This window comes from Mesoplodon bidens, assembly GCF_964165515.1.
Source record: "Mesoplodon bidens genome assembly, chromosome: 20".
Lineage (NCBI taxonomy): Eukaryota > Metazoa > Chordata > Mammalia > Artiodactyla > Ziphiidae > Mesoplodon > Mesoplodon bidens.
The window spans coordinates 10,920,197-11,029,306 of NC_138181.1; the positions used below are offsets into that span (position 1 = coordinate 10,920,197).

Genomic DNA, 109,110 nt, shown 5'->3' on the forward strand with positions numbered 1-109,110 from the left:
GAAAAGATATTGCATGAACATTATTATATTTTTAACTTAAGAATTGCTTTCCACATTACTATAAAAAACTACCTATAATATACTAAATTATAGTACTTTAATAATTTACATTGACTAAAAATAGCAAATAACGTGTTTAATTTCTATCTTATACATCAAATGCACTTTTTAAATTTGGTTTTGGCTTTAGGTTTGCAATACTCTCCATAACTGTCACTGTGACATTGGATATGCTCCTCCACAATGTGAACCAATGCCTTCATCACCAGGAGGAAGTATCAGTGACGGGTTTTGGCTTACGTCAGGTTAGTATCCAGATCACGGTATTCCAACAGAGCCTTCTGCACTTAGAGGAAGAGTATACACCTCCACGGTCTGTGTGGCTACTGAGCACCTAGCATGTGGATAGTGCAACCAAGGAACTAAAGCTTCCATCTTATTTCACTTTACTATAAATTTAAATAGTCCGTTGTGATTCGTAGCTACTAAATTAGGCAGTGCAGCTCTAGATCATATTGTCAATCAAAATTTTGTATATGGTTTAAATTCAGATCTAGACGTGAACACTCTAACAGATCTTCTGTGAATTTTAACAGTGGTTTCCAGAACTTTTCTATTTGCACAACAGAGTTTTCTAGGTAGGTATAGTTAAATGATAGAATAGGTGATAGTTTTCATCTGTAGTCTGTATAGTCCAAGGATGTTAACGGTTGTGATGTGCTAGTTCACAGCAGAGTTGCCTCTTTCAAGTTTTTTTTTTTTTTTTTTTTGCTGTACGCGGGCCTCTCACCGCAGTGGCCTCTCCCGTTGCGGAGCACAGGCTCCGGACACACAGGCTCCGCGGCCACGGCTCGCGGGCCCAGCCGCTCCGCGGCATGTGGGATCTTCCGGGATCGGGGCACGAACCCGTGTCCCCTGCATCGGCAGGCGGACTCTCAACCACTGCGCCACCAGGGAAGCCCTCAAGTTTTAACTCTACTATTGAAAAAGGTAAAAACAATAAAATCTCCCACATCCAAAGTATACGGATAGTAGATGGCCCAAAACATTTTTAAATTTATTTGGCGAACATTCGTGCACAACTGTAGCCTGTTTGATTTTGCTAAACTTCACACTGTGGAACTCTCAGAACACTGTAATTCCATTAAGGTCTTTCCATCATTTGTGCTTCTGTTTTGTGCCTCTGTTTTTATTTATTTTAGTTATGTATATGTTGTAAACCTGACAGTAGAGCATTGTGTTCGCCTTAAAATAGCCAATGAAATGTTAAAGAATTTTAATGTAAATATTTACATTTAGCCCAACCTATTTACCGTTTTCCAGGGCTTTTCAACTCCTCCAGCACATTCATATTTCTGTGTGGGTTCATTTCCTTTCAACCTGTAAAACTCTCTTTTGTATTTCTTTTTGTGTGTACCTTGTAGTGATCAATTGTCTCAGCTTTTGTCTTTAAAATGTTTTCATAATGTCTTAATTTGTGAACGGTATTTTCACTGGAAGTGGAATTGCTTCTTTCAGCAAGTTAAAGATGTAATCCCATTGTATCCTGGCTTCCGTTGTGTGATGAGAATGCAGCTGGCATTCTTATTATTCATCCCAATAATATAATGCTTCTTTCATTCCTTGTCTGAGTTGCGGACTTACTTTATATCTTTGATTTTCCATAGTGTCGCTATGGTTTACCAAGACGTGTATTTCTTTGAATTTATCTTGCTTGGTTTGGCGAGATTCTTGAATATATAGGTGGGTGTATTTCTGGAAATTTTGAAAAAATTAGTAGTCATGGTCTCTTTTTTAATATTTATTTTTTATTAAGAATATTTTGCTTTTTAAAAAATTTACACACAGTAGCATTCACTCTGTGGTATATAGTTCTATGAGGATTGAAAAATGTATGTATTCCGTTCCCACCACCACACTCATGATGCACAACAGGTCCATCACCTCAGATCTTCCCTCTGGCTGCTGCCCTTTGTATTCATCTCCCACTGCCAGTTCCTTGCAACCAGTGACCTGGTCTCTGTCACTATAGATTTGCCTTTTCCAGAATGTTCTATACAGCATACATGCATTTGAGATTCATTCTCATTGGCATATGTTTTAATAGTTCATTCTTTATTACTGTTAAGTAGCCTCCTATTGAAAATATGAACTATATAGTTTGTTTATCCATTCACACATTGTAGGGTATTTGGGTTGTTTCTAGATTTTGGCAATTTTGAATAACACTGCTGTAAACATGTGCACATAGGCTTTCGTCTGTATTTAAGTTCTCACTTTTTGATGGGTAAATACCTAGGTACTTTTGTCTATATATAAGTTCTCACTATAATACCTATAAGTGAGATAGCTGGATCGTTTACTCAGTGTATTTTTTTTTAATGAGTGTATTTTTAATGTTTTAAGAAACAGCCAAACTATTTTCCAAAGTGGCTTTACCATTTTCCTTCCCTCCATTCATCTGTGAGAGTCCCAGTTACTCTGCACAGATGATCCACACTTCACAAGCATTTGGTATTGTCGTTTTTGGTGGTTTTGTTTGATTTTTTTTTTTTGGCCAGCTTTAGATGTGTAATGATATCCCACTGTTATTTTTAGTTAGCTTACTATGTTGAAATAATTATACACTCATAAAGAGTTGCAAAAAAATTTAGAGGGCAGTCTTACGAATACTTTACTCAGCTTCAGTCAGTGTTAACATGTTTCAGTACTACAGTAGAATATCAAAACCAGGAAATGGACATTGATGAAATACACAGACCTTATTCACATTGCACCAGTATACATACACTTATCTGTGTATACGTGTGTGTATGCATTCACATGTGCGTATATTTAGTTCTATGCAATTTCACCACATGTTCAAGTTTGGGTACCCACCATCACAATCAAGATATAGAACTGCATCATCACTACATGGCCCCTGATACTGTTCCTCCTTTATATAGCTACCCTGATTCCCTCTTTCCTCTTTCCGAACTTTTGGCAACCACTAAACTGCTCTTCATCTTTCTAATTATGTTATTTCATGAATGTTATATAAATGCAACCATGTAGTTTGTATCTTTTTGAGGTTGTCTTTTCCTCTCACTTCATTCCTTTGTATTGATGACTAGTATTCCTTTGTATGTCTGTAGCATATTTTAATTATTCACCCATTGAAGGACATTGTGTGCATGGCAATTTTTAGTTATTATGAATAGATCTGCAATGAAAATCTGTGCGGAAGTTTCTGCATGAAAATAAATGTTTAATTCTCTGGGAAGCATGGCCGAGAGTGAAATTGCTGTGTCTATGGTAAGCCATTTATAATTTTAAAAGCAACTGCCAAGCTTTTTGCAGAGTGGCTATATACTGTTTGACATCCCCGCCAGTGATAAATGAATGGGTTTTTTGCAGCCTTGCCAACATTTGAAGATACCACTATTTTTTTTTTGCCATTCTATGGGTGTGTTTTAATATCTCATTGTGTTTTTAATTTGTACTTCCCTAATGGATAATGATAGTGAATATCTTTAATGTGTTTATTTGGCACCTGCATATCCACTTCAGTGAAAAGTCTGTTCATATCTTTTTCCCATTTGCTAATTGTATTGTTTGTTAAATGTTGAGTTTTCACATAAACATCTATTTTGTGGGATTTGTGATTTGAACATATTCTCTCCAAGTGTTTTTTCTCAGACCAAAAGGTTTTTTTTTCCAATTCTTATTTTGATAAGCTCTCCTTTTTCCCTTTTTGGATCTATGCTTTTGGTGTCAAGAATATGAATTCTTTGTCAGTCTTAAGTCTTGAAATTTTTTGCTATGATATCCGTAAAAGGTATAGTTTTATGTTTTATATTTAAGTCCCTGATCCATTTTGAGTTACTTTTTATAAAGGGTGGGAGATTAATTTTCCGATTTATGGGTGTCAAACTGTTCTAGCACAGTTCTTTGAAAAACCTGTCTTTTGTCCACGGTGTTGATTTTGCACCTTTGTTAAAAATTAATTGGACATTTTTGTGTTGTTGTATTTCTCAGATCTCTATTCTGTTCCATTGATCTATGTGTCATTCCCTCCACCAATACTACACTGTTTTGATTATTGTAGTTATAGGGTAATCTTGAACAGAAGGAAAAGTGAGTCTTCCCATTTCATTCTTCTTTTTCAAAATGGTTTTGGCTATTTTAAGGTTCCTCCTTTCCATATACATTAAGCTTGTCTATGTTTACAAAAAAATTTTGCCGTGATTTTGATGCAAATTGTGTTAAACGTATGGATCAATTTAGGAAGTTTCACATTTTTATTATTTACTATTGAATCTTCCAGTCTATGAACACAGTATTTCTTTCCATTTATATGTCTTCTTTAATTTCCTTCATCATAATTTTGTAATTTTCACCAGATACTATATATTTTATTATTTCATATTTGTTATTTCACTTTCTTTAGAGGTATTGTAAATAATGTTGTACTATAATAGAACATATTTTTATTTTATATTTATAAACACCAGTTAAAATGATTAATCAATGTTTATCACTCCTACATCATCTAACTCCTTTCAGTCAACTTTGCATGTATATTTGTCCACTTGTGAATCATATGAAATAAATGTTCATGCCCAAATATAATAAAAGGTAAAAAGATACTATCCTAGATCTTCTTTACAATACAGAACGTTCTAGGTATTTGTGACAAAATATTACATGCTGAAGTATGATTAACTGGATGAGAATATCATATTTCCTTTTTGTTACTAGAAATATTCTGTTTATTCATTGATTCTTCAGTTGGAGGAAAATTATGATAGCATCGTCCACTCTGATGACTTGTAGTATGAGATTTCATTTGGATGATCAATTCAACACCACCATTATAAAGTTTAAAAACAAGAGCCCTGGAGGGGCTCTTCTGTACCTTCCTGAAAGTTGATATATTACTTGGGCAACAAAATTAGAAAACTGAAATTTGCCAATGGAAAAAATAAGGAGTCTAGAAATAAACTCTCACATATGCAGTCTAATGATTTTCAATTAGGATGCCATGACCACTCAAGGGGAGAAAGGACGATCTTTTCAACAAATAATATTGGGATAACTGGATATCAATATGCAAAAGAATGAAGTTGGACCCTTACTTACACCTTAAAAAAAATTATCTCCAAATGAATCAAGGATTTAAATGTCAAGAGCTAAAACTATAAAATCCTTAGAAGAAAACAAAGGGGGCAGTATTCATAACATTGGATTTAGAAATGATTTATTGAATACAACACTGAAAGCACAGGCAACAGAAGAAAAAAGTAGATAAATTAGAATTTTATAATTAAAAACTGTTGTGCATCAAAGGACACTATTGATAAAGGAAAAAGCTAACGCACAGAATAAGAGAAAATGTTCACAAATCGTATATCTGATGAAAATTAATATGTAGAATATGTAAAATATTCCTACAACTCAGCTACAAAGAAACATAAAATCCAATTAAAAATGGCAAAAGACCTGAATAGACATTTCTTCAAAAAAGATACATAGATGGACAATAAGCACATACAAAGTTGCTCAACGTCACTAATTGTTAGGGAATTGCAGGTCGAAACTCCAACTAGATACTAATCCAAACCTATTGGGATTGGCTATTATTTAAAATTTTCAGAATATATCAAGTTCTGATGAGAATGTGGAGAAATTGAAACCCCTGTGCATTGCTGGTGGAAATGTAGAAGTGCTGCAGCCCGTGTGGAAAATGGTATGGTGGTTCCTCATAAAATTAAACATAGAATTACCATATTATCCTGAACTTACACATCTAGGTATATACCCCAAAGCACTGAAAGCATGGACTCACAGATATTTGGACACCCATGTTCTTAGCAGCATTATTCACAATAGCTGAAAGGTGAAAACACTCAAACGTCCATCAACAGTATACCCATATGGTGGTATACACATACAATGGAAAATTATTTAGCTTTAAAAAGGAATGAAATTCTGACACATGGTACAATATGGATGGAACTTGACAACCTTATGCTAACTAAAATGAGCCAGTCACAAGAGGACAAGTATTGGTTGATTGTGCTTTTATGAGGTACGTACAGTAGTCAATTCATAGGGACAAAGTAGAAAGGTAGTTGCCTGGGGCTGGAGGGAGGGGGACTGGTAAGTCAATGTTTAAAGGATTGAATTTCAGTTTGGGAGGATGAAAACGTTCTAGAGTTTGATGGTAATAATAGATGCACAAAGATGTGAATGTACTTAATGCCATTGACTGTACACTCAAAAATATTTAAAGTAATAAATTTCATGTGTTGAGTATTTTACCACAGTAAAGCAAAATTGTCAGGCAAAAATTCCATTTTATGACATCACCAAAAATAATACAATGTTTAGATATAATTTTATGGAAAGAAGTGTAAGATATACACTGAAAGCTAAAACTACATTATTGAAAGAATGATCTACATAAATGTAAAGACATCTCCTGTTAATGTATTGGAAGGCTCAATATTATTGCTCCAAATACTCTCAAAATTGATCTACAAATTCAACACAATCCTTAGCAAGCCCAAGCTGTCTCTTTTGCAGAAACTGAAAAGTTGATCTTAAAAGTCTTAAGGAAATGCAAGCAACACAGAATAGTAAAAACAATCTTGAACACATAGTTTTCAAGAAAACTTGAAACTGAAAACACAATTCCAAAACATATTACAAAGCTAAATAATCAAGACAGTGTAGTACTGTCCCAAGAATAAGGATAGATATTTAGTTCAATAGAAGAGCGAGTCCAGAAATAAAGCTTCATGTTAACAGTCATGGATTTTTGACAAAGATGCCAAAACAATTCAAAGGACAAAGGATGGTCTTCTAAAACAATGGTGTAGGGACAAGTAGATATCCACATGCAAACGAAGTTAGATTACTGCATCACAAGGTTCACAAAAATTAACTGAGATTGGATCATAGATCTAAATGTAAGAGCTAAGGTTATAAAACACTCAGAACACATATTAGTAAATCTTTGTGACCTTGGCATAGGCTGTGTTATCGAAGACACCAAAGCACAAGTGAAGAAAGAAGCAGTAGACTGGTTGAATTTCATCAAAATTGATAACTTTTGTGCTGCAAATGATACAACCAAGACAGTGAAGGACAAACTACAGAGTGGGAGAAAATATTTGTAAATATTGTATCTCATAGGGGACTTGTATCCAGAATATATAAAGAACCCTTACAAGTCCATAATAAAAAGACAAATAACCCAATTAAAAATGGGAAGGGATTTAGGGACTTCACTGGTGGTGCAGTGCTTAAGAACCCGCCTGCCAATGCAGGGGACACAGGTTCGAGCCCTGGTCCGGGAAGATCCCACATGCCGTGGAGCAACTAAGCCCGTGCGCCACAACTACTGAGCCTTTGCTCTGGAGCCCATGAGCCACAACTACTGAGCCCACGTGTCACAACTATTGAAGCCCGCGCGCCTGGAGCCCATGCTCCACAACAAGAGAAGCAACTGCAATGAGAAGACCACGCACCACAACGAAGAGTAGCCCCCATTCACCACAACTAGAGAAAACCCGCGTGCAGCAATGAAGACCCAATGCAGCCTAAATAAATAAATAAATAAATAAATAAAGGGAAGGGATTTAAATAAACACACCTCCATAGAAGATATACCAATGGCCAAAAAGCCCATGAAAAGATGTTCAACATCTTAGGAAAATGCAAACCAAAACCACGAGATACTACACACTCATTAGGATAGCTATTATAATAAAAAACACAGGCAACAAGTACTAGTGAGGATGTGGAGAAATTGGGATCTTCTTGATGCTCTTTTTACCACTACTGCTCAAACTCTGGTATCTCTTTTCCACTCTCACCCCAGTAAGAGCTGCTGTCTAATTAGCTTCAGATTGTCTCATACTATGTATGTATATATACACATATATATTCCTTATCCTTCTGCCAAGGACACCTGCGAGGATCCCCTTAACAGTTTTGGAATCCTTAATTTACAGAGCAACTTACTGTTCAATGCTGCACCCTTCAGGTTCCCACCATTTCTTCTGCTGTGAACTCTGTCTTCTGCTCCATGGGAATGATGTACTTTGCATAGGACTCCAATTCTCTGTTCTGAGATCAGCAAATTATCCATAGGTAGAATTGTATTTCCATAAAATCAACATCATGTTTTCTTTTCTTCAGATACTATAGTTCTGTGTTTCCTGTTGACTTCCAGAAACCATTTCCTTCATGTTTTATCCTGTTTCATATTTTTATTATTTGACACATATAATGGAAAAATTTCATCATGCCCACAAGTGGAAGCTCCCAATCTTTCTTCCTTAGAGTAATGGATATCTCCCAGTTAATCTAATAGTAATCTCTTTAATCAGTCTTTGGAGTAATTAAGCACATGAGAAGGAAGCTCCACTTGCAACATGATAATTTTAGTAAAGATGGATTAAAGGAGAATGGACCTTTTCTGATGGGTGAGGCCAGGAAAGGAGAGCTATAAAGTGTTGAGTTCTACCATAGCATGAGACTGCTGCATGTTTGATTAGTTTCAATATTTTTGCATATATTTGCTAATTTATTTCTTATAATACATAAAACTTCCTAAATCACTTTAAGGTAAATTACTTCTAATCAACATATAATTGGACTGTGTGTGTGTTTCAACATCACTGATCCTTTTGTCTTTTTGAGGGGGCATTCAATTCATTTACACTTAATATCCTCAATAGTTGCTTTGGTGGTAATTCTGATTGCTTGATATAGTTTTTTGTATTTTAATTGTCTGGTTTATTTCTTTTGCTTAACTGGACCAAGTTTCCATAGATTTAGTTTTCTAGTTTTATGTAATGTCCTTATAATGCCAAGAGGAATATCTATTTTTCTAATTAGTACAGTCAAAATTAAAACAATATCACTTTATACATCTATTATGTAAATTAACCTAGTCTACTATTGTTTTTTTAAATTAGCCTCAGTTATATCAATAATTTTCTGTAAATAATTTTTTAAAGTTATTTTCTTTTTTTGCTCTATATTTTAAATGGAAGAACCTATTAGATGAAAATATCAATCTGATGTGTTCTAAGTAGTAGTTCATAGAAGGGAATATGATAGATTAAAATACATTAGAAAGCACATAAATAAATATTAAATATACATACAAAGATTAAGAATAAATTATATATATATATATATTTGACAGAAATATATAATGCACTTTGGGGCATAGTCACAGAATATTGGAAAACACTTTTAAATTTAAGTTTATTAACTCTATGGTTATATTATTTGAATTCCAAAGTTTTATAATTCAAATTATTAATATGCTTTGAATACCATTTTTGAAAAAGTTAAAAGGTACTCTTATGTTTTCAGGTAAAAGTACAGACATGTTGATAAAACGACGTGGTGCTTCTCGAAAAAATGGCCTTGTGATCAGTTTCTACGTTTTCCTGCCTTTCCTCATTTTAATTCCCATCATTGCTCTTAAATGGAATAAAATGAAGATATTTTGAAGCAGAGGGGGTACAGGAAGTGAAGGGTAAGTAAACTCATTATCTTTATATTTAATATTAAAAATGATTTAGGAGGAAATTCAAATATTATTCAGAATATTCTAAGTAGGGACTCCTGGATGGATTGGGTAAATGTTCAGAAACATACCAAATATTTAGAAACATACCACAGTTTTTGCAGATTTCAGGCAGGTGGGTAAGTTTCATGTTTATATAGGCCCAGGAACAACTGAAGTAACTCAGTAAGTCCTCAGTACCTTTCGAATAGCAGGCCATGTTGGCTGTAACTGCTTTAGAAGGTCTGTCTACTTCCCAAGCAACCCTGTTTCCTTGCACTGACATTCACTTGTGCCAAGAAGATTAATAGAGACAGGGAAGCATAGAATATGAGGAAGGTGAAGTTTAACAGAGACAAGGCAGCACAGAATATGAGGAATCTGAAGATTAATAGAGAGAGGGCAGCATAGAATATGAAGAAGGTGAAGATTAATGAAGACAGGGCAGCATAGAATATGGGGAAGGTGAGGATTAATAGAGACAGGGAAGTGTAGAATACAGAGAAACTGAGAAAATATAACATGGCAAAGAATGAGGGAGAGAACACACATAGGATACTGCCCATTTTACACATAATTAATATCACTCGTGTGTTTCTAAAATTAGAATTAAGGCACTTGAGCAGCTTTTCCGTTTATGTTTTTTTTTTTTTTTTTGTAGAGCAGAGCTTGATTAGGTCTTTTTTTTCATGAGGTATAATTAACATATGACATTATATTAGTTTCATGTTTACATCTTAATGCTTTGATATTTGTATATATTGCAAAATGATCACCACAGTGAGTCCAGTTAATATTTGTCACCATACATAGTTACAAAAATTTGGTTTTCTCCTGATGAGGACTTTCAAGATCTACTCTTTTAGCAAGTTTCAAATGTGTAATTCGTTATTTTAACTATAGTCACCATGCTGTACATTATATCCCCATGACTTATTTTTTTTACAACTGGAAATTTGTACCTTTTGACCCTCTTTACCCATTTTGCTCACTGCCCCCTCATCCCATTTTTCTGGCAACCACCAATCTGTTCTCTGTATCTATAAGGGTGGTTTTTTTTGTAGATTCCACATGTAAGTGGGATCATACTTTGTCTTTCTCTGTCTGACTTACTTCACTTTCATACTGCTTTTTTCTTTACTGTAACAACAATACAAGCCACAATTTGCTTAGTGAATATTTAGGAAAATGAGAATGCAGAAGCAAGGGTAAAGAAGTGGGTCTCATTTCTTCATTGTAAAGGAAATCATTTTTGTTTCTCATTTGTGTAGCCAGAGACAAAATAATGATATAAAATTTCAGTCAACACCTCTACTTCCCAAGTTAGTTAATCTTACTTTTGAACAAGTTAGCAGCGACCAGGTAATTCAGGGTAGTGTTCTGCATGATTCATCAATCATTCAACTGTTATAAACTGACTTAATTGGATGATATCTGGCATGTCTTCCTGTGCTCTTACTTAAGACGTCTTGGACAAGTCTGAATAGTTGCAAGAACTCGACCTTACTTTGGGAAGAGATGCTAGAGTAAGGTACCACTGATCATAAAGAACAAAGTCTGCTCATGACAGCCTAAATTTTAGAGCAGCAGTAAATGGTTTCAGGGCGGCAAGGGCAAGAAATGATGTAGAGCTGAAACACAAAAGGGTGGTAAGGAAATGGATGGTTATGAGCTAGGCCATTGTCTCCATCACCCAAAGCCTTTATGGTTGACATCGTCTCTTCTTGTCCATGTCCATTCTCTCCAAGATGACTGCTCTGCTTACACATGGCCCAGAGTACCTGTCTCAACTCTTTCTAGTTACATTTTCAAGTAAAAATCCCAATAATCTTCCAAAACCAGTGCCTCTTCGTTCATTTTCTCAAGAGACAGAAGGAAATAACTGTGCAAGTGTATCTCATTTCAGCCAGTGTTCTGTCTGGATTTATAATCCTGAGTTAGGTGTTCAAGCCTGATTTTATCATCTGTGAACAAAGAATTGTAGCCATTTAGTAGGAACCTTTACACCATGACATTCCTCTTCAACAGGAGCTGAGTGTGTATAGGAGCCAAAGAACAAATGAATGCTGTATAAATACCACAAACTGTAACTAAGCATAGCTAATAGAGAGGCCTCATTAAGAACCTCATTAACAGAAGTGAAATAATAACTATTCACATAGGTATTTGATAGAAATCATATAACTGAAGTTATGATAATTTAAGAATATGCAAATTATCTGTTTAACTTGGGAGAAGCATTATCATAGATATTTTAATATTTCATCCAGTCTTCCATGTGGACAAAATAGAGAAAAGTAATAGATGGATTTTTAGTTTGAAATTTTAAAAATGCTTATTAACGTATTTAAAAGGCTAACCTCAGAAAAAACCCAAGCACTACAATATATGATCCCTGAGTAGCATATAGGAAGCAAAGCGGATATTGGTACATATTAATTGAGTAATTAGGACAAATCTAGCTTTATTACTTTCCTTGACTTTAAGATTACAGTGTTTCCTAACCTTAAAAATAATTCTGTATCTTTAAACAGATCTCTATCAGAAGACAGCAGTAGGAACAGTAACAGCAACGAGTCTTACAGTTAAAGGTGAAGTAAAAGAATCAAACTATTGACAAAATGATATAATTCATTAAATACTTTAAAAATATTTTTAACAGTACCTCAGTATAAGGAAGATATTATTCCGTATTTCATCATTTTGATTTCTATTTGTTGCTATCATATACTAAAAGACTAAAACAAGCCATTTGATGTTAATTTTATTTTATACTTATCTAGAAACATTTAATGTTAACTCATATTAGCCACAGATTTGTTAACCAACATCTTTGTAAAACGAAATGACTTCAATGGGATTTTTAATATTTTCTTAAAATATTTATGTGCCATCATGCATTTGATTGGTAGATTTAACATTCTAACTAAGAGGTTTACACAGGTTGTCTCCCAACACTTGTATTTATTCCTCACTAACAATAACTCCCGGGTTATTGTTCTCCTTATTTTATTTTGTTTAAACTTTTTCATTTTGTATTGGAGTACAGCCGATTAACAATGTTGTGGTAGTTTCAGGTGCACAACAAAGCAACTCAGCCAAACATATACATGTATCCATGCTCCTCCAGACTCCGCTCCCATCCAGGCTGCCACACAACATTGTGTTCTCCTTATTTTAGAAATAAGGAAACAGACATAAAGAATGTAAATAATTCCACACATGTATAGAATTTTAGTGAGTTTTTGAGTTTGAGTTTGACAACCAGACACTAAGGTTGAAGCTCTTAAGAACTCTGCAATTTTGCCACATATTTTCTGATACAAGACTGGCGATGGGGAATGGAATTTATACTTATTGAGGACCTAGAGGATGCCAGGTAAATGCTAAATGCACTCACCCTCCAAGGCAGAAGAACAATTCTTTACCGTCAGATGGGATAAAGGAGGCTTCTGTATATGTCGTTCAAATTTCTAACTCGTGTAAAGAAATTGTGATATTTGACATATTAGACTTATCCCTGGGAGTAAAGGAAAACAATCAAAAACTCATCTAAGTGTGAGACCCCAAGTTCATATCTTTACTTACCTGCCACATCTGACTTTGATGGAGAAAAAAGTCAGTGGGTCTCTGTTTCGTTATCGGCCACCAAACAAATCACTTATGACTCCTGTCCTCAATGTAAAGTGGTCTTATTTCCGCCTAGACCACCTTCTCCCTCTTCTCTGATCACTTTACTGAAAGCCCGCATCTTAGGTGAAGATTCTGGCCCTCGGCTGTCTTCTTCTCATGTCCTCCGTCATAGTTCCTTCATCATGCTGGGTGTCTTCACCTGAACTTCTCACCTCCACACAACCTCAGTCATTTTCTCGTAGAGCGGTACACTGAGCATGCGTCTCCCCGACTTTCTCCAAGTCTTAAGTCGTAAATTCAGTATCTTGCTTTCTTTTACACTTTTTTCTATTTTTCACAGTCTTCTCCTGCCACCAGGACTTTATGGTTATATTAAGGTCTTGCCTCAAGAATTGGACACATTCAATCAATAAACATATTTTATAAGTTGGTTATAAAAGGTACTGAAAGGTGATTCTTTATGGGGAAGATGAGAGAAGTGGGGCTAACTGGGCAGTTGACACTGAAGGAGGGACTGGGTGGCAACTTGAAATGTGGCTGACTGAGTAGGCCCTAGGGAGCAAGTGACGTGTCAGCAAGGAATCGGAGGAGGCGCAAAGAATGACCCAGTTTAGATATTTGAAAGGAGTCACCTGACGTCACCGTCAGCTCACAGAAGGCTTCCACCTAAATGCAAAGGATACAGTACAGCAAGAGAGGGTGCAGGCAAGCGCTGGGGGTCAGAGAGACGCCTCAGGCACAAGGTCTCAAGGTTCCTTATTTTAAATTTTAAACAGCCCATCATAAATCCCACTGCCCTTATCTCAGCAAAAAGTGAAACCAGATATTCAGGCTTTCCCACAGCTAAAGAGAGAGCTTTACCGTTCCAGCTGTAAATCAAGTCTGTCTTAGACAGGCATAGAGCTGGCAGAGCTACCCATGCATATACCCGGGCAGGAACTTTTCAATCACATGAATGATACAATGAAAAAAAAAAATGTCAGGACTAATCCAGGAGAGAAAGGATGTTACCTCAGACCAGGGGTAGTAAAGATGGTCTTAGGAATAAATTTTGAAGGTGAACCAACAGAATGAATTGAGAGTTTGGCTGTAGAGTGTAAGGAAAAGTGCTTAAATCATGTTCATTGCTATACAGCAGGAAGAGAGTGAGGCTACCATGTAAAGCCAGACCTCTCTGTGTCTAAATTTGTGCTCTTACTATATTTAAAAATTTATTTTAAAATGTACGGATGTTGAAGGAGAAAATCTGCCTAGGTAACTATGAGCCAGGACCAGTGTCTGATATGCCACGATTAAAAGGTTACGTTTCCTCATAGATGAATGGAACGTAGTTGAAGTATTTTTGACGTGGTAAGGGAGGGATTTAGCAAGATATGGTGCACTTTTTACAAAATTCACAGGGATAAACTAGGAGAAAATTTAGTCAGATTCAGTCAGAACTGGAGACTAGTGAAATGGAATATACAGGAAAAGTGTGACGAGGGCAGGATTGGTTAAGACGGAAAGAACACCACAGTTTTCAGAGACCTAACGGGTAGACTTGGTTGAAGTGGTGACTGGATGGATGTATTTGGGTTAGAATAAAAGAGAACTGCAAAGACAAACATTTCTGACACAATGGATAAGGACAGCTTTTACTAATGGCATGTTGTACAGCAGCTGAGAACCAGCTTGGTTTGGGAGCGATGAAGCGGAAGGGAGTAAAGAAGGAGTTTGTTCTGCACATGTGCGTGTGGGACACCTGTTGGCAACGCACAGAGGACTATTGGGGGTTCGCCTCCTCTGTAGATAAAAATAGGGAAAAGAGTAATTATTTCCTTCTTCACATATTGTATTGCTCTTTTTCTCTCTGTTTCCTTGTTCGTGATTTTCTTTGACCCATGTAAAACATAGAGTCCGTGTAAATGAGACATTTATAGCATTTCCTTTTAATGTGGCTATCACAAATGTGTCTGGAAAAAATCAAACCAAAGAAACAAAAAAACCTTGGGTTTACAAATTCTGTAGAGCACAGGTATAGGTTGTGGCAGTATCAACTCTCTCATATCAATTAATTGATAACCTGTAGTTTTGTAGTAAATTAGACAGCTTTTATTATCCATTAAAAATGTAGCATTTCTTTTTTCTGTATTTCTTTTAGAATGGTAACTAAACAATACTGTCAAAAGCCACAGCTTGGAGAAAAGATATTGCCAAGAAACACACCATTAACTGGCCTGGTTCAAGAATAAAAAAATCTGCTTTTCTCTCCTTTTATGATGGCTTAAAGCTTTCAATTTCAAAAACAAAAGTAAATCCTGTGAGTGAAAGTATGTCGCCTTGTTTCGATTCATTCAATTCTCGAGCCCAAGTTTGTGTGCCCGATGCACAGTGAGACCAAACAAAGGGAAACGTCAGTGTTTGGAGCAGAGAAAGGTTTATGGCCAGGACCAACCAAGGAGAGCGGACAGCTCATGCTCAAAAATGCCAACTCCCTGATGATTTGGGGGAAGAGTGTTTATAGGCAAAATTTGGGGCAAGGGCTGCAGGGTATGGAACCTTCCCCTGATTGGTTGGTGGTGAGGTAAAAGGGCGCTGTTCCAGGAATCTCAGTCATCAGGCTTTCCAGCCAGTGTGGGTCCACATGCTTGTGCTCAGCCTGAAGTGACTTCCTGCATCTGGCTTGAGGGGGCCCTAGTTCCTGTTGAAGAGCTCAGACATACGCATCAGACTGTTCTGCACATCCCCGAAGAGGAACAGCACCAGGCCCCATGCTGCACTGTTGTTTCTTCCTGCCTTCCCTCACTTCCCTGATTAGTAACTGTTTGAACACACCCTTTGGAACTCAGAGAAGGTCTAGGAAGCTGAAAGCCTTTTTTTCTGACAAGCTGGAAACTGGGGACTCGGAAAGGCTTTTGTGCCCAGGAGGGCTCCACAGGGTCCTGCTCAGTTTCAGTCCTTCTACTATGGTCCTCTAGTAGGAAATAGGCAGGTTGGCCTCTTTTGAACCTTCGAGGCTGCTGCATCCCAAAAGGAAAACTTTGCATTGTGCACTCCTGCCGCCAACTGCCCTCAGATACCCATGGCCCTGCTAATCGCTCCCATCTTAAGAGAGGACACCTAGAATCTGCACCTCTCCAATAGCTCATGATTCTCATGGCTTACCCATTCCAAGCTTCAGGATATTGAGAGGAAGGGTTGCTACACAAGGTCAGCCCCAGAGCCCTCGGAGAGTCACTAGCATCCATTCTATCTTCAAGGAATTATTCACACTGAGCTCCTGGTCATAGATAGCTGTCCTGTCTCCAGGTGATACTTCCCTGCCCTCATAGAAATTGAGCTCTAGAATATATCTTTGTCCTTTGAAGGAACTCAGACTTGCTGCTCTTTCCTGACTGAAGCTGAGCTTTTCTGGGTGACAGTTTCTTGTTTCAGTGCCCCCTCTCTTCATCTCCCTCTTCCTGAGATGGGTGCACTTCTGCACACCTCAAAGCATTATTTGTGGATTAGAGATCCATCAGCCTATCTGGAGTCTAGTTAGGACCTACAGAATTTCCATCCATGTACATGAAGGTGCTCCTGGGTCAGGGGTGGGAGCATCTCATCACAAAGACCAAGAGTTTCCTTTTCCAAATGAGCAACTGATGAATGGATACACAAGATGTGGTCCATCCATACAATGGGATAGTATTCAGCCACAAAAAGGAAGCACTGATATTGCTACAACGTGGATGAACCTTGAAACCGTTATGGTAAGTGACTAAAGCCAGGCACAAAAACCACGTATTCTGCATCTGTATGAAACATCCAGAACAGGGACATCTAGAGAGACTAAGATTAGTGGTTGTTTACTGCTGAAAGTGGGGGTGGAGAATGAAAAGCTGGGGTGGGTGATGGTAATAACTAAAGGGTAGAGGACTTGTTTTTGAGATGAAGGAACTGAAATTGACTGTGGTAACGGTTGCACATATCTGTGAATATAGTAAAAACCCTACAATCATTCACCTGTGTGCTTTAAGTGGGTGAACTCTGTGGTAAAAATAATACACGTCGGGATGATTCTACCATAACTTCCCCTCATCCCCTTTGCCACTAACTTATTTGGGGCCATTATGATCACTGTCCTGCCTTACTTAATTACAATTTCTCAGGATCAGTTTTCCAGGAGTACTACTACCTAGCAGGTCCAAGTTTTAGACCTGATCAGAGTTTATTTTTGCAACTGTTGGTATAACACATCCTTGCTGTGCAGTGTACTGGGATAAAGGAAGGTGTGGGTGCGTGGCAGGCAGACGTTGAGTTAGGTTTTGAGCGTGAGTAGCTTAAGATATTTGTCAGAAAATTCAAAGACAATTACATGTTCTGTCTTCTGCAGCGGTGTCACTTTTCCTCTCTGAGTTTGTCTTGCTGGCCTTCCCATTTCTAAACCTTCCTTTTTACGATTCTAACAGTAACTGTTAACAAGATACACTAAGGTTCCATTTCAACGTTTTCTTCCCTTTCCTCAACAGATTATAATCGAACATTGTAAGAGTAGGCACACAGTTGAAGAATTGTGCTTTTTATTGTCTCATGCAGAATTGAGTCCAATATCCTTTTTTTTAAAATTGAGGTAACATTGGTTTTTAACACTGTATAAGTTGCATGTGTACAACATTTTTCAACTTCTTTCAGTGTGCCCACCACCAAATTTTTAGTTTCCATCCCCCACGCTTCTTCCCTCCTGATTACCATTACTCTGTTCTCTCATATGTGTTTGTTCTGGTTTGGTTTGGTTTCTTAATTTATTTTTTTCCGCATATGAGTGAAATCATACAGTATTTGTCGTTCTCCATCTGACTTATTTCATTTAGCATGATACCATCAAGGTGCAACCATGTTGTCACAAATGGCAAGATTTCATCTTTTTTACGACGCCTATTCCATTGTGTATACATACCGCATCTTTATCCATTCATCTGTCAGTGGTCACTTAGGTTGTTTCCTTATCTGGGCTATTATAGATAATTCTGTAATGAACATAGGGGTGCATATATCTTTTTGAATTAATGTTTTCAGTTTCTTTGGATAAATACCCAGAAGCAGAACAGCTGGATCATATGGTAGTTTCATTCTTAATTTTTTGAGGAATCTCTATACTAGTTTTCATAGTGGCTACACAAGTTAAACTCCTCCAAATAGTGTATGAGGGCTCCCTTTTCTCCACACCCTCTACAACACTTGTTACTTCTTGCCTTTTTGATAATAGCTATTCTAAAAGGCGTAAGGTGATTCCTCATTCCAGTTTTGATTTGCATCATTTCCCTAACAATTAGTGAGGTTGAACATCTGTTCATGTGCTTGTTGGACATCTGTGTATCTTCTTTGGAAAAACAACAATTTATATCCTCTTCCTACTTATTAATGGGTTGTTTTGTGAATTTGGAATCGTATGAGCTGTTTGTATATTTTTGATATTAAGCCGTTGTTGGTCTCATTGTTTGCAAATCTTTTCTCCCAGACCACATGTTGTCTTTTTGTTTTGTTGATGGTTTCCTTTGCTGTACAAAACCTTTTAAGTTTAATTAGATGCCACTTGTTTACTTTTGGTTTTATTTATTTTGCCTTAGGAGACTGATCCCCCTCACAAAAAAAATTGGTACAATTTATGTCGAAGAGTATTCTGCCTATGTTCCCTTGTAGGACTTTTATGGCTTCAGTTCTTACATTTAGGTCTTCTGTCTTCTCTTCCTGCACAGCATAACTAAGGACTTGTTTTATTCGGTAGCATGTCTTTATACAGGGGATTTATTTTCCACTATATAAATATGAAAGTAGAAGACTATTTTTCCTTTCTCTGAGCAAGCACTAGAAGTCCAACTTCTGGTTCCTACATCTTGCCTTAAAACCTGGTGGTTAGCCAGATATCATCTCTCATGTTCTGATTTGTCTTTAACCTTGTTTCAACTTCTGATACTGGGATTTTCCCTTTTTTTCAAGCTTAGCTCTTATAGGATAACAGGAGAGGGTAACTACTAACCCATTTTTCCATGTTGCTAGATAATATTCCATGTTTTCATTCACATACATGCACACACATACACACAATATTTTTCTTTTAGGTATAAATTAAATTTTACTCGCTATAAATTTTTATTGATATAGAAAAATTAGAGAAGTTCTAAGAATTTAGCTTGTAATGATTAAAAAGATGAGAAAAGTATCATTTTATTTATCCAGGTTAAATCATATGAAATGCCACTCTATACTACCCCCAATTTTTTTTTTTGTAATATCTCACTCCAAATTTCCTTACCATGGCCTTGCCTATATTTAGAACTTCTGTCTTGTCATTCTTTCACTTCACTCATTATACTACAGGCTTTGAACAGGTTCCTATACAAGTTCCCTACAGCTATTCAAAATGCTAGATCATTTCCCAAACTTTCTATTTCAGCCTAAACATCAATTCCACAAATAGGTTTTTCTAACTATCTTATCTATATGGTTATACCCCTCCTCAAAATTCTCTATTCGAGCACTCCATTTCTTCAGAGCACTTTTCACAACCTCTGTATATTTGGGAAGTTTGTCATTAATTTCCTATTAATTTTCTTTCTCCTCCTCTGTAATATAAGCTCCAAGTGTGGACAAAGTCCCTTTCTTTCACATATGCCACTATATTGTTTTCTTCTTTTCTTTTTTTTTTTTTTTTGGCTGCACCATGCAGCACGTGGGGTCTTAGTTCCCCAAAAGGGATTGAACCCGTGCCTCCTGCAGTGGAAACATTGAATCTGAACCACTGGACCACCAGGGAAGTCCCCAGTATGCCACTATATTCTTATTTTCTATTGTAGTGCCTGACACATATGTATATTGAATTAGTTTTGCAAATTGAATGATTTGATTTAATAAGAAAGTTAAATAAGTGTGTTTTATATTGATTGCATCAGAAATACTAAGTGTGTTTAAGGCTATGGAATTTGGGCATGCCAAATTTTTCACCAGAGAACATTGGTAGTTTAATTACTTTTTCCCATTGTTTCATGCTTCTTAATCAATTAACTAGTATGGATATTTGTATCAAAGATTTACCAAAATAAAGTGTAGAATGTGCTCAACATAAAGTACTAAAGTATAAAATTTTATAGGATCAAAACTGTTTTAATACATTACTTGCTTTTGTTTTCTTCTTACATAATGATGTTCTCTTCAATCTTCTTTATTTTAGTATCCAGGTGCAATAACATTGGAGGGATTTTTAGTCATTATAGCTCAATTTTTTGGCCTTAAATTAAGATTAACATATGATGACATCCACAAGTGTTCCTGTCCAAGAGCTACATGAGTAATGAATCATGAAGCAGTGTAAGCCTTGTTTTTCTTTTGAATTAATTTCACACATACATTTGTGAGGTTGTTTACAAGACATGATGAATTTCTTATTCTTTATACTCAGTTCCACATCAAAAGTTGGAAAGGTATGTTGTGCCTGAAGAGATATCACAGATTTGTCCAAATGATACAAGACTCCAGAAGGTGGTAAATCTCATGATAATGAAATATTCACTCAAGGGAATTAGAGGGAAAATTTAAATATTTATGAAGACTATGAAATATTTTATAAAATATAATACTACTTTTGTTTTTGTTGTTGTAGTATCTATTGCCAAGGCAAAGATTTCTAAAATCATGCTTAAAAATATAACAAAGAAGTGGCAGCTTTGACTATTATTTTGATGGAAATAGAAAGGAGGAAAGATTTGAAGAGGAAAAAGAATTGCCCTCATTTGCAGAAATTACAATTAACTACCTACTTAAATCAACAGAATCAGTATACAATTAGAACAACAACATTAAAAAATTCATCAGGATGATCAGTCTTGGAAAACACTAGTATCTGTATATCAGCACTAAGAAAATGGACGACCTATTATAAAATTTCTAATTTTTCCAGAAGAGATCTATAAATTCAGTAAAATCCCAATCTATATTTTAGATTATGTTTTAAGGAACTTGATAAACTCTATGGGAAGTGATAAAATGAAGATGGTAAACATAGACAACCTTTTGGGGATTATGAGGTGCAATTTATGATCAAAGAAGGGATTTTATTTTGGGGAGACACTACATATTGTCTACAGATTTGTAGAAATAAAGAAATGGGGGAAAGATGATGATGTTGGATATAATGAAGACTTAAGAGCAAAATCATGGAGTAAACTAGAGAGGAGAGGATCTGGTATGTAAAAAAAAGGGACTGGCTTTTATCAGAGCTGGGCATATTCAATTATTGTGATAGAGTGTTTGGAGGGCAAATAGATAGATATGAAGGTAGTTGAATAGCTGTGAGACAGGCGGGGACCTGGGACCCTTTGCTGGGACCTGGGACCCTTTGCTGCAGTGCTGCAGTGCTTCCACTTGGACAAATCTCTCTTGGAGCAACAAAATACAAAGAAGCTATATGGGACTGAAAATAACTGCGTGCATGCCGAGTTGGGACAAATTCTGGACAAAAGATACAAAAAGACCCAAAAAAAGAAACACCCAGCTGCCGCTTTTGAAGAGCCTGGAGCAAAAGCAGGGTACTGTGCATGACCCCTGCACACAACACCACCTAAGGTGTGAGCAAACCACCTAAGCCACCGTTCTGGCCTGACCCCTGGGCACATCCCTACCCTCACCCCATATAAGGAACAAGCTTGCCCCCCCCCACCGCCTCAGGGAGAGAGCCAGCAAGGGAAACTGTTTATTGTTTTCACTCCCCCACCGCTGCTCGCAGGAGGGGCTCCAATAAAGCCTTGCCTGAATTTCTTGTCTGGCCTCTGACCAATTTCTATTGATTAAGGAGACCAAGAACTTTGGCTGGTAACAGTTGCAACGGAGACCATATGGCACACTTTCAGCAAAACTGAAACTATGTTCTATTTCATTCTTTACAGAAAATGTTTGTTGTACCCTATTCTACAGCATTTCCAAGAGCTGCTTGTGGGATTTAGTTTTATCTTACAGGAGCAGTAAGGAGCTCACAGACTCACATGTGTTGGCTTGCTTCCCTTCCCTAACATCCCATACCAGTGCTTTGGTGGTAGGCAGAATGGACTTCCAAAGATGTCCTCACTCTAATCCCTGGAATTTGTGGATATGTAAGTTACATGGTAGAAGGTAAGTTGCAGAAGTAATTAAGGTGATGGACCTTCAAGTAGGGACACTATCCTAGATTATCTGGGTGGGTCCAATCTAATCTCATGAGCCCTTAAAAACAGAGAATATTCTCCAGGTGAAGTCGGAGAGATGTGGCAGAATGGGGCTCAAAAAGACTGGTGCTGGGGAAACTGGACATCTACATGTGAAAGAATGAAATTAGAATATTTCCTCACACCATACACAAAATGGATTAAAGATCTGAAAAGGTAAGACCCAAAACCTTAAAACTCTAAGAAGATAACCTAGGCAGAACACTCTTTGACATAATTTATAGCAGTATTTTTTCAGATGGGTCTCACAAAGCTAAAGCAATGAAAGCAAAAATAAACAAATGGGACCTGTTTAAACTTAAACACTTTTGCACAGCAACGGAAACCATTGACAAAACTAAAAGACAACCTACGGAACGGGAGAAAATACTTGCAAATGACCAACAGGGGGTTTATATCCAAAACATATAAACAGCACATAGAAATCAATATGAAAAAACAAACAGGCCAGTCAAAAATTGGTCAGAAGACCTGAATAGACATTTTTCCAAAGTCATACAAAATGGCTAACAGGCAGGTGAAAAGATTCTCAACATCGCCAATTATTAGGAAAATGCAACTCAAAAGCCCAATGAGATATCACCTCAAACCTGATAGAATGTACAATTTAAAAGTCTACAAACAATAAATGTTTGAGGGGATGTGGAGAAAAGGGAACCCTCCTGCACTGTTGGTGGGAATGTAAACTGGTGCAGCCACTATGGAAAACAGTATGGAGGTTCCTCAAAAAACTAAAAATAGAACTACCATATGACCCAGCAATCCCACTACTGAGCATATATCCAGAAAGACGAAAGTTAATTCGAAAAGATACATGCACCCTGATGTTCACAGCAGCACTACGTACAATAGCCAGGACATGGAAACAACCCAAGTGTCCATGACACATGAATGGATAAAGAAGATGCAGCATATATATGCAATGGAATATTACTCAGCCATAAAAAGGATGAAGTTCTTCCATTTGCAGCAACATGGACGGACCTAGAGAATATTATGCTTAAATAAAAAGTTTAAAAAGTAACATAGCTTCAAAATAGAAGAATCAAAAATTGATAGTAATTAAGGAAATAAAATAGCCAAACATGGTTGGTTTCGTTGGTTTTTGGTTATTTTCACTGATCCAAAACTTTTTTTTTAATTGAAGTATGGTTGATTTATAATATTATGTTCATTCCAAGTGTACAACATAGTGATTCAATATTTTTATACATTACACTCCATTAAAGTTATTATGAAATACTGGCTATATTCCCTTTGCTGTACAATATATCCTTGTAGCTTATTTAATTTATACATAGAAGTTTGTACCTCTTAATTCACTACCCCTATCATGCCTCTCCCCCTTTTCTTCTCCCCTCTGGTAACCACTAGTTTGTTCTCTGTATCTGTGAGTCTGTTTTGTTATACTCATTCGTTTGTTTAATTTTTTAGATTTGAAATATAAGTGAGAACAAACAGTATTTGTCTTTCTCTGTTTGACTTATTTCAGCAAACATAATACCATTTGCAACCACATGGATGGACCTGGAACGTATTATGCCAAATATGTTTTTTAATAGCTCCAACTATAAATGAACAAAGTTCTAATCAATAGTAAAATAGAAAAACAGATGGACACATTCATTCAATGTGTGATATACAGCAACAAGAGGGGGGAAAAAAACTATTGCTACTCACAACGTGGATGGATCTCCTAATCATCATGTTAAAAAAACTTAAAACTAGAGGATGTGGCACATATATACAATGGAATATTTCTCAGCCATAAAAAGAAACGAAGCTGAGCTATTTGTAATGAGGTGGATAGACCTAGAGTCTGTCATACAGAGTGAAGTAAGTCAGAAGGAGAAAGACAAATACCGTATGCTAACACATATATATATGGAATTTAAGGGGGGGGGGAAATGCCATGAAGAACCTAGGGGTAAAACAGGAATAAAGACACAGACCTACTTGAGAATGGACTTGAGGATATGGGGAGGGGGAAGGGTAAGCTGTGACAAAGCGAGAGAGAGGCATGGACATATATACACTACCAAACATAAGGTAGATATCTAGTGGGAAGCAGCTCCATAGCACAGGGAGATCAGATCGGTGCTTTGTGACCGCCTGGAGGGGTGGGATAGGGAGGGTGGGAGGGAGGGAGACGCAAGAGGGAAGGGATATGGGAACAGATGTATATGTATAACTGATTCACTTTGTTATAAAGCAGAAACTAACACACCATTGTGAAGCAATTATACTCCAATAAAGATGTAAAAAAAAAAATACATGGTGATTGGCTCAATTTATATAGGTTCAAAAACACACAAAACTAATCTATGGCGTTAGAAGTAATGTTTTTCAGGGGACAATCTGGCAGCTTTAGTGGTTCTATATTTTATTTCTGGATCTGAATCTAGGTGTTAATTACACTGGTTTGTTCACTGGAATATTGAGCTGTGCCTATATATATTATATACTTATACATAAATATATAACATATGTAGTATAAATATTTATATAATATAAAAGTTCACTTAAGTGTAGATGAATCTTCCTTTTCATTAGCTGTTTCTTCAGCCTTGCCTTTCGGAAGTGATTCTGCACTTTCTTAGCTGGAAAGCGGAGTCACAAGGCGTCAAAGCCTCCTCCTGCATAGATTTAGGGGCCAAGGTCGCCCACGTTGAACGGTGCACAGCAGGCAGCCTCTCGACCCTCCGCTGCTCTCCCGGCCGCCTGCCTCCTGCGGTGTGTGCGGTCAGGAGGGGTCTCCTCGCGCCCCCAACTGCTTCGTAGTCAAGCGTACGGCCGTTATTCGGGCTGCCATCCAGGACGTCCAGCCATGCTGTGCCTTCTCTTTCTGCTCCTGGGGCTCATAGGGCTTCAGACAGACGATAGTAAGTACTTAAACCCTCTTCTGTCCTTTAGGGAATGTCAGGTCTCCTTTCTGTTTCCCTCTGAGAGGCTGTATATCCCTTTGAACGTGTTTTTTTGGTGAGAGCTCCAACTGTGCAAGCCCGAATCCACTCCCACATTGCCACCTTACCCAATCAAAATCCACTTTGGTTCCGAGGGTCTTTCCCACTCTTCTTGGGACCGTAGTAAAGATGGGAGATGCCATGGCTTGAGTAGATCCCTTAAGATTAGAGTTTCATACACTGCTCTGCATTTCTGATATCTGGCTTCTGTAGTTGGAAGGTCCAAAGGACCTGACTTTATTTGTTCTGAGAGCACTTGGGCCTATTACCTCAGGGTTACCAGAACCTGCCCACAGGGCAATATTTCTAAAGCAGTATACCTGTTTCTCTTTAAAAGATTTGTAATTCTAGAAAGAAGTGGGTATTGAGGTGAGGGTATTTGAAAAGAGAGTAAAAATGAGGGATGGCATATAGAATATTATGGATTTAGATGAGGAAATAATGTAGGAAGCTATGAGGTGGTGAGTGTTGCCCCTATAAAACATTTTGCACCTTGCAGATTCAGAAAGACTACGTGTGCAAATTACAGTTCCAGAGAAAATACGGTCAACGTCAAGTGGAGGAGTTGAAACATACGTAATTAAGCCCTAACATTTTTCACAAACTAAAAAGCATGTGAATATTTTGTTCCTAATAAGTAAACCTGGTGTTTTTCATCTCTACACACTTTCTGAATTTTATATTTATACCCAATTTTTCTTAAATGGAAGAGCCCTTTTGAAAATGAACCAAGATTAACAATGTTTCATGGAAGTATGGTGTAGTGATGCTTATTATCAAAGCTCCAAGGCCCATCTTCTAAATCTCTTTCCCTCTTGAGTGTCTGAATAATACCTGACCTGATCCATTTAGAGTCTCTTGTCACTCATTCACCATACAATATTTGGAGGATTTTTAGTAGTTGTTAAGTAAGCCTATGGCATCCCTATAGGGGATGGCAATCATTTGATTTAATGAAGTGTTGTATGAATAATTTTTATGTCTTGATTGCAAATATGTTAATCATTAAGAATTCTTTTTATGCCATCTTAGTGTATCTTGGTTCAGGTATTAGTTTTCTCTTTTTTATTCTTTGAATTAATTAGAAAGTTTCTTATCTTTTTTACTAATTTCTAGAATCATTTCTAAAGAAGTGAAGTGTTTTTTTAAAACAGCACACCTTAATTTTCTTTTTGATTGGTAGTAAATGTTTAGATAATTTGAATGCAAATATTTCCCTTTCAGCTACCTAGTTGTCACACTAATACAGATATCACAAGCTTAAAATTTTCAATATATAATTTATAAGGGAATGAATATTTATGAAAACTTTAAATCATTTAAATAGAAAAAAAGAGGTGAGACATTTAACAGCATTTTAAGAGTATTTTATTTTTTTAATGGAAAAATCTATGGAATTACTTGGTCATATTAGAAAATGTACACAGAATCTACTTAGAGGGAAATATCTTCAACCAGGTTTCACCAGATACTATGACAGTAATTCTCATAAGAGAAGTAAAAAAAAAAAAAAAAAATCTTCTGTCCTCAACTGTCAAATTCATGAGGGAAAAATTTTGACTATTTTGTTAATGTCTCTAACTCCAGTTCCTAGAACAGTGCTGGATACATAATAAAGGATTAATAGTATTTTTTGAACTGATCAGGCTATTGTACCTACCGACTTAACAAATGCAACAAACATAATATGAAAAGTTTATAATTATTATAATTAATAAAGAATATACCACAAGAGAATATTCAACTTAAAAAGACTAGGAGGTTTTAAAAATAACTGAATGGAACTTCTGTACATGAAAAATATAGTATGAGAGTAAAATCAAGAATTAACAGTAGCCAGAGACAGATGAAAAAACTAAACAGATGCAACATATAAACAGCTCAAGGAAAAAGAGGAGAGAATTAGAGGCTTAAGTACAGAACAATTAGAATTCCTGGAAAAGAGAGAAAAAAATCTGGAGAAGAGGTTATATTAAACATAGATGAACTGAGATCAGGTATCACAACACAGAATAAATAAAAATTAGAGTACATTAACACTTTTCAGATTACAAGAGAAGAAAATAATTTAATAATGTACTTCAGCAGTTAGAAATTGAAACTGGGACAAAGAATAACATAAAAGCTGGAATTGATGAAAAACTATGAATATGTATACCTCAAAACAAAACAAATTGAATATACAATTGTAACTAACAAATAAAAGAATATAAAGCATATATACATCTTGGTATAATAGGAAATTAAAATTTAAATAAAACTTAAAAATTTTGATTGATTAAATTTATCAGAAATTACATATATTTCAAATGGAATTTAAAAATATATACCACAAGAGAAACACCTAAATCACAAGGGAATAGAAAGGTCTAGCACAAAAATAAGAAAAATTATACAAAGCAAATAGTAAAGTTAGTATATGCAGCCATATTTTATCAGGCACAAGTTGTCTGTAAGGCAACACAAATAAAAGTATGAAAGATTTCAATAGGGATGAAAAAAGTGGATATAGTGATACATAGGGCAGAAATTTAACAAATGAATAATACAATGAATAAATGTGTCAACAAATTCAAAAAACCTTGAGGAGATAAGCAGTTTCATAGAAAAACAAACTCCTGGGATATAGCGAAAGATGAAAATGCCCAACACTTTAAAAACTTTGAATCTGAATATAAATGTCTCTTTCTTCCTCCTCAAAAATACAGAAACAACCATTAAAACTAAGTCAAAAGCTAAATTATTTTACAAATAAATACAACCAAACATTTAAGAAAGACATATTTAAAACTCATAAAAACTCAGCCAGCAAGAAGAAAAAGAGTTAATACTGCTGAATACATAAAGGCAATATTACCTTGACACCAAAAACAAAGAAGGGTAATATAAGAAAGAAAATTTGGGACTGAATTAATTCATGAGTATATGTGGCAAACATAAGAAATATGAGAAAATCTAATATAAGAAAGTATTAAGAAATGACCAATGGCTTGTTTGTTTTTTTGTTATTGAGTTGTATGAGTTGTTTATATATTTTGGAAATTAAGCCCTTGTTGGTCACATCATTTGCAAATATTTGCTCCCAGTTAGTTGGTTGTCTTTTGTTTATGGTTTCTTCTGTGGTACAAAAGCTTATAAGTTTGATTAGGTCCCATTTGTTTATTTTTACTTTTATTTCTATTGCCTCGGGAGACTGACCTAAGAAATCATTGCTATGTTTTATGTCAGAGAATGTTTTACCTATGTTCTCTTCTAAGTGTTTTATGGTGTCATGTCTTATATCTAAGTCTTTAAGATATTTTCAGTTTATTTTTGTGTATGGTGTGAGGGAGTGTTCTAACTTCATTGATTTACATGTGGCTGTCCAACTTTCCCAATACCACTTGCCAAAGAGACTATCTTTTATCCATTGTATATTCTTGCCTCCTTTATCAAAGATTAATTGACCATAGGTGTGTAGGTTTATTTCTGGGCTCTCTATTCTGTTCCATTGATCCATATGTCTTTTTTTATGCCAATACCACACTGTTGTTTTTTTTTTGTTTTTTGTTTTTTTTTTTGCGGTACACGGGCCTCTCACTGTTGTGGCCTCTCCCATTGGGGAGCACAGGCTCCGGACACGCAGGCTCAGTGGCCATGGCTCATGGGCCTAGCTGCTCTGCGGCATGTGGGATCTTCCCGGACCGGGGCACGAACGCGTGTCCCCTGCATTGGCAAGCGGACTCAACCACTGCACCACCAGGGAAGCCCCACACTGTTTTGATTACTGTAGCTTTGTAGTATTGTCTGAAGTCTGGGAAGTTTATGCCTCCTGCTTTGTTCTTTTTCCTCAGGATTACTTTGGCAATTCTGAGTCTTTTGTGATTCCATATAAATTACAGGGTTATTTGTTCTACTTCTGTGAAAAATGTCATGGGTAATTTGATAGGGGTCGCATTAAATCTGTAGATTACTTAGAGTGGTATGGTCATTTTAATAATATTATTCTTCCAATCCAAGAGCATGGGATAGCTTTCCATTTCTTTAAATCATCTTTAATTTCCTTTATCAATGTTTTATAGTTAGTTCTCAGAATATAAGTTTTCACCTCCTTTGTTAGGTTTATTCTTAAGTACTTTTTTGGATCTGATTTTAGAAGGTTTTTTTTTTTTTTAACATTCCCTTCCTGATATTTCATTGTTGGTGTAAAGAAATGCAAAAGATTTATGTGTGTTAATCTTGTATTCTGCTACCTTACTGAATTTGTTTGTCAGTTCTAGTAGTTTTTGTGTAGAGTCTAAATATGGGCAGAAGACTGAAATAGACATTTCTCCAAAGAAGACATAGAGATGGCCAACAGGCACAAGAAAAGATGCTCGACATTGCTAATTATTAGAGAAATGCAAATCAAAACTGCAATGAGGTATCACTTCATTCCAGTCAAAATGGCCATCATTAAAAAGTCCACAAACAATAAATGCTGGAGAGGGTATGGGGAAAAGGGAATCCTTCTACACTGTTTGTGGGAATGTATATTGGGGCAGCCACTGTAGAGAATAGTATGGAAGTTCCTTAAACAACTAAAAACAGTGTTACCATATGATCCAGCAATCCCATTCTTGGGCATATATCTGGAAAAGACAAAAACTCTAATCGAAAAGATACCTGCACCCCAATGTTCAGAGCAGCACTATTTACAATAGCCAAGACAAGGAAGCAACTTAAATGTGCATCAACAGATGAATGGATAAAGAAGATGTGGTTTATATATACAATGCAATACTACTCAGCCATAAAAAATAATGAAATAATGCCAACTGCAGCAACATGGATGGACCTAGAGGTTATCATACTAAATGATGTAAGTCAGACAGACAAAGACAAATATCACATGATATCACTTATCTGTGGAATCTAAAAAATGATACAAATGAACTTATTTACAAAAGGGAACCAGACTCACAGACATAGAAAACAAACTTACGGTTACCTAAGGGGAAAAGGGGGTTATAAATTAGGAGTTTGAGATTAGCAGATACAAACTACTGTATATAAAATAAACAAGAAGGTGTAGCACAGAGAATTACATTCAATATCTTATAATAACCCATAATAAAAGAGAATATGAAAAAGAGTATACCTAGGTATGTATAACTGAATCACTTTGCTGTACACCAGAAACTAACACAACATTCTAAGTCAACTGTACTTCAATTAAAAAAAAGAAAAAAAAAAGAAATGGCCAATGGCAAAATGCAATTTACATCTAAATTGTTAAGATGATTGAATCTTAGAATATCAATGAATTAACTACTTTTTAGAATTATATGAGGAAATGAATATACATATAGCAATAGGAGCAGTAAAACTATTGTTCAAAGTTCAGTACCATATATGATAAAATAACTTAGCAATAGAAGAATGTAACTTAACTTTGTTAATCCTATAAAATAAACCTCTTAACCCTATCAAATTTAAATAAACTTTAAACATTTTAAAACTTAAAATAAATTTTAAAGATATAATTTACACTACATAAAAATCAAAGTCTAAATAAATGTAACAAAGGAAAGCAAAACCTCCTCACTGAAGACAACAAAACCAGATGAGAGGAGGTAAAGATCTATATAAATTGAGTAGATCCTATGCTCATGGATTGGAAGGCCCAATAATGGAAAGAGGTCAAGGCTCCTCAAACTGATCTATGAAGACTAAATTTTCCATTTGTAGACATTCTTTCTTAATAAAATCCATGAGAATTGCATCCAAACTTGGAATAAATTTTATAAAATCTACAAATATTAAACATTCTGTTTTGTTAATTCTTTGCTATACTATATAAATTTTCTATTCGGTAATTTAGTTATACTCTTCCATTTTAAGCATATATTTTGCAATGGCCTCAATATTAAGCTAACACAATTATTGGATGCAAGTCAACAATATTTCAGGGTCTATCTTATTGCATAAGTGTTAAAATTAATAAGAAACGGTACCAATTATATTCTTCCATCTATCTTTATTATGAAAGCAAATATTTAAATATCTGATTACATTGGAATAAATCAATATTAAATTATAAATTTTCCTCTTTTTTTATTGTATTAGTGTGCTTTAGAATATTATTATTGTTAATATAAAATGATAGTTTTTCTTTTTAACATTCTTCTCACTTTTCTTTGCTCTTTTAATATACTCTCCTGCCAGGTGTCCTACAACATTGTAATTGAAGGGAAAACGTACACTGTGAACCTAATGCAAAAGTAGGTGACCTACATTATTTTATTACCTGTCTTTGTTCTATTTATAATTATTGTGCATATTTATCCAGAAAGTAACTATTTTGCATTTGTAAATATTTCTAGTTGCTTACTATTTGTCTCCTATTTTACGCTTAAGAAAAACATTTTAAGCCTATATAATAAATATCTAGGACCTGAATCCATATATATGCTCCCATCTTTTTCCTTCCCAGCAGCATCAGATTTCTATTTGACTATTTATGTGGTTTCATGGAGGATGAATTTTGATATTTTTCTATTTTTATCAAGACATAAATACGACTTGTTTTTGAGTTCTCTTACATTCAACTATATTTGAAAGAGCATAGTGGATTTTTGAGTGGAAAGAACAGTGATTCTTTAAATTAGTTTACATATCAGAATGTATTAAGGACTTAGAATACAACTGTAATTAGCCAAACTCAATCCCATGCCAGCTAAGGAAATCGGGGAAAAAATAAGCACACCATATTTGGGAATAAGGAAAAATCAAAACAGTAATGGTCGTTTTTAAAATGGGTCCTTTATTAAAAGTTTTGGTCAATTTGTCTCTTTATTATAAATCTTGATAGCTTAAAGATAAGGTCTTTCCATCCTTTTCTTCATCAAGAATGTTCTGGCTTTTCTTACTACTTTTCATTTTCATTTATTTTATAGTATACTCTTCCACAAAGATATATCCATAGATATTGATTGTGACTTCATTGAATCTACAGAGTACTTTTGGAGGAATTTTTCCTGTCATTGCCTTTCAATTTTTTATTCAGTCTGGATATTTTTTTACTGAATCTGAAATTCTTTTAATGTAGTCCAAATTATTATTTTCTTTGTAGCTATTATTCTTTTCATATTTAAAAAAAATCATTGTCTTCATACAGTCATGAATCTAAGCTGCCATTTTTTTCTAATAGGTTTTATTGTTTTCACTTTCATATTCAACTCTAGGGTTCATCCAGAATTGATGTTTGTGTGTTTCATAAGCATGGGGATCAAGATTCAAATATTTTATCATATTAGCATCCAATGGATCCAACACATGCTATTGGAAAAAAAAATACTTTCCTCATTGCACTGTAATGAAATGTATGTAATAAATCAAATGACTGTTTATGAGTGGGATATCTTTCTGGACTATTTTCTCTTATTTTATATGTTTACTCCTGAGCCCTATTTATCTGAACAGATATCACACTGTATTAAATACTGTACTAGGTCTTGTTACCCAGCCTTGTTCAACAATTTTAGGATGTCCTTGTTTTTCTTGATCCTTTAATTTTCCATATAATGTCTGAAGTCACCTTTTTTCTTTGTACCTTTTATTTTATATTCTTTTTCTTTCATAGTCTCCATTTTAATGAATCTATTATTTTATATTATACCATTTTCCCTCAATTAAATTCTTTGTTATACAACTTTTTACTATTCTTTTAGTATTTTCTCTAGATTATCGTATTAATCCCTGAATTATTAAATCTAATATACATTGTTATTTTACCAGTTATCATACATTGTTAGATCTTCAAACCTTTTAATTTCACTTACCTTCTACCTTTTCATTATTTTTCCTGTATGCTTTTAAACCCCAGTGAGATATGACTATTATTTTTTGTATAGTCAATATCCCTTTATAATTAAGCATAAATTTACCCATTCTGTTGCTCCTCATTTTTTCCTGCGTTTGTTTCTATCTGCAGTTAATTTCTATACGTTTCAGGAATTCTCTATATTTCTATTGTTGGTCTGCTTGTTTTTGATTAATTTGTATTCAGTGTTAAATATTAACCTTACTCTTAAGAACTTTTTTGCTGGAATAAATGCTAGGACGACCTTTTAAAAATGACTTTTGTCCTTTAAAAGCATTATTCCCTTCTGGCTTTCCTCCTTTCTATTGACAACTTAAGCTATCAGTCTTATTGCTGTTCTTTGAAGGGAACATCTTCGTTTTCTTCTTGATACTTTGAAGGTTTTATTTTGGTTTTCATCAGTCTTTAAAACTAATTTTATGGATGATTTTTCTTTGCTTTTATCATGCTCAAATAAGATAGGACTTACTGAGTCTATATCATCAATTTTGAAAAAACTTTACTCTTATTTTCAGAGATTTTTAAGTTTAGCTCCTTGGCTACTCTATGCAACTTCAAAATTTAGCAGATGATTTTACAGGGAAAGAAGCTATGAATCTGATGCAACTTAAATATTCATATTTTTATTCCAGGACTGCACAGCCACCAAAAGTTCTGCTTGTTTCTAGGCTCCCCAATAATAGCTTTCTCCCTGGGCCAAGCATGGATATTTGACTTCTTTCTTTGCCAAAAAAACAGTGCTTGTATATCACTAGCTAAGTCTCTTTATGGGACTTTCAACCCAGAATCTGTGTGTTCCCTGGAGCTCCACCCCACTGTGTGTTATTTTCTTTTTTTGTTACAAGAATAAAAAAAGTTTTGCTCTGTTTGTCAGCAGTTTGGCTCTTTGACCTTTTGCTTTCACAAATCCAGACTGCCATGGCTGTCACAAATCTTTATACTATACTAATTGGAAAAATGAAAATGAGATACCTACACTCACCCTTTCTCTTTATAGAGCCTTTTAAGCATATTCTTCCCATATTACAAACAATGTATTTTAATGTGAGATCTCCACCTGATCTGTTGAATTCATTTCATATTAGTTCAATACTTATTGACCATTTGTTATTTTCCAGGTATTCTTCTAAGAGCTTGAGATGCATTAGTAAACAAAATGGATATAAATTTTATATTGTTATCAGATGAGACTAATAATGGTATGATAAATAATGGATTAGGAAGAATGTTAGAAAGTGATAAATGCTTAAGCAAAAATATAGAACAAACTAAGAAGTGTCATTTGGAAATCCTATGCTTTAATAATTGAGAAAGTTGCAAATTTTTATAAACTTGTCAAGAGAAGCCTCAGTGAGATGTGGATATATAGCAAGGACTTGAAGTAGTTGAGACAATGAGCCATGTTGAAGAACATCCCAGGAAGGGGCAACAGCTAGTGCAAATACCCTGAGACAAAAGTTTGCCTGTTGTGTTTAAAAAACAGGAAGGAGGACAGTGTGACAGTAAGGTGAGTGAGGAGAGGTCTGAAGACTAGAATTTTTTGAGCAAAATTAAAACTAAATCCATGTACTCAAAGAATCTCTCCCTCACGTGTGCTCTCTCTCTCTCTCTCCTCTCCCTACCTATCTATAATAAGGATAATAAAAGAAATACCTTTTCAAAATAAAATCTAGGAAACAAATTTTCCATTAAATACTTTTATCTTTATTTTACAGAGTTTTCTTACCTCAAAATTTTAGGGTTTATGGTTATAATAGCACAGGAAGTATGAAACCTCTTGAACAACAGTTTCAGGTATGATTTTTATTGTCTGTTTTACCTTTGTTATGTGAGTTTCTGTGACTGTTTTACTTAGGGTCCACATGTCTCTAGAGTATAACAGGCTGGAGGTATGTTTTGTTTTGGCATGAATGTAACCATTTCCTTTGATGATGTGTCTTGAATTAGCTTTGTGACACAGATGATTAACAAAACCACAAATGATAGTGATGCATTTAAGCTATTATTTCATGATGATGCACATGTATGTGTTTATGTACCTGTAGCAAAAGGGTTGAATATGGAGCGAAATACTTAAAATGAAAAAACATGACTTAAATCAGGAAAGCTAAATCTAGGAAGAAAAGGAAAATCCAAAGACTTGTCTGAAGTACGTTCAGGGACCAAATAAATACACATTAAATTTCATGCACATTTAGGAATATATTAAATTTTCATCTACTTGGAATACTTGGAGCTTCATTTAATAAAGTTTGCCATTTTTTGTAAATATAATAGAGAAGTGAGCATAGAATTTCAAGGAATACCCATGCCTGAAATACTGTTTTGCTTTTTACATTTGCCCTGCCTTACCAATTCCTGTTTTTTTTAATTTGCATTCTACGTAGCGAATTAACAACTACTTTGAAATGAAAGCATTTTTATAGATACTAAGCTCTTAACAGGAGAAATAATAGGTATGGTGAGTTCTTTAAATTTTGCCTAACAGAGTAGGCAAATACATGTGAATCATCTATGGAGTTCTCTATACAAATATATAAATAATGCATACTGTCAAAAAGTTTTATGTTATATACACACGTGCATATATACATAATATTATAGACATACTTATGTATACACACACAATATATGTGTGTGTGTGGCATTTTTTGTGTGTGAGTGTGGTGAAAAAGAGACAGAGAGAAACAGAGTTAAAACAACGAGACAACGAGATGCACAGGGCCGCAATATCCCGCACCTGAATTTTATGTAATTCTGCCATACCTAACACCTAACTCTACTTCCTACCTCCCAGGAGGTAATCATGAGAGACAGATGTATAATTCAAAAGAAAAAGCAAAGATGTTTTATTTATAACCTGGATGTAATAAGTTATTGAGTGCTGGCCTCAAATGCCATGTTTGCCAAAGCTGCAAGCCTATCTTCAGTGTAGGAAAATCCAGGAAAGTTTATTAAATTTGGTTAGAAGCATATAAATCTATTTTTCATAAATTCCACAAATGATTTTCATCCCTAAAAGTTATGTTATCTTTCTATCTAAAGATGTATCTATACGAAAACAAAGCAACCAGTTAGACACAGAAAGAGTTTGTTCCTAGTATCTGCAGTTTACTTTATGATCTCTCCAGGACAGAGAGATACTCATAATGGTCAAAAAGTAAAATTACCAGATGGCATAACAATCCAAAATGTGTATGCACATAAAAATAGACTTCAAATTATAAGAGGCAGAAATTGACAGAAATGAAAAAAGAAATAGGTAAATTATTATTATTATTGAAGATTTAAACATTTCTCTCTCAGTAATTGATAGATGAAGTAGAAAGAAACTCAGCAAATATATTGATGCCTTGAGCAGAACTATCAACTTGATCTCATCAACATTTGCAGGTGACCACACACAACAGCAACATTCTTACTGTTGCTGAGTTTACACACATTCTTTTTTGAGTGCTAATAGAAGAATGAACAAGATATAATAAAGGAAAATAGTGCAAAAAATGACAATGATAAAAATAAGAAAAAAACTGGAGAAAGAAATTATATAATAATAATAAACTTTTGACTCCTCCGTCTCAAAATTTTATCCTATGCTGACCTAAAAATGATTTACTTATTAATTTCCAACTTTTCCAATCAACTTATATATAAGGTTGATATAATTTACTGATGGTTCTGAAGAATTAAATACATTATCAATCTGGATAATACAAACCACATTTGGAAGGAAGTGGATGAAATGTGGTGGAAAGGAAGAGGTATTTTACCTTGATTATATAAAGTATAATTTATACAGATGAACCTGTATATGGGACCACAGTGAAAATGTACAAATACGATGAAAAGTCAATGAAATATTTTAAAAATATAAGATACTGTTTTAGTCTATGTCTAAAGATACCACGCAGTAATTTACACATGGAAAGTTTAATGTAAAGAATTATTAATTGTAACAAGGATTAGAGTACAAAAATAAGAAGTAAACAGAACTCTAAAGGTCGTAGGAATATCAGATACAAGAAGCAGCCAGCAACCCTGGGACTGGGATAAAGAAGACAGTTTCCTTGCCCCAGAGTTGAGATTGTTAAAAGTGGCACGACCATGGATCTTCAAATAGGACAAGTCACTGTGGTGCTGTACCAAGAGATCTTGCTGTAAAATTTCTCTTTAGAACCCTCTGGAAATCTGTCCTTTGGGTAGCCAGGAAAGCTGTTCATAAGATGTCTCACCAAAGTCACTTTGCTACGGAAGGAGAGGGGCCTAGATGATGGGAGGATACTACTGGCTGATGGGTGCTAGAGACCACCATGCACTGAAGGATCTGGGTACTAGAGAATCTCCAAGCAATGAGGGATCCTGGCTTTGCAAAAAGCTGTACCCTCTGCAGGAGCCTACCAAGCTAGCACAGTGGAACCAAATAACAAAGCTCTGTTCCCATGCTCTCAAGTACCCTTTACTAGCAAAGCTTCAGTGCCACCTGGCAAAGGAAAAAATAATTAAGAGGCTCATATTCATTTGCACAAAGCAGGCAAAAGGTTAGTTTGAAGCTGAGTAGCAATACATCAATAATTGACAGAGCCTACAACTTTGACTACTTAGTTTCTGTATGCACTCTTTTATACACATTTGAACTCTGGAAAAACAACAAAATCACCCTACATTTCTATTTAGCAAGATTCAGCCAACCTTCTCCCAAGTAAAGAAATTCTCATTCTTCCCTCAAAATGATGAGACACACAGTCACGAGTCACTGTGTCCATTGCTAAGCTATATTAAGTTCTCCACAAATTTAGTCACAGTCCAACTGAATACTATGTTAACATGAGGTTAAATTAACTTGTAAAGTTAACCTCCAACCACTTGCATGTAAACTAATAACAGGAAGAGGGAAAAAGAAGAAAATGGTTAGCACATACAAATAAAGATACATATGCATATGACAAGCCAAGAGAAAAATATCTAAAGCTACTATAGTCTTCATTTCTGTAATAAGTCATGATTGCCATGTATGACTTCTTTTTCCCACTACCTGCTCCCCATTTCCATTGCTCTCAACCAGAACCTGAGCTTGTTACGGATATTTACCTAGCAGAATAGCACAAATCTTCACTCCCAAAGGGTTTGCATCCTTAATCATATTTTATTTTGGTTACTATTATACTCAGGTGGGTTCAAGACACAGCACTTCTTTAAGCAACAAATTTCCCTATTGTGTTCAGAGTCAGTCACTCCAGCCACTGGGTTAGCCTGTTTGTGCAGTGGCAAAAGGAGCTTGAAACATCCAGTTGGAAGTTTCATCTTCCAAATTAGTGGAATTTTATTGTGTCCCCAGGTGAACAAATTCCCCTCTGGGGGCTAGAATCTAAAAGTTACTGGGACAGAAAGCAAAATGCTACAAAATGGTTATTAGGTATAATGGTGGGAAGAGACGCTCCCATTTCAACACCTTACTTCCTGGACCTATGTATTGTGGTTCTCAGAAAACCATGCCATATAATAGTCTTGATTCAAACATAACCCCAGCCTTTCAGAGTAATGTCTCCCAACTACTATGGTAAATGAGTATTCAGTAACCTGGTCTACCTTTCAATTAGGCCAGCTGCTTCCAGATGACAGAGTATATGGTAAGACATGTACATAAACCAATTGCTGCCCTTAATTTGCTGAGAAATAAGTTTCTGTATGAGACACAACACTGTGCAGAAGCCATGGCAGTGGATAAGGCATTCTGTGAGTCCACAAGTTCTGGTGCTAGAAGAAGCACCATGGACAGGGGAGGTAGTTTTTGTTTTTCAGGGAATTTAATCCATTTACCTACATCATCTAATGTTGGCATACAATTATCCTTAGCATTCCCTTAATAATCCTTCTATAAGGATGGTAGTAATATCCCACTTTTATTTCTGATTTTAGTAATTTGATTCTTTTCTTTTCATAGTCAATCTAGCTAAATAAAGATTTGTCAATTTTGGTTATTTTTTCGCAGAGCCAGCTTCTGGTTTCATTGATTTGTTCTATTATCTGTTCTTATTAATTTCACTCTAATCTTTATTATTCCCCTTCTTTTGTTTAATTTAGGTTTAATGTGTTCTTCTTTTTCCTGTGTTATATGTGGTTGAATAGGATATTACTTTGAGATCTTTCTTCTTTATTAATACATGCTTTTTATATATATAAATTTATCGAAAGCACTACTTTAGCTGCATCCCATACATTTTAGTATGGTGTGTCTTCATTTTCATTTTCCTTAAATATCTTCTGGTTTCATATTTGATTTATTCTTTCATCCATAGGTTATTTAGGGATATGATATTTAATTTCCACGTCTGTGAGTTTCTCCAAATGTTTTCTGTTAATTATTTCTAAAAAAATGCCTTTATTAGCAGAAAACATACTTTTATTACTTCTATACTTTTTTTTTTTTTTTTTGCGGTATGCAGGCCTCTCACTGTTGTGGCCTCTCCCATTACAGAGCACAGGCTCCAGACACACAGGCTCAGCGGCCATGGCTCACGGGCCCAGCCGCTCCACGGCATGTGGGATCTCCCCAGACCGGGGCACGAACCCGTGTTCCCTGCATCGGCAGGCGGAATCTCTACCACTGTGCCACCAGGGAAGCCCACTTCTATACTTTTAAACTGAGGACTTTTTAAATGGATTAGCATATGGTCTATCCTGGAAAATATTTTGTGTACACATTAAGAAGAATGTGTATCTTGTTCTTTGGTGGAGCATTTTACAGATGTCTGCTAGGTTTACTTAGTTTATGATTTTTTTTTCAAGTCTTATATTTCCTTTCTGATCTTCTGCCTAGTTGTTCCACCGATCGTTGAAAGTGGCAGAGAAGAAGAAAAGAAGTCTTCAACTATAAGTGTTGAGTTCTCTATTTCTCCCTTAGTATCTACTTATTTTTTTATGCACTGTGGTGCTCTGATATTTGGTACCTATGTTTTCAAGTGTTATGTCTTCCTGATGCATTAAACCTTTTATTAGTATAAAACACTGCTCTTTATTTCTAGTAACATTTTTTTCTTTCAAAGTCTACTTTGTCTGATATAAATATAGTCAATCCAGTTTTCTCGTGGTTGCTAGTTACATGATAATCTTTTTTCATTCCTTTAATTTGAGTCTGTGTCTTTGAACTTAAAGCATGTTGTCTTTCAACAGTTTATAGTAGTCTTTTCACATTGTCTGACAATCTGCTTTTTATTGGATTGTTTAATTCAATCACACTTAATGCTATTATTGATATAGTTGTATTTGCACCTGCTTTTTACTTTTTGTTTTGTATGTGTCTCATGTGTTTTTGTTCCTCTTTTTTCTCATTTTAGTGTTTTTTTCCCCTGTTAGGTGGATATATTCTACTGAAGAATTTAAATTTCCTTAATGATTTTTCAGTATTTTGAGTTTTTAGTGATTTCCCTAGGGCTTACCTTACACATTTTAACTTATCAGATGCAGATTTAGATTTATATTACCTTAATTCCAGTGATATATAGAAACATTGCTCCTATAAAACTCTACTTCCTTCACGTTTATGGTATTATTGTTGTACATATTACATTTATTAATGTTACAAACCCAACAGTACATTGTTATAATTACTTTACTATCTGCAGTCATTTCCTTAACACAGTACCTCTTTGTTTCCACTCACCTCCTATATGCTGTTATTGGCAAATATATTTCCTGGCCCCAATAATATGCCCTATTCAGATTATTTTACTCAATTGATTTTTAAATCAGTTAAGAGAAAAAAGGCGGAAATACGCATTTATATTATGTTTTTAAATTACATAATAACCTGTATGAGCTCTCTTTGGATGTTTATGTGGATTTGAATCACTATCTGAGATTGCTTACTTTCAACCTGAAGAATTTCCTTAAGTATTACTTGTAAGGCAGGACAATTAACAACAAATTCTCAAAGTTTTCATTTATATGGAAATGTCTTTAGTTTGATTTTGTTTCTCATTTTTCTTACTGAATTTTTCATATTTTCTTGTATGGCTATTTACTTATTTTCTCTCAGGACTATTTGTCCTTATGTCCACTTCTGGGGGATTTAAATTGTCATTTACTTATTTTCATCAGTTTCACTAGGGATCAGATCTATAGAGTTCCTCATGATGTCATACCAAAAGTTAACTCTCCATATCTTTATTTTTGAAGAATAATTTTGCTTAATATATAATTCTAAGTGCCAGGGTTTTTTCCTCTCTCAGCATTTTTGTTGTTGTTGTTCATTGTGTCCTGCCTCCTTACGTGTGTGTGTGTGTGTGTGTGTATGTAAAGAAGTACCATTATTTACATCATTACTCCTATGAATGTTATATGTTACTTTTCTCTGGTTTATTTCAAGATGTTCTCTTCATTTTTGGTTTTCAGCAGTTTATTATATGATTGGTTCCTTAGGTCTTGTGGAAATAAATAAAAACCAAGCAAATGAGAATAAACAAAGGTTACTTATTCATAGCAAGGACGTCATCCACTTTCACTTGCATTTTGGCAGATACGCAAAGGCAGGCAGAAGAGTGGGAAAGCTTTATAGTGGAAGGAAGGGAAGACCTCAGGTGTGCTCTGACTGAAGGTTGTTGGTGGGGGCTGCTGTAGATGGGTTAACTATGTGATTGGAGTGTTTATCTGGCTTTTCTCTCCTTGGTTCTAAGGTGGAAGCAGGGACAAAAATTAGGGAAGCTGAAAGTTTTTATTTTATTTTTTATATATTTATTTTCAGTTTTGTTTTATTTATTTATTTATTTTTGGCTGTGTTGGGCCTTTGTTGCTGTGCATGGGCTTTCTCTAGTTGTGTCAAGCTGGGGTTACTCTTCGTTGCAGTGCACGGGCTTCTCACTGAGGTGGCTTCTCTTGTTGTGGAGCACAGGCTTCAGTAGTTGTGGCTCACAGACTCAGTAGTTGTGGCTCGTGGGCTCTAGAGCGGAGGCTCAGGAGTTGTGGCACACGGGCTTAGTTGCTCCGCAGCATGTGGGATCTTCCCAGACCAGGGATCGAACGGGTGTCCCCTGCATTGGCAGGCAGATTCTCAACCACTGCACCACCAGGGAAGAACAAGCTGATAGTTTTTAATCAAGTCTTTGTTATTAGGACTGATTGCTATATAAGTTATTGGTTAGCTCCCTGGATTATTACTGGAGATAGCAGCATGACTTCCTACAAAGTCAGCTATTTATTGTTAGTAAAGAGGTTGGAGCTTCCCTCATGGCGCAGTGGTTGAGAGTCCACCTGCCGATGCAGGGGACTCAGGTTCGTGCTCCAGTCCGGGAGGATCCCACATGCTGCGGGGCAGCTGGGCCCGTGAGCCATGGCCGCTGAGCCTGTGCTCCGCAATGGGAGAGGCCACAACAGTGAGAGGCCCGCGTACCACAAAAAAAAAAAAAAAAAGAGGTTGGTTTCCTGCAGGTCAGAGTTCTATTTTTATATATGGTTTGGCCATTGCCCATTTGTTTATTCATTGTCTCAATCTATAAATGTGGTTTCTCACTAAATTTGGGGAAATTTTGGCCATGATTTTTTCAAATACTTTTATACCTATTTTCTCTTTCCATTTTTCTGGACCTCCATTTAAACATATTTTAGATAACATTGTCCCACAGGTTCCTGCAGCCATATTCCATTTTTAAAGCTTGTTTTCTCTCAGGTTTCTTTCAGATTCAATGGTTTCTATAGATCTGTATTCTAGGGTTTTTGTTTTTTGTTTTTGTTTTTGCTTTTTGCCATCTGCAGTGTCAGTAAAACATATCCAGTGTATTTCATTTTAAATGTATTTCTTTGTTCTAGAATTTAGAGTTAGCATTTTTGTAACATTTTATTTCTCTGCTGAATTTCCTAATTGCTTCCCTTATTATGCCCAAAATTTCCTTAATTTTCTTCATCATGTTTTTAATATCTGTTTTAAATCCATTTATTTACTAATTCCAAAATCCGGTGTTATTTTGAAGTCAGTTTCTTTCTGGTTTTACTTTTGACTATGGGCCACATTTTTCTTTTATTCATATATCTAATATTTTAAATCATATACTGGTGATATTCCATGATACATTGGAGAGCTTGTGATTCTTTTCTCTAAAGAGTTCTCAGGGTCAGTAAGATTGTGTTTTTTGTAGGAACATTTGCTACTTTGTGCTGCCCTGCCAAGGGGAGGCCCTCAGGTGAAAACCAGTATAACACAAAACTCAGTAAATGCAGTTTTCGTCTTTCTATTGTTGATTCCCTTCTCTCACCTTTTCTTGCCTGCCTTTGTTGTTGGAGTTTAAAAAATAATTTTTCAGAGTCTACATTTATCATTGATGAGAAGGCTAATCCAATGCAAGCTACTCTGCCATTATACTAAAGTAATCTTGAAAAGAAAAAATTATCTTTTGGGTTTATTTATTTTTTACATCTACCTTGAAAAATTAAGTCAGAAGAGTTTGAAGAAACAAGTTTTTGATGATTTTTACCTTGATCCTAATGATTGGGTTGTCATGTTTCATTTATAACAGAAAAAATCATGGAAGTGTACTTATTCTTTGGGACATGTAGGGACAGTTTTGGAAAACTGACCCAAATGTTCATCTAATGATGTTATAAATCCATTTTGGCAACAATTAGTGCTTGACACATACATATGTATGTGTGTGTGTGTGTGTGTTTTAAGTATTTGAGAATAGTGCATTTAACATGAATTATTCTAATGGAAATATATGTGTTTATTTTTCAGAACTTATGCTACTACCAAGGGTATATTGAAGGTTATCCACATTCTATGGTGATCATTAGCACATGTACTGGACTCAGGTTGTTATACATAATTTTATGGTTACAAAAAATGGAATTTTTAAGAAATAATTTTCAAATTTGAAAAATTATAATCAGAAGCTTTATTTTTAAATTAATTTTATTGGAGTATAGTTGATTTACAATGTTCTGTTAGTTTCTGCTGTACAGCAAAGTGAATCAGTTATACATATACGTATACCCACTCTTTTTTAGATTCTATTCTCATATATAGGTCATTACAGAGTATTGAGTAGAGTTCCCTGTGCTATATGGTAGGTTCTTATTAGTTATCTACTTTATATATAGTAGTGTGTGTATGTCAATTCCAATCTCCCAATTCATCCCACCCCACCTTCCTCCCTTGGTAACCGTAAGTTTGTTTTCTACATCTGTGACTCTATTTATGTTTTGTAAATAGGTTCATTTGTACCTTTTTAAAAATATTCCACATATAAGTGATATCATATGATTTTTATCTTTCTCTGTCTGACTTACTTCACTCACTTCACTCAGTATGATAATCTTTAGGTCCATAGATTTTGCTAAAAATGGCATTATTTCATTCTGTATTTATGGCTGAGTAATGTACCATTGTATATATGTACCACATCTTCTTTATCCATTTCTCTGTTGATGGACATTTAGGTTGCTTCCATGTCCTGACTATTGTAAAAAGTGCTGCAGTGAAATTTGGGGTACATGTATCTTTTCGAATTATGCTTTTCTGCAGATATATACCCAGGAGTAGGATTGTTGGATCATATAGTAGCTCTATTTTTAGTTTTTTAAGGAACCTCCATACTGTTCTCCATAGTGGCCGCACCAATTTACATTCCCACCAACAGTGTAGGAAGGTTCCCTTTTCTCCACACCCTCTCCAGTATTTATTGCTTGTAGATTTTTTGATGATGGCCATTCTGACCCATGTGAAGTGATATCCCATTGTAGTTTTGATTTGCATTTCTCTAATAATTGGTGATGTGAAGCATCTTTTCATGTGCCTCTTGGCCATCTGTATGTCTTCTTTGGAGGAATGTGTATTTAGATCTTCCACCCATTTTTTGATTGGGTTGTTTCATTTTTTGATATTGAGCGTATGAGCTGTTTGCATATTTTGGAGATTAATCCCTTGTCGGTCGTTTCATTTGCAAATATTTTCTACCATTTTGTGGATGGTCTTTTTGTTTTGTTGATGGTTTCCTTTGCTGTGTAAAAGCCTTTGAGTTTAATTAGGTCTCATTTGTCTATTTTTGTTATTATTTTCATTACTCTAGGAGGTAGATCAGAAAAAGATCTTGCTTCGATTTATGTCAGAGAGTGTTCTGCCTATGTTTTCCTCTAAGAGTTTTATAGTATCCAGTCTTACATTTAGGTCTTTAATCCATTTTGAGTTTATTTTTGTGTATGGTGTTAGGGAGTGTTCTAATTTCATTCTTTTACATGTAGCGGTCCAGTTTTCCCAGCACCACTTATTGAAGAGACTGTCTTTTCTCCATTTTATATTCTTGCCTCCTTTTTCATAGATTAGGTGACCATAGGTGCATAGGTTTATATCTGGACTTTCTAGCCTGTTCCATTGATCTATATTTGTGTTATTGTGCCAGTACCATACTGTCTTGATTACTGTAGCTTTGTAGTATTGTCTGAAATCAGGGAACCTGATTCCTCTAGTCCATTTTTCTTTCTCAAGATTGCTTTGGCTATTTGGGGTCTTTTGTGTTTTCATATAAATTATGAAATTTTTTGTTCTAGTTCTGTGAAAAATGCCATTGGTTGTTTGATAGAGATTGCATTGAATCTGTAGATTGCTTTGGGTAGTATAGTCATTTTCACAATATTGATTGTTCCAATCTAAGAACATGTTATATCTCTCTATCTGTTTGTGTCATCTTTGATTTCTTTCATCAGTATCTTACAGTTTTCTGAATATAGGTCTTTTGCCTCCTTAGGTAGGTTAATTGCTAGGTACTTTATTCTTATTGATGTGATGGTAAATGGCATTGTTTCCTCAATTTCTCTTTCTGAGCTTTCATCAGTAGTGTATAGGAATGCAACAGATTTCTGCACATTAATTTTGTATCCTGTGACTTTACCAAATTCATTGATGAGCCCTAGTAGTTTTCTGGTGGCATCTTTAGGATTTTCTATGTATAGTATCATGTCATCTGCAGACAGTTTAACTTCTTTTCCAATTTGTATTTCTTTTTCTTCTCTGATTGCCATGGCTAGGACTTCCAAACTATGTTGAATGAAAGTGGAGAGAGTGGACATCCTTGTCTTGTTCCTGATCTTAGAGGAAATGCTTTCAGTTTTTCACTGTTGAGAATGATGTTTGCTGTGGGTTTGTCATATATGGCCTTCATTATGTTGAGGTAGGTTCCCTCTATGCCCACTTTCTGGAAAGTTTTTATCATATATGGGTGTTGAATTTTGTCAAAAGCCTTTTCTGCATCTACTGAGATGATCATATTGTTTTTATTCTTCAGTTTGTTAATGTGGTGTATCACACTGATTGGTTTACGTATGTTGAAGAATCCTTGCATCATTGGGATAAATCCCACTTGATCATGGTGTATGATTCTTTTAATGTGTTGTTGGATTTGGTTAGCTAGTATTTTGTTGAGGATTTTTGCATCTATGTTCATCAGTGATATTGACCTGTAATTTGTGTGTGTGTGTGTGTGTGTGTGTGTGTGTGATACCTTTGTCTGGTTTTGGTATCAGGGTGATGGTGGCCTCATAGAATGAGTTTCTGAGTGTTACTTTCTCTGCCATTTTTTGGAATGGTTTGAGAAGGACATGTGTTAGCTCTTCTCTAAGTGTTTGATAGAATTCGCCTGTGAAGCCATCTGGTCCTGGACTTTTGTTTGTTGGAAGTTTTAAAATCACTGTTTCAATTTCAGTACTTGTGAGTGGTCTGTTTATATTTTCTATTTCTTCCTGGTTCAGTCTTGGAGGGTTGTATCTTTCTAAGAATTTGTCCGTTTCTTCTAGGCTGTTCATTTTATTGGCATATAATTGCTTGTAGTAGTCTCTTATGATCCTTTGTATTTCTATGGTGTCAGTTTCAACTTCTCCTTTTTCTTTCTAGTTGTATTAATTTGAGTCCTCTCCCTTTTTTTTCTTCATGAGGCTGGCTAAAGGTTTATCAATTTTATTTATCTTCTCAAAGAACCAGCTTTTAGTTTCCGTGATCTTTGCTAAGTTATAAAGTGAGGCATGGCTTATAGTGGGAAATTGTCATTGGAAAAGCACAGCATGGAGACTTTTGTACTGTCTCCTACTCTTCTCCTAAATTAAGATTTTTTAGTGTATGTGGAGACCACAGAGTACTAATAGCTTGGTAAATACCAATAGCATTACTACTCTGTTCCACTCAGTAAATTTGTGGATACTCGGTAACTTTTTCTTACTTCACCACATATGGCTAAGAATGAAAATAACCTGCATACTATTAAAAAAAACTGATTGTGTCATTTTATTGACTTTGTGAAAAATGAACTATTTTATTTATTCACTTAGTTTTTGGAATTTTTAGGGGCTTACTACAATTTGAAAATGTAAGTTATGGAATTGAGCCCTTGGAGCCTTCAGTTGGTTTTGAACATGTGATTTATCAAATAAAACATAGGAATACAAGTGCTTCTTTATATGCTGAGAAGGATAGTGAGTCAAGAGAAAAGCCCTATAAAATACAAATTATAGAGGTAAGTGATCAATTGAATAAGCTATATAGTTATTACTATGCAGCAATATAAAAAATGTATTTTTTCTGATAAAAACTTATTTACATTAACATATGTATATGAGAGAGAGAAAGAGAGAGAGAGTGATACCAGAAACTTCATAACATATTGTAAGTCTTAAAACTAGTCATTCAGTTTTCCAGAACACCAAGATGGCATTTTCTGCTGTTAGTGGCATTTTTCCCTGTGATCCAGACCTTTGTTGTCTGCAGATGCTCTCCTTTCTCCATATCCATTATATCAAAGTTTTGATATAATAAACATAAGTGACATTCACATAAATTCACATAAAATGAAGATACTTTTCTAGGATGCTGAGAAGAATCACTAGTGTCTTTTAAGGCAACTGCCTCAGGGTAGGCCATTACATTTTCCTTATATCCTTATCCAGGGATGGAGAGACTGCTTCTACTGGCAAAGAAGACTCATCAGAATTTAGAAGTTTAGGGACTTCCCTGGTGGCACCGTAGTTAGGAATCCGCCTGCCAATGCAGGGGACATGGTTTCAATCCCTGGTCTGGGAAGATCCCACATGCCATGAAGCAACTAAGCCCATATGCCACAACTACTGAGCCTGCACTCTAGAGCTCACGAGCCACAACTACTGAGCCCGTGTGCCACAGCTACTGAAGCCCGCATGCCTAGAGCCTGTGCTCCGCAACAGGAGAAGCCACCACAATGAGAAGCCCGTGCACAACAACAAAGAGTAGCCCCCACTGGCCACAACTAGAGAAAGCCCACGCACAGCAATGAAGAACCAACACAGCCTAAATAAATAAATAAACAAACAAACAAACAAGTAAATAAATAAATAATTAATTAATTATAAAAAATAGAATTTAGGGGTTTAGTGACCCCAGCTTCATCAGAGTTTCCCATATACCCCCATTCCAATTTTTAGGATCTTATTTCCTCCAGTAGACACCCTGTGAGGGTGGAAATTCAATTTGTGTTGTAGTTCATCCACTCACAAAATGAGATTCTGGGTTTGGTTTTCAACAATCTCAGCTCTGCACCAACAGTGGCTAAGGGTATTTTTCAAGAAAGACACCTATCCAAGGAAACAGAACCAACAGAATATATGTATATGTGTGTGTGTGTGTATACACACACATATATATTTGATGGAAACACACACACACACAAAGAGAGGGAGAATGAGAGGATTTAGAGTAGACTGTAGACTGGCAGGCTGGAGACAAGGGAAGAGTTGTATTCAAGTCTAAAGGCAGTCAGCTGGAAGGATTCTTTCTTGCTTAAAAGGTAGTCTTTGTTCTAATAAGGCCTTCAACTAATCAGATGAGCTCCACACATATTATGAAGGGTAATCTACTCCACTAAAAGTCCACCAATTTAAATGTTTATCTTATCCAAAATCATTTTCACAGAGACATCCAGAGTAATTTCTGAACAAAAATCTGGGCATTCTGGCCCAGGCAAGTTCACAGAAAAAATTAACCATCACACCAGGTGTACAAAATTTATTTCATATTTCCTCCAAAAGTTTTATTCTTTAATCTCTTACATTTCAATATATGATCCAATTTAATTTAATTTTTGTATGGAGTGAAGGAGGGCTCTAAGTTCATCATTTTTCATATACATATCTAGTTTTCCCAACACCATTTGTTGAAAAGACTCATGTTTGTTCCACTGAATCTTCATGGCCCTTTTTTTCAAACATCAGTTGACCATAGATGTTAGGGATTATTTCTGCACCTGCAATAATACTCCATTGATCTTATGTCTATTCTTATGCCAGAGCCACACTTTTTACTACTATGCCTTTGAAATAAGTTTTGGAATTAGTAAGTGTACATCCTTCAGTAATGTTCTTTTTCAAGATTGTTTTGGCTATTCTTGATACTGTCAATCTCCAAATAAATTTTAAAATTCACTTATTTTCAATTCCCTGAAAAAGCAAGCTGGGATTCTGTTGATTCTGTAGATTAATCTTGGAAATATTGCCACTTAACAATATTAACTCGTCCTATCCATGAACATTGAGTAACTTTTTGTTTTTAGGTCTTCTTTAATTTTTTACCACAATCTTTTGTATAGTTGTCTGCAAGTTGTCAGCCAAACTTCTTATGTTAAATTTATTTCTACAAATTTTGTCATTTATATGCTATTTCATATTTAAAATTTTATTTCAAATTTGGATTTCTCATTATTCATGTTTGGAAATGATTGACTTTTGTATACTGATTTCATATTCTGCAAACTTGTTTAAATTGGGTATTAGTTTTTTATTGTACTTTTTGTAGTTTTCTAAGTATAAGATGATGTCATCTTAAATAAAGATTATGTTCTTCCTTTTCAATTATGAAAAGGAAGAAAAAAATTGTCTTGGACCAATTTTAAGAAGAAAGTCCACCACTATTAAGTATAATGTTAATGGTGAAATAATATAAAATCTTTCTGGAATTTTCAACTCACTTTACTCTCTGATAAAATTCTCCTGCTTCACTTTCTATCTCGCTTTCTCTGACTATTCCTTATACACTCATGTTCTAGATAATGATATTTCTTGTGTTATGTCTCAGGTTTTTGTTTGTCTTGTATATTTTTTCACGGCTTTATCTACTGTGATTTATAGATCTCCCACTCTTATTCCAATTTTTTCTGAGTTATTGTTCTTACATTGGACATAATGACTGCCCAAGTTAAACAAAATACACAAACACACACATTAACTATCTACCTATTTATCTATTTATCTGTCTATATCGTCTGTCATCTATCATCATCTTCATGTCCCTCTCACTTCCTGAATATTCTTACCAGTGGGCTTTGGTATCTTTTAACTTTAACTTTTTAATCCAACTATATTGCAATTGGATCATTTAGTAGTGTTCTCCAATCTTCTTCCCTAGCTCCAATTCTTTAGTGTTTATTTGACCAAAGCAAACTTTCATGCAATTGATGTCAACTTTATATAGCACATTTCCAAGAAATTGGTTTTCTTTATTGGCTACTTTCATTTACTAAATAAAATAGCTTTTGAGGTCTTCTGAAATCTTAACACCTGCCCACCTTCCCAATATACAGATTTCTTGGCATTCTTTTATGCATCTTTGTCTTAAATTTTTAATTATTTTGCTAAAACGGACTATATCTTTTCCCCATGAAAGCTTATTGTCCAGTAAATAAATGAATAAATTATAATCAGCTAAATATCATCAATCCCTGTCTCAAAGATGAAAATAAACAAGGATTACTTCAGGAAATGTAAGTCAACTAACACTTATGTTGCTTAAAACAAAGAAATAGCTTTGAATCCCTCAAACCATTAATATTTTGTTAGTTTCAATTAATATAAATGTTTATTTTTCTCCTCGAATAAAGTTCATTTCCTTGTTTAGGCACTTCAATGAAACTTTGGAATCCTATAAGCAAAACTATCATGAAGCATTCGGTGCTTCCTTTTGGATGGAAATGAAAATAAACCAATTAGACCATAAGGGGATTTCATTTGCATTAAAAAAAAACAAAAAACAAAAAAGAATCCCTCAAGTCTCCAAGGTTTTAAAAGAAAATTTTTAAATGGAGGGAAAAAATGAATGATCATTCACCCCTAAATTTGTCTTACTGACCTATTGACTTTTTTTCCTTTAAATTACTATAATCTTCACTTTTCTCTGCTAAATCCTGGATTTGTTTTTCTCTATTGCTCCTCTTTATATTAAGGAAAATGGTTTAACTAAAATGTGATAGTTTTGAACTTTCAAAGGATTAAATACCAGTGTAAAAAGAAAAAAAATTCAGGCATTAAAATACACATAATAAAAGTTTTCTCAATTTTTGAAATTTGATCCTCCTTTTCTGCTTCTATAAATTTGTCCAGTGCTTATATGTGGTATGCTATTGTAGTAACAAACTATTTTGAGTTAACTGCACTACAGTCTTAAAGTGCCCACAAAGACTGTCTTCCAAATTTTCCCTAGTACATTCCTCCTAGGTTAACTTCATGTAGAAATAATGATGAACATAAGTAATATTTTATTAAACGTAGTTACAACAATTATAACTTGTTGGCAGAGTGTAAGTCACACAGACCATAAGCCCATCAGGCCTCACATTTGTGCCTAATTTAACCACTGTGGTCTAATTAAATGACATCATAACCAGATTCCACATCCTGAAATATCTATGGTGCAGTTTAAGAAACCCAGTCATTTTGTTTCTCTGTTGCTCACTTTTTTCTGTGGTGATTTATACAAGGATTAGCTTTATCCTTCAGATGAAATCCCACCCCTCTAAACACAGAGATGTGCCCCTACTCTTTCAAGGCCATAGATAAAATCATACAGCATAATAATGTATAATGGAATCATTAAACGAACATAAATATACACATAATGGCAAGTCAAGGGAAGAATTTCCTCAGGGAAAAGAATCATATGAGTAGCCCAGTACCAGTGAGGATATGGAGGATGGAAGGTAGAGGAAAGTTATTTTCTGAGTAAATTAAGTGATTGATCAGGTGCGAAAGACATGACAAAGGCAATATTCTGAAAATGATTTCTATTTTCATATAGAAAACTGAATTTTCAATGTTGAATTTGTGAAGTAGTATATTACTTAAAATAATTAAATGATTCTTCAATTTTTATCTAAAGTTTGTGATTTTTTTTCAGCCACTTGCAGACTTCTCTCAGTATATAGAAATGCACGTTGTAGTTGAAAAAAATTTAGTAAGTATACTTTCACTTATTTGTCTTATGTTAATTTATATTAGCAATGGGAGGTTATAAAAAGTGTTGGAATAAATTTTTAACACAGGACAATAAATAATAATTTTTGCTTTATCTCTGCCTTAATGAATTTAAATTACTAGTATCAGTAGTAAATTGGAAATCAAATCTCTATTAGTTTATTTTTAATTTCATATAATTAACATATTAAAACATGTTACCTATAAAATAGTTTTAGTAATTTTTATTCATCATTCCCATACCCATAATGTCTAATAACCTTTGATCTTTTACTGTCTCCATAATCTTGCCTTTTTCAGAAGATCATACAGTTGAAATGTACAGTATGTAGTTGTTACAGATTGGCTTCTTTACCTTGGTAACATGCATTTAACTTTACTACATGCCTTATCATGGCTTGAGAGCTAATTTCTTTTTAGTACTGAGTAATATTGCATTGTCTGTATGTACCACAGTTTATTTATCCATTCATCTACTAAAGGACATCTTGGTTGCTTCCAATTTTGGCAGATGAATCAAGCTGCTATTAACATCCATTCACAGGTTTTTGTATTGACATATTTTAACTCCTTTGGGTAAATATCAAGCAGCATGATTGCTGCATCATATGGTAACAGTAGGTTTTTTTGTTTGATTTTTTTGTGAGAAACTGCCAGACTGTCTTCCAAAGTGCCTGTTGCATTTTGCATTCAGCACTTTAAATATATCATCCCCTAGTCTTCTGTCCTCTAAAGTTTTTGCTAAGAAATTGGCTAGTAATCTTAGTTCACCCCTTTTATGTGGTTAGTTACTTTTCTCTTGCTGCCTTCAATATTAATATTCTGTTTAGCTTTTGACAGTTTGATTATAATTTGTCTTGGTGTGGGTCTCTTTGGCTTTATCCTTCTTAGAATTTAAGCTTAAGGATTTGTGTGTTCATGTGGTTATTCAGATTTGGCAAGCTTTTGGCCATTATATCTTAAAATAATCTCTCTTCTTCTTCTGGGATTCCCTTAAGTCATATATTGTTCTGCATAATGGTATCCCACAAGCCCCTCCTTTTTTTTCTTTCTGGTTCTCAGACTCAATAATTTCAGTTACCCTCTTCTCAAGTTTACTGCTTCTTTCTTCTGACCCTTTAAATCTACTGTTGAATCCTTCTACTCAATTTTCAGGTCAGTTATTGCATTTTTCAATGCCAGAATTTGTTTGGTTTCTTTTTATAATTTCTATATCTTTGTTGATATTTTCATTTTATTCATATATCATTTTCCTGACTTACCTTCATTCTTTTTGTTTTCCTTTAGCTCTTTGAGCCTATTTTAGACAGTTGTTTTAAAGACTTTGTCTAGTATGTCTCTATGTCCTCAGGAATGGTTTGTGCCAATTTATTTCCTTCATTTGGGCCATGCTTTTTTTCTTTGTTTGCCTTGTAACATAGACTGAATGTTTCTGTTCCTCTAAAATTTATACTACTGCACAGTGATGGTACTGGGAAGTGGAGCCTTTGGGAGTGGCTTAGGTCACGAAGGTGGAGCCCTCATGAATGGGATTAGTGCCCTTATAAAAGAGAGGCCAGAGAGCTCCCTCACCTCTTCTACCATGTGAGGACAGAGCAGGAAGATGGCAAGATGGCCATCTCTGAACCAGGGAGCATGTTCTCATCAGACACAGGGTATGCTGGAAACCTAATCTTTAAACTTTCTGGCCTCCATAACTGTGAGAAATAAATGTTTGTTGTTTGAGCACCCAGTCTATGGTGTTTTTGTTAGGGCAGCTCAAACTGACTAAGACACTGTGATTTTTGTTGAAAATTCAGCATTTGATAAAATAACCAGGTGACACAGAAAACAGCCATTCAGGCACCTTCCAGACAGGTCAGAACATTGCAGATAAGGTCTTCTCTGCTCCACCTGGTATAAGGGAGGGAATTGGGAAATGGACTACCATTTCCTCCAGATTAAACCATGCCACACTGGGGAAGGGAATAGGGCATAGGGGAGTGAAAACACCACAAAATTTCCTGTCATTTTCAAGATGTTTTTTTCTTGATTGGACATTTGTAGACCTTTGAATGTTTTCCTGAGGTTTTCTGGAGGTTCCAATGAGGTTATTTCAGCCAGTTTCTGGTTGTCTTTTGACGTTTCCAGAGAAAAATGAAGGCTTGGTGTTTTCTAGTTCTCCATTTTGCTGACTCCACTCCCATGAAGGATAATTTTTAATTATTTGTTGTCATCATTTTACAAAGACTACTTTAAAATCTTTGTCAGATAATTCTAACAAGTGATGTACTTTGGTGTTGACATGTATTGACTGACGTTTCTCCCTCAAGTTGTGATTTTGGTTCTTGGTATGGCAAATTGTTTTCAGTTGCTTTCTGGAAATTTTGACTATTACGTTACACAGTTCTTCATTCTACTTAAATCTTTTATTGTGTTCATTCAGACTCCTTAGTTGTAGCACCTAAGTCCTGACCAAGTTATATGGGTTGAATTCAATGACAAAAGTTCTCAGAGCCTTCAAAGGGCTATTTTGGTCTTCTTGGTTCAGTCGCTGTTTCTGCGGGTCCCAGTGATAATTGCCTGTCCTGCCTGCAGGAGTGGAAGGACCTTCCCCCATCTCCTCCTTTTGCCTCTGAGTGGACTATTGTAGATGGTGGGCCTGTGCAGGTGGAAAGTGTCTCCCTGGTCCACCCAGTGCCAGTGGGACTCTTGTACTGTTTGTGCATGTGGGAGTTGCTTCCCAGGGTCATTCTGCCTAGTGTTTCTAGGTAGGTACAGGAGACATCAAGCCTGTGGGGGTGGAGATATTTTGTCAGAGAGTTTCACTCTTCCCTGCTGATACTGCCAATAGGACCAAATGGCTGTTTCCTGGTCCAGGCCACCTGTTGTCTCAAGCTCGTTAATGAGAAGTTCCATGCTGTGGTGCAAAGGTTACTATCTAGGCATCACAGTGTTAATGGGTTTCTCATTCCATTTCTACCTGGACTACTTTTTTGCCACTGGATGGGGTGTTGGGAATTGCTGAGAAGCTATGTTGTTCTTCCATTCCTAGCATACCTGTACGGGTACCTTCTTACTTCCACCTTTTAGAGACTTCCTATGATTTTTTTGTTATATTATTTCAGGGTTTATACTTTTTTATAATTTTGATCAGCTTGGAGGAACAGGGAGAGATGAGTTTATACCACCCTTTCTTGAAATTTAAATTATTGTCTTTTGTGGGAATTCCTTGATGGCCCAGTGGTTAGGATGCAGGCTTTTTCACTGCCAGGGGCCCAGGTTTGACCCCTGGTTGGCGAACTAAGATCCCGCAAGCCGCTTGGCCAAAAAAGAAAAAAAATAAAAAAGGATAAATTACTGTCTTTTGCAAGTTTTTTTAAACTAATTTTAGAGAAGAAAAGACAAGATATTTATTGTTTTATACTTTGCTATTGCTAGTACCAATGTTCTTTATTATACTTATGTAGATATGAGTTACTGTTTTGTGTCATCTTTTCAACCTGAGAATTTCCTGATTATTATCATTTCTTGCCTTATTATTTCTGGCAGAGCAGCTCTGCTATCACTGACTTCTCTCTCTCTCTCTCTCTCTCTCTCTCTTTAAAATTTGAGAATGGCTTTCTGTTGCCTTTACTTATGAAGAATAGTTTTGCTGAGTATAGAATTCTTGCTTGAGAGTATTTTGTAGTAGCACTTTGAATTTGTAACCCCACCTGGTCTCCATTGATTCTAACGAGAAGTCAGCTCTTAACCTTGCTGTGCTTCTCCTATAGGTGATATACCAGTTTTTTCTTCTCATTATAAAGATTTTCTCCTTGTGGCTGTTGTCCAGTAACTACAACTATGATGTGTCTATGTGTCATTGTCTTTGATTTTATCTTACTTGAAGTTTGTTGAGCCTAAGTAATGCGTAGATTAGTGATTTTCATTGTTTGGGAGTTTTTAGCTATTATTTACTCAAGTTTTGTATTTTTGTTTTTGTTTGTTTTGTTTTGTTTTGTGATCATTTCTATCTCTCCTCTCCTTCTAAGATGCTCATTATGTAAATGTGTATTTGCTTTATGGTGTCAAACAGGTGTCTGAGATTCTGTTCACTTCTTTCTTGTTTTTCCTTTCTGTTCTTTATGTTGAATAATTTCTATTGATACATTATTATTTTCATTTATTCTTTCTGCTAGTGAGCTCATATAATTTTAGTTATTATATTTTCAACTCAAGTATCTATTTAATTCTTTTTTACAATTTTATAATTATTATTTGCTTTTTCTATTTTACTCAGGTTTATTGAGATATAATTGACACATAACTGTGTAAGTTTAATGTGTATGTGTTGACTTGATACATTTATAAATTACAAAATGATTACCACTATAGTATTGGCTACCACGTCCATCCCATCACATAATTAATTTTCATTTCTGTTTTGTGGTGAGAACATTTAAGATCTACTCTCTTAGCAACATTCAAGTATATGATGCAGTGTTACTAGCCATCATCACCAAGCTGTACATTATAATGTATAATTTATATTCTTTACTGATACTCTCTTTTTTACGAGTCAATGTCATCATTCCTTTACTTCTTTAAACATGGTTCCTTTCAGTTCCATGTTTACTGTAGTTGCTTTTAAGTTTCGTGTGCTAAATCCAGTAAGGTCTACCTCATAGTTTCTAATGACTGCATTTTCAAATATATGGGTAACATTGTTTTATTGTGCTTACTATTTTTTAAATTCTTGTTTCTACTTTTAAGCCAGGATTTTTGTGGTTGACCTCGGGTGAACATATCTTAGTGGTCAGCCAATGACTGGTCAGAGGCTGTGCTCCAACATTTGAGCTAGTAGGCTTCTACCGTTTGCAAATGGATTTGTCTGTTTGGGAAAGTATTCAATTTTCATGCAATTTTCAAGTCAGGTAGGTTTTGATTTTTATAGGACTTTCTCACATCTCCTCAGGTAGTGAGTAATGTTTCAAGTTCAGCCATGAACTTGTCGATATCTTAGACCCCTTTTAGTCTCCCTGAGCATGAGTATTAACTGGTGCATGAATGGAATATTCCAGACTATAAAGGATATATGGAAGGTTGTCAAGACCCATTATGGCTATTATATCCCCCCCCCACCAATTCCATGTTAGATTTCTGGCTCATCTTCTGGTCTGTTGCTTGAAATAACCAGTATCACAGCCTAAGTTTATCTGTGATGATGCCCTTCAATATTCATTTGCCACAGGGATCACTACTGTTTTTGACAGTATATCTGGGCACATAGTTTTGCCCCGCTCTACACCAAATCAAGTTATCCTCCTCTGATAGGGAGGTGTCTGGATTTTATGGCTTGACCTACCATGGTAGAATTACCACACAATACAATTTGAGATGTGGTTGGGGACAACCTCAGGTGAAATGTCACAGATTCCCACTGTTCTTACCATAGGATAAATAGTTTTTCTTTAATTAATATTTCTCATTTTAGCCCTTGGTCAATTGCCAGATTCTGGACATGTTTTTGACATTTTTGTCTTTTATCATTGCTTATTGTGGAAAGGATTTGCAGACCTCATTATTTCACCATCTCAGGAGTCCCACTCTCTGTAATTAATTTTTAATCCCCCTTAGTTTGTGAACTTTTCTTCATATAGGTTTCACATATTTGCTAGGTATTTTATTTTACTGTGCTTGAAAATTACATATTTTCATATATTCTTACTTCTATTCCTTGTTTTAGTCATTTATAGATTCCTTAGACACTTTTTGTTGCTCCATAACAAACTACTCCAAAATTTAGTGGCTTAAAAGGACAACTATTTATTTAGCTCACAATTCTTAAATATCCTCTGATCTCATTAAGATCTCCTTGTGCTGGACTGGCCTCACTTGTGTACTGTTAGTAAGCTACTGATTTTGCTTGGAGTTGGGTGGTCCACTGGGTGTCTCAGCTGGCATGTCTTATCTCTGCTTTCCAATGATATTCGTATCATAATAATGTTATTTTTGTACAAGTTTTTGTGTGGACATAAGCTTTTATTTCTATTAGGTAAAAAACAATTTTCATCATTATGTATTGCACCAGCAATGAACAAAGGTATGAGTTCCAATTCCTCTAAATTCTCAACTCTGTTATTGTCTGCCTTTTGGACTTTAGCCATCCTGGTGGGTGTGAATTAGTTTCTCACTGTGCTTTTGGTTTGCATTCCCTGTTGTGTAATGATGTTGAGAATATTTGCATTTTCTTATTAGCTATTAGAATATTTTATTTGAGAAATTATTTAAATTCTTTACACATATTTCATTGGGTTGTCTTTTTATTGTTGTAGTTAAGTATTCATTATATATTGTGGATGCTAGACCCTTATCCAATATATGATTTGCAAATATTTTTATCCATTCTGTGGGTTATCTTTTCATTTTTTGATTGTGTCATTTGAAACATAGCATTTAAAAATTTTGAAAACATCAGTCATTCTCCATTTAATGTTCTTGCTCTCTCCAAATATCAACTGACCATAAGTGTTAGAATTTATTTCTAGAAATTGTTATTTTATTGATCTATAACTCTAATCGAATGCCAAAAGCACACTACCTTGATCATTATAGCTTTGCAGTTAGTTTTCAAATTGGGGTGTATGAGTCTTCCAACTTTGTTCTTCTTATTTAAAATTTTTGCAGACATTCTGGATCCCTTTCACTTTTATATATATAATAAGGTAAACTTGCCAATTCCTGCGAAACAATGCTGGAATTTTAATAAGGATTATATTATTTCTATAGATCAATTTGGAGATTATTGCCATCTTAACAATAATAGGTCTTCCAATCCATGAACACAGGTTCACTTTCCATTTATTTGTATCTTCTTTACTTTCTTTCAATGGTGTTTTGTAGTTTTCAGTGCGTGTTTTGTACTTCTATTGTTAAATTTTTTTTGGCATATTATCATTGTTTGATACTATCATAAATGGATTTATTTTCTTAATTTAATTTTAGATTGTTTATTGCTGGAGTATGGAAATGCAATTGATTTATATATTCATCTTGTATTCTTCAATTCTGCTGAAATCATTTATTAGTGCTAAAGTTTTTTTAGTGGTTGTCTTAGGATTTTTATATATACACATCTTTTTGCCTGTTAATGGAGTGTTTAACTTCTTTTTTTTCTATGCAGATGCCTCTTGTTTCTTTTCCTTTACTAAATGCTTAGGCTAGAGCCTCCAGTGAAAGCTGAGATAGTAGCAATGAGAACAGATATACTTATCTTTTTCCTGATCTAAGAGAAATAACACTTATTCTTTCACCATTAAGTGTGATGCTATCTGTGGTTTTTTAATAGATGTCCTTTATCAGGTTGAGGGAGTTCTCGTCTATCCCTAGTTTATTGAGCTTTTTTTTTTTCTTAAGTCAAATGCTTCTTCTGTGTCTTTTGAAAGAATGTCCAGCTTCCCAAAAGTCTACAAACAATAAATGCTAGAGAGGGTGTGGAGAAAAGAGAACCCTCGTGCACTGGTGATGGGAATGTAAATTGATATAGCCACTATGGAGAAAAAAAATAGAACTACCATATGACCCAGCAATCCCACTACTGGGCATATACCCTGAGAAAACCATAATTCAAAAAGAGACATGTACCACAATGTTCATTGCAGCACTATTTACAATAGCCAGGACATGGAAGCAACCTAAATGTCCATCGACAGATGAATGGATAAAGAAGATGTGGCACATGTATATAATGGAATATTACTCAGCCATAAAAAAATGAAATTGAGTCATTTGTAGTGAGGTGGATGGACCTAGAGTCTGTCATACAAAGTGAAGAGGAAAACAAATATCGTATGCTAACACATATATATGGAATCTAAAAAAAAGAAGGTTCTGATGAATGTAGGGACAAGACAGGAATAAAGACGCGGATGTAGAGAATGAAATTGAGGACACGGGGTGGGGAGGAGAAGCTGGGACAAAGTGAAAGAGTAGCATTGACATAAATACACTACCAAGTGTAAAACAGACAGCTAGTGGGAAGCAGCTGCATAGCACAGGGAGATCTGCTCAGTGCTTTGTGACCACCTAGAGGGATAGGACAGGGAGGGAGGGTGGGAGGGAGATGCAAGAGGGAGAGGATATGGGGATATATGTATACGTATAGCTGATTCACTTTGTTATACAGCAGAAACTAACACACATTGTAAAACAATTATACTCCAATAAAGATGTAAAAAGGAAAAAAAGAATCATGTGGGTTTTGGTCATTATGTTCCTTATTCTATAATGTTTTGAAATACATCTACTGGTTTTTAGACATTAAGCCAAGCTTGTGTTTCTGAGATAAATCCCACTTGGTCGTGGTGTATAATTCTTTCTGTGTTGCATAAATTGGTTAGTTTTCTGATTAGGATTTTTACAATAATATTCATGAGGAATGTAGTTTGCTTTGACTTTTATTTTCTTGTTATGTCTTTTCTGGTTTTCGTTTCAGGGTAATACTGACCTTATTGAATGAATAGAAATGGGTTCCCTCTGATTTTATTGGAGAATTTGTAATGAGTTGGTGTTAATTCTTCTCTAAATGTTTGATTGGATTCACCAATAAAGCCTTCTAGAATTAGGTTTTTCTTTGTGGGAATTTTTTAAATGCATATTTAATCATTTTGCTTGTTACATATTCTGTTTCTTCTTGAGTCAGTTTCAGTATCTGTTTATTATAAGAAATCATTCATTTCATCTAAGTTATCTAAATTGTTGCCACATCGTTTTTCACAGTGTTCATTTACAAGGCTAGTTATTTCTCTGTGGTTAGTGACTGTAACCTTTCTTTTATCCTGAATTAATAATTTTTGTTTTGTTAATATATGTTGTTTTTTATATTCATATTTCAATCATTTTGCTCTGATTTTTATTAATTTCTTCTATTTCCTTCCTTTGAGTTCTTCGTGTTTGCTTTTCTTTCACTAATTTCCTAAGTGGAAATTAGTTATTTGAGATGGTGCTTCTTTTTTTTAATATAGCTATTTCCTATAAGTTGCCTTCTGAGCACTGCTTTAGCTGAATACCATAAATTTTACTATGTTGTATTATAGTATTTTCTAATTTCCCTGTGATTTCTTCTTTGATTATTGGTTATTTATAATCTATTGTTTAATTTCCACATACTGTGAATTTCTCAAATTTCTTTCTGTTGTTGATTTTTTATTTAATTTTTGTGGTCAGAGAGCAATTTTGTACTTTTTAATTGTTGTAACTCAGTTGAAGCTTATCCTATAACCTAGTATATAGTCTATTCCTAGATCATGTTCCATGAGCACTTGAGAAGCGCATGTTGTGCTGTTTTGGGGTGGAATATTCTATAAATATCCGTTGGTTTAGGGTTTAGTTTTAGTCTCCTATATCTGTGTTGAGTTTTTGACCAGTTATTCTACTACTGAAATTGTGTACTAAACCTCCAAACATTATTGTTGAATTTTCTATTTCTCCCTTCACTTGCGCATTTTGTATTTTGTGTAATTTTTAGGCTCAGTTCTTGGATGCATATAATGTTTATAGTTTCATGTCTTCCTGATAGACATCCCAGTCCTTGAAAATGTACTATGTTTTCTGTAACAATTTTTTTTCTTTTGGCCATGCCGCACGACATGCGGGATCTTAGTTCCCTGACCAGGGATCAAACTGTGCTCCCTGCAGTGGAAGTATGGAGTTTTAACCACTGGACGACCAGGGACATCCCTTCTGTAACAATTTATATTTAATTGTTTTTTTTTCCTTAATCAAGTCTGTCAGTCTCTGATGTTTGCTTGGATTATTTAATATACTCATTAATTTTTTTGGTGGGCGGTCTTTCAAATCAACTGAATAGCTAATTCATTTTTTAAGGGCAGCACATCATACCATTGTATTTATATACCATAATTTATTCATTTATTCTATTATTGGTGAGTATTCACTTTGTTTCCAGTTTTTTAAATGTTGCTTTGTCACTATAAATAATGCTACATGAAGTATCCTTAGTCATGAGTTCTTACATCTTGGGAATTTAATCTCTGTGAAAGTAGGTCACCAGGAGTATGGATGATGGGTCAGAGGATATGTATGTAGTTTAATTTTAATAGATATTGTTCATTGCTTTATAAAAGGCTGTAACTTTTCGCATCTCCAAGGTAAAACTGAAAGTAGTATTTTCCTCTCATACCCGCCAACGATTAGTTTTATCTTTCTCTTTAATTTTTGTCAGCCAATGGGTATAAAATTATATCTCATTGTAATTTTAACTTCCATTCTTTAACTGAGAATTAATTTGAATATCATTTAATGTTTACTGGCCACTAGTATTTTCTTTTCACTGAACTGTCAACTTAATCATTTTGCTCATTTTATTAATGGTTGTTTGCCTTCTTGTCAACTTGTAAGAAAACTTTGAATATTAAAAATATTCATGCTTTGTTCATTATCCACCCAATGTGAAGGAGCATATCACCTGTTTTCTTCTAGGTGTTTTATGGTTTCAGGTCTTGCATTCAAGTCTTTAATACATTTTGAATTATTTTTTTGTGTATGGTGTAAGATAGTAGTCCAGTTTCATTCTTTTGCATGTGTTGTACAGTTTTCCCTACATTATTTATTAAAGAGACTGTCCTTTCCCCATTTGTTGTAAACTAATTAACCCACGATAATGTGTTGGTTTTTTTCCCTGAACTCTCTATTCTGTTCCATTGATTTATGTGTCTGTTTTAATGACAATACCACCCACAGTGCTTTGTACCAGTAATATAGTTTGAAATTAGGGAACATGATGTCTCCAGCTTTGTTCTTTCTCACATTTGCTTTGGCTAGTCAGGGTCTTTGTAGTTCTATACAAATTTAGGTCTGTTTGTTCTATTTCTGTGACAAATGCCATTGACATTTTGATAAGGATTGCATTGAATCTGTATATTGCTTTGGGTACTGTGAACATTTTAACAATATTAACTATTCTAATTTATGAGCTTGGAATAACTTTCTACTCATTTGTGCCTTCTTCAGTTGCTTTCATCAATGTCTTTTAGTTTTCAGTGTAATGACCTTATCTCCTTGGTTAAATTTTTCCTAGGTATTTTATTCTTTTGATGCAATTGTAAGTGGGATTGTTTTCTTAATTTCTCTTTCTGATAGCCTGTTATTATTATAAAGAAATATAACAGATTTTTGCATATTGGTTTTTTATCCTGTAACTTTGGTGAATTTTTCTTAGTTCCAACTGTTTTTTGGTGGAGTCTTTCAGGTTTTCTATATATGTCAGCTGCAAATAGTGACAGTTTTACTTCTTTTTTCCCAATTTGAATACCTTTTATTTCTTTTTCTTGCTTAATCTCTCTGGCCAGGACTTCCAATACTATGCTAGATAAGAGTGGTGATAGTAGGTATCCTTCCCTTGTTCTTGGTCTTAGAGGGAAAGTTTTTAGCTTTACACTGTTGAGCATGATGTTGGCCGTGGCCTTTATTATGCTGAGACACATTTCCTCTGTATTCACTTTGTTGAGAGTTTTTATCCTGAAAGGAGGTTGAATTTTGTCAAATACTTTTTCTGCATCTATTGGGATGATCATATGATTTTTTTATTCTTTATTTTGTTAATGTGGTGTGCATCACATTGACTGATTCACAGAAATAGAACCATTCTTGCATCCCTGGAATAAATCCCACTTGATCATGATGTATGATCCTTTTAGTGTGCTGTTGAATTCACATTGCCAATATTCTCTTGAGAATTTTTCCACCTATATTCATCAGGAATATTGGCCTGTAATTTTCTTTTCTTGGGGTGTTTTTGTCTGGTTTCGATATTAGGATAATGCTGGCCTCATAAAATGTGTTTGGAAGGCTTTCTTCTTCTCTTATTTTTGCAAGAGTTTGTAGTGCCTTTTTGTATTTTTTTTAATATTTTTCATTTTTCACACATTATGTCTATAATAATAAATAATATTTAAAAACTAATAAATTGGTAATTTAAATAATTTCTTAACTCATACTTTAAAATTGTAAACATAATAACCATCATTAAATATTAAGCAATATATATTTATATCTAAAAGGCAATTATCTTTTTCAGTATAATCATATGGGTTCTGATACAACTGTTGTCACTCAAAAAATTTTCCAGTTGATTGGATTGACCAATGCTGTAAGTGTTTGCTTTTGCATTTGTTTGTGTTACTTAAACAATTCTCAGACTTTTTTTATGACTCTGCCTGAATACACATATTGTGTGAAAGAGGGCAAATATATAATCATCTTAAGTTTCAGTTTTCTAACTGTTTAATTGGAGTAATAATAATTGTAAATACCTAATTAGGGTTTTGTAAGGCTTAAATTAAACACTTGACGTTGGGCTGGCTTAAGCACAAGCATATCAAAATGTTACTTATTACTTGTTTTATTAGTGATATTTATTACTTGCTAATAGAATTTATAAGATCCAATCCAGATTTACAGTTTAGGTTTTTAATATTTACATTGGTATAGTGTTTATTTTTGCAGATAAATTCCCAAATCTATTTAAACCATGTAGTTTGAACATATTTTCTTTATGTCTTCTATTTTAGATTTTTGATTCATTTAATATTACAATAATTCTATCTTCATTAGAGCTTTGGATAGATGAAAATAAAATTCCGGTAACTGGAGATGCCAATGAATTATTACACAGATTTTTAAAATGGAAACGATCTTATCTTGTTTTGCGTCCACATGATGTGGCATTTTTACTTGTGTAAGTATATCTTGGCATTACTAACTCTTATACATTAGAAAGCCTATGTAATTTGACCTGATTTCTGACAGTTGACAAGCCCTTAGGGAAAAAAATCTTGTGTCATTTTTTTTATGTACAGCATCCTGTGGATATTATTTTTCACAACACAGATTTTATAGCAGAATTACTAATATCAATCACTCTGTTTATTGGCTTATAGCTAAAACTCACTTCAATCTTATTACCACGTTTTCTTACCTTGAGTATATAACATGCCATTAAATGTGCCTAACTATACATAAAATCTTAACAATATCTGTCTGAAAAAATATACCTGAATTCTATGAATATAGTAATATGGCCTTCTTTTAATGCTTTATTTCCATAAAATCAAAATAGTGATGAAATGGAAACACTATTGTACATTTCAATATCTGACATACTGTATTCACAGTGAGCTGCACTTTTAAAAATATAAGCCTCCCTTTCTATTTAATAATCTCTGTTTTTCTCTTATCAATATTCAGAACCTATATGTATTATATATTATCATATTATGTAAAAATCATGTATATAATTATAAAATTATAATCTTTTAAGTTATTTTTTGTCCCACAAATATGCATGCCTTTGCATGGCTAGGGCAGGCTAATTCTATCTGATTAAGGGGAGACTTCAACACATAAGCTTACTCTGCCCATTTGTCAACTTCATTGGCTTAGCTTTCTACTTTTAAGGAATTTTATTTATTTTTATTATTTTTACATTATAGGAATCAGTATAATTTTTTTAATTACATAAAAAATCTGCATTATTCTCTAAAAATCCATATGATAATACACTTTCTATTATTTGTTTTTTAAATCTATTTGCAAAATAAGCAGACACGCTTAGTCCCTTTCTATGCTTTGTTATCCTAGTGTTAAAGTGGAAATATCTATGAATTTGTTATATAAGTATGCAAAACAAAAAATATTAGGTAAAGTTAATATTAATTGTTCTTAATTTTACAAAATTTTATGATTTGCTTCTTTTTTACACTTAAGTTACAGAGAAAAATCAAATTATGTTGGTGCAACCTTTCAAGGAAGGCTGTGTGATAAATACTATGGAGGAGGTGTTGCTCTGGTATGGTATGGTTTAAGTGACTTGGCTAAGATGTATAAGTATGATGCTATTTAGAGTAATATACAATTAACTATTTCTGTATTTTATTATGGCTAAGTATATTAAAATTTGCATAATGATTCTAGGGATCTTTGTTCCTGCTGCTGACAGAAATGTGTGAACTATAAGAAGTTTAACTTAACACATATAACACATATAACACATTTAATTTAATACATATAAAATTTTTACAATTTTCCACTTGTGAGTTCAAATTATCCTCTTTTAGAAAGTTAAGGTAGTCATCTATTTTATAGTCTTATAAGATGCTCATAAATTTTTAATATACTCAATATTTGATAACTAATTTTAATTTCAAGCTTAGATTTTGACCATTTTCTTCATTATGTAGCTGATTCAATTATGAAGCAACTTAAAATAAAACTTTTGAAACTATTTATCAATTGCCACAAAATGCTTCCTGGGACATAGGTGAAGAATAACAGAATCAAATGCACTAATTGGCATTTCTATCTTAGTAGAAAATCTTGGTGTGCTTAAAATTGGTATGTTTTTGCTCCTATTTCATAATGCTTTGGTTATTCTGAAGTGTAAAACTTGCCTTTTTAAATTTTTTGTGTGTTTGTACAAAATAATCTGGAGATTGAGGAAGGCTATGCATAATACTCTTGTTTAAGTGCACAAGTTAAGTGAAGATATAAGAAGATGAGTCAATGAAATGGAGACAAATTTCATCTTTAAAATTCATAATTCATGAAAATATGGCTTATCTTTTATGGGCAAATCATTACCTAGTCTCAAAAGCTAGAATTTGGCTGATTTACCTAGTCATATGCAACACTGAGAAATCTTAAGACATTCACATGGAGCAGGCTACCAAGTGGAAGGAAATCTCCTTGTTTACTGAAAAAGAGGACAGTGGTCTCTGTACTGAAAGGAGCAATCAGAGAAGAACTCTTCTTGTATTCTTCTCTTATTCTCCACACTTCACTGGGGTAATCATTGCCGAAACTTTCGCCGGAAAAATGAGCAGTAGCTGATGTTCACAGGAATGTGATGTTGGAAAAAACAGGTGAAGCTCTGTCCTCTGATATTTAAACATCCACCACCCTCCCTACCTAATCACCCAGAGCTGTGGAATAAAATCTAGGAAACACATTCTTCTGAAGCTGCTTCTCCGTAAAGTTTATGGGTGAAACCACAACCCAAGTAGTTTTGGGGTGAGTAGAAGCAAGTAAATATAATCCGCAGGAGATTTTTGATGTCTGCAGCTGTTTGCCCTTGGGTCATCCACTTATCTGTCCTGACGCAAGTTCACTCACAAGGACAGACACAAATTAGTTCTTGGCATCACGAGTTTTATACATTACATACTACCAGACACATTATCTGTTGGCCTCAGTTCATGGACTATACAGATCATGGGTATTAAAGTTCCTCAGAAAAAAGCACACTACACAACATTGACCACTTGAAGCAGAACTATATGCGTAGTTGTAGGCCAGGAATTTCAAACAAAACAAAGTGCACAATATCATAGAAGAGGACTAGTTAGAAACATTAGATATGAACAATATAATAATTATAATAAATTGCATGAGGGATACAATTGATACATATGGAGATAAATTATCGAATTAGGACCTCTCTCAGAAGACATCAGAAAAGTTAAAGGAAAGATAAAATTAAAAGACATGGAAGATTAAAGTCAAAAGAACAGTTCTAAAGAAAAAATTGAGATAATTTCACAGAATGACAGTCATAGAACACTGTCTCCAGCCACTACCAGATCAACAAGGTGCCTACACCAGGAAATCCCTCCTGGAGTTGCCCCATGATCCCTGGCAAGAGGGGAGGAAAGTGGGTTGTCTGGTGAAAAGGACACATGGAAAGCCAAAAAAGAAGAGATAAAAATGCATACCAACAATAAAATGAAACTATCAAAGGAAAATTGTTATGTTTCTAAAAAGAAATAAATCATATAACAGTGAAGACATTCAACAGTCAGAAAAGCCACACTGGATGCAAAAAGACTTTATGCTTAAAATATTGAGCTAAAAGTACTTTGAAGGCATGATTCATATCTAAAAAAAAATCATTCAAACAGAAGGGACAATAAAAATACTCTCCGGCACATAAGTCCTCAAAAGATTTGCCAAACAAAAGACTAACGTTCAGAACATATTTGTAGAAATTACTTATATTTATGAAAAGCCACAAGGATTATGAAAACTAAAGAGAATAAATGTTGCTGAATTTTATCATTACCTTAAAATGAAAATACCTGGGTTGGGGTGCGTGGCAAAGATAGGTATGTCAATACTAAACCAGAACTCATATTCTATGATAGTGTAGAGATGGTTAAGGGAGAGATAAAAATGACATGAAAACATATTATAGAACTTGTCTTCTTAAGAAAACAGTAAAAATATTGGTATGTTTTAGAAAGAAGTAAGGGTATATGAAATGAATGTTGGCCTTAAGAACAAATAAGAAGAAAACTACACCATATAATAATCTAATGGAAGAAATGTAAGGACAGCCAAGGAAGAAGAAACTTAAAAACAATAATGTAAAATAAAATGAATAGAAAATAATCAAAGGAAATGTTTTAAACATACCCTAATATAATGACAATCATGTAAATGTAAATGAATTAAACTCACCAAGTAAGAGATAGAGTCTCTGATGGATTTTTTTTAAAAATTTAAGTTCAAACATTAGTTCTTTACAAAAAATACATTAATAGGGCAAAGTGAAGGTGAATATAAAATAATAAAATATACCTTGGTTAAATAAGAAGCAAGTAAACATGAGAAAACGGAATTTAGAGTAAAATACACTATAGATAGCAAAAAGGTGTAAACTGTAGATTTATATGTAGAAGTTTTGCAAATATTTTGTTTGATTTATTCCTAGGCATACCAGTAAATACTATACTGTTTGATGATATTAGTAAATACTATATTTTAAGTATAATTTATGAGTTTCTGTTATGTTGAAAAACGAATGTTATACACTGACTTGTATACAATAATATTTCTATATTTACTTCTAGTAGTTTTAGATTTAAATTTTTCTGTGTCCAGCTTTGTCATATGTGAATAAAAACAGTTTTATTCTTTTTTTCCAATATGTATATCTTTTATTTTTTTAAATGTTTTTCTCCTATTGAATTGCCTAGGATCCCAGAACAATTCAAGTTGAACAATGTTTAACTGAATTCATAGTAGACATTTTTGTATCATTCCTGATCTCAAGGAAAAAACTCTCAGTATTGTACTATTAGGTATTATGTTCATTCTGGTTTATCACAGACATTAACGTAATAAGAAAGCTCAATTCTATTTTTAATTTTCTAAACTTTAAAAAATGTATTTTATTTTTTTATCCTGTCGTTATTTTTGAAGGGGAATTAATACCATTTAAAGTTATATGAATTTTTTTCTAAATGTCCCATTTTCGTAACAGAATTTTTTACTATAGTTATTGATATGCTCATATTGATTTTGTTCTTACTTTATTGAAATGTTTTCTCTTTCGTATAGAATTCAGTTTTCTTTTACAATATTGAAGAGATGTCAGGGCATTCCTAACAAAATCTCAGCAGTCTTTTTGGGGTAAAATTGACAAGCTTATACTAAAATCTTATAAATATAAAAAAAGAAAATAGATAAAGCAGTTTGGAAATTGAGGAAAAGTTGAAGATACAAACTTTTTATAAAAGTATGGTAGTTAAGATATTGCCGTGTAGATAAATTGATTAGGCAATATATCAGGCAGAATATTAGGCAGAATCAGGCAGAATAGTTAAGGATATTAGTATCTAGTGAATTTTGCAGAAAATAAACCTTTAAGTCAGTGATCCAATTATCCAACCTAAAATATATGGAAAGATGGAAACAACATTGCCCTAAAACATGTTGAACACAGGTAATAGTGAAGGTAAAAGCAGAAATCGAAGAAAGACAGATGATCGGTAGGACAGAGATATTCAAAAAAGACATCAGGCCTTTAAAAAATTAAGAACAAAAATATTTCTGGCAAAACTATTTTTATAAGACAGAGTAGGAATATATTAATAAAATTACAAAAATAATGGAGAACTACTAAAGATATAAATAACATTTAAGAGATGATAGAACAATTTATAACTTAAATAAATTTGAAAACTTAGACAAACAGTATATTGTTAATAGAAGCCCATAATTTACTAAAAGTTACACAAGAAGAACTGGAAATTCAGAATAACACCAAGCTATTAAAAGAATTGATATATTATTTTAAAATCTCACAAGGGGAAAAACAATGCTTTTAGGAACGCATTCTACACAATTTTGAGGGAACCAATTATTTCAATCAGAGTGTCAGAAAGGGAATGTAAAGAAATTCCATCTCAAATACAAAACCATGTCTTTGATCCTTTGATACAAGGAAAGGAGAGACCGGAACATACGCACTAATCAGAAGATAAAGAATAAAAGAGCAGTTGCGTATTGGGATTTTATACAAATAACATAAAATTTTTTGGATGTTGTTACTTCCCTCTTACTGCGCTATGAGTGATAATAAGGAACAGAAGAGATGGAGAAAAAGAAGCAATTGTAAAGATATATTGATTGAATGATTGCCAGGCATTTCCTACAATATCCTGAAGACAAGAAAACCTGAATAACTACACTGATAACATAATATTCTCTTATTTATTATATTATTATTTATAATATCCTATTATTTAAATGTTCAAAATTTATCAGAATCCATCATGTTCTTCCCCATAGAATCAAGCATTCCTCCTCCTCTTCATCTACCTCCCCTTGCCCCCTCCCCCTCCTCCTTCTCTTCTTTTTGTTCTTTTCCCTCCCTCCCTCCTCACTCCCTCTCTCCCCCTCTCTCCTCCACCCCTCTCTCTCTGAAAATGGATGGTACATTCACCTGTGTTATTTTGATAAAGGGACCATTTATCAATGTGTACGCAAGATGTAGGGACTTTGCATTACCTCAGGGCTAGTAATAAAGAAATGTAATTGTCACCCAGCCTTTAGGAAAGGACAATGTCAGTTTATTAGGGTTATACATGGAAGATAGAAACCTCTACTCAACGGTTCAGACAGTCATAGTACCCTGGAAGTGATGGTAATAAATACCCTGCTCTTTTCTCACCCTTTCCTCCCCATTAGACCAAATCAAGGTAAGAGCAGAGGGCAAAGGAACCCTTTGACATAATCCATTGGTGTAGTCCTTCTGAGCTGGAGGGTAGGGTGGAAAGTAATGGAATGTTGATTGAGAGAGGCAAACAGAAGATACCAAAATATATCCCTAGGAACCTATCTTGAAGTATAGTCATCAATGTTATTAGATATATTTGAAGGGATATTGTGATTTGTGGATTTTTCGTAAAAATCGTATGTTTAGTATGGTCTAAGTGTGCTATAATAAGCATCTTACATTTGTTAAAAAGTGATAAAAGCATTTAGTTTTGAAAATAAAGTTGAGGCAACTGTGGAGAGTCAGCATTCTTATCATCAGTCATTATTACCATAATATAAATTAATTCAATGAGCTAATTTATGTTTTTTAAATGCATGAAACAGCATATAAAATATTATCTCCTATAATTAAATTATAAATGAGCACAAACTTATAATTGATACTGTGTGTGTATATGTGTGTGTCTTTAAAGACTTTCTTTTATGAGTACAAACATGGTTATAGCTATTGTTATATATGATTAACAAGTTATTGGGACAAATATGTTCTTGGCCTGATGCCACCAAACGAACCATACATTTACATTTTTGTAAAATTTCACACTTCACTTTTCATATTTTCCTTATATTGATAATGGTACCTGTAACATATTAGGCCCACATGGATGGCACTTCTGTGATTAACATATCTGATGTCTCTATTCTATTTTATCATGTGACTATTTTTAATAATTACATTATACTCCAGGTAAATAAATTATCTCCTAAAATGTGACTGTATACATGTATGGTTTTTTTTCCCAGCACCCCAGAACCATAAGTCTGGAATCACTTGCAGTTATTATAGCTCAATTACTGAGCCTTAGTATGGGAATAGCTTATGATGACATCAACAAATGCCATTGCCCAGGAGCTGTCTGTGTAATGAACCCAGAAGCAATGTAAGATGTTTGCTTTTATATGCTTTACATATATAGTTTATATGAAAATAAGTTTGGTATATTTTGTTTATGAAAGTTTATGCTATTAAAATAATTATTAATGGTCGAATATAAACTGTGGCCAATGACCCCAGATCAAACTATGTATTCCAGTGCCCCTGCTGCATATCTCAATATTTCTTGTAATTTAATGTCACACTTGCTTTCTCATGTGACCTACCTCTACATTTATCACTATGTTACTTGTATGATTTTATAATCTAATGCATGATTTGATAAGCCAAATATAGGCTTGTGTTCATTATACAAGAATGATTTATTACAGGAGGCCTTTTGCAGTAGTTATCATGCCTCAAAGGCCTACTGAAGTTTTTGCTATTATCCTCAGTATTTAGAATATGCTATGAGATTTTACAGAATTAGAACCAAATAGTCAGGAGATTTATGGAAACCATTATCCAGTCAGTGACTGGACTCAGTCTCTTATACTTTTTATTTATTTTATGTTTTTTTAACTGTAACCCAACAGTACGTTTTATTTAACAGTACATTTAATTTCTTTTATACTATCTCTAATATTTTGCCTTTTTTTCACTTTCCAATTTCTCCCCAAAGCACCTTAATCAACCAAAAAACTTAACCTACAATCTTAATGAGTGTTGAAATTTTTTTCATTAATTTTTAACGTAACTTTGATTCTTGTGTAGATATGAAAAAAATAGAAATTCCACTTAAAAATATAAAATTATGGCCTGTATAAAATTAGTGGAATTATTAATACACATATAGAAACCATTCATCTGTGGAAATGCTTTTTTAAAAAGCTTAGTTTGACAAATTACAATCTTGCAAAAAATGCTTATTAATCATATCTTTAAATGCATTGCATCACTTGAATAGCATTGCATGATTCTAAAATTTTGGACAACACAGACATTTTATTCATCATTGAATGGCAAAAAAATGATGTGAAAATCTACTATTTAAAGGAAAATCTGAATAAAGAGGGCATATTTGAAATGGATTCATTGCTTTCTTTAAACTGGTGGGAAACATCTTCTAGAATAATTCATCTTTAATGCCTTTTGACACTATCACATTCAGTGATTTTGCACAGGACAGAGTCCTAATAGGACATATGCCTTTCTGAGGCAGGTGTCCTCAATCTAACCTTAAAATTTGGCTTATTAAATAGCAGTACTTAAGGAGTTTAACATGTTATTTTGTTTCTGTAATCCATAGAAAATACATGGCCCACACTGATTGTTTTTACTAAAGACTGTCATTTTTCTGAGGGCTCACAATCAGTAGTCCATGGTTTATTCAGTCTATGTATCCAGCAAGTCAGACATGCTACCTCATATGTTTCCGAATTTCAACTTTCTTTGACATTTTAATATTTTAATTAGGAACTTTGTTTCTTTAGATAAAGAAGTTGTCGTTATGAAACTGTGCTTTTTTGGCTCATTCGAAGGTAGCAATATATCTGAGCTTTGGAAACAATGACTAAGGAAAACAATGTTTAATAAAATACATTGAGATAGAACAGAGTATAGCTTTTTAAAAAAATTTTAAGTAAAATGAAAGTAAAAGAGAATGGTAGTTTTCAAATACATCCACAAATTGTTGCTACTTCTCCCTTCAAGAGGTAGAATTTAATTTCCTTCCTATTGAGTATGGGTTGGATTTGGTGACTCGATTTCATCAAATAGACCATGGTAGAATTGATGGTGTGTGACTTTCAAGATTAGATAATTAAAGAGTTTGCAAATTTCTCTGTACTCTCTGATCAGGTGCCCAGGTTGAAGCTAGGTGCCATATTGTGAGGACAGTTGAGTAACTTTATATAGAGGTCCGTATGGCCAGAAACTGGGGCCTCTTGCCAATAGAATAAAAGGGCAGATAAAAGCACAGCTGTAAACCTTACTTCATATGACTTAAATTTATGGTTTCATTTAAGGCCAGTGGTCTGCTCCTAGCTTTACAAAAGCTAAATGTAAGTATTATACAAGGAAGTCAGGTATCAGAGGCCCTATTATAAAGGAAAAATGGAAGAATAGAGAATGAGAACATCCAGCAAATGTGTGCAAGGATTCAAGCTGCAAATAAATTATCCAATTGGATATAATTATGATTGATAATCTCTTCCTAATGACATTAATTTCATTATCAGAAAGTGTACCCCTCTATAAACAAGTTCACACAGAGTAAACATATTGCATTGCCTAGTTCTCAATAATATTAAAGTTCTATCAATTTGTCTCCTTTTGTTTTCTGGTATTTAGATGAAATCATCTGAATTGTTGGCAATGTAATAATAAATCTATTATTTATGGTTAATATAATTAAAGAGTATATTCAAACTGGATGCAACCACAAAAAACACCAAAATTGGTAGTTTGTCCAAAAATCTCTAATGTTTTTCATTGTCCTCATGCGAAAAACATTTTCCTGTAATAATCCACCTGACTAGAATTTGAGTCTATTGCCTTAAAATTTAGTAATTTTATATTAGCTATATATATCATTAGATTATAGACTTTTCTTCTGAGGCTAGTCAATTTACGGAAGCAACAGTTACATAAAAATCTGATGTTTGATGTATTTTTAGTCATTCCAGTGGTGTGAAAATCTTTAGTAACTGCAGTATGGAAGATTTTGCGCATTTTATTTCAAACTCAAAGTCCCAGTGTCTTCAAAACCAGCCACGTTTAGATGCAACATACAAAGTGGCAGTTTGCGGTAACGGAAAAGTCGAAGAAGGAGAACAATGTGACTGTGGGAATCAGGAGGTTGGTACTAATTTGGAAGGTTACACACCAGAATTACATTAAAAATTATTAGTTAATTTTTATACCGTCACACTGCCATTTTACCTAATTTATCAAACTTCCTTTTCAACAAAGACCTTAAGGATGTATATTGGGATTATATTAATGAGTACACTTAAATATTGGTATATGAATTCAGCGGTTTGTAGATTATTCATACTGGTGATTTTCAAGGTCTTAACCCTATAGCTCAGCAGTCCCCAACATTTTTGGCACCAGGGATGGTTTCGTGGAAGACAATTTTTCCACGGACGGGGTCGGGGGTTGGTTCAGGTGGTAATGCTAGTGATGGGGAGTGCTGGGGAGCGGCAGATGAAGCTTTGCTCACTCACCCACTGCTCACCTCTCGTTGTGTGGCCCGGTTCCTAACAGGCCACCGACCGGTACTGGTCCCCTGCTATAGGTGAGTTGACCTAGGTTTATACTTCCCCGCTTGAGCATACACTTCCTTAGTATGTCTTTTTTTTTTTTTTTTTTTTGCGGTACGTGGGCCTCTCACTGTTGTGGCCTCTCCCGTTGCGGAGCACAGGCTCCGGATGCGCAGGCTCAGTGGCCGTGGCTCACGGGCCTAGCCGCTCCACGGCATGTGGGATCTTCCCGGACCGGGGCACGAACCCGTGTCCCCTGCATTGGCAGGCAGACTCTCAACCACTGCGCCACCAGGGAAGCCCAGTATGTCTTTTTTTTTTTTAAGTTTTATTTATTTTTTATTGAAGTATAGTTGATCTACAAAGTTGTGTTAATTTCTGCTGTACAGCAAAGTGATTCAGTTTTATATATATGTATGTATATATATACATATATGTTCTTTATTATATTCTTTTCCATTATAGTTTATCACAAGATATTGAATATAGTTCCCTGTGCTATACAATAGGACCTTGTTGTTCATCTGTTCTCTATGTAATAGTTTGCATCAACTAACCCCAAACTCCTAATTCATCCCTCCCCACCCACCTTGGCAACCATAAGTCTGTTCTCTATTCTGTGAGTCTCTTTCAGTTTCATAGATAGGTTCATTTGTGCCATATTTCAGATTCCACATATAAATGATATCATATGGTATCTGTCTTTCTCTTTCTGACTTAACTTCACTTGGTATGATAATCTCTAGGTCCATTCATGTTGCTGCAAATGGCATTATTTCATTCTTTTTATGGCTGAGTAATATTCCATTATATATATATACAACATCGTCTTTATCCATTCACCTGTAGATGGACATTTAGGTTGTTTCCATGTCTTGGCTACCGTGACTAGTGCTGCCATGAACATAGGGGTGCATATATCTTTTTGAATTATAGTTTTGTCCAGGGCTTCCCTGGTGGCGCAGTGGCTGAGAGTCCGCCTGCCGACACAGGGGACGCGGGTTCGTGCCCCGGTCCGGGAGGATCCCACATGCCGCAGAGCGGCTGGGCCCATGAGCCATGGCCGCTGAGCCTGTGCGTCCAGAGCCTGTGCTCCGCAACGGGAGAGACCACAACAGTGAGAAGCCCGCGTACCACACACACACACACAATATATATATATATATATATATATATATATATATATATATATATATATATATATATATATATATATGGTTTTGTCCAGATATGTGCTCAGGAGTGGGATTGCTGGTTCATATGGCAACTTTATTTTCAGTTTTTAGATGAACCTCCATGCTGTTTTCCATAGTGGCTTCACCAGTTTACATTCCTACCAACAGTGTAGGAGGGTCCCCTTTCTCCACACCCTCTCCAGCATTTGTTATTTATAGACTTCTTAATAATGGCCGTTCAGACCAGTGTGAAGTGATACCTCATTGTAGTTTTGATTTGCATTTCTCTAAAAATTAATGATGTTGAGCATCTTTTCATGTGTCTATTGGCCATCTGTATGTCTTCTTTGGGGACATGTCTGTTTAGGTCTTCTGCCCATTTTTCCATTGGGTTGTTTTTTTGTTGTTGTTGAGTTATATAAGCAGTTTGTATATTTTGGAAATTAAGCCCTTGTCAGCTGCATCATTTGCAAATATTTTCTCTGAGTCCATTGGTTGTCTTTTCATTTAGTTTATGGTTTCCTTTGCTGTACAAAAGCTTGAAAGTTTGATTAGGTCCCTTTTGTTTATTTTTGATTTTATTTCTATTACCTTCTATGATTTATGTCAGAGAATATTTTGCCTATATTCTCTTCTAGGAGTTTTATGGTGTCACGTCTTATATTTAAGTCTTTAAGCCATTTTGAATTTACTTTTGTGTATGGTGTGGGGGAATGGCCCAACTTCATTGATTTACATGTGGCTGTCCAGCTTTCCCAACACCACTTGCCAAAGAGACTTTCTTTTCTCCATTGTATATTCTTGACTCCTTTGTCAAAGATTAATTGACCATAGGTATGTAGGTTTATTTCTGGTTTCTCTATACTTTTCCATTGATCCATATGTCTGTTTTTGTGCCAGTACCACACTGTAGCTTTGTAATATTGTCTGAAGTCTAGGAGGGTTATACCTCCTGCTTTGTTCTTTTTCCTCAGGATTGCTTTGGCAATTCTGAGTCTTTTATGGTTCCTTATAAATTTTAGGATTATTTGTTCTAGTTCTGTGAAAAATGTCATGTGTAATTTGATAGAGAGGGCATTAAATCTGTAGATTGCTTTGGGCAGTATGGCCATTTTAACAATATTAATTCTTCCAAGAGCATGGGATATCCTTCCATTTCTTTGAATTATCTTCACTGTCCTTTATTAATATTTTATAGTTCTTAGCATATAAGTCTTTCACCTCCTTGGTCGGGTTTATTCCTAAGTTTTTTTTTGGGGGGGGGATGCTATCTTAAAACAGATTTTTTTTTAATTCCCTTTCTGATATTTCATTATTGGTGTAAAGAAATGCAACCGATTTCTCTATGTTAATTTTATATCCTGCTACCTAGCTGAATTCATTTATCAGTTCTCATAGTTTTATGTGGAGTCTTCAGGGTTTCCAATATATAGTATCACAACCCACTCATATCAATGGACAGATCTTCTAGACAGAAAATCAATAAGGCAACAGAGAGCCTAAATGGTACAATAGAACAGTAAGACTTAACTGATATTTTCAGGACATTACATCCAAAGAAAACCAGAATACACATTCTTTTCAAGTGCACCTGGAACATTCTCTAGGATTGACCACATCTAGGGCACAAAAGAAGCCTCAACAAATTTAAGAGCATAAAAATTATTTAAAGTATCTTTTCTGACCACAATGGCATGAAACTAGAAATCAACCACAGAAAAGGAAATGAGAAAAAAACAATTACATGGAGACTAAGCAACATGCTACTCAAAAACAATGGGTTAATGATGAAATCAAAGAAGAAGTTAAAAAATACCTTGAGGGCTTCCCTGGTGGCGCAGTGGTTAAGAGTCTGCCTGCCGATGCACGGGACACAGGTTCGTGCCCCGGTCTGGGAAGATCCCACATGCCGCGGAGGGGCTGGGCCTGTGAGCCATGGCCGCTGAGCCTCCGCGTCCGGAGCCTGTGCTCTGCAACGGGAAAGGCCACAGCAGTGAGAGGCCTGCGTACTGCAAAACAAAAAACAAAAAACAAAAAACCTTGAGACAAATGACAATGAAAACACAAACATACAAAATCCATGGGATGCAACAAAAGCAGTTTTTAGGAGGAAATTCAGAGCTATACAGGCCTTCCTCAAAAAACAAGAAAAATCTCAAATTAACAATGTAACCTACCACCTAAAGGAATTAGAAAAAGAAGAACAAACAAAACCTAAAGTCAGCAGAAGGAAGGAAATAATAAAGATCAGAGAGGAAATAAATAAAATAGAGATTTAAAAATAGAAAAAATCAATAAAATTAAGAGCTGGTTCTTTGAAAGAGTAAACAAAATTGACAAACCTCTGGCCAGGCTCACCAAGAAGAAAATTGAGAGGACCCAAATAAACAAAATAAGAAATGAAAAAGGAGAAATAACAACCAATAGTTCAGAAATACCAAAAAAAAAAATAGGAGAGTTGAATTATGAACAATTATATGCAAATAAATTCAACAACCTAGAAGAAATGGACAACTTTCTAGAAACATACAGCCCACTAAAATTGAATCAAGAAGAAATAGATAATTTGAACAGACCAATCACTAGAAGTGAAATAGAATCTGTAATTTAAAAAACTCCCTACAAACAAAAGTCCAGGACCAGATGGCTTCACAGGCAAATTCTACCAAACATACAAAGAACTTACACTGATCCTTCTCAAACTCTTCCAAAAGATTGAAGAGGAGGGAACATTCCCAAAGTCTTGCTATGAAGCCACCATCATCCTGATACCAAAACCAGAAAAAGACACTACCAAACAAGAAAATTACAGGCCAATATCTTTGATGAATATAAATGTAAAAATTCTCAACAAAATACTAGCAAACAAAATCCAACAGCACATAAAAGACAGCATACACCACGACCAAGTTGGATTCATCCCAGGTTCACAAGGATGGTTCAACATACGCAAATCAATTAATGTGATATACCACATCAACAAAAGAAAAGACAAAAATCATATGATCATCTCAATAGATGCAGAAAATGCATTTGATAAAATTCAGTATTGATTCATGATTAAAAACTCTTACCAAAGTGGGTATAGGGGATCCTTATTAGTTATCTATAGGTCCTTATTAGTTATCTATTTTATAGATAGTAATGTGCATGTGTCAATCCCAATCTTCCAGTTTATCCCTCCCCCCGACCCCCGCAAATAAACTTATGGTTATCGATGTCTTGGCTTTGCTGGACTCCGGGACTTCAGAAAATCCTACTACGAATATAGTCAAACCTACTGATATAAAGAGCACTGGGTTTAGCACATTAGGTGACCAATAAGTGTTAAAGAAATGAATGAATAAGTGGTTTTATTTTTTTCTGTTTGCCAACATTTAAGTTAAGCATCAGTCTGTATATTATATAATATGTTGTCCTCATTAAAATATCTATTTAATGTAAATAAAAGTTGGAACATACTTCAGAGCGTTTGATTTGCCTTTCAGGCTTGTGCAGCTCTGCCAGACTCATGCTGTAACCAAGCCACATGTACACTCAATGTTGGGTCAGCTTGTGCTGCTGGACCGTGCTGTGATTCTTGTGCTGTAAGAGCCTTTTAAAAATTTTGTATTACCTACATTAGTAATGTTATCATTTTTTATAATATTTAACTGTTCACATTCTGCTTTACTCAATATCATTTACTTCACCCCACCAGTTTATAGCAAAAGGACACGTGTGTAGGGTTTCCACTGATGAATGTGATCTCTCTGAATATTGCAATGGTACATCTGCAGCATGTCAAGAAGATCTTTATGTTCAGGATGGGCATCCATGTGCAGAGAATCAATGGATCTGTGTGAACGGAAAATGTATGAATGGGATAAAACAATGTTCGGAAATATTTGGTGAAGGTATTTATCATAATTTGATTTTCTGTATATGTATTTTTCTGGAAACTGACTAACATACATATCTTTATATATATTAGAAAAGACAAAGGATATTATGAAATAAAGCTATTAATATGTGAAAAATATATTAACCTCTAGAGGTATAAAAATAGAAAAAGATAGTATCACCAGGAAAAAAAAAACTGAAACAAAACTCAATCATTCCAATAAAAGACAGCACTCAGAGAAATTAAGAATTGGTGTAAGTCTAGTATTTGTTTTATAATCTAAGATAAATAGAAGAAGAATAATATAATAATTAAAAACTAATAAAGGGGAGAAAAACAAAATCAATTAACATATTTGATTAACCCAAAAGAAGTCAAGAACAGAGTAAATAAAAGAACAAAGGATATGAAAATAAATAGTAATATGTATTGATATTTACATATTTAGCAATTACACTAAATATAAAACCTGTGTTAAATATTCAATTTAGGGAAAGGATGTAGCAAGAAGTGATGATGCAACTACAAGAAAATGACTAGAAAAATCAAGGTGTATTGCATTGATGATATTTTTAAAGGCTTTAGAGTACAGTGAAACCAAAGACAACTAATTTAAATCTCCACAGGAGAGAAACTTTGCCTACCTTAGGGAACAACTGACAGCCATTTATGTTCCTAGGGACATATGCAGACTCTGAAAGTTGAAGATCAAGCTTGGCTTAGCTAGAGATCTTCAAGAAAAAAGAAAGATAAAATAGAAAAGTTTTAGCAGTTGGAATTGAAGGGGAGGGGCTGTCAAAACCATAGGCTATTTTTCCATAAGGTGTCCGCATCTTTGGAACTTAAAAGCTGCTCAGAAACTTGGTCAATTTAATAGATTAAAAAAAAAATTACAAGGCATTACAAATTTTCTTGCAGTCACAAGATGATCAAAGACCAAATAGGAGAGGAATTTTGCCTTTAAAAAAAATCTTAGTCTTCCTCCAGAACCTTTTGCTACATTTTGAAGTGCCTGTGTTGGTAGGCTAGGAAGCTATGCTGAGACTAAAGGCATATATTTATCCCTGGCAAACTTTCAGTGAAGAGAAGATAAATGTTTGCAAGGCTCTCAGTTAGTAGGGTACAAGGGTCACACCCAAGATAACGAGGTGAATCCAGAATAAAACTGTACATCAGCCTTGGTCCGTATAATTGCCTGACTGGACTTAGGTGATCACTGCCTTGCCCAATCTGCCTAACTGTTCCAACCATCATATAGTTGGATCATGTCTTATAATACATTCTGTCAATCTCTTCTTTTTGATTGAAGTGTTTAATCTATTCATGTAAGTGAGGTAGTATTTCCATCTGCTATTTTGCTATGTGTTTTCAATATATCTTATACTTTACCCTCTATTCCTCAATAACCTCTTTATTTGTATTGAACAGATATTTTCTAGTGTAATAGTTTAATCTCTTTGTGGTTTCTTTTACTATATATATTTAGTTATTTCTGAGTGGTTTGCTTGGGTGTTACAATTACTATCTTCAGACATTCAATTAATACTAACTTCATATCAAAAGTAAACAGAAAGCATATATATACCTCTGTTTTCCCATCCCTTGTTCTATTTCTGTCAGACATCTTACATCTTTATGTAAGCCTAATGAAAATGTTTTATAATAATTGTTTTTATGCAATTATCTTTTAAATTCTATAGAAAAGAGTCCATACAATAGATATGTTTATACTATCTATTATATTTTCTTTTACTTTATTTGATAGTTTACTATATTAGCATTGTGTTACTTCATGTAGATCCTGGTTACCTCCTAGTGTCCTTTGATTTCAGCCTTAAGGATGCACTTTAGTAGGTCTTGCTGGAGAGGTTTGCTAAAGATGAGTTCTCTCTGACTGTGTTTATCTTGGAATGCTATCATTTCTCCCTTAATTTTTTGAGGAGAGTTTAGCCAAATATAGAATTCTTAGTCTTTTCCTTTCAAAACTCTATAGATATCAGCCTACAGTCACCTGGCCTCCTTGTCCTTAATGAAGAGTGGAATCAATTTGACCATGATCTGTGGATCTCTTTAAGATTATTCCATGTGGAGTTTTTAAAGAAATCTTCTTGTAAAAATATAGATATAGGTATACGTTAAATTTGAAAAGTTTTCAGTCATTATTTCTTAAAATACTTCACTGCCATTTTCTGTTTTTTCCTCAGTTTTGGAATCCCTATATGCCAATATTTCATATGCTTGATGTTGTCCCACTGGTCCATGAAACTATTTTCATCATTTGATTTTCTTTCTTTCCTCCTACTAGATAATCTCCATTGACCTATCTTCAGGTCAATAAAACCTGCCAGATTAAATCTATTGATTTTTAAATTTCTGTAGTTAAGTTTTTCATTTTAGTTAATACAGTTTTCAACTTCAGAATTTATATTTGGTTCCCTTTTTTATTTAAAAGTCTATATTAGTATTTCCCATTTAGTTTTTAAGAGACGGTTTCCCCTAGTGACTTGAACATATTTGTAACTTGAACATATTTGTAATAGCTAACTTAAGTCTTTGTCTTCTGGATTCAAAATTGGGGATCTCTGAGGACATTTTCTGTTGGCTTTTTTTTTTCTGGGTATGTAGCGTAATTTCATTTTTTTGCATATAGTGTAAATTTTTTTAAAAAAACTAGAAATTTTAGACAATATATTTTAATAATTTTGATTCAGATTTCTCTAAGGTTGTTGTTGTTGTTGTTTGTCATACTGCTTATTTGTTTAGTGACTTTCCTGGACTAATTTTTCAGGTTCTATATTCTGTGCTGTGTGCATCCACTGAGTTCTGATAGTTCCACTGATATTTTTTTTTTCTCCCAAGTTCTTGTTTTTATTTTTAAGCCAGGCTTCCTAGGGATAACTCCAAATTAGTACAATTTAGTGCCAAGCCAATAACCGATCAGATACCCTCCAATGCCTTGACTCTTTATTTTCTACCCTATGCCAAGGATAGCTTCAAGCTTCAGGCAGTTTGCAAAACCGCCATAGCTTTCACTTCTTGCTTGTTCAGGACCTAAATATAATCCAGAGAAGAGTGACTGGGGACTTCTCTTCCTCAGGATTGCTCTTGGCATGTGTACATCTTTTTAGATCCAGTTATGTGTTAAGCTTTTCAACATTCCTTATGATCATCTAGTTCTCCAAGGTTTCCTTTTAAATTCCCAGCAGGCTCTCGTTTGCTTCAACTGCTGTAATGTTGCTGTCATATTGCTATTATTTCAGTAATTCCCTGGGTGTAAGGCTCTTTTTCCCACTGAGCTGAGCTCTAACTCAAGGCAAATAACAAAATCACCCTGGGAACAGAGATTTTTCTAGGTAAGTGAAAGTTTGGAAAATTTTCAGACTGTGCTCTGGTGATTTTAACAAAGCTCAAAATAGGTCAGATCTCTTCATTAGCTGTAAGGCTGCTGGCTTTTGGCTTCCATGCCACTGAGGAAAGATGAAAATATCCCCAAATTAATACAGCACTGAGCCCTCTGTCTTAACAACTGTATCAGCCAGGATTCCCCCGGAGAAACAGAATCTTCCCCCGCACCCTGTTTATTTTATCTTTATATACCCAAATCAGATGCCATCCCCTCAGGCCAGAGCTTCAGGACAAGCAAAGAGGTCTCTCTCACAGCGAGACTAATCCTGCATTTTAGCCTGCTGTCTGTGCTGTGACCTGGGGCTAAAAACTTCTCATTGCTAGCAGCCCAGGGGACCCAGGAATGCAAACCCCCCCTGGCCACTAGAGCCAGGTGATCTAGGGGTGTCCCTGGGAAGCACCACACATAAAAACCAGAGCGCAAGATGCATGTAAAGGCTCCCCACTGGGAAATACTGGCACTCTGGAGGGCGGCAGGGTGAGAACATGAAGTTAGCACTCACCCACCAAAGTCTCTGTGAAGGGTTGGGGCCGGTCCTTAGACATGGGTTTCATGAGAAGCCGGCCCCTCAGGCCTCAGCTACTAAGATAAGCTGACAGGCCTCACGCAGAAAGACTGCGCTCCTCTGACTGCTGCCTTTTGCTGTGCCCTGGGTGTGGTAGCCAGTTAAGAACTCCTTCTCCTGTAGTTATAGTCTTGTAGGACCCTTGAGCATAAACCACACATCAGAACCATTTCACAGTTCTCTATAGCCTTGTGGGTCTCGTGGACATGAGTGCCTGTTGGTTATCAAAGCTGGATGTTTTAGGGGCTCATCGTTCTGGTGCAGGTCTTAAAAGTGGTGGTGCCTGATGTGAGATCCAAACACTTCACCCCTCAAGGAGGAGCTCCACGTTTTGAGTTCCCTCCCAACTGTGGATTGCCATTGCCAGGATGGGTTTACAGCAAGATTGTGTCTCAGCCTTGCCTACCTGCTTCAGTGTGGCTTTCCTCTTGTTTGCTCAGTGTGAAGTGGTCACTCCACCAGTTTTTAGGTTTTCTTCAATGGAAATTGTTCCATAGGTAGCTGTAGATTTGGTGTATCTGTGGGAAGTTGTGAGTTCGGGATCTTTCTACTTTGCCATCTTGAATTGGAACCTCTATTTCCATCAGCATTTTAAAGAGGTTACTCCGTTGTCATATAGCTTTTATATTTCTGAAGAAAAATCTGTCATATTGTGTCTCTTTTCTCTTTGAGCCATGAAGATATTTTTTGGTCTTTTGTTTTTAGCAGTCTTCATATTATATGTTTGAATGTGTGTTTGTGTGGATGTGCGTGCATGTAATTCTGCTTAGTGTTCCTGAGTGTCTTGGAACTGTGGTGTAAATACGGTATTATTATACAGATTTTTAACTTTCAATTTATGTTTATATTTAACTGTCTCTCCATAATTATTTCAATTTATTTATTTTTGATACATTGCCTTCTTGAAGATTTATATCCTTTGTAATTAATTTTAGTATATATGTACCATGGTTCTCCTACTCAATTATACGTAGATGTCTCTATTTTATATCTTTTCTTGAATATTTTACATAAAGACATATTCCTAGTTAAAATTTTTTCACTGTCTTCATCTTCAGTTTTTGACTTACAGAAACTGTGTCTTCATTCTAAATGCTTCTCTCATAGAGACACTGCATCTTATATAGATACATCCATCTTTTTCTTCTGTTAAGTAAATGAAGGAAGAGACTAATCACTTTAATTAAATCAGAAACCAATAATTGTTCACGTTTAGTTAGAGTTTTGATTAGGTTCAGTCTATATCTAGTTCACTCTTGTTTCTAGGGCATAACTCTCCAGGGCTTTCAACTGAGAGATCGTATATTTACTGAGACTCCTGCCCCTGGCAGGTATGTAATCACAATGTAGAAACTGCAGAAAAATATGCTCTGCTTTCTGGAAGTCACCTCTTTATATTTTAATCTCCTTTTCTTCACATGTTGAGAAGCAGGAAAATGTCTTAAGAGGAGACTGTACTATATGTTGAGGCCCCCTGATTCTCTAATTTTATCACTATAGTCGTAAAAGATCCTCCAACTTCGGCCTTATTTATGTCCAATGGCCTGCTTCCCTAGCTAAGCTTATGATTTTGATTTCTCACACGTAGCTGTGGTTCCAAATGACCTCTGGGATGAACATCAACTGCTTATTTACAGTTTACTACTGGCCTCTAAGACTTTCAACTGAGATCCTGATGGGTCCACAGGGGCTCCTCTTACGTTGTGTCATTTTTCTTCACAGTTAAATCTCCCTATCAAAAGTTTTTGGCTCAGTCTTCCCATTAGAGTAGAATTAATTGAGTCATGATAAATAAACTGCTCTTTAAGTAGACTGAATCTTATGAGAATTAAACACATAATGTGTGTGGATTGAATAGTAAATATGAAAATAAATCAGTTGTGACTCCAAGAATTTTTGGTCTGGGGAAATTAGGATAAAAAAATAAGATTATTTTAATAATCTTATTTGTCTTGAAAACACATTTATATGAAAACACTATTGACCAATAAGTCAATTATTTGTTTAAAAAAAGTTTCTTATATACTTATATATTTCTAGACTTACTAACAATTAGAAGATAAACTGCATACTGTAGTTAATCCTAAGGTATCTGTTTGGAGAGTAGACAAGATGCTTTCAATATTTAAATATTTCATGGAAGTAGTTTTTTTGTGATTTTAAAACTAGGTTTTATTTTCAATTTTGTGTTATGCTCTTATTCTGTGCAATATTGTAAACAATCTCAGAATTTTAAGTGTACTCATTAATTATTTTAAATTAATGTAAGTTCAGTATGACTAACCACAAATTTTTATTTTTCAGGTTCAGGTTTTGGTACTCAAGAGTGTTTTGATCAACTTAATTCTAAGACTGATCCATCTGGGAACTGTGGCTCAACTGCTTCAGGGTACACACAGTGTAATCCTAAGTATGTTCTAGGAAATCTGTCTGAGAAACTTTATTTATTGCTTTATATTTGAAAATACCATGAGATAATTTACTTTACATGTAAGTGAAATGTCACTTGATCATGAAGTAAGACTATATTTAATCAAATTATAAATGTCTCAAGTACAGAATGTCTGTACTTATCTTTCTCACACATCCAAACTATCCCTTGTACCATCCCACAGAGCATTTAATTTACATAAAGGTACATTAATTACCCATTATTTAGAAGGACTGATCAGTTTTATTTTGCATGCTGTCACTTTAATTTTACAAAGGATGATCATTCTTCATAGTGATCTAATAAAAATGCATGAATTTTTACTATCCAGGAAGTAAAGCAATGTGTTTAAGAACATATACTCTACAAGCAGACATCTTGGTTTCAAATACTAATCCCAGTACTTACCTACTTGTGTGACTTTGGACATGTGCCTCACTTTTCTGATATGTAAAATATGCATATCAATTTCACTAACATCATTGGGCTTGTGCCAGTGTGGAATTTAGATACTCTATGAAAAGCACTTAGAATGGGACTGACATATATGAGGGTTAATTGTTAACTACTATGATTATTATATATACTAGAACTAGAATGCTACTGTTACTGTAATATTTTACTTTGATACTATTTCAAACTTGGTTTGATAGCAAAAATAAAAATTCTGTAAAAAAATTTCTTGTTTGCATGAATAGCAAAAAGACTTCCTATATAGCCTTTACTCAGTGGTTTACATTTTGCCCATTTGCTTTATCCTTCTGTTTTTCTAACTCTCCTCTCCTTTCCTCCCTTCAAAACGATTTTCCTAAACGATTTGAATGTGAATTGGTTACTATGTTCCATTATCCTTAGACAAATCATTGTGTTTTCTTGAGAACAAAGCTTTTTTTTTTTAATGGCTCTACTGTAGCTGTCAACCACAGTTCTCAATAAAACTTCATTCATTATCTCAATAAAGTATTTATAGGTCTGTTTTCTTGAGAACAAATCTTTTTTTTTTTTAATGGCTCTACTGTAGCTGTCAACCACAGTTCTCAATAAAACTTCATTCATTATCTCAATAAAGTATTTATAGGTCTTTTTTCTTGTTCAGGAGCAAATCCAGAGTCATGAGTTTGTTAAACTTTAATCTAGAACATTCTTTTTGTTTCCATTTCTTTTTCTGTTTTTTTTTTAAATACTACATGCCAATTATTTTGTAATATTTTCCTCAAATAGGATTTTTTTGATATTTTTCATCATTAGATTCATGTCATAAATTTTGGCAAGCTCACCACTGAAGTGGTGTTGTACCATCAAGTGCAATTTTTAAAAGGTACATGCCATTTTCTCTCAATGTTGGATATTTTAAGTTAAATTATTTGGTAAAGTTAGTTTTCTTTAGGTCTCTATTGTAAAGTTACTCTTCTCCTTTGTGTTTAATGTATAATACGGGGAGAGTTAATATTGAGACCATGGACATATTCTGTTCTTCTTCAAACCTTCACCCACTAGTATTAAGGTTCATTGATGATTTTCTAACTCCATTATTGCCTCCCCCTTTAAGCTAGAAATGTACTGTAGAAAGAAGTATTCTTTTTATTTATTTATTTATGTTTGTGTATTTATTTATGTCAGTTCAGACTCAGCAATTGTTATTTGACTCAATAGTATAGAATATATTACTATCATTTATTTTAACACTTACTTTTTCAAATTGTCTCAATTTTGGCTAGTGAGAGTTTCTTTTAGCTGGCCACAATGTTCTTTTCAAAAGTCTGTATGACATTTTAAAAACTTACACATTTTTCCAGCACAAAAAAAGATGTTCTAGGCCCCTGTTATATTTTTCCTACCTTTGTTCTGGATTCAGCTGTTTCTCTAAGTAGCCCAGATTCCTTTTAGTAGAGAAGAGTATTTAGTAAACATCTGAGAACCAGGTGTGCTTATTTCTGCCGTTTTCCATTATCTCTAAGTCTTCTCAGACAACAAAGCTAGAACATACAAGTATCACATTTATTTCTATATCCACGTATTATATCTCTGTTTTTAAAACGTGAACTTATAGTGATAATTTTATTTCCAATCAGACACCACAAATATATACAAAATACATCTTACATTCATAAGTTGCTTTTTCATATGCTCAAGCCCAGAAGCACAAAAGTTTGTTTCATAACTGCTAAAGCATATACTGACTAAAGGAAGCTCTCTATCTGTTATGATTATATTTTCTTTTAAATCATTGATCTTTTTATATTAGCTGCTATAAAGTGCTTCTCTGCTAATTGCAATATCTGGGTCATTTGGATATTGATACCTAGTGCTTTATTTGCACCTATATCACATTTTAACTTTTTTGGCATGTATAGCAATTTTTTGACTTTATATTGGATACTATGAGTAATACATAATGGAAACTTTGCATACATTTATGATTTTCTGTATAAGTACTTACAAACATTATATTAGTTTCAGAGGTAGAACATAGTACTCCAATATTTTTTATAGATTACACACCATACAAAGTTATTATAAAATACTGACTATATTCCCTATGCTGTATGTTATATCCCTTTGGCTTTTTTATTTTGCCATTGGTAGTTTGTACCTCTTAATCCCTTTCACCCATTTTGTGCTTTCCATACACCTCTCCCTTCTGGTAACCACTAGTTTGTTCTCTGTATCTGTGAGTCTGTTTCTGTTTTGTTATATTTGTTTGTTTGTTTTATTTTTAGATTCCACATATAAGTAAAAACATACAATATTTGTTTTTCTCTGTCTGATTTATTTCACGAAGCATGAAGCAATATACTATCCAGGTCCATCCATGTTCTTGCAAACGGCAACATTTCATTTTTATTTGTGGCTGAGTGATACTCTATTACATATATAATATACAAATAATATAAATATATCTCACATCTTTATCCATTCATCCAATGCTGGGTTCTTAGGTTGCTTCCATATCTTAGCTATTTTAAATAATACTGCTATGAACATTGGGGTACATATATCTCTTTGAAGTAGTGTTTTCATTTTCTTCAGATAAATATCTAGGAGTGGAATTGTTGGATTTTATGGTAGTTCTACTTTAATTTTTTTTTTTTAGGAAAGTCCATACTGTTTTCCATTTGTCTGTACCAATTTACATTCATACCGACAGTTTACTACAGTTTCCCCACATCTGACCAACGCTTGTTTTTCTGTTTTTTTGGTCTCTTTGATAATAGCCATTCTGACAGGTGTGAGATGATATCTCATTGCGGTTTTGATTTGCATTTACCTCATGATTAGTGATGTTTATTATGTTTTCATGTACCTGTTGGCCATCTGTATGCCTTTGGGAAAATGTCTATTCAGGTCCTATGTCTATATTTTAATTGATTTTGGGAGGTTGTTTTTTATTGAGTTGTATAAGTTCTTTATATATTTTGGATATTAACCCCTTTACAAATATCTTCTTCCCATTCAGTAGGTTGCCTTTTTTGTTTGTTTGTTTTGCGGTACACGGGCCTCTCACTGTTGTGGCCTCTCCCGTTACGGAGCACAGGCTCCGGATGCGCAGGCTCAGCGGCCATGGCTCACGGGCTCAGGCGCTCCATGGCATGTGGGATCTTCCTGGACCGGGGCACGAACCCATGTCCCCTGCATCAGCAGGAGGACTCTCAACCACTGCGCCACCAGGGAAGCCCTCTAATATGTAATCTTTTTGTCTGGTTTCTTTTATGTTTTTGAGATTCATCCATTTTGTAGCCTATATCAGTAGTTTGTAGCTTCTTATTACTGGGTAATATTATATGGTGTGGATATAAACATTTTAAAATTATGTACCAGTTAATGGGCATTTAGAATGTTTCTAGTTTAAGGCCATTAAGAACAATGTTGCTGTGGATGTAAGCTATTATATAGAGAATGGATAAACAACAAGGTCCTACTGTGTAGCACAGAGAACTATATTCAGTCTCCTATGATAAACCATAATAGAAAAGAATATTGAATATATATATGTATAACTGAACCACTTTGCTGTACAGCAGTAATTAACACAATATTGTAAATCAACTATACTTCAATAAAAAAATCAAGAACAATGATGCTGTGAACATTCTTGTGGAGTATTTTGTTTGTTTGCTTTGTAAAGCCATATATTTGTTTCTCTTGGTATATAACAAGTGTGAAGGTGCAAGTTTTTATGTAGACACATATTTAAAAATTTCACTTGGATGCACACTTAGAAGTAGAATTGCTGGGTCACATGGCAGGTATATGTTCAACATTTTAAGAATCTTCCCAAATATTTTCCAGAGTTACTGTACCATTTTACATTTCCAGCAAATATGTATCCGAGTTCTAGCTTCTCTACATCCTTCTCTACATCACCAACATTTGATACTGTCACGACTTTTTGTTTCCTTGTTTATTTGTGTGTCATTCTAAAAAGGTATCTTACTCTGGCTCTAATTTGCATTTACCTACTGATTTATGAAATTACCACCCTTTCTTGTGATTATAAGGCATTTGTATATCTTCTTTGGTAAAATGTCTTGGTAGATCTGTAGCCCATGTTTAAATTTTAAAGCCCATGGTTACTTTCATGATTTTGTCTGTGATTTATGCACTATCATTGTGATGAATCTTAGTGGTTCAGCGTTAATATTTATTGCATGTACTGCTTCTTGAGTGTATGCCTCAGTGTCTTGTCAGTTTGGGACCCATGATGTGGAGAGTACATATTATGTTTGAAAAACAGAAAAGGAAATCCAATCATACCAGTAATTTTTAAAATTTTACTAATTTTTTAGAATAGAATAAGCTTGGAATTATGTTTAAGAATCAAAAAAGGAATAAAGAATTGTTACCAAAAAAGTGATAAGGCTAAATAGAAAGTAGTTCATAATTACTAAGATGTTGTTACTACTAACAATGCAGGAAAGGCCCTCATATTTTTTGGTGTTGCACAATTAATTGCATACATCTTTTAGCAGCCCTTAATGCTTTATTTAAATGTTTGCTTTAGAAATGATATTCTAATATTTCTCTGTATTGAAAACTAATGATTTTTATTTGTTTGTAAATTATAGGGATGTGCGATGTGGAAAATTACTGTGTACATATGATAAAGGAATTATAATTAATATTCCAAATGCCACTGTTTTGTATAGCAACATAGATGGACACATCTGTGTTGGACTGGAATATGCATATGATGATAAAGACAGTGGAAACATGTGGGTAAAAGATGGAACTGTTTGTGGTCTAAATAAGGTATGTAGTCTTTTATTACCAACTAATTTCCTAATTTCAAATTTTAAATGCATATTTGGTATTTTTCTCATAATTTAAGTGCACATTTAATTTCAAAAAATAAGAAAGTTTTGAAAATGAGAAAATTTTTAAAAGAAAAAATATAACCTGCATTCATGCATAGATATTATCACTGTGAATATTTCATTGGCTATTTAGTACTTTTTTCATGGAAGTCATATGTATTAACTGAACTGAGAATCATACAGTTCATTAACTATTTTATTAATTATCTCATGTTACACAGGGAGTATTTTTAATGTCATGAATTATATTTTGATATAATTACTTAAAGTAGCAGTTAAAGTAACATATGCCCATTTTAGTGATGAAAATAATAAAGGATTCACAGAGTAAAAGAAAAATCAATCAAAGGCACATAAATCTGAGATATAACTACTCTCCATTTTCATGAACCTTCCATCAACTCTTTTTATTAATTGAAGTATAATTGATTTACAATATTGTGTTAGTTTCAGGTGTACAGCATAGTGATTCAGTATTTTTGCAGACTATATTCCATTATAGGTTATTACAAGATAATGGGTATAATTCCCTGTGCTATACAGTATATCTTTATTGCCTATCTTTTTTTTTTTTTTTTTTTTTTGCGGTACGCGGGCCTCTCACTGTTGTGGCCTCTCCCGTTGCGGAGTGCAGGCTCCGGAGGCGCAGGCCCAGCGGCCATGGCTCACAGGCCCAGCTGCTCCACGGCATGTGGGATCTTCCCGGACCGGGGCACGAACCCGTGTCCCCTGCATCGGCAGGCGGACTCTCAACCACTGCGCCACCAGGGAAGCCCTGCCTATCTATTTTATATATACCACTTTGCATCTGTTAATCCCATACCCCTAATTTGTCCCTCCCCACTTTGATCTCCCCTTTGGCAACCATAGGTTTGTTTTCTATATCTGTTTCAGTTTTGCATATATATATATATTCCTTTGCATTCTTTTTAAGTTTCCACATATAAGTGATATCATATAGTATTTGACTTTCTCTTTGACTTATTTCACTAAGCATAATTTTCTTTAAGCCCACCCACATTACTGCAAATAACAGTATTTCATTCTTTTTTATGGCTGAGTAATATTCTGTTATATAAATAAATTTATAAATATATATATACTATATATATTTTAAAATCACATTTTTAAATGCAATAGTCTGTTGATGGGCACTTGAGTTGCTTCTGAGTCTTGGCTATTGTAAATAGTGCTGCTGTGAACATTGGGGAACATGTATCTTTTTGAATTAGTGTCTTTCTTTTTTCCAGATGTATACCCAGGAGTGGGATTGCTGGGTTGTATGGTAATTCTATTTTTACTTTTTTAAGGAACATCCATAGTGGTTGTACCAATTTGCATCGCCAGCAAAAGTGTACAAGGGCTCCCTTTTCTCCACATTCTCCCCAATATTTGTTATTTGTAGACTTTTTGATGAGAGCCATTCAAACAGGTGTGAGGTGATACTTCATTGTGTTTTTGATTTGCATCTCTCTAATAATTAGCGATGTTGAACATCTTTTCATGAGCCCGTGGGCCATCTTTATATCTTCTATGGAAATATGTCTATTCAGTCTTCTGCCCATTGTTTAACTGTTTTGTTTTTGTTTTGATATTGTGTTGAATGAGCTGTCTATATATTTTGGATATTAACATCTTGTTAGTTGCATAATTAGCAAATATTTTCTCCGATTCCATAGGTTTCTTTTTGTTTTGTTGATAGTTTCCTTTGCTGTGCAAAAGCTTTTAAGTTTAATTAGATCCCATTTGTTTAGTTTTGATTTTACTTCTTTTGTCTTAGGAGACTGATCCAAGAAAATATTGCTACAATTTATGTCAAAATGTATCCCATCTATGTTCTCTTCTAAGAGTCTTATGGTTACAGGCCTTACAGTTAGGTCTTTAAACCGTTTTGAGTTTATTTTTCTAAATGTTGTGAGGGATTGTTCTAATCTTATTGTTTTACATGTGGTTGTCCAGTTTTCCCAGCACCACTTGTTGGTGATACTGTCTTATATCCATTGCATATTCTTTCCTCCTTTTTCTCCTGTTTCTTTTTATAGCATGTGATTTTTTGGTTAAAAATTGGACTTTTGAAAAACAGCCATTTCTCCCACTGTTTGCAGTCTGGCTCTGTGCTAGCGTAGTCCTTTTCTAATTTCTTGGGTGTGCTCTGAGCCTTGGGAGTAGCCTGAGGAGAAAGCTTGTGGTCTCTGAGATCTTTGTGAATATGCATCTTTCCTGGGTCTTTTTGTGGCTCTTCTTATTCCCCACATACATGTGTGTTTTTTAATGTCTTGTTTTTCCAAATAGTCTCATGCCAGGGTTGCCTTGGAGCCTCAGATGGTCTATTGTATGTTTCCACCCATTCTCTCTGCTCCAAATGTCTACAAGTCTTAGTTTCCCTGCAGTTTTCCGGAGCAGTGTCCATCTGAGATCTGAATTAGGTGGAACAGAGACCAGTCTTCAGGCAGTTCCCAGACAGGTTAGAATACTGAAAATAAGGCGTCCTCTACTCCATTCAGTTCAAGGGAGGGAACTGGAAACTCAGCTGCTGTCTCCTCCAGACCAAGACTATGGCATGCCCAAGAAGTAGTGGGACAAGGTTTGAGCAAAATACTACAAAACTTTCTAACATTTTGATTGTGGCTTTTTGTTTGTTTGTTTGGGCATTTGCTTAGCTGCAGTAGATCTTTGCTTCCAGAGCTCCTATGGGTTGCTTTAGCCAGTTCTTCTCCCTCTCCCCCCTGCCTCCTCCCCCTCCTCCTTCCCCTCCTCCTCTTTCTTCATCTTCTTCTTCTAGGATCTCTAAAGGAGAATAAGACTTGGGGCTTCGTAGTGCACCATTTTGCTGATGTCACCCTCCAGATTATTTTTTCAGGATTTGGTAAAACCTGCTTTTAATTCTGTCACTGGTGTACGGTGCATATAATCACTTAAATACTACATCCTTAACCATTGATGACCATGGGAGGAATGCTGGCTTCAGGTTTTGGTTACTTTTGTGGAATCACATTGTCTCACAATTTCTGTGCCTAAAAATAATTTTTATTTTATCTCATTGTGTAGTATTATTTGATATTACAAGTAAAAAGAAGTCTCAAAAAATGATATTTCTAAACTTTTGAGCTTTATGCTTAGCTTTCTCATTCCATTACTTGTACCACAACCAAGAAAGTTAGACATACCAGAGACCTTGGTGTCATTGCCCCATCTCCCTTTTCATCCTTTATATACAATCTGTCACTAAACTTAGGTGGATCAAACTATTTAACTCTGTCTCAAACACAACAACTGTTTCATCAACACCACTACCACTCAATTTCACTCTATGGTTGTCATTTTTCTGGACTACTGTAATGTTATTCTAGTTTGTCTTTCTATATTTTCTCTTGCCTTTTACATTCTCTTTTTCAAAACCTCCTATTATCAGCTTTCCATCTTCCAATTAAATCTCTAAACACCATCAATTGCTTATAGGTTATAGACCAATTTTCTGATTAAGACTATAAGACACAGACAAACCCTCCATAATAACCTGTGTCATATCACGTATAGATTTTTTGTTGTGTGTGTGTTTCTATATCTTTTACTGCAGTATGAGCAACATGAGTTTTGTTGTTGTTGTTGTTCACTGCTGTGTTCTCAGGGGCAGGCGCATCGTAAGACTCAAATATTTAGTTAATTAATGTTTGAATGGCTATTCTTTGTGTAACAACTGCAGTGCCCTAAATATTTCTTAACAGTTTCATAATAGATATGATGTAGGGTCATTTTGAATATTTACTCTTTTTCTATAAGTACTTTGTCTTTCATGTCTATGCTTGATTAAGTCATGTTCAACATCAGAGCTCAATAAAAAAGTTTCACTGTCCTCATATATTAGATAAATTCTGTGTTTTTATTATTTCATAAAACTATTTTATTTTAGCATTTATTACACATTTACCTTTACTGTTATTTATTTCGTGTCTGTACTTGCTATCCCAGTATAAGCAGGGAAGATGCTTTTATTGTTTTATTTACTTTCAGATAATCAGTCTCATCTAGTGCTGAAAACATAGTAGCACTATGAATTAATCACTTATTGTTAGTATATTAATATTTATTATTAAATAAATACCTCTTATGTCAGTATAATGAGGAATCCTTTTAATTAGATGCCAAATATAGATGGTTGTACAGTTAACTTACTTTGGGATATCTCCTTTTTAGGTCTGCAAGAATAAGAAATGTGTAGATTCTTCATTCTTGAATTATGACTGTACTCCAGAAAAATGCCACAGTCAAGGTGTAAGTATCAGCACTATGAGACAAGAATAGAAATCACTGAGACTGATATTTGGAAAGCAAACGCACAGCTAAACACACACACACACACACACACACACAGTCATATTCATAAACCACGTAAGAAAATCAGCCTTATCTGACCTAGATATTATTTCAAAATTTTAAGTGAACACAAATAATTTTAGCTATTTATTTTATGATATTTCTCATGTTTCAGGTATGTAATAATAAAAGGCACTGTCACTGTAACCCTACATATTTACCTCCAAATTGCCAAGTTTCACTAGAGTCATGGGAAGGTGGGAGTATTGACAGTGGCAACTTTCCACCCTCAGTACCAGGCCTACATGGTAAGTATTGATTGATACTTGATTGATATTGATTTCAATAGAAATTCTAATTAAAATAACATTTTCATGTATTAAATTTACTAAAATAAGTATTTTGTCTACCAATTTAAATTTAGATTATGTTTGAACATAAAACAATACACCATATATGGCTATTTAATTTACGTTTTCCTTCCAGAGACTAATGTGTTATAACATATTAAATATATGTTATAAATAAGGTATGTCAGTAAAGGCCCAGGCACGAAAATAGAAATCACTTTAGCCTTTCATACAGAAGGAATTCAATACAAGGCATGGGGTAACACAAAACGGCAGAGATAAAAGCCGATCAGAGAACAGTGAGGCAACCAGAGATTAGCAACACAGGAATCCACTACCACTTCTTAGGGCTAAAGGCACAATAAATGGAGATGTTATTACTAGAACCAGAATCTAAGCCATCTCGCATGACATGTAACTGCGGTCAGGGCTATATACTAGGGTCTAGAACACAGGTAGAGGTACTCTCCAGCATGAGGTGAAAGTGTAGAAGATACAGGGACACAACTGCAGATGCTGGAGACAGAGAGGGTTAAACACCGTGGCGATTTCTGTCTTCTTACCCTCCAAATTTTATCCAGCGAATCCCGTTAGCCAAACCTAACTAGAAGACCAAAGGTTAAGGAGCTTAGGAAATAGAATTTTCTACATTTTTTGGTTCAAAGTAGAGATGGATTTTAGAGCAAGCTGGCAGATCCAGTGTTGCTTAGGACTAGATTTCTTTTATATAAAAACCTATATTTACAGAAAATCAAAGCAAGCAGATTTTGAGCCAGACTTAGTTTGTAACATTTCCACATTCATTCCAGCATTTCAAATATAGTATTTAAGACCATACAGTAATAGATTAAGTAAAAAACATCATAACATACTTATGTATCACCAAACTATTTCTATGTTAGTGGGAACGGTCAGCTTATCTTCAAATTAACAGCAATTAACTGCTTCTATCCATGCACATCCATACTGCTTCCCCAGTGAGGACTGTTTCCTAGAATCCAGGTTGGTTTTTTTTTTTTTTTTTTTTTTTTTTTGCGGTACACGGGCCTCTCACTGTTGTGGCCTCTCCTGTTGTGGAGCGCAGGCTCCGGACGCGCAGGCTCAGCGGCCATGGCTCACGGGCCCAGCCCCTCCGTGGCATGTGGGACCTTCCCGGACCGGGGCACGAACCCGTGTCCCCTGCATCGGCAGGCGGACTCTCAACCACTGCGCCACCAGGGAAGCCCCAGGTTGGTTTTAATGATGTGATTGAGCACTAAAATATACAGAAGTGAGATTCTGAGACTTCCATGGTCTTCCTGCAGATTCTGATTGGGTTTTTTAGAACATGAATGCTTCATACTCTCATTATTGGAACACTCATTCTGTTGAAAATTATCTGCTGTACATGAAATTTGACTACATTGAGACATAAAAATACAACCATGCAACTAAGCCCTCCCCAAATTGATGACACACAAAATTAAAAGATTAAAAGTTAAAAAAATTAAAAGTTACTAAATTTAGGGATACTTTCTTGCACAATCTCTCTCTCTACACACACACACACACACACACACACACACACACACAAGTTGGTACCAGATGGTGTATTTATATTTATATAACAAGAATCTAAAACATGTGCCATTAGCTTTGGAATTGGATGGTGCATGGAAGGTAGAACAGGAAACTGTTGAAGACTATTGATATATGTTGACATTGTCTCGAGAAGACTGTTGGTGAGCAATTCAAAGACAGCTTAAAAACATGTTATTAGAAGTTGGAAAAATGAGGACATTTATTATGAAGTAGTGAATTGTGTGGCATCCTTGCTGCCTGTGGTAATGTGGAAAGTAGAATTCATGGTTCTGGTCAGCAAGATTTCTAAGTTGGGTGACTTAAGTTACCTATGATAAAATACAAGATGATAGTAATTATTAATGAAGGAAGAGTTCAGTTTTCAAGTAAAATGTCTATTTTACTTGAAAAGAGCTATAATTTATTTGGTTTGAAAGTAAAATTAATTTTTATTCCTGAATTCTTCCAGCAAAACATTCTTAAAGTAAGAAATGGCTAACAGCTAAATTTGAGATACTGAGCAATAAAATTTGATCTCAGATAAAAATTGTCAAGCGTATGTAAACCCCTCTGTTAAGACGTCAGAAAAACTTAAAGTGATGCCTCTTAGACACCTTCATCTATCAATATAGAAAAAGCCTTCTAAGTATTGTACTGGACTGCCTCTTAAAAACTCTCAAACAATAAGGCTACTATGAGTCTTAAATAGGTTATTTTATAGCAGCCTCACCAGAGTCCAATATAGACAGATTTATGTAAAAAAGATTTGTGGGTGTGGTTTCATTTAATGGGGTGTATTTTTTATTTAATACACAAGAGATCCATACATTTTTAAGGAATTACATCAGTCAGACTGAAAACGGTCAAGATAATACATATGTTCTTCAAGTCCTAATCAATTATGGGTAAAAGTAGACTGATAAAGCTACTCTAATGTAAAAAGGGTTATAAGGGCTACTCCTTATGGAAAAGGAATTATAAATCATAGGGTATAACCAAGAAATCAGAAGCCCAAACTTCATGATTTGTGCATTTGTGATTTTTGAAAATCACCACCAACAAAAATAACAGCAACAAGAAATATAGATGTATATGGTTTCACAGGTTAATTCTGGCAAGTTTTTGCAAGGCAGAAATACCATTTTAAAAAGTAGCAGTGGAAGTGACTCCTGTCACCTCGCTGTATGAGGAAAACATATCCCTGATGACAAATCCAGAAAGAAAGTTAACAAAGAAAAAATTACAGAACAATATACTTCATAAACATAAATGTAAGCATTCATTTGAAAGTCAATCAGTGCAATTCACCAAATTAAGAATTTTTAAAATGTGTATCATTTTCTCTTTTGATGAATAAAAGTCATTTGACAAAATTCAACACCTATTTATGAATTTTTTAAAGGCAACAAACTACCAACAGAAGCAAACTTCATTAATATGATAAAAAGCATCAACAAAAAAATTTTAGCCAATATATCTTATGATAAAATACATTGTTTTTTCCAAAATTTGAGAGCAAGGCAACGAAGTCTGCTCTCACCATGTCAATATTTTACCCTAAGCCCTAGCCAGTGCAATAAGTAAAGAACAAAAAATCAAGAGCATGAAGATTAGAAAGGATGAAATTAGACTGCAGACGATATGATTAATTACATCAAAAATCCTAAGGACTCTACAAAAATACTTCTAGAAGTAATAAAAACCTTTCGAAAGGTCAAGGAAAATGTTTAAAAGTGGATAGTATTGCTATATACTAGCAGCAGTAAATGAAAACCAACTTAAAATCAGTACCATCTACAATACTATCAAAATATAAAATATTAGGAATAAGTTTAACAAAAGATGTGCAAGACTGAAACTAAAACAAAAATGCAGATAGATGCTAAACATACAAGTAAATGGAGAAATATGCTATGCTCACCTATTGGAAAGTTTATTATTGCCAAGATGTCAATTCTCACCAAATTAAATCTATAGATAAAAATAATCATAAAAGCATGAAACATTTTAGATATCAACAATTTGATTCTAAAATACACACAAAAGTGCTTAGAATAGCGAAAGAGCTCTGAAAAAGTACAACAAAGTAGGACAACTTAGTCTATTTGCCTTATATTAACTTTAGAATAATATAAATTTAGTATATAGTTACAGTAATCAAGAAAAGTACAAAGATAGTTCAACGGGAAAGGAAAGTCAGTTCAAAACACTGTATTCTAACAACTGGATATCCACATAAGGCCAAGTGAATCTCAAAATTACAACTTACTTCACAATTCATGTGGGATAGACGATAAATCTAAATGTAGAAGCTAAAACTATTCTTGAAAGAAACACGGGAAATGTCTACATGACCTTGAGATAAGCAATTAATTTCTTAGATGAAACATGAAAATAAATACCAATGCAATAAGAGAAAAGAATTTGGACTTCATTGAAATGCTATTACATATGCAATATTTCTTACAAAAAAAACTGAGTACTGAAGGAAAATTCAGTTCTTCCTGGGATCACACTATAATTCTTTTCGTCTATATTATGAGATAGATCTGAAAAGAGATTACATGGAATAGAAGGTTCTTAATAAACAAGCAAGGAATATAGGACTATTATGTAAGAGAAGAGTCTAACTTTGAGCATTTAGGATGTCAACTTATCCACTTCATATAAAATATGTTAATTATAAAATTATTAAATGTTTAAACATTTTATTCTAATAGTCATATTAAAATGCAGAAATGGTTTTGCTATATTCCTGGTAGTTGCTTTCAAATCACTGGTGTTTTCTCTCCTAGACAGGCGCTATATTGAGAATGTTTACTATTCCAAACCTACGAGATGGCCATTTTTCTTACCCATTCCTTTTTTCATTATTCTCTGTGTACTGATTGTTACACTGGTAAAAGTTTATTTGCAAAGAAAAAAATGGAGAACTGAGGACTATACAAGCGATGAGTATATTAATTTTATATTTAAGATTCATTACTTTTGTAATTAGTTGGCCTACATAGTAACTTATCAATAAATAACATTATGGTGATATAACTAGTAATAATTCCGATTATATATTTATCTTTATATGGAAATTTAATATGTAATATATTAATGATCAATATAATGAATAATAAATTTCTTTAATCTTAAAACAACTTGGAGTGTGTTAAGGGTAAATTTAAGTAGAAATAATTTCTAATTAGTGTTTATCTACCTCCTTTTACTATTTGATCTTAATTATTAAATATGTATTAAATATTATTACTTTACTTTTTAATATTTATATATTTCAAAGAATTTTGCATACACTATTTTATTAAAACATAGCATGGAAATTTAGGAGAGTAGTTAAGCTTTAAGGCACTTAAATAAATTGAGAGGCAGCCAGAGTTGGAAAAGATTAAAAATTAATATATAACAGTAAAACTGAAAAATCTAGATATAGCCATGGCTAATCTACAGAAAAAAATTTTTAATTAAATAACCTTATAAATATCTGAAAATATGCTTCAAGAATAAAACAAATATTAAAATTGGTTTATTTCCTTTCATGGAAATTGCTATAAAATAATTTCTGCCTTTGAGTTTTACATCTATGCCCTTCATCTTAATTAAAATGAAATGAATTTTATTCAAATATTTAAAGAATTTTATTGAAGTATTTAAAGTTGATAAGATAATACTAATTAAAAGAGAATACATTTCATAGAAATATTTTGAAAAGTTTATGTAAAATTGCTGAAGTAATATGTAACATAAAATTTTCACATAATTCAGATAATATTTAAACATATTAAAGGAATTTTCTTATATTAGATGACTTTATTGTGGAAAAACTGGGCAGAATATGAATGGTAAAAAAAAGTGTAAAACTATTTAGCTAATAATGTTATGAATATAAATATGATCTGAGTTCATTTCCAGGTAAACTTATATTACTTTGCTTTTTTCTCATATTAGTCTTTCTTACCAGTTAAGAGGTGCTCTTGGTGGTAAGATATTCTTAAGTAGTGACTGCTCCCAGATCTCAGATAGGGATTCAAAACTATTTCAATACTGATAAATGGTACAGAGGTTTGTAGAACCATCTTTGAGGAAAATACAATTTTAAATGATTATTTTTATTTTTAAATATATAGGCAACAGGAAGGTGACAGTGAGACCAAAGACTAGCCTGGAAAACAAAGAATTCATGGTATCACAGTAAGTATCAACTATTTTAGGATGAGAGGAAGAAACAAACAGAAAATTCAACGTATTAGATAGAAATAATATAAATGTATATTAAATGAAGATAGTAATATAGCTGCATATAATAAAAATCAAATTGAGGCATATTTTTCAATATTTTACGCTATATCATAGACATGGTAAATCTGTCACCTAAAATATGTCTTGGAGTGCTATCTTTTCTCTTTTTTTCTAACACTGCTTAGTTCTTTAGCATTTGTGTATTCAAAATGTTGGTTACAAATAAATTATTGATACATGATAGAACTCGACTTCAAAATAAGTGTACCCTCATGCCATTTGTTGAATTAATCATCATTTTTAACTTAATTGATCATACAGGTGACTCTCCCTCCTTTATTTATTCTACCAGAGTAATTATCTTTGATGGACAGGAAAAATGGAAAAGAAAACGTACATGCCTTGCCTGATTACCTGGGATTCAAAACCTGTGCATTTTGTCTTTCATCTGTCAAGAAAAGATAGAAGTTTTCATATATAACATAATACCACAAATAACTTATTTGCAAGGAATGCATTTTATGAGTTTTTATATTACATATTTCTTATTTTTAAAGTTACCTCATATTAATTCTGTTAGTCAATAGGCATTAACTCTGTTAATGAGTAGGCATGAGGTAAGGAAAGTTTATAATATAATACATGCAATACCATGATTAAAGGCCACTGTTATTTAAGTTGCAACGGTGTGTGGTTGTGTTATACTCTCATGGTCCATAACCAATCAAAAGACAACAATAAAAATTTTTTAAAATTTGGAAAAAATGTCAATTATACACTGCTTATAAAAGACAATTTCAGTTATATAAAGGTTTAAAGTAAAAGACAGATATATATACCATGGAACTTTAAACAAAAGAAAGCTTGGTAGACTTTAACACAAAAAGCATTAGTAGATATAAAGAAGAACATATCATAGTGCAAAAGGTAAATCTAAGAAGAAGCTACAATAATATAAATGTGTGAGTCAGGGTTCTCCAGAGAAACAGAAGCAATAGGAGTTATATAGATAGATAGGGGGGGTGGGAGGGATGAGGAAATTTATTATAGGAATTGGCTCACATGGTTCTGGAGGCAAAGAAGTCCCAAGATCTGCCATCTGCAAGCTGGAGAGCCAGGAAAGGACTGGTAGCGTAATTCAGTGTGAGTCTGAAGGCCTGAGAAATGGGGGGCCAATGATGTAAGTCCCAATCTGAGTCCAAAACCCTGAGGACCAGGAGTGCCCGTGGGTGTCCCAGGATAGAAGGTGGATGTCTCAGCTCAAGCAGAAAGCAAATTGACCTTCCTCTACATTTTTGTTCTGCTCAAGCCCTCAGAAGATTGAATGATGCCCACTCGAATTGGTAAGGGTAGTCTCTCCTTCACTCAGTCTAATGATTCAAATACTAATCTCTTCCCAAGACACACAGACACACCCAGAAATAATGTTTTATCAGACATTTGAACATCCCTAAGTTGACACATGAAATTAACCATGACAAGTCTCCCCCATGTCAACTTGGCACCCATATGCATCTCCTTAAGCCATACTTAATCTCCAAATAAAGGTCATAACTCTGCCTAAAGTGATATAACTATCCTGCATACAACCAAAAATTCCCTAATTTCTTTCCAGAAGAGGAGATAAAACCCCTAAGTGATGTTTACTCTCCTCCTGATATTTTATAACTTAAATACTATGATGTAAAATTTAAAATATTTAAATACTTATATAAAGTCGATACATGATAAAGGAATAAGAGAGGAAAGAAAGCAAAGATATTTGCTTAATATATGTTTATATACAGACAAATGTATTCATAACAAAATGAGGAGAATATACTTGCGAAAATACAGTCTGCATTTCTGTAACTAGTCACATGGTTGTAGCTGGTATTTATAACTACCTTCTTCTACTCTCCACTCTGCATTCCCTTTGACTTCATCAAGCACCTGAGCTGCTTTGCTGACCCAACCTTCATTTCTGAAAGGTCTGCACCATTAGGAATCCTTTCTGGATGGAGTTATAGTTCTTCATTGACCTTAATTACAGACCATGGTAATACTAGGAGACATTCCATGGGATTTCCTGTATTTCATACATACTCTTCCTTACCTCCATTGTTGAGTAGTAGTCCAGTTCCCTTTGGTAGTCAAGATCATTAACCACAGCCAATACCTTACCTCCCTTGTTTTCCTATTGATCATGAGGTATGAGGAACCGAAGTAGCCATGTAGCAATCTTAATTTCAATTAAAGATATTACTGTTGTGTTTCCTGGCAAAAGCATTCTTCTCTCTGGGACTAAGACCTCTAGGCCAACAGAACTTAAAGTCGGGAAACAGGAAGCAAACATTTTGCTAGTGGATCACTTGGGGTAATAGTGAGCGGTGCCACTCCTCTTTCCACCCTTCAATTCCTGGACCCATGAATCCTGGTTATTGGAGAAACAGCATCATATATTGGACAGTCTTCTGGAGAACCTTGCCCCGGCCCTGAAAAACACTGCCACCTAGCCAGCACTGTAATAGAGTGTTCAAAAGGCCATTCCACCATTCTATCAAGCCAGCAGCTTCAAGATGGTGGGGAAAGAGTGAATTCCATGAGCCCAGGGCCACTGCTGCAATTCTTTTGCTGTGAAGTTAGTTCCTTGATCAGAAGCAATGCTGCATAGAATACTGTGACGGTGTGTAAGTCATTCTGTCCATCAATGGATGGCAGTTTTGGCAGAAGCATTACATACAGGGAAGGTAAATCTGAACCCAGAGTGTCTATTCCAATAAGGAAAAAACACTGCCCCTTCCTTGATGGAAGTGGTCCAATGTAATCAACCCACCACCAGGTAGGTGGCTGATCATCCTGAGAATGGTGCTGTATCCTGAGCTCGGTGTTGGCCTCTGCTGCTGGAAGATTGGGCACTCAGCAGTGGTGCTGCCAGGTTGCTAAGCCCATCCTCTGCCACCATGATCACTTTATTCATTAGCCCATTTGGTGATAACAGGCATGGCTAGGAAATAGGCTGACTAGTATCCACAAAATGGGTCATCGTTTCCACCTGAGTATTAAAATTGTCCTCTGTTGAGATCACCCTTAGTGAACATTCACATGGGACACAATCATCTTCTTGTTTCTTGCCCATTCAGAGAGGTCTAGCCACATACTTCTTCCCCAAATAATTTTGTCAGCAGTTTTCCATTTATGTTCCTTCCAAGTCCCTGATCATCCAGCCAAACCACTGGCTACAGCCCAGAACTCGTATATAATCATATGTCTGGCTATTTCTCCTTCCAAGCAAATTGCACAACCAGGTACACTGCCTGAAGTTCTGCCCTTTTAATAGGATTTCCTTTCACCACTATCCTTCAAGGATGTCCGAGAGAGGGGCTGTAGTGCTACTGCTCTCCACTTTCAAGTGGTGCCTGCACACCAGGCAGAATCATCTGTAAACTAGGCCCAAGTCTTGTCTTCCTCTGTCAGCTGATTATAGGGAACTCCTTATGAGTCCATAAATGCAAGCTGAGAGAAGGCACTGCAGTGGTAGTTGGGACTACAGGCATTTATTTATTCCACTTCTTCTTGTAACTTACCTGTGCCTTCAGGGCCTGCTTGGGCCTGATCACAGTTACCATTTCCATTTGATGATGGAATGTTCCTGTGCAGCCCAATTTTATGACTTGGTGGTCAGAAAACACTTAGTTTATGATCAACAGCTGAGGTTGCGGTATAATTTGGTGGCCTATGGTCAAGTGTTCAGTGTCTACTAAGGCTCTACCAGTAGCTGACCAAAAGTTGTTTTTGAAAAGGAAAATAGTTCTCTTTAGATTATGTCAGGGCCTTTCTCTATAATCCTAATGGCCTTCACCGTGATACACATATGGGGCCTGCCAAAGGCTCCAAACAGCACCCCTGTCTGCTACTTCCCACTTCAAGTACCATTGGATCTGCTGGCTTATGTGGCCCAAGTGGAAGAGCAGCTTGCATTGCAGCCTGGACCTGTTGCAGAGTCTTCTCCTGCTCTGGGCCCCATACAAAACTAGCAGCTTTATGGGTCACTTGGCAAATGGGTTGGAGAAACACACTCAAATGTGGAATATGTTGTCTCCAAAATTCAAAGAAGCCCACTAGGCATTGTACCTCTTTCTTGGCTATAGGACTGTCCGGAGTCAAAAATTTATCTTTCACCTTAGAACGAGTATCTCAACAAGCCCCACACCACTGATCTCCTAGAAATTTCACTAGAAATCGAGATAGATGGCCCCAAAATTTTAGTCGGATTTATTTCCCACCTTCTGACAGCAAATGTCTTAATGATAAGTCTAGAGTAGCTGCTACTTCTCACTCACTAGGTCCAATCAACATCATGTTATCAACGTAATGGACCAGTATGATATCTTGTGAAAGGGAAAGATGATCAAGATCTATATTATGACATAGGGCTAGAGAGTTGATAGACCCTGGGTAGGTAGGACAGTGAAGGTGTATTGCTGACTTTGCCTGCTGACAAAAATTGCTGCATACTAGGGACCAGAGGATGTGTTAATTTGCTCAAGCAATGAAACCACAACTGGTATGGCAGATGCAATTGGAGTCAGCCCCTGGTTAAGCTTAATGTAATCCATGCTTATTCTCCAAAATCCATCTGTCTTCTCTGTAGGCTAAATAGGAGAGTTGAATGAGTATGTTGTGGGAACCACCACCTGTACATCTTTCAAGTCCTCGATGGTGACACTAACCTCTGAATCTCTTTCTCTAAATTAAATCAGAGGAGGTTGGACATTTACAATTTGCTCATCATGGCTATTTTTGGTCTATGTTTTGGCCAACGAACTGAACCGTTAGAGCACTTTTAACCCCTAAGCTGAAGCATTAAATGCAGAATCTCTTCTTAGTGAGCCCATGTCAATACATTTGGCTTGATGCAAGTTTATGTTCCTTCCAATGTTATCCCACACCCTTAATATCCCTTCCCACAGAGCTTCTCTCGATGTCTGCTTATATAAATCAGAGAACTCAATTGGTTCTTTTGGAGTGTAGTTCATCTCACCTTCAGGAATCTGCTTAGACTGGGTCTAGTTATAGGTCTAGAAGCAAAGATGGATGGTGGGGGTCAGTCCTGAGGAGAATCAGCAGTGTCTTGAGTCCAAGACCATTTCCTCAGGGTTAATTCCCTCAAATTGAGGCGGAAAGGCTGAAACCACCGTGGGTGGAGACAGCACTGTGGGTGAGAAGGTCAATTCCACTGGGATTGGGGAGAATACTTTTGCTGAGGATGGGGAGGCCAATATCAATGAGGCTGGGAGGCCTCTTCCACAGTGAGGACTCATCAGGATTTAGGGGCTCAATGTCCTTAGCTTCAACAGCATCTTCCAACACATCCCCATCCCACCGTATAGGGTCTCATTCTTTCCCAATGAATGCCCTCACTTTGACAACAGACACCCTGTGAAGCTAGGAGGTCAACTTGCATTATAAATCAGCCAGGATGAGGTTCTCCATTTAATTTTCAGCAATTTCAGCCCTGGGGCTATAGGAGATAAGTCCTTTCTTCAGGGCACACCTGGAAGCCTTTATGTCATTTACACAACACTTGACCTGGGAATTCAGGTCTCTGAACTTCTCTTTTTCTTTCCCTATGTTGTCCAGCAACATTAGGAGAAATCAACCAATGTTATTATATTCCTTAGTTTTCCAAAAATATTCAAAAATATAGTCACGTGGCTCCTTTCTTCCTATAAGTGGTTGATTAGAAGTATCCAAAGCAGATATTTTGAATATCTCTGTAAACAGCATCTTTTTTTTTCAGCCTTTATTGAATTTCTTACAATATTGCTTGTTTTATGTTTTGTTTTTTGGGCCACGAGGCATGTGGGATCTTAGCTCCCTGACCAGGGATCAAATGCACACCCCTTCGTTGGAAGGCAAAGTCTTAACCACTGGACCACCAGGGAAGTTCCTGAGTCAATAGCATCTTTAAACTTAATCAGATTACAAAGCCAGTTCCAGGAATCCCAAAACCAATTCAGAAAACTCATCCTTTAAGTCCCCAAATCTGTATAGTCAGTTAGTCAGGGTTCTCCAGAGAAATAGAACAAACTGGAGATTATAATATATATATATATATATATATATATATATATATATATATATATATATATATATATATATATATATAGAGAGAGAGAGAGAGAGAGAGAGAGAGAGAGAGAGAGAGAGAGAGAGAGGTGAGATTTATTATA

The 109,110-nt window shown here is 34.7% G+C and overlaps 1 protein-coding gene across 1 annotated transcript; it reads left to right on the forward strand.

Moving 5' to 3' along the window:
* Window positions 1-31,505: 31,505 nt before the first annotated feature.
* Window positions 31,506-101,648, forward strand: LOC308608110 (disintegrin and metalloproteinase domain-containing protein 2-like; the record flags this gene model as incomplete). Its single annotated transcript, XM_081220785.1, has 17 exons — window positions 31,506-31,627; window positions 34,944-35,022; window positions 43,952-44,028; window positions 47,549-47,717; window positions 52,397-52,453; window positions 64,532-64,603; window positions 65,025-65,191; window positions 66,220-66,301; window positions 72,316-72,452; window positions 75,064-75,244; window positions 80,315-80,413; window positions 80,527-80,722; window positions 86,985-87,090; window positions 92,178-92,361; window positions 96,621-96,698; window positions 96,916-97,048; window positions 101,446-101,648. 17 exons carry the CDS (start codon window positions 31,506-31,508, stop codon window positions 101,646-101,648), a joined length of 2,142 nt encoding a protein of 713 aa, XP_081076911.1.
* Window positions 101,649-109,110: the final 7,462 nt, after the last annotated feature.